Raw genomic sequence first — 139,482 nt, 5'->3', positions numbered from 1 at the left:
ATCAGAAGGGGTTTGGCCTCAATACTACTTCAAATTGGATCAAGTCCACCTCTTGCATCCAATAGGGTCCTTGTACCAAATGAAGAAAATTGACCTCCAATGTTGCTAATTTCAGAGTTTTGCACAAGAGGAAGTTTACCTTCAGAATTACCACACATCAATCTTTTCCAACCCCGCCGAATCGTTCGAAGTCGCTCTTTAGGTTTTGCTTTCATCTTATCAGCTTTAACAAAAGAACCCTTCACCATCTCAATCTTGCAACAGGTAGGAATGTCGGTTGGGGCAAAAACTTTAAAATTGACCTCTTCATCTTGCACTCTCAACTTTAACTCCCCCTTTTATACATCTATTAATGCTCGGCCCGTGGCTAAGAATGGTCTTCCCAAAATAATGGGAATAGTTGAATCTTCCTCCATATCAAGAATTAGGAAATCAGCAGGGAAGATAAACTTACCAACCTTCACCAGTACATCTTCAATTATCCCACGAGGATGAGTCAAAGAACAATCTGCCAGTTGCAAAGTCACTGTTGTAGGCTTTGCTTTTCCCAATCCTAGCCTTTTGAAGACAGACAATGGCATTAGATTAATGCTTGCTCCCAGATCACATAGAGCTTTAGTTTCCACCGAACCCCCTATAGAGCATGGAATATTGAAACTACCCGGATCTTTAAGCTTGGGCGGTAGTTTCTTTTGCAAAATGGCGCTACACTCCTCAGTTAATGCCACTGTTTCATAGTCCTCCAATTTTCTCTTCTTAGACAATATCTCCTTCATGAACTTCACATAACGGGGCATTTGTTCCAAAGCTTCAGCAAAAGGAATGTTGATGTGTAGTCTTTTAAAGACTTCTAGGAATTTGGCGAACTGCTTGTCTAGACTTGACTTTCTAAGTCTCTGGGGATAGGGTATTTTCACATGGTGATCAATGCTAATTGGTGGAGACTGTTGTGGTTGTGCTGGGCTATCAGTAGCCTTCTCTGCTGTTGGTGTTGTTTGATCTTTAATCTCTTCATCCACTGGTTGTATCATCTCAGGCCCATCATATTTTTTTCCACTCCTTAAGGAAATTGCTTTACATTGCTCTTTTCCTTTTGCATCATTAGTGCTAGGCGAATTTCCTTGAGCTTGTTTTTCCACTTGAGTAGCCAATTGTTCCATTTGAGTTTCTAGAGTTTTAATAGAGGCTCTAGTTTCCATCATGAATTGGAGCAATAAATCAGCTTGGATAGTGGAGCCTCCAATAAAACTTTGTTGTTGCAGCTGTTGTTGGTTTTGTTGGGGCTGGTTTCTCTGCTGGTAGAACCCCTGTTGGTTGTGCCCATAATTATTGTTTTGGGAATAGTTTCCAATGGCTTTTGCTTGATCCATTGGCAAATCATCCACATCTGTCTGACACTCAGAAAAGTGATGGGGACCTCCATATATCTCACAAACCACTTGAGCTTGTTTGGCTTGCACTACGATCAGCTTTGTTAGGGCCTCAACCTGAGCTGTCAGCTTTGTAATGGCATCCACCTCTAGCACACCAGCAACCTTCTTAGTTTGACTCCTTTCAGTTGGCCACTGCTGATTGTTTAGAGCCATCTCCTCTAATAGATCATAAGCCTCATTAGCACTCTTTCTCATAAAGGCTCCACCAGCTGCTGCATCTATCAGGGTTCTAGTGTTACCAACCAACCCGTTATAGAAATTATGAACCAGCATCCACTTCTCAATACCATGATGAGGACACTTTCTGATTAAGTCCTTGAACCTCTCCCAAGACTCATAGAGAGACTCATTCTCTTGTTGACAGAAATTGTTGATCTCTCCTCGCAGCTTAGCAGACTTTGCTGGGGGAAAGAACTTAGACAGAAATTTAGTAGCTAAGTCTGTCCATGTTGCTATGGAATTTGGTGGCAAGGAGATTAACCAGCTCTTGGCTCTTTCTCTAAGTGAGAATGGAAACACTCTCAAACGAATGGCATCATCACTAACTCCATTGACTTTAAAAGTCTCACAAAGTTCCATGAAGTTCGAGAGATGCAGATTAGGATCTTCAGAAGGGAGGCCACCAAACTGAACTGAAGACTGCACCATTTGAAGTATGGCAGGTTTGATCTCAAAGTTATTCGCATCCACTGCCGGTGGCCTGATACATGACTGCACTCCCGTCAGAGTAGGGAGAATGTAATCTCTCAAGCTACGGCCATTAGCTTGATCTTCCACGGCACCACCATTATTGTCGTTATTTGCAGCATTCGCATTCACATTAGCAGCCATGATTTCTGTTGTTTCGGCTGATTCTTTGAAACTCCTTCTTGCCTCATGGTCCTTCGGTTTGTCCTACAAGTTTTCTCAATTTCGGTGGTCGATGGGTAGTATAACTGCTTGCCCTTGGCGGGGCATGCACTCAAAATACCTGAAATAGATAAGAACAGCTTTTTTTTTTTTTTTTTGCAAGAGAAAAGGTTAGAAAATCAGCAAGAGAAAATATACCAAAGTAGAAGTTAGTATAATTTTGTGTAATATTAATCTTTAAACAATTTCCCAGCAACGGCGCCAAAAACTTGTTGCGAAAATTATTAATTACTACGCAAGTGCACGCAATCAAGTAGTATACTCACGCAAGTGAGGTCGAACCACAGGGAATTGGATTAATTACTACTAAACTATACTTATAATTCTATTTGGCAAATCAAAAGTATTTATGATTGAAAAAGGAAGAAAGAAATTCAAGAAACTTAAAGAAACAAGTGAATATTAATCAAGATGAGAGAATAGGGAGACGAATCCTGTTGTTAAGTTACCAAATCATAATGTCTAATTGCTATCCTTCTCTTGAAGTGAATGACAGATTATAAATTAACCTAGCTCTTTTCAGATCTTCTAGGTTCTAAATCTCACACTCTCTAATTAATCTCTTAATTAAACTAACATGAAATCAGCATTAAGCAATAATCTAAATGTCACAAAGGCTATGTAAATACTTTCGTTTCACATCAAAACCTAGACTATCCAATTTTAGCAGTCTCAATTCTCACTTTTCAGATTTCGAATTAAGATCATAAAACATGTAAAAGGTGATCAATCTTACACATGGAAATTAAACACAAATATGAATAGTGTTCACAATCAAGATGGAGGAATGACAATTATTCATTAACTAGGAAAAACTTAAACGACATTCATCATTCTCCCTAAATAGGAGTTTAGTTCAAAACATCCATAATCAAATCCATAATTAACATTGAAATAGAAAAGAACATAGAAAAATTAAAGAGAAGAGAAAGAACTAGTTGAAGCAATTGATTCGGGTCGCCACAAGCCGCTCTTCTAGCCTCCTCCTTTGTTTCTAGGGTTCCAATTCTGAATCATCCCTAATTTTCACGAACTCTATCTATTTAAACCAAGTCTCATCCTTAAAATTCGCAAAATTACGAAACTGCCCAAAAATCCCGTCACTGGGTCCCCGTCGCGACTGGCAAAGCCCCCGTCGTGACGGGGTTAAACTTTGAAACTTTGAGATTTTCGCTGCCAGTTCCCGTCGCGACTGGCAAATTCCCCGTCGCGACTGGAACAGGCAGAGACACCAATCTTGGTTTTTCTTCTCGATTCTTTCACCACTTGTCCTCAATTCTTGTACATACTTTTTTTAAACACCCAAGGACCTGAAACAAAAGAATCAAGCGTAAAATAGCCTTAAAACTAGAAACAAAGAGTGAAAACTAACTGAAAATATGACCCGAAACTTAGACTAATTTTAGCCTAACAAATATTAATTTACTTTTTTACTTTTAACATAGTATTATTTTGCCGATCATTGTTATTGGGCACCAGTGGTGCCTAGCACCTCTAGACATATTGCTTCGTGATTGGCTAGCGATACTCCCTAAAAGTTATTATATTAGACTATATGAGACCTCATACTTAATTGGATCAATAACGATATTGACATGTAGGAGAGTGTTAGACATCACTAGTGCCTTTTAGCATTTCTCTATTTTGCCCATGTACGGCAAAGTGAGTATTAATTCACCTCTTATTTTAACATTTTAAAAATTAAAATCTCAAACCAATATTAGACTCATTTTTTATCAAGTAATTTGATTAAAAATTGAGCTAAGAATAACAATTTTAAACGAATATGCCCACTTACTTCATTTGTCTTTTATCTTCATCTTTTAGGAGGAATAGAAAACTAGTAAAAAAAATTGTATATAATAACATTAACATGTTGGGGTTTTATGATTAGATAAAACTCGTTTTAATATAATTTTATTTATTAATTAATCAAAAATTATTTTATGTTGTTTGATTTACATGATATTTTCATGATTATAAATTTTATATATATATTCTATTAAATCTTGAATATATAATTACTCATGATTATAGTGTTGTCAACACTGAGAAAAATAATCATGATTATATTCTTTAAACTATTTAGTCTCATAATTTATCAGTGTATTAGATTTACACTGACGTGATTATTAACGATGTATTTTACTTACACTTGAATAAGTAGAATGTCTTTTCCGTAGCATTAATAAAGTAAACTTGTATCGGATGTATTGGCTATACATCGGATTGGACCGATATTGACAGTGGAAAATACATTATAAACTTATTGTTATGTCTTTTCTAAGTCAATATAACTTAATTGATCTCAATCATGAGATGGTTAAGTTTTAGCTTAATTATACTATATAGGTTCCTAGACTTGTTCGTTACCAGGTTACCCGTAGGACTAGTCCATAATTACATGTCGGAAATTCGGTAGCGCAATTGAGTGTAGAATCTATAATTTATATAACTATTTAAAAGAAATGATAGTTTCCTTATAGCTTGGCTAAACGATATAAATGGAAGAGCTCTTATTTCGGTAACTATATTAGTTTATTGAAATATCATTTATAAGGAGCTAAGTGTTTTAAGGATAAAATACATTGAATGGTAAAATGATAAATTTGTCCCTACTTGATGTAAACCGTTTATAGAGGATAATTGATTATTTAGATTGAAACAACAGATAATTCATTATGTATCTATAGTTGGTATATAGAGCATTCTATGTAATAAAGAAAGCAATTCTGAATCTATAGTGGAGTTAGGAAGAATTAATAAGCTAGGAAATTTACTTAGTAAACTTTACATTTACTTATTAAGAGCTTAGTTACATAGGCCTATGATCCCTCACATTATCTGGGATAATATTACCTTGTAGACTCAATCAATTGATTTAATAAGCCAATTAAGATTCTAAAATAAGACTTAAAATAAGACATAGTCTTATTTGAGAATTTTTACAAGGATTAGGCAAATTTGAGATTAAAATAAAAAAATAAGGATTTATTTGTTAATTTAAACACTTTGTGAGTCTAATTAATAAATACATTTAAATTGTATTTTATTTAACCATTATTTATGATTATTAAATTAAATTTGGTATTTAAATAATTAAATAAGATAAATGGTAAAATTAGAAAAGACGTATTTATTTTATTAAATGAAATAAAGTGACAAAAATTAAATCTATGGGCTTACTATTGTGTATCGGCGATGGGTTAGAGTTGGAAAATTTATATGGTATTCTAACTTGGGATTTTTTCTATTTTAGGTTAATATTACTTTAAATAAACATTTATACTACTACAAGCAAAAATAAACATTTATATTGTTTATTGATTTCAAATATACTATTTTTAAAGTTTGTTATTTACAAAAATACGGTAGAAAAACTTCCCCAAATGCGCAAGGAGAAGTGTGACACACATGTGGCTATGTGGGCGAGTGAGACTCACACGCGAGTGAGGGACAAAGCCTTCAGAGTTGTCTGACGCTCACAAACTGTAGCGTCAGAACGCAGCAGTGGTTGCCACGTGGCGAATTCGGACAAAGTGAATTTCAACGTTTCTCAACACAAAACAACTAAAAAACAACACAAAAACAACTAGAAAACAACTTAACTATAATATATAAATCAATTAAAGTTTATCATATTATGCAAACAAAAATAAATTTATAAGACAAAAATCTCAAAAAATACAATACTAAAATAACTTAATAGCAACAAATAAACAACACGATAACAATTCTATTTTAATATAATAATTAATTGAGCATCAACACTTATGTCAACTTAAAAAATAAAATTAAAACAACACACAAATAAAAAAACATATATATATATATACATTTATTTCTCTTAGTTAAACAACTAAATAACAACAAAAAATAACTGCATAAACTCCACTACAATATGCAAATTATATAGGCATAAAAATAACTTTAAAAAAGTAAAAAATACCACTAATGTATAGAATAAAATAAACATGTATATATATACATTTTTATTTGATTGAATAACTAAATAACAACAAATAAACAACTGTATACTATAATATGCAAGTTAAATAGGCATGAAAACAACTCAATGAATTGCATCAGATCCAAGAAAAAAACACACAAATAATCTATAAAATAAATTTAAAAACAAGTACATAATACTTGTACACCAACTCTAAAATATATCTACACATTAAAAAAATAAATATATACTCATTTTTCTCTTTGTTAAACAACCTAATAGCAACGAATAAACAACACAATAACAATTTTATTTTAATATGAAAATTAATTGGACATCAATACTTGCGTAAACTTAAAAAATAAAATAAAAACAACACACAAATATTATAAAAAAGTATGTATACATATCATTTCTCTTAATTAAACAACTAAATAATAGTAAAAAAAACGGCGTAACAACTCCATTTCAATATGCAAATTACATAAGCATGAAAATGATTCTAAGAAAATAAAAAATACCACTAAGGTATAAAATGCATTTAAAAGTAACCACAAAACACATTTATACCAACTCAATAATATATGTAGCCATAAAAAGCTAAACATATACTTATTTTTCTCTTGGTCAAATAACTTAATAACAATAAATAAACAACACGATAACAATTTTATTTTAATATAAAAATTAGTTAGGCATGAACACATTGCGTCAACTAAAAATTAAATAAAAACAACACACAAATAATCTTAAAAATAAAACACAACTACAAAGTACAAAAGAATTATACATTAATTACTCAAAAATATATGTACCCAACAAAAACTAAACATATACTCATTTGGTATAATTTGATTTAAAATTTTGAATTGGAATATTTTTTATCAACTTGAATTGCTAGGGATTAGTAATAAGCTAGTTAGAGTTGTGTTAAATGCTCAAAAATACATATCTAAAAATACATTAATTTCTAAAAAAAAAATAACTTTATCTAAAATTTAATAAAATGAATGTGGTATATTTTTATTTGAAATAATTTTGTAGGAAAAATAATTTTACGGCACATTATAAAAAAATAGGAAAGAAGATAATATTATTTTTAAAAATTAAATAATAAAATTTTAATCTAAAAATAATATTATTAGTTGGTCAATATAAAATAATATTTTATTGGTCAAACAAAAATATAATTTGATATTAGTTTTAATATTGTTTGACAACCTAAAAAAAACGTAAGAACAACATAAAATTAATTTTAATAAAACAGAAATAACTACAAATCACATATACAAACACAACCAAAAAAGTATAAAAAATAAACTAAAATATACATCAAAACAACAACAAAACATTTGGACAACCTCTCAAATATGTCTGAAAAACTAAATATATACTCATAATTATAAGACTATTTATTATCTCTTTTGGACAACTCAATTACAACTGAGAAATAACTAGACAACAACACTACTTTAATATGTAAACTAACTAAATATCAATCTCAATAAATCAAAAACAGTGACAAATTACTTATACAACACCATGATACAACAAAAAAAATAGAAAAAATAAATTAAAATATACATCAATATAATTGCACAACAACTAAAAATCACTTACAAAATAACTAGATAACTACTCCAAAATATATCTAAAAAACTAAATATATACTCATTTTGTTTATCTTTTTTGGACAACTCAAGTACAATTAAAAAACAACTAGACAATAACACTGCTTTAAATATCAATATATTTTGTTGACAACCTAAAAGAAACGTAAGAACAACATAAAATTTATCTGAATAAAACGAAAACAACTACAAATCACTTATACCATGACAAATAAACATATACTCAATTTGATCTTCGTTGAATAACTAAATCTCCATGTATAAATAATGAATAATAACCTGAATTTAATATGGAATTTAAATAATTAAGCATCAATACATTGAGTCACACTACTACAATGTTTGCCTTTAGAGGCAGTTTTTTCAACCCCATTTATAAAAAGGGAAGCTAAAGGGTGTGAAAATACCCGCTATGTTCGAAATTGACATTTAGAGGCGGTTTTTTGATAAAACCGTAGGTATAAAATTGCATTATACCATTTAGAGGCGGTTGGAAATTAAAAAAAAACACTTAAAAACAACTATAATGGAGATTCTTTGTGTCTTAGATCGTGACAAGTGTTTTTTTTTTTTTCAAGTGGGAGTGGGAGCTGAAAGATGAGTACTATTGAATTAGCTTAATAAATTTTTTAATGCGTGTGGATGCAAATAAATTTAATGTGATATTTCAAATACAATCAGTTAGACTCAAATCATTTTTGAGCATATAAATTTATATTTTATAAACTATAAATAAAAATAATAATATAAAAAAAAATCAACTATATAATACTAAAATAGGATAGGGCCGCCACTTCTATATGCTTTTTATGGTGCTTAGCCATTTGAGATTCAACCTTCTCACGAAAAAAATATTTTCAAAAATAAGAAGGCTTCATTCCTCAATTACAATTAGCTTCGAAGGTTAAAAGAGATTTTTTACCCATAACAAGAACAACTTTAGAGTTTTTTTTATTAGCCTTTTTGAAAAAAAAAAAAAAAGTAAGAAAAGGGGAAGATAACCTAGAACTAGTTACAACTATAGGTTGTAAACACCTGTATGTGAAATGGGTGCATACTAACTACAAAAAGTGATTTTTAAAAAAAAAAATAAAAAAGGTGAAAAAGAAGTTGATGTGACCCTCATTGTAGAAGATAATTGTGTTGAGAGAGAAAATGTATATAGAAAATGAACAAGGAAATAAAGAGTGGAAGAGAGTTATAGACAAAAATATGCATGTAAGTCCAAATCGTAAAAATGTAATTAATGAAAGTTTAAAAAGTAATGATGAAAATAATGAAGTGTACAAAAGAAGAAGATACGGAACAAAAGTAAAAATGTAAAATACTTTACATTTTAGTCATGAGTTGTAAATTTCTCTTCTAACTTTTGCTATTTTTTTAACAAAAATATTGCCAGCGGTAGTTTTTACTTTTTTACTGTGTTTTTTTTATAAGTTTCATACTACAGTATATTATGTTAAGTTTTCACCGTTGTTCTATTGGTGTTTTTTAGTTGTTCTACTGTTGTTTTGAGTTGTTCTGTTTTGTGTTTTACTGGTGTTTTATAAAAACACAGTATTTTTGAAAAGATTTCCGTATGACAGTATTTTTGTAAAAATTAACCCAAATTCTAATATTTTTGTAAGTTTTCCTTAGAGTTTAGGTCAAACTTTCTTTATTTTAGTCCATCTTATAATCTTAGTGTGTTGGCTATATAGAAAGAAATGAGAGCTTTGTCAACCTAAGTCTTCTAAGTGATTTTGGCCTAAAATTGACAAGAAAAGCTCTCTCTCTATTATTTTTTGTGAAAATATAGCATTTTCTCTTTATCAAAATTGTTCAAGTAGTGAGTTGAGTACCAACCCATACTATTCAAAGTGGTACTCAGATATATGTGGAAGATCGTAAAGATTTGTCACTTTTCGAGTTTAAAGAAGCAATCCAAGTTCATCACTTGACAATATCCTACTACAGAAAAGAATCAAGCATTAGAGTGATTAAATAGAAAAAGTCATTAATTTTCACTGCCATTATTGTAAGGTTTCTTAATCTTATGTGTTAATTGTCATTTTTATGATTTCATATTTTAGGAGGTTATATTATTTATATGATAATCAAACATACATTTTAATAAATTAAAACCCTAATAAAATAAATTCCAACATAAACATAATATACTTAATTATTTCTCTCTACTTTTCTTCTCACTATTCTCTTGTCTTTTTTTTTTCTTACGAAACAACTCAATTCTATCTCTCAATTTCATTTCTTCCACCACTTTTCTTCTCTACGAAAATATAAACAAAAGGGACATCTTTACAAACACAACACACAACAAAAGTTACTTACTGAGAGATGAGAATCATGCTGTTAAGGATTTACTTGTGTTATTTTATAAATAGAAAAAAAGGTTCTAACCAGTTACCAAACTGTATTGCTCGTATTGTATTGTATAATATTATATTAAATTATATTTTACATCATATTTTTATATTTGATATAAATCAAAATTTAATATAATATTTTATAAAAATATAAAATAATAATTTAATATAATACTATACAATACAATGCGATAATACGATACAACATACTAGAACACCCTCTTAAAATAATAATCACTCAAAAACTATTCAAGGCAAAAAAACTTAGTAATATTAAGATACTCAAAATCACTTCAAAAGCAGCATTACCATACATTATATAAATATATATAATATGTACATTACATGTTATATACTCATCACATAGAACTATTGTAGCAGAAAAAACCCACTTAACATCTCATAGCACCACATCAGTACATGACAACATGGTCCACAATCATGGATTCACAAGGTTCTAGTTCAGACATACCACAAACTTTCAATAAGGACTTAGTTACTCAATTTCAATCTTTACTTTCACATCTTTGTATGCCTTGCTTCCACCATTTGCATATTTACTATCTGAACACATTGAAAAATTTGATGCTTTTGGTAACTAAACAAAATTAGATGACTCCCCAAAAGCTGGAATTTATGAATTTAAGCTACTATAACTCACCTTGAGACCATTGGCAACATTCATATTCAGCGAATCGAACTATGGAAACTTCGAATGTGGTTTGAATCCCATCAAGAAGCTCAAAAATGCAGACATCACCAATTTCTAAATTGTAACCCTTTGCGAATTCTCGCCAACCATTGCAGATTCTAGGACCGGGATTCTTGGTTTTTACAGTCCTCATTTTGAATTCGGATGACCAATATCTGCCATTAGGACCGGTAAGAATGACATCACCTTGATTCTTAATGTATGTCATGGCAAACTTAAGTGGTATAAACTGCTCAAACAATTCATGAATGAAAACATTATTAGATGCAGAAAGAAAGAGGAGAAAAAAAAACAGTATTAGATGAAATTTAATGTACTATGAATCTCACAATTTGGTCTTTCCTAGAGTCAACATATGATGGTTGCATAAGAATCTTAAAGAAAGGTTTCTTTGATTGAAAGGGAACTCTTGCAAGAATTCTAGCTCTTTGACTACAAGTCAAACGATGTTGACTTGTTTTCTGAGTAGTAAACATATACATTCACACCACTTCTATTTGATAATCAACTTGAATATTACTCCACCTTCACTTTCATGTGCTGAAAACAAATAACAAAAAAGAGATGATAAAAACATGTCTTGATCCTTGAGTGCTCATTCAGATTTCCCAAATCAATATAATACTCATCAAAATCAACAGGCTTAAGCCATTGAACAATGTATAAGATCAAAACAAATAACAAACCAGAGATAATAACAAATGAGCCAAATAGAGCTAAGAATCATCTTAAACAACTTAATTCTTGGGTACTCAGATTTACCAAATCAATGTAAAACTCATCAATATCGATAGGAATAAAAGGGTAATCTTATCTCAACAATGCCATCATGAAATTCAGAGATAATAGCTTAATGACTTTCCACTAAACTCAGCTTAAGCCATTTAACAATGTATATACATAACTATCCAAAATATAAGGGGGGAAAAGAATCAAGGAAGAATATGCATAAGATCAACTTTCTGAAAACCCCTAACTACAATAGACACATTATCTCAATTGAACCCTTATTCTGTCACCAACAATGATAGAAAAAATCACATTAAAATGAAGAGAATTTTGAGAAAATGGAGAGACCCAGATCAAAATGTGGGATGGTTACTCTTTCCATGGATCACAAGAGGAAGTTGATAGTATAAAAAACCAGAGTAGATAAATCTAAGAGATCCAATCCAAGGGATTTTTTTTGTTTATGTTTTTTGTAATGATTAAAACATAAACACCCACTGTGATTCAAACTTCATGAAAAATCAATCGAAAAACAAGATTAAGTAATGTTTATTGTTTAATGGTAAGATGGAAATATACCCTTTTTACAGCTTCAGTAGATAGGGAAAGGTCGTCGAAAATGAGGGCCACCACCACCATCAAGCTTTTTTTTTTTTTTTGTTATAGAGAAGCCATTGAAATAGGAAAAGGCAGTAGTTGTTGAGGTGTGTAGAGGAGTGTCATACGAAATTTGTGAGTAAATCTGTAAAATGGTTTGTGTATTTTGGTAAAAATGAGAAAAAGGAGTTAAGGTAAAGTTAACTAGGTACACCGACCACAATATAAGTATGAATTTTAGTACACTTTTAATGTGTACTATGAAATGGATCATGAATAATACAAGTCCATTTGGCTGAACATCATTGGTCACATTGAAATTATGCACTTCTCTCTCTTTCTCTCACTCTCTTTTTGTTCTTCAACTTACAAAAATTTGCATGTCCAAATTCCAATGATAGAAAAACACATGGATTTTCCTATTTCTTTTCTTTTCTTTTTTATTTTAAAAAAAAAAATGAGCAAAGTTTCATATGTCTTCTAAGTTCTCACAGATTTCAAAGTTATTTATTTACCTTTTTAGCATTGTTATAAGGCATAAAAATATAAGAGATGAAAATTGAGTGGGTAATAAGTGAATAATGCACTCCAACTCTTTCCTTGTTTCTCATGCTCCGCTTAATTTCAATGGGTTCGGAATAAGGGAATTCTGATTGAGTATGGGGATCTATTGGGTAGCTATTAAATTTAAAATGATTGTAATAAGAAGAAATAATGTAGTGTAATTGAAAATGAAAATAAAAAGAAGATATTGATTTTAAAATAAACAAACATTCTACATAATTTTTATTATACCGTTATTTTTTGAGGTTGATGACTTATTTGTATCAAATTGAATTTTTTGAAAACTTCTGTCGCAAATTTCTCTAAAATTTATGATTAGCTACTTGTTATAACTATTTATGTGTAATTTTATTATTTTTAATAATGGATCTTAGAAATCTTTATATATTAAAAGTGCTCATCTAACGGCATTTCTTAGTTTAACAGAATATACTTAAAAATAAAAGAATATTCTGTTAAATTTAACGATTAGGTTTGATCTCCCGTTAACAAATAAACCCAATAATTAAACCAAAAAATTAAACAATCTTTTAAATATTAATAATCTCTTTTTAAATTAAAAAAAATCATCTTAGCCACATATCTCTCTAACAAACCTATCTTGGGAGAATATTAATAATTTTTTTTTTTTTAAAAAAAGAAAAATATAGATATTTACCTTATATGTTTGTGATTATTTTTAGTTTTATTTTTAATTTTACCACCAAGAGGAGAAGGTTGAAAAATATTAGAATATGAAAATATTATTGGTGCTTATTAGTAATTTACAAAAAATGTGAAAGTCTATAAATATATAGTTGTGTAGCTATTATTAGATATGAAATGAGATAATAGAACTTTTTTCAATTAGAAGATTAATGTACATTTTACTATTAATAACATACATTATTATAACACAATTATGTTTTACTTACTAAATATACTGACACATATTTTATTTTTTTAAAACAAATCGTTCAAATAATTATACTATTTTAATTATTAATTAAAATAAAAAACTAAAATATTAAATAAAACTAATAGTACGTGGCTTGGCACGTAACGATCACCTAGTATAATTAAAAGATTGATACATAAATATATATTATTTATTTGTTTAATTTGTAAAATAATGATAATGTGATAAATCAAAAGTTATTTTAGAAGAGTAAAAGGTAATTTGGTCAGAATGATAAAAGTTTTATTTCATTCCATACAATACCAAATATAATAATTTTTATTTTGTTAGTAATTTTATAGTCTTCATCAAATAAAAGAATAAAAATTACATTATACTCTATTCTTATTCTCATTTTTATTTTATTTTATTTTGTAACCAAATGCCAAATTTTGTGCTAAAAACAAAAATAATAACTAGTCGTTTTTTGGGAGATGATGAATTTGGTAAGTTATAATTTTGATTTGATAGGTTTTTTTTTTTTTTTTGGTAAGGAATAGGGAAGGGGATGAGTGAGGAGTGATGAACAAGTAATCACAATTTTAAATTTGGTCATCGAGATTTTTGGGATAATTTACCAAACAAAAAGGGAAACTGTTTTTTTTTTTCTTTTTCCTGACGTAGTTACTTAATTTTATTGATAAAAGTATATATTTATGGGTAATTTTAAAAGGGTTGTTTTGGTATATTTATATCTATTTCAACATTCATGTGATTTTTTTTAATAATTTTATATGTTATAGTTATTTATCAATTATTTTAGCAACAAAAATAAAATTCAAATATTATTTGTAGGTGACATGGTAAACATTCAAAATATCATTTAAGAAAACATTCAAAATTAATATCTAGCTTAGCAACCCCAATCATAAAATCAATTTAAATAAGATATCGTGAATTGTTAATTGAGTGGAATTGTAATATAATTAAAAATATCTATAATATTTTAAATTTAAATTTAAATTTTTTCATATAAAATATCTACATAATTTTTTTTATTTTAATTCAAAGTTAAACCAATAAAATTAAAAATAGTATTTTAAATTTAAATTTTCTTATATAAAATATCTACATAATTTTTATTTTTAAATATATAATAATATTATAAAATTAATAAAACCAAGAATAAATATTATTGGATACTTCTACAATGCATCCCTAAAAGAAGTCCACCAATACATTCTCCATCTATTTCAGGAGAATGCAACAATAAAATCCTTTTAGAGGAGTGCATTATAAAAAATTTCTATATTATTTAGCTAAAATTTATCAATACAAATGTCAAACAAATTCAAATATTTTCACTAAAATTATCATCTCAATTAAATTATTATTAAATACAAATATAAGTAAACATTTTAAAAATCTAAATGCTATGCTAATTGTGTTCATAAGTAAGAAATGGGGATTTTGGAATCTCCATTGAGACGAAGTATTACAACTTCAAATACAATTTTGTCATTTTCACCCTCAAGAAGAACAAACACACAAACATCACCTACTTCCAAGTTATTCTCCTTTGCAAATTTATTCCATCCACTTCTTAACATTGCTTTTCCACTCATTTTACCATTCTTTTCATATTTGAAATGCATATACCAACTCCTCCCCTCCAAAACTTTGAGTATCACATCACATGAAGTATTTTTTATATATTCTTTTGCAAATGAGTTTGAAAGTGTCTAAAAATTAAGAACAAAAAAAACAATTAATCAAACAATAAAAGAAAACATACAATTGAAATTGAAAATATCTCAAATTAGTAAAACTTACCATTCGATTTTCATACACGAAAGAAGGTTGCATGACAACTTTGATAAATGGACGTTTGGATCTAAAACCATCAGCCATTTGAAGTGCTAAACTTTTTTCATGCCCTTTTAGTTGTTTAACATGTTCTGGAATCTTCGATCTTTTTTTAATTTTTTTACCATTATTTTTAGGTAGAATATCAAGTTGTTCTATCAAGAGAAAAGAGTTAGACAAAATTGACAAAGTGTATAACATAAAAATTGACATATCCAAGATCAAGATTAGAAAGAAAGTTTTCATACCTGTCATTATTGGATTCGGATCATATTGTGGAACATTAACTAATTGAAATTCACTACTTTGCATTCTAGGTTGTGGAAACTCATCAAAAATTTTGACAAAATCAGTGGCATCCATGCTTTCCTTCTTAGGTGTTACGAATTCTATTTCACCATTAAATTTGGCTTGTCTTATAGGCATAGGACATGGCAATGCAAATGCCTTCTTCATTTTGTTGTTGGAAGATGAAACCTCATCACCATTTATAACTTCTTTCTTAGGGGTTAAGAATTCTTTAGTGTCAGGAACAGAAGGATAATTTATTTCTATTGTATTTATATCGAATATAATAACATTAAAGTCAGAATTCCCATCATATCTAAACGTGAGGGTGTAGCCTCTTTTTAGATTATAATGCTTAGCAAATTCTGGCCAACCTTCTTCTAACCAAAATTTTCCATCATAAAATTGTAATTTCATTTTCCATTTATAGTTATCACTTGCAGTCTTAACATATACTGTTTCTGTTGATGTCTTTCTACACTTTTTCATAAAAAGGTAAGGAATCCACTGTAACCCCACACAAAAAAAAATAAATAAATAAATAAATCAAATTCAACATACTAATAAATGACAATAACTTATTATTAGCCTACTTGACATAGTTTTTGCTTATACTTAAAGCTTATATAAAAAAAAAGAAAAGAATTAATCTACTAAGCCCTAACTTAATGATTCCTAATATTTAAATTAGATTCATAGCTATTAGCCTTAACTCATACTATTAGGCAGTCACACTAAACCAGTAATTTTGAGTCTTTCAAAAGACACTCTAAATATAGAAGTTTAATGCTAAATCATCCCAAACTAGTCTTTGTTTGGTCTTGTCATTAAAGATTGTAAAAAGTTTGCTAGCAAGTTTAAAAAGTATTTATTTTTCTTTTATTAAATGATCTATTAATATAGTAGTTCATAATATCGTTAAGGCTGCTACATTATTCTAACTGAATTGCTACCTTGGTTGGTAGCCGAAGTTTGTAATTAATAAAGTTAATTATTCCATTCGAAAAAAAAATCCATCCCAAACTACAATAAAGTCTCCTCTATACAAAGATTGGCAAAACTAAAATTTTCAATAAAACAAATAATGTTTCAACAAAATTTTCTACTCTACACTAATTAGTTGGTTCTTATTAACAAATAAACCCTATAACTAATATACTAATATTTGAATATTTGAGGTATAACTATTAATTAAGAAACTTCATAGATTAAACAAACTTACAATTTTATTCTGTTGTAGGTTGTCTTCTGTAATTATCTTGTAAAAGTGCAGATTTTGGGGACTTTGGGAATTGCCTTCCATTATTAATAATCTTTGAACTTCAGATGAATTCAAAATCAACCATAAACAACGCTGTGAAACTCTACCAAGAACAATAGAAAAACGAAAAAAAGAATGTTTGTTGTTTTTTTCTTTGGGGAAATTCTAGTTTTATGGGTGATGATAGTAAATGAAAGTTTTGATTTGATAGAATATTTTTTTTGTTGGGACTTAGATATGTTTATATAGTATTATTGTATATTTTGATTAGGAATACCGAAGGGAATACCGAATGAGAATTAATTTTTTTTAAAAAAAAGAAACTTATTTTACTTATTCCAATTAATATCGATTTTGTTGTTAAAAAAAAATATCGCTTTTGCTTTGATTTTTTAAAATAATCGTTATCTTTTTTGTTTTTGAAATTTAATTTAATCATTATCTTTTACATTACAACAAACCTAAGTTTCCCATATTTATTTTCACATCAATAAAATATAATTTCTTTAAATATTTTTTATCAATTGAAATTAAGAGAGAGAAAAGATAAAGTGAATTAAATAGACGAAGAAAAATAGAAATAAGTAATAACAATGATAATAAACTTCACTTTATTATTTGCTAATCAATTTATTATTTATCTTTTTTCTGTCAGTCTTTTTTTTAAAAGGTAGTCTTTCAATTATTTATTTGTTTTGTAGTTATTTTAAAATTAATTATTTATATTGTCAAGGGAAGATTCTCTACTTTTTCTCTAATCTATTTTTTTCTTTTTCTCTTAATGAAGTTTTAATTTTATTAATTGTTAATATTTTTTTTCATTTTAAACTATTTTGTCAGTTGATTTTGTTAATTAATCTGCTAATTAGATTCTCGTTCATATTTGATTCCTTGGTTACATTATTATTACTTAATAATTACTATATTTAAAAAAAAAAAAAAAACTAATTCAGATGAATTGGCTCTCTATTTTTACTCTAATCTATCTTTTTTTTTTCTTTAAAGAAATTTTATTGATTATTTAATTTTTATTTTATAATGTATTATTTTGTACTATGAAATTTGTGGTTTGTTTGTGTAAGTTGTGATTTGTTTTGTAACTTATGTAGTAGTATGTTTATGTATCCAGTTTACCTTGTTTGGTATTTATCATGTATAGTAGTTTATTTTAAGTTTATCTTATAATAACGCGAAGTAGCAGTGGAAAACTATCCATTCCGCATAATACAAAAAATAAGTTTTTTCTTCATAAAATAATATTTTGAAATGATTTTAACATTTAAATAAAAATTTCATTTAATTTATAATTACCAAATAATGTGTTATTTAAATTTATATCTTGTTTTTATTTTACTCACTTGGACATCCTAAAATTTAAGTTTTATTACAATTTTTTTTTTTTTAAAAAAAAAATTACTATGTTATTAATTTATATGACATAATTTTAAAACTATTTATATCTATGAAGTTACAAAATTTATTTGTTTAGTGCTTTTTTGATGTAGGTATCAACTTTTCAAACAAGTTCTTGTTGTTTTGGTTGGATTAAGTTAGGCTCAAAGGAATAAAATAAATTACCTTTTTTCGAAAAAAGATAGGCCCAATGGAATTTCACAATTATTTAGAAGGAAGCTATCGCTCTAATAGTAGCTTTGAATTGGTTGCTAAAATTGAATTTCCTCTCAATTCTTTTTAACTCTGAATTGTTTAGCCTTGATCTTTGCCTTTTTTAAAAGATTTTGTTTCTGTAATGATTTAAGCTCTATTAATTATTTTCTTAATTTACTGTCCAATTTTCTTAAAGCGCCCTTTATTTATGCAAATCATTCGGCCAATATAACTATGCATAAATTAGTTGTACACGCACTTAGGATAGATGGTGAATTAATTTCGATGGAGAATTTTCCATCTCTCTTTATAATATACTCAACGCTGTTTTTTTTTAATGAAAATTTGTTCATTGTTCCAAAAAAAATTAAAAAAAAATGACAATAAAATTTTAAAGAAGGGCTACCTTCTCTAGATGTGGCGAGGGATTTGTAGTTCCTTGTCCTTTTTGGCTTTGGTTTATGTTTAGGGATAATTCATGATTATACTCCATCATCATCAAGCTCAATCAATATGACAGTCTTGTGCTGTTTGTTGTTGTTTCATTCTATGGTAATCTATTCATTGTCTTTGAGAAATATGCAAACTCTCCCTTCAAAGCCAAAATGTAATTTTCTTCCAAGAAATCATATCACAAGCTCCTCCACTTGGCACCTGAATTCACTAGTTTGATGTAAGCCTTTTCAAAATCTTCAAAGAACAAGTTCTGATTTTCGGCATACTTTGTTATCCAGCTGCAATCAAAAGAAAGTTCAATTGTTTGACTTCAGCATAATTTGGTTATGTATCTCAATTTCAAGTTTCGATGTAGTGAAATAGAAAACCTTAAACATTCTTCATCCTCAGCAAGAGCTCGATCTGATGGAAGCCCAACCATGCCTGACATGCCACCTGCATGTGATTAATAAATGGCACAATGTTAGAGCATGGTGAATCGAATCTTCCATTGGGTCGGTCTAACCTAAAAGTTCGCTGTGCAACATTGGTCGGTGGAGTTTAATTATGAGGGCTTTAGAAGGTCTGTCAGAGTAATATTTTTTTGACATGATGATTGCTTTCTTTTTCTCATGTCAAGATTTTTCACGTAAATGGCATAATCATCGTCGATTTTTCTAACAAGTAGCTTAAGATATAGTGAGCAAGGACAAACAATGAACCTAGCTAAACATCATGTGGCATCATACAACATACACCTGAATTCATTTAGTTATTCAGTTAAACCAATAATTCGCTATTATAAAACAACAACCATTTGATCCAAGAGAAGCCATCTTTATCTTTGTCATTTGATCCAATGGCGTCCTTTAGATGGGAACAGCTTTTATAAATACTAATAACTCTTCCTTGATAAACCAGGTCTTGTTTTGAGCTAAATATTATAGGACATTGAACAGTTTAACTAACCTGACTTCCATGGTTTCTTGAGAAGAATTTTGAAATATGAATTGTCAAAGACATCCGGGTCTCCAAAACCTTTACTTCCAAGAGTATGGGCTCCAGTCAGAGCTACGAGTTCTTGCGTTCTGAAACCAAAAGCAGAAGCACAATTTGTATCAAACATGTTAGGTAAGCTTAATATTGGTAATAGATTATAATTATGTTAATACCTTGCTCTTCAATTACAGCAGTACTTAAGTGAAGTTTATTAATGAAATGACTAACATAAAGAAACTTCAGAGACAGTACAAGTGTCTTAACTACCACTGCCATTTTAGCTCTTACAAAATGACAGAAATAAAATCAACTTGAGAATAAAACAGTCTTGCGTTATAAGATGACCACAAGAAGAAATAAATTTAAAAATGTATCAAGGATTCAAAATCAACAATATTTTGGGGGATGGATTTAAAATAAGATAGGAAAAATCAGGCAGTTGATACACTAGATTAGTATTTGATCAAGAAAACTAATCCCAAGATCAGAAAAATTGAAATTAAAGTAAATTGACTACTTTAGCCAATGAACATACAAATGTGGAAAATGGTATTTGCTATTTGTAAACTCACGATAAGCCTTTTCTTCGAAAGCTTTCCTTCAGAGCAGAAGCACCGAGAGTTTCAAGAGGAAGCTTCCCATCTGGATCTTCATCCCTAAATAGCACAAAATTGTCATCATGTCAGCTGTGTTCTTCTGTAATAGCAATTTTTTTTTAATAAAAAAACAAATTTTTACATAGTAACTTCATTTTTATGTCAATTGTTTACTTGGAAAAACTTGAACCTTTCATCTTAGAGTTTTAACTTCTTTCTTTCTTCCTTTGTTTGCCGTTGACACATTTGAAAAACAAGATTCGAATTGATAATAACTTTTAAGCCAAAATCTGATTTACATGGTAGAAAATCAAACTTCTTACTTCGAATCCACCCGGCCTAACGCAACAGGAATTGTTGGGCCTCCACATAGTGAAACAGCTTCGGCTCCAGCTACAGCAATCAAATCTGCCCAAGATACTGGAAAAATAATACATCAGTTGTAATACTCTCTTATCCATTCATTGCTTCTGAAACCTTAGCTGCAGCACTAAAAGATAAAAACCTGGCTTTATAGCTTCCACTACACTCTTTGCTTTCTGTATAATCTGAAAAAAATGAACATTTGGAGGAGTTAGTAAGTTTAAGGGGCAGGATTTTTTGTTGGGACACCTAAAAGGTCATTGAAGATATGACTAAAAACTTGACCAAAGACAGATAAAGAGAAGGAACTTGCCTTCACAGGGCCTTTAAGACCTGCATTTTCAGCTCTTTCGAGTTCATAAATGATAGAGCCATTCATACCTCCTGCACAAACAAAACAAAAGCTTATGCAATTTAAGCAGAGAAAACCAACTCTAATAAAACCTTTTCAAACTAAGTCAAAAAATTCCATCAGTAAGAATCGTTAGATCACCTTATTCAATACATGGAGAAGGATCAATGTATAGACATAATGACTAAAAATTAAAAGAAAAAACCTTTATACTTCGATCAAAATAAGCAAAATAAGGAGTCTGAATTTAAGTAAAGCGCCCAACTCATAATTGGCATATTCATTGTGTTGTGCAGGTTTGGCATATTACAAGTGGCATTTCCACTCAAGATTTAAAACTAAATTTGATAAAATTTTCATATTATTCAAACAAATCCTTCACACCCATTACTTCAAATTAGATACCTGAATTGTCATTGATGTCAAAGGTTCCAGCATCATGAAAAACCAGGCGAAGTACACCAGCAGCCCTGCCCTTGGGAACTACTTTTCTTATCTCATCCTTTAAAAGCTTACTATATTCATTGTTACTTATTGACCTTCACAAATATCATGCATAACAAAGAAAAATTCAGCTTAATGCCGTTCAGGTAGCTAGAAATTTGAAACCCTTTTTAGTTTTGAAAATAAAACTTACTCTGCTGCTTTTACAGAAACACTATCCAAGGATTCATACAGAGGAATAAGAAATGGCAGTGTGGCAGTAAATACTAGTCCCCTTCTGTTCCAATTATGATCCCCAACTGCCACTACAAGAAAATTTTCAATCCAAACAAAAAGTAACACCACTAGAAGAACACTGGGAAGATGTCCAAAGACTTAATTTTTGTTTTTCTTTTTTTCTTTTCATCTGAACTATTTTCTAAGCAACCAAACAGGAAAGAGTGGGAAGAAATTAAAAATGAAAGCTTGGATTGGAAGCTTTACCTGAAGTGTGGGTGGAATAGGAGGCAGTGGGAAAAGTTGGACCAAAATAGAAGGCGGAAGAGGGTGAGCGGAGGAATGTGGCGGGAATTTTGATTCTGCGGCGGAGGGAAGCGGAGAATGACGGAGGAGCGACAACGGCGCTGACGGATGTTGGTGAAGCCATAGCCAGCGCTCTTATTAACTATTTATTTATTTATTTATGTATTATTTGGACTAATACATGAAGAGCTGTGTTCTACTCGCCAGTCGCCAATATAGATAATCTTATTATACGTGTTTTTTTTTTCTCTCTAGAAATAATATCATCCAAATTAATTTTGCTAAAACAATTGTTATATATTATTGGGTGATTCTACAATGCACCTCCTTAAAAGGATGTATTGATGCACCCTTAACTTATTTCGGCATTCAGAAAAAAAATTTAATCTAATTTTTTTTCATATTCATGTACGTTATAGCTATTTAAGATATCCTACAAAATTTTGAGAAATTCGGAATAATTTACAATATAGAAAACAATGTTCAAACACTCTATTTTACACGCGTATAAAATAAAATAGTCACGCGTGCAATACAATGTTTGAACATAGTTTTCGGCATGTTAAACTTTTCCAAATTTCTTAAAATTTTGCAGGATGTCTTAAATAACTATAACGTACATGACCATGAGAAAAAATTTGACTGAAAAATTATTTCTGATGCTAAAATTGATAGAGGTGCATCAATGTTTCCATTTTAAGGGTGTGCATTGTAGAATTTTCCTATATTATTTTATTTTGATAGTTTTTTCTTTTTTTGGAATATTCATCGAACTTTATAAATAAAAATTGTCAAACTCAATAAAAACATGGGAAAAATGTAAAATAAAAATGCAATCTGATTTGAGCCATATTCACATTTTGATCCAACTTGAACCTTCCGAATAATAGCTTTATGTTTTGACAATTTTGTTTTTAATTTGATGAAGAAATTTTTTTTTCCAATTTTATTAGGGAAATTTCAATTTTTGACCCTAATAATACAATCTATATCAAAATTTATACCCCTTTATAATTTGTACAAATTTAGTCCATTAATTACATGAACTTCCCATTTTACCCTTTTTTTTTTTTTAAAAAAAAAAAAAAAAAGCTAAAATCTGAAAGTGTATTTCTCTCTCTCTCTTCCCTCTTCCCTCTCTCTCGTGCACCACTCTCTCTCTCTAGGAAAAAATTGAAAAATTTATGAAAAAATTTCCCTCTATCCGTCCCACTCTCTTTATTTGTTGTTGCATGGTTGTTTTCTCGGTGGGTGTTGGTGGAAAACCGAAGCACAATACAACATCACTCAAGAATCTTACACCATTATAATGGGTAAGTTGCATTTTAAGCATTTTGTTTGACTTTATATAGTTTAAAATTGTTATACGTGTGTTTATTGTTGGAACTGCTGTTTTTTGGTCTGAAATTGTTGAGATCTGGCAGATCTGGTTTTCAGTCGATTTCTGGGTTTTCCAGTGTTATCGATGATATGTCGATGATATGTCGATGATATGTCGATGGTTTGTCGATGATTATAAAGGAAAGGTCAGTGACGACCATTATCGACGTTATGTCGACATGATGTCGACATGTTGTCGACATCATGCAACCAACTTTGGGATTAACTATTTGTCGACATTTTGTCGACATGTTTGTCGACAGAATGTCGACAACAAGCATTTTTGTTTTTTTTAAGAAGTTGTCGATATTTTGTCGACATCATGTCGACAAAAATATCGATGCAATGGAAAAATACCGTGGACAAAACATAAACATAAACATAACATTGACAGAAAATAAAGTTCATTAAAAATAACAAAAAAAAAACATAAAAAAAAAACAGAAAATAAAAGTTCATAAAAAAAAAAACATGAAATAAAACTCACCACAAACCATAAGATAAGAAATTATTTTTTTTTAAATTCTTTGGCTTGTGGGTGAGCCTTGCAATACTTGCATAATGTTTCAGGCTTCACCGGTTTACCGTTGAAGATGCCCAGTTTGCAACGACGGCATCCTTCGGGGAACCCAGGTGGTGGAGCCGGCCATACACCAGTTTTGCAAAATTCTCTTTCAAGTTGCATGAACCTGAACTCGTTACCGTTTCGCTCTCTTTCGAAAGCTCGAGCGGCGTCTAAAACTTTTTGCATTGCAGGAGTAACTATGCCAACATCAGGCTCCTGCTTCAGCTCCTCAGGAGTTAGGATGGGGAATTTGCCGTTCTTTCTTGGGGCCATATTTCAAACTTAAGAGAATAAGAGAAATTTTTAAGAGTAAGAGATAGGTAGAATACAAGAGCACTTATGAATAAGATTTCCCTTTGCTTTTATAGAGCAGTAAAAATGTTGGGAATGTATGAAAATTTAATGGTCATTAAATGCGTAACTGTACAGGGAAAACGCATGAAATGGCGTATTTGTCGACAGAATGTCGATACTATGTCGACATCTTATCGACAACATGCCAATTTAGTGTCACTGCTAACACATTTGTCGACGACATGTCGAATTCATGTCGATATGTTGTCGATAGGACACGTGTCTGACATGCAACGTTTCAGTTGGGAAGGGTTAATTGTCGATTGAATGTCGATGGTATGTCGATAGTATGTCGATGACGAGCATGGTTGTTGTTGTTGTCGATTGTATGTCGATAATATGTCGACAATCAGTGCCCTAATTTCTGGTGTTGTGCTTCTCGACATTATGTCTATTGATATCGATGGGATGTCGATTTTTATTTTTTTTTGGTGTTTTTTCCTTTACTCACCTTGTTTTTTTGGTTTGCAATTGCAGGAGACAAAGTGTTCCTTGTTGTATCGTACGATGGTGTTTGGTTATGTGAGAATTATAATTGGATCTACAAAGCAAATAGCAGCTTGACGTTGACAGTTACAACCGAGACAACCCTACAAGAACTGCGACAAATTTTATATGAAGAGTTGGAAGTTGATCCGGTAGCGTATGATTTAAAGTTGGAGATTTGTTCCTTGTACATGAAGGGAAAAATGGTTGCGCCATAGGTTATTAAGAGAGAACGCCAACTGAGAACGTTTTTAGAGATGAGGGCAACAATGTCAAATACAGAGTTTATGCCATTATTCGTGACCAAGGTGAGAAAAGTTGGGAATTCGGAGCCTACGCCGCCTACTAATCCTCTCCCTCGGAGTGTGGTAGGGTCTTGCATTCCCGAAACAGATGTTGGGATTGGTGTGAATGAGGAGGTTCCGGCCAATTTAGAGGTTCCGACCAATTTTGATGTTCCGACCAATGTAGGGCAAGAACAAGAAGCGACAGGATTTCATCAGTTTGAAGAGTTCGATACACCCTTCTACAATAATGATCCTATTGTAGATTTGAATATGGACGATGACCATGATTTAGCAGTCGATGAACCCGTAGCGGGACCATTGTTGAGGTTAGAGTGTGTACCGAGTAACCAAGGTACACAGCGAGAACGACAACCTCTTAGTGAAAATCGCACTACACCTGGAACTAGCAGTAGTCGACCAGGCAGAACTGAAGAACATGCTCGTCATGCAACGTTCTCAACGTTCTCCTCTTTCGAAGTTTGTACCAAGTTCAAAGCTCCCATGTGGACAAAGGAAGATATAATGGAAAATCATGAGCTAACTACTTGTTTACAAAGTAAGGAAGCAGGGGTGATAGAGCTTGGTAATTTTTATGAAAACAAGGAAGAACTGAGACAAGTTGTGGGTAGGTTTGCCCTTAATAACAATTTCGAGTGGATGGTGAAGAAGTCATCCCCGATGTGTTGTACGTTACATGCAAGGCTCCAGATTGTAAATGGAGATTGAGGGGGAGGAAGAAGATGCATTCGACAACTTTGAGGTCACTGTATTTCACAATGAACACACATGTAACTTGAATGCGAGACGTTCAGATCACCGTCAAGCAGCACCATGGGTAGTTGGCCACCTTATTAAGGGGAAGTACACCCAAGACGGAACTAAGTACAAGGCTAAAGACATACAGAGGGACATGTTTGACAACTACGGTATCAGTATGAGTTATGTGAAGGCGTGGAGGTGCGGGGAGATGGGACTTACGTATGCTAGGGGTACGCACGAGTTTTCATACATGAAGCTTCACCGGGTACTTGTACATGCCGGAACGAAGAATCCAGTACCATTGCGGACTTGTACTTAGAGGATGAGCGGTTCGAAGTCTTGTTTTATATCACTCGGTGCATGTAGAAGGGGCTTTTCTTTTTGTCGTCCTGTTTTGAGTATCGATGGCACCTTCTTGAAGACGAAGTACGGCGGTATAATGTTAGTTGCTGTGGCATACGATGCGAACAACCAATTGTTGCCGGTTGCTTATGGTATCGTTGACAGTGAGAATAACGACTCCTGGACGTATTTCTTACAGAAGTTGAGGGTAGCAATTGGCGTGGTTGAGAACTTAGTGTTTGTGTCGGTATAGGCATCAAAGCATTGATCATCTTTGTTGAACTCGTTTTTCCCGAAGCGGTCCACCGTGCATGCTATCACCACATTGTTATGAACGTGAACGCCAAATTCAAGACTGATGCTTTTCTCAACCAAATATATAATGTTGCTTACGCATGGTCGAAGGCGAATGCGATAGAGAGTTCGAGAAGCTTAGAAAGATGAATCCGGCCATTGCTGCATATGTGGAGAGTATAGGGTTTGAGAAGTGGGCTCACCCTTATTGTTTGGGCGATAGATACAACATCATGACGAGCAACGCTGCTGAAAGCTTCAATAGTGTCACAGAAGAGTTCAGGATATATCCAATAACTACTTTGGTTGAATTTATCAGGTTCACACTCCAATCGTGGTTCGCTGATCGCCTCGAAAATGCTGACAAATGTGCCACCCCTTTGGCCACGCTCTTCGAAAAAAATTTGGCAAAAATTCATGAAAATGCAAGGTACAGGCGCGTCCAACGAAATGGAGCCAATTTGTATAACGTGGGTAGGGGACCTAACGGTGAAAGAGGTGGTGATGTGAATCTAGTTGAAAGAACATGCACCTGCGGCGTGTTCACGTTATTGAAACTCCCTTGCCTTCATGCATGTGCCGCGGCATTGAAAACGAACACAAGTGTGTACACGCTTTGCTCACCTTATTATTCAAAAGAAACGTGGAGGAAGATTTACGATGATACCATCAATCTCGCTGGTGACGAGGATGATTGGGTTCTCCCAGAACACATCAAGAATATGAAAGTTGGGTTCTCCCAGAACACATCTCGCTGTGGAAAAAAAGCCTGTAGGTCGTCCAAGAAAAAGCAACGCTGGAAGAAGACGGGAGAACCGTTTCCCGTCTGGTGATAAAAAAGGTTCTGTACCACGAAACTGCAGCCGCTGTGGCAGTTCAGGCCACAACAGAGCAACATGCAAAGCCCGCATCTGAGGCGTCTTGTACGTATTCGTTGGGAAATTTGATATATTGTAATGATGCATATTTTGTCATACTTATTTTTGTTGAGGTTGAATATTTTTCAAATATTTTAATTATTTTTAGGTTCAATAGTTATTTTTGTTGAATAATGTTGATATTTTATATTTGAAACCACGTATAATTATCAAAATTTGAACGAAAAGAAAATCTATATATACATAACTGTAATGTTAATTACACAAAATATACAATGTCCCAATAATTACACATATAATCAGCCGACATTTTGGTAAAATAAATCGACACACCACCGTTGACGAAACATGGCTATCCGGTTGGCGTCACATCGGTCAATCCACGCTGCATCATGAGATGCTCCACATACTCAATGCAATACACGCCACAATCACCACTAAATGCAAAATAAAATGTAAAGTCAGTCTAACGTAAAACATATTTTAATACTATAGTACTTTTTTATTGCTATGTACCTGGTTGCTGACTTCGGAACTAAGTCGTGAGTGGCTCGAGTCGCGTGCATTTTTGGAAGCACCGTGATGTCACCGTTAGCTAACGCCATGATCTGGTTGTTATGTGGAAATTCCCCGGTTGCAAGGATTAGCGAGGGCAGCAGTTCTGACCAAACCTTCAAGATGGGTTCCATGGCGGTCCAATGACAGACGCTGGAATCACAGTCGTAGACATTAATTTTCCACAGCTCTATGTCGACTTCAACTGTGACCCAGTGTCTTGCCGTGGGAAGGTGCAGAACGAAGTAAATAAACTCGTTACCCCTCCATCTCTCAAAGACTTGGGACTGTAATTACAGAGAACAACGAAACAATTAACAAACCATAATAATCTTCCCAAACAATTAACATTTAAAATCTTACTAAAACAATACCTTATGAAACCCTGTGCAGTAGTCCAGGATATATTCCTCCCATTTAAAGTTTTTCCTCGGACCCTTGTGGCTCGTCCATGCACTGCTGATCATGGCGGTCACGAATGTGGAGAGAATGATACCCTTCTGAGGAAATGTCAGTGGATAGTCGGTGCGTCGCCTCCTCAGCATATGCATTGCTGCATCTATATGCTGCATATAAACGGAAATGTCAGTTACACAAAAAAATATATTAATTGCACATAAAGTTGTAAAGTGAAGTAATATTATAAAATACTTTACTTACGTCATCTGTAAGCCATTCCTTTGGTGTGAGCATTATCCAAAAGAATCCTGGACCGTAATCACCACTTCTCAAATCCCGAAGTCGGTGGTTCGGAATGAGTCCAACACACCACTTTCGGAAAGTGGTTAACAATTTCTCATCCGGTGGCTCCAGGGGATCAAAAGTCGAAGATGGCCTATGTCTCCTCTTCATCTCCGTATAGTCACCGAACCATACGGAGGCTTTCTCTTCCTCTTCCGACTCTTAACCACCGCGGGTTGTGCCTCTATAGACGTAATCTCACCCTCGCGACTCGGTGTCATGTACATGGATAAGAGGTTGTGCCTCGATCGGAGTCGCCGGAGCTCCCTCATAAGGATCGTAATCGTCGGGGAAGACCTCATCCTCTTCTGCGGGGTGAAGCGGTGGTGGTGGGGTAGATGGATCTGCTGGGGCCTCCGGTGCTGAAGCTGTCGTTGGCGGACGATTCAACATGGCCAATATGTGTCTGAGCTGCTCCATAATTACGTTCTGACCACCCTTCAGCTCTACATGGCTGGTCTCGTATGCCTTCTTCAGCTCGACATGAGCAGCATACAGACCCTGAGTGTCACCCTCGATCCTATCCAACCGAGCCACTAAATCAGTGTACTCGGCACCCCGAACGCCTGATGCAGATGGTGCACTGGGCTGAGGTTCTGAAGCAGTGGCCTGAAAAAATATATATCAAAAAAATACGGTAAGCATACGATATACCCTCCACTATATAAAAAAAATAATAAAAAATAAAGACATAAAAAAAAGTTCCAGAAATTGGTACCTGAGTGTCTCTTTCCTGAGTGTCTGGGACCTGAGTCTCTGGTACCTGACTACCTGCCTCAGCCTCTGTGTCATCCACAGCATCATCAACCAGGTTCTCCACACCATCGTAAGATATTGTCCTCACAAATGCCTCCTCCTCTGTCCGTGGAAGTAGCCCCTTCACCACTTCCAGATTCTGTTTATGGTTTAACAAATATCAAAATAAAACCATTTAGCATTTATTACAAGCATTTATGTTAAATAATTATTCAGAACATAAGTGAAAATCATACCCGTCTAGAAAATAATGCGCTGACGTCTTTCTTCCCAATATCGCCTTTGCTCGTCCAGCTAAGCATCCTGGGGAACCGAATCCCGTGGTTCGTGCCATACCTCTTGCCAACCTCCAAAATGGCCTCGTACGCCCAATATTGAATTGCAGTGCGAAGCCATATGCTGTGTATTTGCACTCGTGCTGAACATCCGAACTCAGCTTCTTCTCGTAGTTGGCCTTCTGTTTCAACATGTCTTTCTGAAGCGAGTGCATGAGTCTGGCGAATGAGTGCTTCCCCCAAGGAATCCGGAAGAAGAACTCGAGGTCTTCCACATATCTAATGATGTGAGGCGTGATCAGCGCGTTGGCCTCGCGGCCCAGAAGCACTGACTCCACAAACAAGCACAAGCCGAGCTTGTACAAGTCTTCCGGGTTCTGGCAGTTTGTGAACTGAAGTTGGAGTGCTTCTGTCTTCACACTATCAGACCGGTTGAAATATTTGTTGATCAATCGGTCTGACCCCGAGCGCGCGACCTGCGCAGCCTTCTCCTCTTCTGTTGGCCCCGAGGAGAAGTCCAAACCCGTAATGAGTGCAAACTCCAGCACCCCGAATCGGACCTCCTTCCGACCAACATAAAACCTCATCCTCAACTCCTCCTGAGCATCCACTTTCATTTTGTGGAGCATCAGCTGGTGAAATAACACCGAGGAGAATGTCAGTGGTACGGCATTCCAGAAGCTCCCGAAACGGCTTTCCTTCGCCGTGTTATTAAGGTTGAACTCCTCAAACCGAGCTTTAATTTTTGCAAAAATTCCAAAGGTCTCCCTATATGTGACGCGGCCAGTGAAATGCTCGGGTGCTGGAATAATGAGTCTGGGAGCCATCTGAAAAAACAAAAAAACAAATAAATAAAGCTGCTAAAAAAATTTAAAATGGTCGACATAACATCGACATCATGTCGATATTCAGTCGACATTATCTAACAGTAAGCACACAAAAATTTCAAAACAAACATGTCGACATTATGTCGACATACCCTCGACATTATGTCGACATTATCAAAAGCAGAGAAAATACTTTCATGTCGACAAAATGTCGACATCCTGTCGACATTCAGTCGACAATTCAAACAAATAACAATTACACAATATATCGACATACTGTCGACATTCAGTCGACAATACAACCTAACAATCAACATGTTCATTTAATCGACATACTGTCGACAAGTCGTCGACAATATAGGGCAGAAATACTCTTAAAATACCGGTCGACATCCTATCGACATACAAGCGATATCCTATCGACATACAAATTACAGTAACATTCAAACAGACACTCAATCTATCGACATCCTATCGATAACCTATTGACATGTCATCGACAACCCTGTAATTTACACAGATTTCATTGAAACACTACAATCTACAACCTAAAGATCACAAATGCTACACAAAATCCACTAATCTCAACAACATGCAATAATTGGCATCCAAATCTATGATAAATGTATTTTTTTCTCAAAACATAAACATTACCTTTTAATGACACTACAAGAAAACCAGCTTTTACCGGCGCATTGTTGCGCCGGCAAAAGTACCCTGACTGCGCCGGCAAAGCTTTGTCGGTAAAGGACCTTTTACCGGCGCGTATATTAACTGCGCCGGTAAAACGTCCTTTTACCGGCGAGGAATAACGCCGGCAAAAAATAAGCGCCGGTGTTAAAAACTGTCCTTATCCGCCTTGAACCTGCTATGATTAGGTTTTGCCGGCGCAATAGTGCGCCGGCAAAACAATTGGCGCCAACAGTCAGATTGGCGCCAATAGTTTTGCCGGCGCACTACATGCGCCGGCAAAACTATTGGCGCCAATCTGACTGTTGGCGCCACTTGTTTTTGCCACTTTTTACCGGCGCACTATTGCGCCGGCAAAAGTATTAAATTTTATTTTAAAAAAAATTTAATTAATTATATTTAATTAATTTTAATATTAATTAATTAAATATAATTAATTATATTTTTTTAAATAATTATAATATTATATTAACAAAATAAACCAACATAATTTACATTACAAGATAAACCAACATTAATTACTACTAAAATCAGTATATAAACAAAATGTTAAATGTTCGAACTAGATAATAAAAAAAGTACAGTTCTATAGGCGGGTAATGTCGTCATCGTTGTTTCTCTGAGTCTCGGGAGGCTGCGATGACGATCCACGGCTGCGAGCGGCTCGATGATCCGGCACTGGGAGTGGGCAATGGTGGAAGATCCATGGGAGGCAAGTTGAAACCCGGCACAGCTCGAGAAAGATACTCAAACTGATCTTGGAATCGTCTGAGGTAGAGTTGTTGTGTCTCATACTGCTGCCTCGTATGTTGAGTTGTCTGCTCCGCTTCCTCCACTTTTTTCTGTAAAGCCTCGTACTGTTCCATTGTAACAGTCGGTTGGGCTGAAGGATGCGTGGCAGGTGCTCTTTTGGCCCCAACTCCCTTCAGTCTGGGGAGATGGCCAAAGCCTCTAAGATGCCGAGATCGTTCCCTGAGTACTTGCGTCATAACAGGTAAGTCTCGGGGGTACTGTGTAGGATCGACGCAGCTCTTCGGGCTCATCTGCGCAAAGGGGCGCCGTCGGTTGAGTTGCCGCTATTTCAACCATTTGCTCCTAAAACAATTAAACAAGTAAGTTAAATGGTTAATTTTAACACAAAATAAATTGAAAGAAATAAATAAAAATTGAATTAAAACGTAAACTTACGTAAGCTTGTTGCGCGAACTCGTTGCGCCAATCGTTGCCTTTATGGTGAAACTTTTGAAAAGTTTCCACCGCAGTTGGCAGTTCTCCTGTGTCGGGGTTAGCCTATTTTCAAGAGAAAATATATTAGTACTGTTATTTTACTAGAAAAAGTTAAATGAATGATAGTTAAATATAAACTTACCCCTTCGACAACATGTGAAACAATGGGCTTGGAGCCCCAGCCTCCTAGAAATTTCATCTTACCCCGACTTTCTTTATTTTTCGCTGCTCTCGCCTGAAATTAATAATTTTTCTAACAATTAATTATTTATTATTGACTATATAAATTAAACATTACCAAAATTTCAAATTTTAAAAAATGTACCTTTTGTTTGTCTGTGCTCCAATAAGCGATGCAGTCACTCCACACCTCTTGAGTTACTCCCTCAGGAGGTGACATGTCGGCCCTCTCCTGTCCAAGCTCCTCAATGTTTTGTATCCACTTCTTCTTGCAGTCTGCCCTCCAGTCACGTAAACCCTTTGACATCTCGTACTCACCGTAGTCTACGAATGTAGGGTTATCTCGTGGGAGGATAAACTTGGTCTGCAAAAAGTTACACATTAATACATTAATTACAATTTAATAAGAGTATAGTAATTTAGAAATTAAAAAAATTAGTAAGGCATACCTCAAGTCTATCCCAGAGTGCGTTGATGTCAGCTCTACTGACATCTTCCCATTTGAATTTATTAATGGGGATAGACATCCGAGTCATCCATTTGGCCATATTGTTGAATTTTTTACCGTTTTTGCCTACGGGGGTGCCAGTCTCTGCGTGCACCTCAATCGGTAACTTGGCAGATTGTGTTTTGGAGAGCTCCTCCTCAACATTCTTGCCCTTGTATTTACCTCTGACGCCTTTCTTTTTCGAACTGCTGCCACCTGGTGTAGACATACTACATATACAACACATATTGTTTATTTAAAATAAACTAACATATTGCAAACATATTAAAGAAGAAGGGTTGTAATTTTTATTTTATTTAAAACACTATGTCAATTACAATTCATCATCCTCATCATCAGTTACATATACAGCATTATCATCACTGTCACTCTCTAATTCTAAGGAGTTGTCTTCTTCGGTATTTAGACCCTCGTTGTCATCATCGACAATGAAATCATCTAATTGTTGAGGCTGTGAATTCACACGATGGATGTTTGCAACTTCAGTTGGGTCGACATCATGGCGAACATAGTCAACATCATCCAACTGTGGAAGTTGAACAACGAACTCGGTTTCAGCTGAATTGTTTTCCTGTACAAAGGGTGTCTCCCCATCCGTGTCCGGGAAGTCCCAAACATTGCGCGGTATGTACTCATTTACAATCAGCCAGTCTTTACCGTTCTTTAAATCAGGAATGTAGTAGATCAAAAAAATAACACTCACATACACATGAGCGGTTGAAAGCAAAAAAATAACACTACGTACTAAGTGAAAGCAAAAAAATATACCTGAATCGAGTGAAAAAATAACAACTTGTGGCAGCTTGCGGTAATCCCGAGCGGTTGAACACGGACCTAATTACATAAAAAAGTAAAATCAAATTAAAAATTTAATACCTAAATACATATCAACACATACACACATATATTAGTATATACACTCACATACACATAGCTATTCACCTACACCCACTTATACACATACACACACATACACATACACATAAACTCACATACACTTATACACACCCATACATACATATATACATATATATGTTTACATACATATATACATACATACACACATATATACATACATATTTACATACATACATACATTCATATATACATACATACACATACATATTTACATACATATATTCATGCATACATACATACATACATACATATATAAATACATACACATACACATATATACCTACATACATACATACACATACACAAATATACATACATACACATACACACATATACGTATATACACTCACATACATATAAATACATACATACATACACATACACATATACAAACATATCTACCATATACACATACACATATATACAAATCTAAATATTTATTCAATAGAAAAAAAAAATAAAAAATACCTTGAACAGGTGCGTTGGGCGGTGCGGTGATGCGGACGGTAGTGGTGGTGCGGTGGTGCAGCCGCCGGTGGTGTCGTCGGAGTGTGGTCGGATTTTTTATTTGGGGAAAAAAATAATGGGAAATTAGAGGGATTGAGTGGGGGAGATAGATTTTGAGAGAAATTACAAAGATTGAGAGAGATTGAGAGGGAAAACAAGAGAGAAGGGGAGTGGGCTTGAGAGAGAAAAGGAGAGGGGGTGAGGGGGTGGCTGCTGTGTTTGCAGAAAATGAAATGGAGGGGAAGAAAGGGGGCTTCGAAGCCCCTGATACATATCACATCTTTTACCGGCGCATCCAATTGCGCCGGTAAAAGTATTTAAAAAAAATTATTTCTGACCTAAGGCAAAACGCGCGTTTCACTTAACACTTTTGCCGGCGCATAAGTGCGCCGGCAAAAGTGGCCCCACCTACCACATAAAACCCACGCGGGAATTTCCCCTCCAATAAATTTGGTTACTTTTACCGGCGCAAATGTGCGCCGGCAAAAGTATAAATGCGCCCCAAAAATGAAATCAAAGGCGGCAAATTCTCGCGCCTAATGTTTTCACGTTTTACCGGCGCATTTAACTTGATAGCGCCGGTATAGATATGTTTTGCCGGCGCACATATGCGCCGGCAAAAGTAAACCCAAAAAAAATTGGGATTCTATATATTTGTTTGTGTCGACAACTTTTGCCGGCGCATGTCACCAAATGCGCCGGCAAAAAGCCCTTTTCTTGTAGTGTGATCACGGGTGGTGGTGGCGACGGGTACTGCTCGTGGTGGCGAAGGCCTCTGTTCGGTGTCGACGATCACGGGTGCTGGTGGTGGCGACGTTTTGTGGTCCGTGGTGGTTCGTGGTGGTTCGTGGTGGTCACTGGGTCGTGGTGGTGGTCCGTGGTGGTTCGTGGTTGGGTCGGGGTCGTGGGTGGATGGCCGGAGTGGGTCGGGGACGTGGGTGGATGGCCGGAGTGGGTCGTGATGTTGGGTCGATGTCGAAGAGGGATAGGGAACGACAGAGAGAGAGATGGAACGACAGAGAGAGAGAGAGAGAGTGAAAGAGAGGGAAAGACGGAAAGAGAGTGTGAATAGGAAAATTAAATTTGAGGGGTATTTTGGGTACAAATGAGTAATAGTGGAATTAATTTGTATAAATTAGTGGAGGGTATATATTTTGAAATGGGGTATTTTATTAGGATCAAAAATTGAAATTTCCCTTTTATTATTATGGATGAATGTGGATTTTAATAATAGTATTTTTTTTTTAAAAAAAAAAAAAAAATTCGGCAGAAGAACTGCACAAAACTCACTAAGAGATGACTCAAATATCGACCAACCACGCTGATAACGAAAAGAGCATTAAGCTCATAACTTACGCAGGACCATCTAAAAAGATAAAACTTCCAAAAAAGGCCTAAAGCCAACGCGAGAAAAGACATAAGTGGACAACACCGATAAAATTAAACAAAATAAAATAAGTAAACTAAATAAAAACATAACATAAAATAATTTCATAAGACTTTCCCCTCGCGCAAAAGAGGTGGGAAATTTGAATTTCTATGCTTAAATTACTTAATAATTTTTCCCCTAAATGCAAAGTTAGTAAAATTTGTGATATATGACAACATTTTTAAATTTCCTAAACTACCCCTCTCATTTGAAACCCTCTATCTTCCTCTCTCTTCGTCTCTCTCAACCCAATCCCAGCCGCAACCTCTCAAAGCAACCAGCAACCGACAGAGGCACCCCGTCCCACCGTGCTCCTTTGACGCTCAACCCCGACCCACCCACGCCGTCGACTCCAACTCCGACCAAGCAGAACCGGCGACGGTGGGACGGGCCTCTGACCCTCTCTGAAATGCGAAGAAAAAAAAAAAAAAACCACCCACAGTAGATGGTCGGACCTCGGGGTCCGACCAATCGGACCCATCGGACCCCAAGGTCCGACCATCGGACCTCTCTCTCTTCCTCTCTCTGAAATCAAGAAAAAAAAAAAAAAAAAAAAAAAAAAACCACAGTCCGATAGTCGGACCATGGGGTCCGATGGGTCCGACCATCGGACCATTGTCTCTTTGTTTTCCTCAAACTGAAAAAAAAAATGCAATATCAGTGGAATTTGTTACAGCAAGATGCATATGAATTTCGATACATTATATACCAAACTAGTCAAAATCAAAATGCATCACTAGTAACTCAGTACAAACCCAGTAAAGAAAAGAAACAGTACTTCAAAAAATGAAAAGAATCGGTTGGTATTTATAAAAGACCGTTCACTACTATTCTATTACCATGGGTATTTCATAGTCAAAATTAATGACAGAAATAAATTTAGACCAAGTACACACACAAAATACTCAAAGTTAAATTGGGTGATCCAAGAGACCTGGTCAATGACAATCCAAGAAACCCAAGAAAAACTCAGAACATTGAGAAAGAAAGTAGAAACTCACGCCGAGTGGGGATCTTCTGTAAGCTGGAACTTGTTCACCACAGGAAGCGCTTCAGTTTGCATAGCTGTGAAATTAATCCCAAATCAATAACCACAAGTTCGGACCACAAAGAGACAATGGTCCGATGGTCGGACCACATGGTCCGATGGGGTCCGACCAAATCGGACCCCATCGGACCATGTGGTCTGACCATCGGACCTCTGGTTTTTTTTTTTTTCAGTTTGAGAGAGAGGGGCTGGGTCCGAGAGAAGGGGCTGGGTCGTGCGTGGTTCGGACGGTGGTCGTGCATAGTCGGGGTGGTGGGTAGTCGTCGGTGGCCAGGCGTGGTGGTCGGACGCTGAAGAGAGGTTCGGGATGAGGCAGCCATGGATGGATGATTTGAGTTTTTGATTTTTTTTCAAATGGGAGGGGTATTTGTGGGATATTAGGAATGTGGTCATATATGACCAATATTATTAAGTATGTATTTAGGAAAAAAAATTTAAGATTTTCTAAGTATAGAAAATCAAATTTCCCAAAGAGGTCATACGAAAGCCTAAGACAAGCAGACCAAAGGCATAGGAACGATACCATCGCCCGCCGGAAAAAACCTACACTCTGCCAGCCATTGAGGTTCTAAACGGTAATCATGATTTTTTTAACATTATAGATTCAAACTTTATGTTTATTACAACATTATCTTTTATTATTTGTTGGTTAGTAATGACATGTTAGAATTTTTTGAAACACATAGTAAACTGTATATTTGAACAGATATTGTAACTACAACTAAAAAGAGGTCATCCATAGAAGATAATTTGTTCATGTTAAATTAACATCCCACATATAATAAAAATAAATATATACTGTATCTAATAAGGTATTTGATCCCTTATAGATTCATTCACCATATATCCAGTTTTGCGTTTTAATGCATAACAACTTCACCATTATGCAAATATGTTTCAAAAAAAAAAGTCACTAACTTCTCTCCCACTTCTCCTTTTGTATTTGCTTTGATTCCACTAGCTGCACAGACATCAATTTATGTTAGTAACAAACCAAAAAACACTACATAACTTCATAATGTCAAAATCAAAATTGAATGTAATAAGTCAATAACCTTAGAGATTTTAGTCGGATGCATATTCTTCAGCACGGTGAATGGTAACTTTAAAAACATTAGCAGATCCCTTAAGAAACTCGAAAATGCAGACATCGTTAACTTGCAAATAATTGTCCTTGGTAAAGTCTTTCCAACCACCACTAAATACAGCTCTCATTTTGCTATTGTTTTTGTTCTTTAGTTCAAATTGAACAGAACAATATCTTCTGTCTGTCAAAAGAATGACAATTCCCTCATTTTTAAGGTAATCCTTCGCAAAGTACAGCGGTATAGTCTGAAAATGTACAAGAAAAATAGCGCTTACTTTACAATGGTCAAAACCCAAAGCAAAGAAAATGTGGCTGCAGTTAAGTAAGAAACAAACTTACCAAACTACGACCCGAACCAAGAAGTGATGGTTCTATAACAACCGAGAAGAAATGATTTTTCGATTTAAATAGAGCCCTTTCAATAAGCCTAGATTTTTCAATGAACACTTGCTGGTTCGGACATGAACTGTCCTCGCTGAATTCACCTCTGTTGCGAACCAAAAATGTTCTTCCACCCACCATGCAATATTCCTTGGGCTCTGACAAGATTTGCACCTAAGAAATGTTAAATGGGAAAAGCAAGAGTATGTAGTAAAGAACATACAATAACGCTTGTTTGTTTACCTAGAGACTTGAAGAAATTTGTACCAACTCGAAAAATTAAAACGTTAAATGCAATGTACATCTCCCTGAGCAGAACAAACACACAAACATCGCCTACTTTCAGATTATTGTCCTGAACAAATGCTGGCCAACCTGCCTGGAATGTGGGTGTTGGTACTCCATTATACACTTCAAACTTGTACTCCACATCCCAGGTCTTGTAGCCCGCATGCCAAGGACTACTATTCATTCCATCCCCATATGAGACTTGAAGGGGTATTGTATCATCACATGGCTGATAGTCATTACTCGTTGCGAACTCTACTGGCAAGTTCTACAGAAACATAAAGAAGAATTACCACAACATAAAATTATCAAAAGTGTAGAGAAATCTCTTAAGAGTAGAGAAAAGATTAAGGCAAACCAAGGAGAAATAACACCAGGATTTAACGAGTTCGAGCCATGTACAATGTCCTACATCTCGGCTGAACAACAGCCATCATTATCTTCATTAATTACCAACAGTTTACAGAGAGTTACAAGTAGTTCTAACTCTAGAACAGTAAAGAGTTTCAAGACTAAACAGAGGAGAACTCTCTCTCTCTCTCTCTCTCTCACACACACACACACACACTCTGCTTTACAAAGTAGATTAGACCTAACGAACAAAGGACTATAAAAGCTATTTATAGGTTACTATGAGTATCTAATCCTAACTGGAAAAACTAACCCAATCCCGAGCCAATCATTTTAGAAGTTCAGCTGGCAATTAACTAAGCATAGTATATAGTAACTTGTAACCAATGACCACAGCATACAATTATCCAAACAGTTTAGACTGTAAGTATAAATAGTATGAACAAAAAATAAAAGGAAGTTAGCATGACCTGTGGGAAACCATCCGAAAATTAAAAAGAGTAACACGTGTTAAGCATAGTTTTATAGCTCTATCATTTGATAAACATTCCAAAAGTAGTATTGGTATAGGAAGTGTTAAAACAGACTGAAGCTTACCAGTTGCTGACCATAGTATTCTTGCATTATAACCTTGAAAAATGGACGTGTCGTTTTGAAATCGCTAATCAGCTTAAGAGCCTTAGCTTCTTCATATTCGCTCATTATTTTCATTCTTTTAAAAATCTCATATCTCTCCTTTCTTGTTGTAGCAGGCAACTTTTGGAATCTAGAATTGTTTTCTCCTGAAACAAACACATTATAGAAAGATCATCCGAAAATGTGAAATACATAACATTATAAGAATCTTGTTGTTTATTTCAGTCCTGAATAAAACCAATTAAGTAAAAGGAATGATGACATGGCAAGTGAGGACTTGACACATCAGCATGTGTTAGTTTAGTTAGGTTTTTTCAGTTATTCTTGTAATGGCAAAACCTGATGTGGTGCTGCCTATATATAGTTCTATTCTTTTCTGTTTTAAAAGAGGTAGCAGATAAGATAGAGAGATAGAGAGAGAATGATGTATGGTGAGGAAGATTACTTGTTTTAGAGAGGGAAACTTATGAAGCATTGAAGAACAGAAGGGTTAGAGACCAAGGGAAGCAAGTTCAAGCTTCAGGTGGTTTCAAGGTGTTCAAGCTTCAGGATTAAAGCTAAACAAGGGGAATAACTCATCATCTCTATGTTCTGTAATTTGTACAACTAAACATAGTGTAATCTTGCCATTTGATTCATAATAAAGACTAATCCTAAGGGAGTTCAAAGAGGACTAGGCTCTTCACTTTGTGAAGGAAGTTCGAACCTCTATAATCTTGATTGTGTTCTTTAAATTCTGTTATTATACTTTCTGCAATTCATTAATTCATTTCTGGTGTGTTGATTATTGTTTGTTTGCTGGCTGAGGTTGTTGTCTAACACAACAAATGGTATCAGAGCTAGGATTCAAGAGAAGGATCGGCTAAGCAACAATCAAGAAACCTGCAGAATTTGACAGAGAAGAAAAAGTGTTTTGATTACTGTTTTGAATTACAGCAGCAAGAACCTCAAGATTCAGATTGAAAGTGACCAAGAAAGATGTCTACAACAAAGATAGACATTGAGAAGTTCAATGGCAAGAATGACTTCTATTTGTGGAGAGAAAAGATGAAAGCTCATCTTGGAAACATGGGATTAGATGAAGCTCTCAAGGGAGAAGACAAAATGTCTGAAACATTGGAGAAATCCAAGAAGGAAGAGATCCTGAAAAAGGCAAGAAACACTATAGTGTTGAGCCTTGAAGATGAGATTTTGAGAAAAGTGGTTAGAGAGAAGACAGCTGCTGCAATGTGGGAAAAGCTTGAACAAACCTACATGACAAAAACTCTACCCAGCAGGGTTTATTTGAAACAAAAATTCTATGGTTTTAAAATGGATGAAGGTAAATCTATTGATGATAATCTTAATGAATTCACTAAACTTCTTTCTGATCTTTGCAGTTTAAATGTGGAAATTGAGGAGGAGGATCAAGCAATTTATCTTCTCAATTCACTACCTCAGCAATATGAACAATTCAGAGATACAATTTTATATGCAAAGGACACATTGGTGATGGATGAAATCGTTGGTGCCATATATTCAAAGGAACTATCTTTGAAGAACAATGGGAAACTATCAAGATTGAATGGTGAAGTGAATTTCACAAGAGGAAGACAACCACAAAGATCTTACAATCAGAATAAGAACAACAACCATTCAAGAAACCATGGAAGATCAAACTCAAGGGATTCTAGCAAAGACTCAAACAAGGATGTAAAGGGGTGCTATACATGTGGAAAGTTGGGACATTACAAAAGAGACTGTTACTTTAACAAGAACAGAAGTCAGAATCATAAGAACAAAAAGAACTATCATCATAGCTCCAACAGCAAATTTGAATCCCAAGATTCAGCAAACTATGGTGATGGATATGATTCTGGAGAAGTTTTGCTAGCTGCTTCTCACATCCAAAATGAAAATTGGATCTTAGATTCTGGATGCACATTCCACATGACATACAACAAGCAACTACTTAGAAATTTCAAGAAAACAAGTGGTGGAAAAGTAGTTCTTGGAGACAGCAATACATGTAGTGTAGAAGGCATAGGAAATGCTCATTTCAAGATGTTTGATGGAGCAATTCGAATTCTCAAAGATGTGAGGTATGTGCCTAATCTAACTAAAAATCTAATCTCTGTTGGAACCCTTGATGATGCAGGTTATACAAACAAGATTGAATCTGGCATAATGAAGATAAGCAAAGGTTCAATGGTGGTTATAAAAGGAGAAAAGAGACATGGACTCTACTACCTAATTGGTAATACAGTGACTGGAGATGCATCTGTAGCTACAAGTGATGAAGATTCTAATGCCATATTATGGCATAGAAGGCTTGGGCATATTAGTGAGAAGGGACTCAAAGTAATCCATGATCAAGGCCTGCTTGGGAAGGACAAAATCAGCAAGGTTGATTTCTGTGAAAGCTGCATTTTGGGAAAACAACACAGGTTGAGTTTTAGTGTTGGCAAGCATTGTTCCAAAGGAATTTTGGATTACATCCATGCAGATTTGTGGGGGCCAGAAAAAGTGTCTACACATGGGGGTAACTCTTACTTTCTCTCTATTGTTGATGATTTCTCTAGAAAAGTTTGGGTGTTTTTATTGAAAACCAAAAATCAAGCTTTAGAAAAGTTTAAACAATGGAAACTGTTAATTGAAAACCTAACAGAAAGAAAAATTAAGACCTTAAGAACTGACAATGGTCTTGAGTTTTGTAGTGGAGAGTTTGATGATTTTTGTAGGAACCATGGTATACAAAGACACAGAACTGTAAGGATCACTCCTCAACAAAATGGGGTAGCTGAGAGAATGAATAGAACATTGCTGAACAAGGTGAGATGCATGATGTTCAGCTCAGGTCTTCCAAAAACATTTTGGGGAGAAGCCTTGATGACAGCAGCCTATTTGATCAATAGAAGTCCTTCAACAGCTATCAACCTCATGACACCTGAGCATAAATGGACAGGTAAACCTCCTGATTTATCTAATTTGAGAGTATTTTGGATGCATGGCTTATGTGCACCAAAGTGAGGGTAAGTTAGAACCTAGATCAATAAAAACTGTATTTCTAGGTTATCCTCAAGGTGTTAAAGGTTATAGAGTTTGGCTCAACAATGAAAGAGGTTTCAAAACAATAAATAGTAGGGATGTTATATTTAAAGAAGATGTATTTCCTTGCTTGAAAACTACTAACCATGACAATGCAGGAAATAAGACTAACCCTGCAGGTAGCATTGAAAATCAGATACAAATCAATGAAGAAGAAATGAGAGAAACTGGAAATGATCAAGGCACTGATCAGGTGGAAGTTACAAATACTGAGGGACAAATTGGAAATATAGATCAGGTGGAACCTGATCAGGAAGATGTAACAGATCCTCAAGACTACCAATTGGTTAGAGATAGAGATAGGAGGGTTTCAAAACCTACTCAAAGATATGGATTTTCTGCTTTCACAGATATGCTGGCATATGCTTTTGTCACAGCTACAGAACTTGTAAAAACTGAGCCAAAGACCTATTTAGAAGCTATTTCAAGTAAAGAAGCAAAGCATTGGAACAAGGCTATGGATAATGAGATGGGGTCATTGAAAAAGAACAAGACTTGGATAGTGGTTCCAAGACCAAAAGGAAAAAGGGTGATCAGTTGCAAGTGGATTTTCAAGCACAAACCAGGTTTTAGAGATGATGAAATGCCAAGGTTTAAGGCTAGACTCATGGCAAAAGGTTTTAGTCAAAAAGAAGGAATTGATTTTAATGAAATCTTTGCACCAGTTGTGAAATACAAGACAATAAGGATAATGTTGGCCTTGGTTACTCAGTTTGATTTAGAATTGGAGCAAATGGATGTAACCACTGCATTCTTGCATGGAGACTTAGAAGAGACTATCTACATGGAACAACCCGAAGGTTACAAAGAAAAAGGCAAAAATGATCATGTGTGTCTCTTGAAGAAATCCTTGTATGGGTTAAAACAAGCTCCAAGACAATGGAATAAAAGATTCAATAGCTTCATTACACAACATGGATTCACAAGGAGCATGCATGATACATGCTTGTACTACAAAGGCACTGAAATATTACAAGCTGAATACCTTCTACTCTATGTAGATGATATGCTACTGATTAGCAAAGAAAAGAAAAAGGTTGAAGGAATGAAGGAAATTCTGAAATCTGAGTTTGACAAAGATTTAGGGACTGCAAGTAAAATTCTGGGAATTAACATCAAGAGAGATAGGAGCAAAAATCTGTTATTTCTCAGTCAAAAGGATTATTTGGAAAAGGTAATTGAAAAATTCCAAATGAATGGTTCTAAGAAGGCAACAATGTCACTGTCAAGTCAGTTTCAACTATCTAATAAACAGTCTCCTAATACTGATAAAGAAAGGCAAGAGATGGAAGAAATACCATACTCAAATGCTATGGGATCTGTGATGTATGCTATGGTCTGTACAAGACCAGACCTAGCATATGCAGCAAGTGTGCTGAGCAAATACATGGGAAATCCTGGGAAACTCCATTGGGCTGCAATGAAATGGATGCTCAGGTACATCAACATCACTACCAAGGTTGGTTTATGCTTCAAGAAAAACCAAGACAAAATTCAGGTGGAAGGCTTTGTGGATGCAGATTTTGCAGGGGATAAAGACTCAAGGAAGTCTACTACAGCTTACACATTTCTCATTTCAGGCAATTGTGTAAGTTGGAAATCTCAGATTCAACCTGTGGTAGCCTTATCTTCCACTGAATCTGAGTATATAGCTGCAACAGAGGCAATTAAGGAAGGGTTATGGATACAAGGTTTGCTAGAAGAGATGAATCTGTTCAAAGGAAAAGCTACTGTCTATACAGATAGCCAAAGTGCATTATACTTGTGTAAGAACCCAGTATTTCATGATAGAACAAAACATATTGAAGTAAGGTACCATTTCATAAGGGAGAAAGTTACTTAAGAACAAATCAACATTGATAAGGTACCAAGTGAAGAAAATCCTGCTGACATGGGTACTAAACCAGTTACACTTAGCAAATTCCAACATTGTTTGGAATTGCTAGGCATAGAAGAGGGTTAAGTCAGTAGGTGGACTGAACAATGATCTTAGGAGAAGTTTTTCTTTAGATTGGTTTTATTAAGTACTGAGGTGGAATTTGTTGTTTATTTCAGTCCTGAATAAAACCAATTAAGTAAAAGGAATGACGACATGGCAAGTGAGGACTTGACACATCAGCATGTGTTAGTTTAGTTAGGTTTTTTCAGTTATTCTTGTAATGGCAAAACCTGATGTGGTGCTGCCTATATATAGTTCTATTCTTTTCTGTTTTAAAAGAGGTAGCAGATAAGATAGAGAGATAGAGAGAGAATGATGTATGGTGAGGAGGATTACTTGTTTTAGAGAGGGAAACTTATGAAGCATTGAAGAACAGAAGGGTTAGAGACCAAGGGAAGCAAGTTCAAGCTTCAGGTGGTTTCAAGGTGTTCAAGCTTCAGGATTAAAGCTAAACAAGGGGAATAACTCATCATCTCTATGTTCTGTAATTTGTACAACTAAACATAGTGTAATCTTGCCATTTGATTCATAATAAAGACTAATTCTAAGGGAGTTCAAAGAGGACTAGGCTCTTCACTTTGTGAAGGAAGTTCGAACCTCTATAATCTTGATTGTGTTCTTTAAATTCTGTTATTATATTTTCTGCAACTCATTAATTCATTTCTGGTGTGTTGATTATTGTTTGTTTGCTGGCTGAGGTTGTTGTCTATCACAACAAATCTTGTTAAAGCTATATATTAAAGAAAAAGAATATCAAGTTCCAAAGTAAAATCACTTCATGCCTTCTGTTTTGGACTCGAGATTTTGCCCAGGTGGATTGCTTTGAAAGTTAGCTGTTGGCATAGTTCTCATTTTCTTTTGAGGCCTAGAACTTGGCATTGAAGATTTTTCAACTGAATCATCACCAATATTAGACCCAACCAAACTGATAGGAACAGAGGGATAGTCTATCTCAAATAAACTTAAATCATATATGGCAACATTAAATTCAGAATTCCCTTCATATTTAAAGTTTATAACAAAGCCACTCTTTATGGCATAATGCTTTGCAAAATTTGACCAACCCTTCTCTAACCAAATATAGTTGTCTTCTTTTGCCAACTCCATTTTCCATTTCGAACCACATGGAGGCTTAACCAACACCCAATCAAATAGGGCTTCACCATGTTTCCTTGTAAATATGTCAGGAATGAGCTGCAAAATAAAAAGAATATGCCTCAGAGGCTCAGACTAAGTATGTAAATAAATCTATGATTTTCCAAATTCAACTTAGTTTATAATAAGGGATACCCACACATGAGCATGGGGTGTTAAGCAATATCACAAACAAACAAGTACGTTCTTAGGTAGCAAGCAACCCTTTTTCTTTTTCTTTTTTTTGAAAGGGGAAGTAACCATTTTTTCTAAAAAGAATAAAAGGCATGAGAAAGAACGGGTCCAGATACTAAAACCCTTTTGACCAATAACACAAACAAGATACGTTCTTAGGTAACAAGTAACCCTTTTCCCAAAAAAGAACAAAAGGCATGAAATGATGAGACCATCTGTACATAAAAAAGATATACATTTAACATGTGGTTACTTGGGGTCTGATCATTAGAGGCTAAAATGTGAGAATCCCAAACAGAAAAATTAAATCTTTAGTGGGAAAAAACACAAAAATATAGTTATAGTTATAGATGATCCTTACAAGCTTGCTGTTTTGAAGAGTCTCTTCATCGACTATCTTGAGAAAATGACCGGCACCAAGGGTTCCACGAAACATGTTACAGCCTACAATGCTATTTGGTTAAAGGTTAGATATATTAATATATTTATGTACTTTAGAATTTAGATCATGAACCAGAGACAAATGCACAGCGAAAAACCCAAGAGAGAGAAAGAGTAAATCCCAAAGTTTCTTTTCTTTTTTAGAGAGCTTAAAGCTTTTATAGAAGATAATAATAATAATAATAATAATAATAATAATAATAATGGTTGGAGAAATGCTAGAAGCGACCAGTGGTGACAAACAAGCACTTTCTTACATCTCAATATCGCTACTGGTCTAATTAAGTATCGGGTCCCACATTTAAAAAAAAAAAAAAATATCGGGTCTCATATAGTTTAATATAATAGCTTTTAAGGAGTATCGCTAGCAAATCCCAAGACGACACATTTTAAGAACGCTAAGCACCACTGATGCCCAATAACAATGTTCTAATGGTTGAGTTGAATCACATTGTTCGATGAAGTGATCTTAAGTTTTTTTTTCTTTTCTTCGAGTCTTTAGATTAAAAAATAAAACAAGAAGTAAATATTTTGGTATTGGTATTCGCCGTGCAAGCAGTGAACTAAATTTTATGTCTAGTGCAGTGTTAAATTTAAAGTTTATAATAAAGTTTGTTCATTTTTTTTTGCCAAATTTAACCTAATATTTACATCTTGTATTAGAGATGGTCTAATAGTTTAGGATTCTAGGTTTAAGTGATAAATTGCTTTTAAGAGTATTGTGATGGGTATCATTAATTGTAGGGGTGTCCATAAATCGATCCAATCTAATAACAACCGACCGCCAAATATTAGATATTTAATTGTGATCGGATCAGATCGGATGTTATTTTTAAATATCCAACATGGATCGGATCGGATGTTGGATGAGGTATCCAAAAATCGAATACATCCAACATCCAATCGAACTAATTAGTATTTTTATTTAATTTTGATGAGTAATTAAATTTTATATTATTATAAGTAAAATATATATATAAAAAAATAAACATTAAAATTTTACTCTTTTTTTTAGATTGGATGGTTCCAATCCAATACAAACTGGACCTAACATGTTGAATGGATCCGATCTGATCCAAAAAATATTAAGTCTAAAATATTAGATAGACCCAAATTAAACTAATAGATATATACATAATACAGATAAAACCAATCCAATCCGACATCTAATGGATGTTAGATCGATAGGATGACTGAAATTAATTGGATCGGCTTGGATAGTAAACTATAACATCCAATATATAATTGGATCAGACTTGGGTAGGCCTAAAAATATTAGATGTGGTCCAATGAACACCCTTAGTTAATTGTTAAGAAGAATGTTATGCCTATATTCCAATCAGCAATTAAAAGTTGACACGTTTATCACAACTGGAATATGAACCAGCTCAAGTTACATATTATTAAATACACTTAATTGACTCGCCTCGGGGAGTATAGTTAATAGAAATACTCAAACTCGCAGCTATATAGACAATAGCAAAACGTGAGTAATAACTATTGACTGATGAGATCAGCGAGATAAATAGGTCTATCTTGGGATAAACATAATATACAATAAGATTGTTTAGAACAGGTAAGTATGTGTTTGCAGCTCATTAACCCCCATACTTATGAGTATGTGTTTGCAGTTCATTGATCCACATACTCGTGAGCATGTTTAAGGAATAAAAATAACTTCAACATTTACTCACCTTACTCTTAACGCGTTGAAGTGATCATCTCGCTTATACCTCAGTCAAACAGTTAAGGAAGGCTACGATATGCATCATAACTCAACACTTAGTATTTTACCCCAAAGATGTTTAAGAAAGATATCACTCAAATGGCGATAACAATTGAGCATAGTTAGCATAACCGTCTATATATAAAGACAAATAGCAGTTAAATAGTTATTTATAATTATTCTATGAGCATGAAAATGAAACGTGGGAAACATCCACGTTTTATAAGCAGCTACGAATGATTATATCCCAAAAGAATAATTGTCATCTTAGACTCCTATAAATAGAGACAGAGCCCAAGGAACGAAAGACGACCAATCTTGAGAAAAATAAATAATATTATTATTGTTTATTCATGAAAACAGTATCATTGTATACCGTATACAAATTTATAAATTCTGAATAAGATTGACTCGTAGACTTTGAAGATTTAACTTCAAAATCACATAAAAGCCCTTGTTATTTATTGCTATCCCTATTATTTTAATTCTGCGTTAATTTATTACACAAAAAGCTAATTATTTAGGTGCCGTTTGGTAACACTTTTGTTTTCTAATTTTTAATCACAAAATGAAAGTAAATTTTTGTTTTTAAAAAACAAAAATACGTTCTGTAACTACTTTTGTTGTTTAATTTTAAAAACAGAAAACAAAAATATCAACTGTAAAGTTCATTTTTATGTTCATTTTTTGATTTTATTTACGTCGGGTCTAGGTCCGAGGTCGGATTCGGGTTCAGGTCAGAGGCTGGGTTTAGTGCCAGGGCCGTGGGGAGATTTGGGTCCGGGTCTGATCAAAGTCTAAAATATTGATTAAGAAAAAAAAAACTGTTTAAAAAAACATTGAAAGTGATTTTTTTTTTTTCTGTTTTTAAAATTTTGATTCTCAATTAAAAAATTAAAAAGTAAAAACAGTTTTATAGAACATGTTTTTGGAAATATTTTCACTTTTTCACTTTTAAAAACAGAAAACTGATTAAAAAAGTGTTACGAAAGCCACCTTAGTTAACCAAAATTTACATTAACAAAAATTAAGTAACCGATAGCCGGCAGTTATTTACAACATTATTATAGTTATCAAATGGTTGTATAGGAAAACGTACGTGACAGTTAAAAACTCGATATGTTTAGTATGGGGGTTATACACTTGGTGGGAATGAGAATGTGAACTCAACTAATATTTGATCAACTAAATTTTAAGAGTAATTTGCGGCAAAACCCCCTCAACTATCAATTTACTTGCAAAAAACCATCCAACCTCATATTTTGGTGGGCAAACCTTCTAAAGTACTGTTCCATTTACATTTTTAAGGTGTCGTCTTTCCAGCCCGTTAAGTCCTAATTTTGCCCACGTGGCAATGACAGGTCACTAAAAAATTATCCTAACGTGGCCATATTTTATAAAATAAAAATTAAAATAAAAAAAAAATTTAAGAGTAATTTGCGGCAAAACTCCCTCAACTATCAATTTACTTGCAAAAACCATCCAACCTTAAAGTTTTTTGGATGGTTTTTTGCAAGTAAATTGATAGTTGGGGGGTTTTGCCGCAAATTACTCTTAAGGTTTTTATTTTTATTTTGTAAAATATGGCCACATAGGATAATTTTTAAGTGACCTGTTATTGCCACGTGAGCAAAATTAGGACTTAACAAGGCTGGACAGACGACACCTTAAAAATGTAAACGGAATAGTACTTTGGAGGGTTTTCCCACCAAAATATGAGGTTGGATGATTTTTTACAAGTAAATTGATAATTGTGAGGGTTTTGCCGCAAATTACTCAAATTTTAATGACCAAAGACTTTATGTTTGTAAGTGGGTTCCATGTTTTAAGTTTATAATGTTAACTCTTTTAATACTTAAGTTTCATAACCCATTTAACTTTGGTTAAAGGCCTCCTCCGAGTGTTTTTCAAACTTTGGTCCCTTCCCATATTTCCTCCTTTATTCAGACCCAAACCAAAAGAGATATACTTTTAATCTATTTAGAAACGACAACAACAACTACACTACAAAACCACAAACATTTACTTAATAAATAATAGATCATAGATGGTTCCTTACAAGTGGAAACAAGAGAATCCAATCTAAACACTAGAAGAACTTGTTCATACCAACGCAAGAGAGGTTCACTTAACATACAAGTATTTGCTCTTATGGCATTTGATTTTTAAATCATAGCAAGCTCTTCTCCCACTTCAACTTTTGGCTTGCTTGCACCAACTGCACACATACAAACTACTTATGTTATAATAACACAAATAAATTTAGAAAAAATCTAAACAACTCTTTACACACCAAACTCAAAATTGATTCATTATAATAAGTAACCAAACCTTGACACTTTTTGTTGTTGTATGCATCATCATCATCATCATCAGAGAAAATGGAAACTCTAAACAAATTTTTAGATTTCTTAAGAAGCTCGAAAATGCAGACATCGCCAACTTTCAAATCATTTTCCTTTGCAAATTTATTCCAACCACATTTGAAATCAGCTCTAGTATTCACTTCCCTCGTTTTAATTTCAATAGGCCAATATCCACCTCCTTTCGAAACCGAAAGAATTGCATCACCCTCCTTATCAAGATGTCTCCTAACAAATTCAATTGGTATTCCCTAGCCCAAAAAAGAAAATATACAAGAAAACTAGCCCATCATCATCTTATAATGCTCAAAACTTTATATGACATGAAAATGTAGCTGAGAAGCTTACCAAAGAACTCCTTGAATTAAGTGATGATGGTTGTATAACAATCTTGAAAAAAGGATATTCGGATTTAAATTGAACCCTTTCAAGGATCTTAGCTCTTTCAATCACTGAAAAGTGTGGTTGTTGTTGCTTTTTTGGCTTAGGTGTGACAGTTTTTTCATCCATGGAATCTTTGTGCTCTGATAAAAATGGATGTAAAGTGAGACAGAGATTAATAAGAGAGGTGTTGTAGTAAAGGACATAAAATCTTTGTTCACCTGGGGACATTAAGTTGTTTGAGTTTGTAGTAGTGTTAACTCTGAAAATTACAACTTCAAATGTAAATTTCATCTCCTCAAGCATAAGAAATACACAAATGTCCCCTTCTTTCAGATTATTGTCCTTAGCAAATACTGGCCAACCTGCCTTGAATATGGATGATGGTACTTTATTGTACACTCCAAACTTATGTTCCACAAACCATGTCCTTCCATACCCATTTGACAGTTTAAGTACAGCATTGCTACATGTTTCTCCTAAATATTTCTTGGCAAAGTTGTATGGCAAATTCTACACACACAAAACAAAAGTATTATATACAGTTCTGCATAGTCAAATATATTAGAGTTTTCCATATCAAATATCAAATAAATGTAAGGATACAGTCTATATAATTAGGATTTTTACCTAAACATAAGTAAGAGGGAATTTTCAATGACATGAAAAGTTCGAAAACACTATTTGCTACATGTAAAGTTCGAGGGGGAAAATCATAATTAGCCTATTCTAGATAACTAAATGGTTTAGTGTTGAAGGGGAGATTACCATTTGGTGACCATGAACATAGTGTGGCTGCATAACCACCTTGAAAAATGGTAGTCTCGATTCGAAATCAATAGCCTGCTGAAGAGCTTCATCTCTTCCACTCAGAGACTTCATCGGTGTAATAATCTCACATCTCTGCGATTCGGTTGATAGATGCAAGTCTTTTTCCCCTGCAACAAATAGAACATATCATCCCAAATCTGCAAAATACATAACATAATAAATTCCAAAGTGAAATTTCTCTCCATGCCTTTTGTCTCTGACTCGAGTTTTCGACAAGAAGGATTGCTTTGAGTTCTCATTTTCTTGTGAGGCCGAGAACATGGTGAAGAATATTCATCCAAGACTTCAACAGAATCCTTCTCAACAACTTGGATTTTAAGCTCACTATCAATACTAGACACAACCAAATTGGTAGGTACAGAAGGATAATTTATCTCAACTGTACTTATATCAAATATAACAGCATAAAATTCAGAATTTCCCTCATATCTAAATGTTATCATACTCCCTCTTTTTAATCCATAATGCTTTGCAAAATCTAGCCAACCCTTTTCAAACCAAATATTCTCATCTTTCTTTGTTAATCCCATTTTCCATTTCGAACCACATGGAAGCTTAATCAATACCCAATTGGATAAAGTTTCACCATATTTAGCTGTAAATTTTTTGGGAATATGCTGCAAAATTAAATCAAATAAAAAAGTTAAAAAATTTCTCTAACAATAATATGTGAAAGCTGTGAAAAAAGGTACAAAAAACCATTTCAAAAAGTGCAAACTAAGACATTCTAAATTGGGATTATTAGCATTTGATATTTATTTGATAAGATCATATTATTAGCATCGTTGAAAACTCATGATTCAAGTACTTATAATTAAGTTGAAATAGTTTTTGGTTATATGCAGAGAATACTCATGTGGGTCAGTTCTTCCTAATTATGAATAAGAGCTAAAACAAACAAACAAAAACAGAGAAAGAGAAAGATGATCCTTACAAGCTTGTTTTCTCGAAGAGTCCCATGAAAAATTATCTTAAAAAAATGAGGAGTAGATGAAAACATGGTCTGCTTACTATCTCCACCAGACATATTTGAACCATACCACCATAATGTAATATAAATATATACATATAATGGAGAAACAAAGTGTAGAGTCAAAAATTCAAGAAAAGTGAATCCCGAAATTTTTCATACAAAAATTACAAAAATCTTAAGAAAATGTTCAGTTTTAACAAGGAGAAAATTATGTATAACAAGAGAAATCTTGTGCTTGAATTGTGTTTAAATTTTCTTGGAAAAATATCTCACTAAAATAATATATATCAAACGGTAACTATGGGAAATGATGAATCTTGAAAAATTAAAGCCCCTCTTCCTCATATATTTTTAATTTTTTTTTTTTTTTAAAAAAAAAGCTAAGCCGATCCCAATGAGAGATTGCATAGCACGAGTATTGTATTTTTATTGGTTAATTAGTATTTTTTTTCTTTAGTTTTAACATATATTAAATGATGTTCTCTAAATTATTCAAGTTGTTATAAATTTTTTTAAAGGGTTAGATATAAGAATTTTTGTCTAATTTTATTAATGAAAGTTCAGGGACAATAATTTAGTACATATCAAAGTTAGGGTGTTCATCCAATCCAATCCGTACTATTTTGCTCATAGTACATCTGATCCGCACTAAGTGCAGATTTCATTTTTTGGATCCAATCCAATCCGCACAATAGTTCAAATCCAATCCAATCCAATCCACAAAAGTGCGGATTGGATCGGTTACTTTTTAATATTAAATTATTTAATATTTATGAAAAAATACTTTTTTTTTCTTCACATAACTAGCAACAAAATAAAATAAATTATAGTCATTTTATGTCTCCAACAATACATTAAAATAAATAAAATAATAAATAACAAATTTAAAGGAAAAAAAAATATGTATAAAAAATATTTAATTTTAATTGAAATTGTATGTTAAAAAAAATATAAAAAATAGAATATACATTTGATCATTTAAGTTTTGCAATATAATGGTATTATATGTATTAGACTTTTAAATTACTATTTTCTTTACATTAAAATGTTATTTGTATATGTAATTTTTTTAATTTTTTTATAAATAAGTGTGGATTGGATTTGATCGGTTACTTTTACATGTCAATCAACATCCAATCCGCACAAGTGCGGATTTTGAATTTTCCAATCCAATCCAATCCGCAAAGTGCGGAGATTTTATGAACACCCCTAATCAAAGTTTAAGGGGTAGAATTTTGTATATGTTAAAATTTAGGAGACATGATTTGGTACATAGACAATTGTTGTGTTAATAAAATTGAACAGAATTGGACAAAATTCCTTAAATCTAACCATTTCAATAATTCGGAAAAAAATTCTAACGAGCTGAAAAAATTCAGGAATCCAAGTACTAGATAGTCATTTGTATTTTAATTAAGGGTGCGTTTGGATAACCACAATGTAATTGGATTTGTGTGTATTGGAGGTAATTACACAATTTGACATGTTTGTCTGACCATGTAATTACACTGTAACTGTGTAATTGGAAGTAATTGAGGGGTTCTAATTACACTCTCCAATTCTCATGGCCCCCCATGAGAATTGGATGTAATTACTCTATGTAACTACTAAAAACTTTCCATATTAAACATTAGATACTAAAAAATATTATTTTCTCATGTAATTACTAACTATTTTGCCAAACAAGATATTAGAAATTCATATGTAATTACCACCTCATATCCAAACACACCTTGCATTTTAAAATGTAGTGTAATTACTAAAGTCTGTAATTACCCTACCTAATAATTACACAGTTACTTCCAAACACACCCTAAGTGAATATGATTATGACATGATTTACTTATATTTTTTCAAAAAACAACCTTGTTTCCATATGTATTTTTGTAAACTTTTTAAGGAAATTATCTTATATACTATTTTTTTTTTAAATTTACGGTTTGGGTTTCTAAAGTGGTTGCAGCACTAGTTGCAGTAGGTGTTTCTATACGATTTTTTGTTGCAATTTAAGTTGCAGCGTTGATTGCAATATAGGTCTCTATGTAAAATTCCGTAAAAATGCAAAAAAAAACCTATTTTAAAGTGTAAAAATGAAAAAGGCTCAACTTTTTATTATTTTTAGATATTTACGAAAATATCCCTAAAAATGGTATAGGAGATCCAAAGTCGAAATATTCTAGTCCATTAGAAATGACTAAAGACTTATCTCGAGGGTCTCCATATGAGCTAGGAGCCAGGTGACTAGCGGAGCTGAACTTTGCTGATGTCATCAATGAACGAGAATAAACCTTACTGACATCATCAATTAGCACGATTATTTTTAAATGGATTAGAGCAGGAAATTTAATTTCGGGCACCTGGTAGAAACTTGGTAAGAACCAAATCAGTTAATTTAAAAAAAAAAAAAAAAACAAAATCTTAAAAAAAAAAACTAGCAATATGATATAGAGAAAATGAGAACAGTATCTAAAAATAATGATGTAAAATTCTAATTAGAATTGTATATCAATCGATTTAGTCATATTATAACATATTTTAACTAACTCTATATATATTGATTACAAAATATCTAATTATAAGGGTGGTGAGTGTTCACACGTCTCGGTTGGACTTCTCAAATGCTCTTTGTGGAGAAGCTGCGGCCTGCTGCTTGGCGATGTCCGTTGCGATGGAACTCCAGCTTAAGTATATTATCGTGGAGAGTGACTCGAGGCTAGTAATCGACGCCCTTAATGGGAAGTCATCCCATTGGGCTCTAGAGAACTATGCCTCATTTTGCACTAGGTCTTCTCCTTATTTCATATGTTGTAATTTCTCGAACATTAGTAGGTCTTGTAATTTTATGGCCCATAATGTCGCTTATTGGGCTTTTAACAACCAGATGTACGGATCCATTCCGATTGACTACTTACCGGAGAACATTTTGTGTAATGACCGAGAGGTCTAGTATCTTTTTTTCATTTATATATCTACGCTTATTTTCAAAAAAAAATTAATAAAAATAATATAAGTTAAAACTCACACATGATTTTGGCATCAGATAAACTTCTTAGACTAATTTTTTTTTTTTAGAAAATTAGATTCTATACCTTTTTTATATTGACTTCTTTTATTTTTACCTTTTTTTAAAGCCTATTATTTTTACTTTTTTTTTAAACACTTTACCAATTTTACCCTTGTCACCTCAAATCAATATACTGGGGAAATTTGATTTTTTATGCTTACATTTGTTTAAAAAAAATTTCTAAACAAATAATAACTAATATTTGTAGGATATGACAACTTTTATGATATCCCTAAAATACCCCATTTATATCACCCCATTTACACCATCGAACCACCCATCGGGCTACCCATCGGACCACCCATCGGACCACCTATCGGACTACCATCGGACTAGATTTGCTACTAATTTTTTTTTATGTTTTTGTACATACAAAAGTAGCATCAGGTGACCATCGGACCCCATTGGACTACCATTTTTTTTTTAATGTTTTTACATTAAAAAAAGTATGGAAAATTTGAGAGGGGTATTTTTGGGTTTTAGATAAAGTGGTCATATATTTTCAATGGTGATATGTATTAGTTTAGAAATAAAATATTAGGTATATGTAAGTATAGAAAATCAAATTTCCCATATACTATTCATGTGACTCTTTTATGTCAGGGTATTTTGAGTACAATACATATAAAAAGAGGTATGTTTTAATTAATTATAAAATTAGAGATAGATTTAGTTAATTGATAAATAAAAGAGGTATTTTTCAATATACCCTTTTTTTTATATTATTTGTTAGTATTTAAATAATTAGAATTAAAAAATTAAATATTAAATATTTATATATTAAACTTATAAAATATTATATTCTAACTTAGTATTTAAAATTTTAAAATAAGGAAAACATTAAATTAAATAGATCAACATTAAAATATTAAACTAATATTTATTCTGAATATAGAAAGAAAATATTTTTATAATCTAAATTCTAAAGTTGAAAATATCCAACTACAAACAAAATCAACAACTAAATGTTTATATTTGTCACCATAATGTCCAAATTTTTAAATTAAAATAAAAAATAGTTTAGCTATGTCCAAAGCAAATACAATCAAAATCAACAATTACAAAATCAAAATTCAAATTTATCACCCTAAAATTGAAAGTTTAAATAAAAAAAAAATAATTTAACTATTAAATATAATTTATGTAATATTATATTTATACTTTAAAAAAAAAATTAAAAATCACCTTATTCGAATTAAGCTGAAATAATATTCAACCCACATATTAATTTGGGTTTTTTTCTATTATACCTTTATTACATCTAAACTTTACTTTTTTATCTCTAGGTACAAAAATAAACAAAAATAGAAAAGTAAACTTTCTTTTTTCAAAAATACGGTCTCTACATGAGACTTTCCCAAAATAGTTTCTCCCAAAAGTTTTAGATCTGAAATCAACTTGAACATGAATCATCACCTCCAACAAATCCTAGATCTCCTCCATAATCGACGTATTCTCCAAACAACACCACTAAAGATGTAGAAGTTTTTGTCGAACACCATGAACGCCGGCGGAAAGTTTTTTGTCGATCACCATTAACGCCGATAAGAAATTTTGATTCGATATTCAGTTATGGCAGCGCGACCAACGATCAGAGATCTCTATGAGAAGCCAACGAAAAAAGATCAACAACTGAGAGGAGATGCCCATGAACATTTACCCAAAAAGATTGGGTTTTTCTTTACTTTCTTTTTTCTTTTTAGAAAAATAATAAATCTGATATTATTAATTGTGTTTACTTTAATTGTTTTCTAATCTATTATTATTAACGTTATTGAGTTGATTCACATATATTAGTTGTTTTTGTTAATATATTGTTATTGTTTTTCGGTGTTTTTTGAAAATCTAGAATGAAAACCATGTAAATTGATTTTTTTAGGTAGTATAATGAGAATATTGAGTTTGTGTTAAAATTTCAAAATAAAATTATGTTGTTTTAGCGTTGTTTTTATGTTTTCTTTTCGTTGTTGTCCATGATCGTGAAATAACAAATGTATAAATAACACAATAACAATAATAAAATAATGACGAATATAACTTTATTATTTAGAACAATAAATAATGAAATAAAGAAATAATTAATTTTAATAGTATGATCAATTTTTCTTAAATTTTCAACAAAAAATTAAAAACAACTCGGAAGAATTTGACAAATAAACATACAAGGTACCAATATTTTAAATATTTTTTTCGTAATCAGGTTGTAATTTAGTATTTCTGAACTATTTCAAAGCAAATTCATACTGAAAATTAGTTGATCTGAATAAATTGGTGCAAATAATTTAAATTTGAAAAAAAAATAGTGATTCATTTAAGGTCATTTACTGATTACTGTCATATAAGAGTTGTTTATAAGTTGCTCTCATGTATTAAACTGGTTGCTTAACAATATAGAAAAATTAATACACTAGTTTCAGGCATGAAACCTTTATAAATTTTAGTACAGAGGAATGATTATTGGGATGACAACAACCACTATGTTGATTACGAATTAAGTGGAGAATTAATATCAAGAGATTGCACTTTTGTTAAACTAGTGCATATAATGATGGAGAAACTAAAATGAAACCATAAAACAACTCAAATACAACTGAAAACCAACTGAAGGAAGGCTGCCAACCACTCCAAATCAAGGATGACAAAAGTCTGTTGTTTTACATAAAGTTATTAACCAATGAAACTGATTTCCCACAGTATTCGTTGTGTGTGAACACATTCAACAACACAGAAACACAATCCTTTTTGGCAACTACCCAAACAATGGTGTGCAACAATGTGATAATGACAAAAAGTGACAATCACTCAGTACACTCAGATGTGCAACAGCCCGACAACAACACAACAACAACAACTAAATAACTTTTATCTGCTCCAATGAGGGAATCAGTTTCAAAAAAAATTATTTTAACATGAACATATTTTATTTACCATACTTCAAAATCTTAGTTGCTTCTTAGGCAACCACTCTAAATTAAAGATGACAAAAGTCTGTTGTTTTATTCAATCTTTTTTGGAAGCTACCCAAACAATGGAGTGCAACAATGTGATAATGACAAAAAGTGACAATCACCGAGATACTCACGGTGCGACAAGCACGACAACAACACAACAACAACAATTAAAAAACTTTTATCTGGTTTAAGGGGGGGATTTGTTTTAAAAGATGTTATTTTGGTTGATACTATGACTTTGACAGCAGAAACAACCATAAAGCAACAAGAAAATAACCAAAAGCAAATCCCCGAAGATGTTGAATATTGAAAAATCTATAATTATTTGTTCATCAATTGATATTGTAACTAAATATTGTTAATAGCTAAAAAAAACTACTAACAATTATTATCTTTTTTCTCTAAAAAAGAAGACAAACATAATTATATAAATACTTAATGTATAAATTAAAAATACAATAATAATTGTTTTTCACGGTACTAAAATATATAAACAACTTAAATAAAATTATAATGTTCAATATCACATGCAAGATATATGTAAAATCAACAGCAAAACAATGTTTCTTAAAAAATATTACTCTTCAATGCATAACAAAATCTATGCACAATAGCTTGAACCTTCTTGGAAGATTGAAATATTTTCGTGTACACTTTTAATGTATGTAACTCACTTCATTCTATCAAAGGAATAGAAATAGATTACAAGCCTATTCTGATCAACATTTAAGTACATCATCACTGGAAGTCAAGTTTCTTGCATTCAACTGCAGTAGCAAAAACAACAAGATAAAAAATGAATGTATTTACAAAATAACATATAAACATCTTATAAATAACGCTATATCAACATAATCATTGAACGCATTTACAAAATAACATATAAACAACTTATAAACAACGTGAACACAACACTATATCAAAAAAACATTAAAAATCTATAAATAAAAATTGACTAATTCATAAAACTAAAATGAACAAAAAAACAAAAGAATAGCAATATGAAAAGTTCAGCTTAAAGAAGAAGAAAAAATATAATTGAATATGTTCTCTTTCTTTATGTTAGTGAAAACTTAGTTCTTTTGGACATTTCACCAAACACATGGCATGGGTGTTTTTACACACGCACACACACAACTATAGAGCATTTTCTTGAACACTCTCAATGTGTGCAACTTACACACGAAAGGAATAGAGATTGTCACAAAGCCTATCCTAATCAACTTGGAAGTACTTCAACACTAGGAACTAAGGTTTTTCCTTTCTACTGCAGTAGCAAAACAATACGTATAAACAACTTATAAACAACGTATAAACAACTCTGTATCAAATTTATTGATAAATTGACTAATTCATAAAATCAGAAAGAACATAAATAACATCAGAATAACAATATAAAAATCCCAGTTTGAAGAGGAATAAAAATTACAATAGCACAATTAAAGATACCCTCTTTTTTTAGGCTAGTGATTAAGAATAACTATGTTAGGCATTTCGTCAAACACATGGAAGGTATGCCCTTATATACACATTAACAAAATATTCAGCTTAAAGAAGAAGAAGAAATTTACAAAATTTGAGGGCAAATGAGTAGAATCAATAATAAACAATCACACGACAACAATATTTTTATTAAACTTTCAAATCTAAACTTTTATTAATGTAATTTGAAAAGGAAAAAAAAAAAAAAGAAGAATAAGAAAAGAACAACTTACAAATCGAAGCTTCAAAAAATATTAATAGCACTAAAAATAAGTTTGAAAAAGAGGGAGATGGCTTGATCAAGAGGGAAATAAATCTGAAAAAAGTCTCTCTTTCTCCCTAGACCACAACATAGAAGGTTGAGTAGATGTTTTGCTTGACATCGAGGGCTGGGACAAGAGAGCTGGAGACGATCGAGAGAGGTTGGATGTGAGATGGAAATGGTGGAGATGGTTGCCTTTTGAAGTGGATCTGTGTGAATAGGAGGAAGAAGGAAAAATAGTATAAATTGTATAATTGTAAATATCAAACTTTGTAAATAGTATTAAAGAAAAAACCCCAAAGTAAAAAAAAGATAGAGCAAGCATAAATGTTTAATATTGGAAAAAAAAACCACTTAGTGTAAATTTCTCTATTAATTTTATGTGAAAATTTTGAACACCCCAGCCATTTACAAACGACAGTAACATTTTAGTCCCAAAATGACAAAAAAACAACTATCAACGACAATGTTTCTCATTTGACAATCATAAATGTTTGATCCAAAAAACGACAATATATTTAAAACAAAAACAATAATTACATTACAAACGACAAACCTTTACTTAATAATATTAATAGATGATAAACAAATCCAAACTAATTAAGACTAGAGCTTGTCCATACAAAAAGAGGTCTACTTAGTACTTAACATCCCATGTATATTAAATACATTTGATCCTAAGGGATTTTCAGTAAAGAGCTAACTCAGAAAAGCTAGCAAGTTTTTCTCCCACTTCAATTTTTGGGTTGCTTCCACCATCTGCCCACATACAAACTTAATGTTAACAAATCTATACACATGCCCAAATCAAATTTGAATACATTATAATAATAAGTAATAAACCTTGACAATTTTTGTGGTATGCATCATTCTCATCATCAACAGCACACAAAATGGAAACTCTAAACAAATTTTCGGATCTTTTAAGAAGCTCGAAAATGCAAACATCGCCAACTTTCAACTCATTGTCCTTGGCAAATTCTTTCCAACCACATCTGAATTCAGCTCTCACTTTCCCCTTACTTTTCATGTGCCTCATTTCAAATTGAATAGGCCAATATCCACCACTGTCCGAAACCGAAAGAATGGCATCACCCTCCTTCTTAAGGTTTCTCTTAGCAAATTCCATTGGTACTTCCTGGCCAAAAATGGAAAAAGAGAATTTATGGTCAAAAGAACTTGATGCAAAGATCATCTCATATAGTGTTAGAATCTTACCATATAATACCTTGAACCGAGAAACGATGGATATATAACAATCTTGAAAAAGGGATATTCAGATTTGAATTGAGCCATTTCAAGAAGCTTAGCTTTTTCAATCATTGAAAAGTATTGTTGTTGCTTTTTCGGTGTAGGAAGAGTAGTCACACGTCCATTAGGCATGACAGTTTCGCCATTCATGGCATCCTTGTCCTCTGCAAAAATTTCACCAAAGGAATGTAAAACAGGAAAGAGAGATGCAAAAATAAAATAAAATTATGTAGTTAAGGACAAATCATACTTGCTTACCTTTACTAACTCGAAAAATTACAACTTCAAATGTAAAAGTTATGTCCTCAAGCAGAACAAATACACAAACATCACCTAATTTCAGATTATTGTCCTTAACAAATGCTGGCCAACCTGCCTGAAATCTTGATGATATTACTTCATGATTATACACTTTAAACTTACATAGCACAGACCAAGTCCTACCACAACCATTTGGGAGTTTAAGTATTGCATTGCTACATGTTGCTCTTGCTTCTAAATATTCCTTTGCAAAGCTGCTAGGCAAATTCTATAGAAACAAAAATGTAATATACAATTATGATCATAATTTGACAAACATTCTCCTCTTGTGCATATTGAATTTTGCATAATATTACTATTGGTGTGGAAAGTTGTTAAAGCAAATGGCTTACCATCATGCTACCACGAACACAGTATGGCCTCATGACAACCTTGAAAAATGGTCGGCTCGATTTGAATTCACTAGCTTCATCCCTTCGGCTCGGTGATGACAGCTTCATTTGCCCGGTTGCATTAGGCAAATTGTGTTTTCCTGCAACAAATTAAAATGATCATGCCAAATATGCTAAAGCTAAGAAAAGCATAGTAAGTTCCAAAGTAAAATTTCTCCATGCCTTTTGTTTCTGACTCGAGTTTTCGACAACATGGATTGCTTTGAGTTCTCATTTTCTTTTGTGGCCGTGAACATGGTAATGAAGTTTTTTCCCTCATTCTTTGGCTTGGTGAAAACACATCCAAATTTTCATCTTCAAAAACTTCCCTTTTGGGGATTTTAATGTCACTATCATCAATGTTAGAGCTAACCAAATTGGTGGGAACAGAGGGATAGTCTATCTCAACTAAACTCAAATCAACTATGACAGCATTAAATTCAGAATTCCCCTCATATCTAAAGCTTAATATGCTACCCCTTTTTATGGCATAATACTTTGCAAAATCTAGCCAACCCTTATCAAACCAAACATTCTCATCTTTCTTTGTTAACTCCATTTTCCATTTTGAACCACATGGAAGCTTAACCAACACCGAATTGGATAAAGTTTCACCATATTTCCTTGTAAACTTTTTGGGAATATGCTGCAAAATCAAATAAAAGAAAAAGCTAAGAATTGTCTCTAACACTAAATGTATCAATTGGTACTATGATATTTGGTCAGATCAGAGGTTAAAGTATTTGGAAAAAACACAAAAGGGGGTTGTTATACATGCATTGAAAACTCAATGATTTGAACTATTTTGTTATGAACTAATAAAACTTTATGCTTTATCGTCAGAGATGATCATATGCATGAGTCAAACGACCTATTAGTGAAATATCTCTATATGAGAGTGAATGAGAAAGATGATCCTTACAAGCTTATGAGTCTCTTGAAAAATTATCTTGAAAAAATGAGGAGTAGTAGATGAAAACATTGTCTTCTTACTATCCTTACAAGACAGACAAAATGCAGCCAAAATCCAAGATCAAAGAAAGATTAAACTCCAAAGTTTCGTTCTTCCTTCTGTGAACTTCTGATGGTGCATGCAATTGGAAAGAAGCATTTTCTTTTCTACTACGGTAAACCTTTTGTTTGGTCTTTTCAGAAGAAAACTATATGTGTTGCACCATCAAAGTACTTTTGATGTAACAATAGTCATTCTAAAAGATTATGTTTGGATTTCTTTCAACATTAAACAGAAAAATGACTTAGTTGTAATTGGGGGACTTAAGTTTCTACTGTGAAAATTTATAAGTTTGATTGATAAATATATAAACTTTTATTTACAGCGAAACTACTAAAATAATGATATATTATTTATGGGATATTGACGGCTAAACCACTTGAACTTTACGGTTTGTAACAATTAACTACAAAAATCGAAATTTTGGCGGCATAACTATCTAAACTCTGGTGCCGTTTTGCTCTGTACACCTCCGTCCAAAAATCACAATTAAGTGCCACGGTGGACTGTCCATGTGTATACACTTGTACATGTGACAAATTTTTAGTGGTCCACGTAATAATAGTTTTAAAAAATAATTATAAATATTTGAAAAATCATAAAAAAAAAATTATAATAAAGGTTCTTTCTTTGTCTCCGTTGATTGATGGGGACCGTGTGCTTGAGCGTTGGACTGTGCCTGCTATAAATAAGATCAAAGTTAATGTTGATGGCGCTTTGTTTGAGCGAGAAGGCCGGTTTGGTTTTGGTTGTGTGGCCTGAGATTCTAGCAATAATTTGGTAGAAACTTACATGATGGGAAAGATGGGACGGATGCAACCTGAAATAGCTGAAATTGTTGGCATCAAAGAAGCTTTAATTAAGCTGGATTGATCGTCATTTGTGGGGACAAGTGATTTTGGAAACTGATAGCTTAGTTTGTGTTCAAGCCGTGCAAAGCCAAATTACTTTGTCATTCTCTTTTGGTCTTTTAGTTCATGATGTTCGTACTCTTCTCTTATTCTTAAATAATATTAAGTTGTGTTTCGTCAAACGAGCTATAAACAAGCTAGCTCATGTTTTAGCCAGGGATTCTTGTTTCTCTACAGGTCGTGTACTTCAGTTGGAGTATTGTTCTAACAAAGTGCGTTCTATTATTATTAACGATTGCTAGTTAATAAAGATGTTAAGTTTTATTAAAAAAATATAAGGAAATTCTATAATGCACCCTCTTAAAAGGGGTATATCGATACATCTCTATCTGTTTTAGTATCCGAAATAATTTTTTAGTCAATTTTTTTTCATGGTCATGTAAATTATGGTTATTTAAGACATCCTGCAAAATTTTAAGAAATTCGGAAAAGTTTAACACGCTGAAAAGTGCGTTCAAACAGTGTGTTGCACGCGTGACTATTTTATTTTATACGCGTGTAAAATAGACTGTTTGAACATTGTTTTCTATATTGTAAATTATTCCGAATTTCTCAAAATTTTGTAGGATATCTTAAATAGCTATAAAGTACATGGATATGAAAAAAATTAGACTAATTTTTTTTTTTTTGATGCCGAAACAAGTAGAGGGTGCATCAGTACATCCCTTTTAAGGGGGTGCATTGTAGAATCACCCAAAAATATATATGACCACGACATTTGTACGAAAATTCAAAAGTGAATAATTATTGCATATTAAAGAAATTCATATAAAATTAATGCGTCTCGAAAAATACTGGTTATAGTTTAGGATATAAGTTAAAATTCTAATCATAAATTAGTAGACCAGCGAGATCGATGAATTCTATATTTGCTACTTTAAATTTATTTTTTTTTTTATAAAATTTTATCAATACAATCAGATTTTTTAAAATTTTATGAATTCTGAATTTAAATTTAATTTTCTGATTACATATAACTAAGATCTGTTTGGTTAAATTGATAAAATTGTATTGATTAAATTTTAATTTAGGGTACAAATATATAATTTAGAAATATAAGAGTATGTTTGACATTGTTTTTTATATTTTGTTTTCAAAAAAACATTTTTAGAAACAAGAACAAAAAAAAGCTTTTGAAATTTTCAAAACAAAATCAGGTTTAGTTAGTGTTTTTTAAAAATAATATTGACCAAAAATAAATTATTTTTTAAAATAAAAAAACAACATTTTGTTGTTTTCGAAATTTTTATTTTTTGTAACTTTATTTTTTAAAAATTATTATTAAAATACAAGATCAAATAAGCTTAATTGTTTTAAGAAAATAATTTCCTATTTTTAAAAATAAAAAATAATTTTTTATTTACGATGTCAAACATACCTTAAAGTACTAATTAATTAGGGAAATTTACATAATATACTAATTTTTGCCATTTTTTTTTTTACAAAAATACTGTCAAGCGGTATTTTTTACTTATTTACTGTGTTTTTTCATAAGTTTCATACTGCAGTCAGTGACGGACCCAGAATTTTTATTTTGTGGGGGCTTATTTATCAATGAAAAATATTTATACATATATTAGAATCACTCTTATTATATTTATTTAATTTTGTGGGGGCTTTTCTACTATTTTAACTTATAATTATCAAATTAAAAAATTACATTTAAATTTTTAAAAGATAATATTTTTGTTAGTGGGGGCTATAGCCCCCACATTGATACATGTGCGTCCGTCACTGACTGCAGTATACTGTGTTAAGTTTTTACTGTTGTTCTACTGTTGTTTTTTTGAGTTGTTTTGTTTTGTGTTTTACAAGTGTTTTATAAAATTACAGTATTTTTAAAAAGATTTTCGTGTGACAGTATTTTTGTAAAAATTAACTCGAAATCTAGTATTTTTGTAAGTTTTCATTAACTATTATTAAAAACAAGTACTAAATATATTTTTCATGAAAATATAATGTACTTATCATAATCATTAGATAAATATGAACGACAAGTCGTTTGTGTCCCATGTGACTCTAAAACCCTACACAAAGTAAAACCCGCCAAATTAGTAGTACAATACAACAAGTGCAAAACCCCATCCTATTCTCAAAACGACAATGCGTCAGCTTTTGACGCTACTCCGCCGTGTTGGAAATCATCCGGCGACGATTCTCGTCAGGCGAGCTCACTACAAGGCTCCCAAGGCGGCGAATCCACCGACGCCACCGAAGCCACCACAGAAGCCCCAAAGCTTCAGCTTCCATGATCAGACATGGGAGGACCCTTACAGTTGGATGTCAAGCTTGAACGACAAAGTAGCAATGCGTCACATGGATATCTACATGGAACAGGAGGAGAAGTACGCGGAGGCCGTCATGATTGATACCGAAAGACTTCAGAGCAAGCTCCAGTCGGAGATGGCTTCTCGATTGGCTTTCGACCTATCTACGCCTCCTCTCCGTTGGGGACCATGGTGAAAAACCGCTTTTGTTGTTGATGTTTGGTTATGGAGAATCTGATGGAAATTGGAAATTGATGAACGTTTTGATATTGCTGCAGGTTGTACTATCGTCGCGCCGAAGAGGGAAAGCAATATCCGGTGCTATGTCGAAGATTGGCGAGCTTGAACGAAGAGTTCGTTTCGCATAAATCTCCTTCTGCTGGATTTGATTTCACTACAGGGAGGAGAATTGAGCAGAAATTGCTTGATTACAATCAAGAAGCTGAGAGATTTGGAGGTATTTTGATTTTGATTTGGTTTCATGAAGACACAAAATTGGCATAAGTAAATTTTAGTCGTTTTACTAGTTTGTTATTTCAACTATATTTAGGTTATGCTTATGAAGAATTATCTGAAGTGTCTCCGGATCATCGGTTTCTTGCATACACCATGTATGATAAAGACAATGACTTTTATAGATTATCTTTAAGGAATTTGAATTCTGGTGCATTATGTAGTAAGCCTCAAGTTGATCGCGTTTCGGGTTTGGCATGGGCCAAAGATGGCCAGGCATTGCTTTATGTTGTTACAGATCAGAAGAAACGGCCTTGCAGGTGGTTACCATTGGGGTTCTAATGACTTTCCGTGTTTGAATTTAAGATTGTAATGCTGTCTTCTTTTTCTTATTTTTTTTCTTGATCTTGTGTCACAGATTATACTGCAGCATAATTGGATCAACTGATGAGGATGTTTTGCTTCTTGAAGAATTGGATGATAGTACCTACGTTAACATCAGACACACGAAAGATTTCCGCTTTGTAGCTGTAAATATTTTCACTCCTACATCTTCAAAGGTATCGCTTTTTGTGGAGTAAACATTTTGATTTTGTTTTCCTGTTAAAATGATGAAGCAATCATAACCATCTCTTAGGTCTTTCTGATAAATGCAGCTGATCCCTTGACTGGCTTGACTTTAGTATGGGAATGTGAAGGTCTAGCTCATTGCATACTTGAGCATCATCAAGGATTGCTTTTTCTATTTACTGATGCTCCCAAAGCAGGCCAGCCAGTTGAATGTCATTATCTTCTTCGCAGTCCAGCTGATGCTTCTACCTGTCTAAGGATATGGGAGGTCTGTGGGCTGAATTCTAATTTTCATGCCTTAAAAAGTACACTTTTATTGGTTGTGATTATTCTTTTCATTGGTTATGTTAAGGAGTATAATTCTCATTTGGCTCTACCTACCAAGCTTAACTCTACTTTTTATCTATAATTTTGGCAACTGTTTCAGTTTAATGTTATAATTTTTCATTCATACTTTCTTTTGTAATTCACATTCTTGTTTATTGTAGGATGTATTCATCAATGACTCGGATTTGGTTGTGGAGGATGTGGACTTTTGCAATACAAACTTGGTAATGATTTTAAGGGAAGATCGAAACTTCAGACTTTGTTCAGTTCCTCTACCTTTGCCTGCTGGTAAGGTAAGTTGATGAAACTAATTTTTTCTCACTTAGCCACTTCTAAGTTATATGCATCATACATTTGAAAAACAGTTCCATAATGGTCTTATCTCCTTTATCCTTCTTGCTGTGATAGGGACCAGTTTCTCTGAAAGAGCTTCATCCAAATTACCTGCCTCTTCCGAAATATGTATCTCAAATTTCACCTGGACCGAACTATGACTACTACTCATCAACCATGAGATTTACAATATCATCACCTGTGGTATGTATTTCCTTATGGTCTGTTTGTTCAGAAGATGTTTTTTATTGTACTTTTATGTCAACGTGATTAGTAGGTTTTCTTAACATAACATACCTTATAGTGACAAATTGAATATGTTACTTAGAGGCTGCTTTTTAAAGGATATATTTTGTCTTTGAATTGGTATGTTGTAATAAATGTCTGCAGATGCCTGATGCCGTTGTTGATTATGACCTATCAAATGGGAAATGGAATATTGTTCAACAACAAAATATTCTTCATGATAGAACAAAAGTTCTATACGGAACATCTTCTTTGCCAAGCATTCCAGAACAAACCTCAAAGACTATAACTTTTGGCTCTGCGAATGAAATGAATTTAAATAATAGTAACTTGTGGAATGATCTGTCTGAGTTCTATGCATGTGAGTGTCATCATGTCTCCTCCTATGATGGAGTTGAGGTTCCATTGACCATTGTATACTCAAGCAAAGTTAAGAGACAAGATAAAAACCCTGGCTTGCTTCATGGGCATGGAGCTTATGGGGAGATACTTGATAAACGGTGGCGGAGTGAATCGAAAAGCCTTCTTGATCGTGGTTGGATTATCGCATATGCTGATGTTAGGTGTGTTAAATGCTATAGTAATATATGAAGCTAATATTTGGATTAATGTAATTACTCTGTAAGTCATGCATCCTATGGATTACATAGAGTTCAGCAAAAGCCTGCTGCTTTCGAGTGGGCTTAGGAATTTTTCAGCTATTATCCTTAGCCTTCCTTAAGAAATATTCCTTTACATTGTCTTTTGTGCAACTGAGCTACCTTTTTATTGTAGTGGATACAGTTGTTTCCCATGTTTTTTTTGGTTAAAGAGTTTTTTCCCTTTCGAATATACAGTGCTTTGTCTTTCATACTTCAAAGCTAGCTTGCTTTTTCTTTTTTTAAATTCTCTTGTTAAGTGTAAGTGATCCTTTCGCTGCCTGTTGCTTAACATAATGTGATATCTTTTTAGAGGTGGAGGAGGTCGGGGTAAGAAGTGGCATCATGATGGTAGAGGTACAAAGAAGAATAATGCCATAAAAGATTATATCTCTTGTGCTAAATTCCTTATTGAAAGAGAGATTGTCTCCGAAAACAAGCTTGCTGGTTGTGGTTACAGCGCAGGTGGACTTTTAGTTGCTTCAGCCATTAATGTTTGCCCTGATTTATTTCGTGCGGCAGTTTTAAAGGTCAACAATCTTACTTTTATTTCTTCTTTGTTTCTTACCATGGTATGAATGCTTTTCGTGTACTATTCCATTTACTTTTTCTGTTGCAGGTTCCATTCCTAGATGCAACCAACACTCTTCTTTACCCCATTTTACCCGTTACAGCAACTGAATATGAAGAGTTTGGATACCCTTGGAATATTGATGATTTTCATGCTATACGCAAATATTCTCCATATGACAACATTCAGGAGGATGCTTCATATCCTGCTGTCATGATATCCTCTTCTTTCAATACCAGGTAATCTCTGTGTTCCTTTTTTAGATTCCTCTGTCACATATTAAATAATGAGGTCTAACCCTCAACAGCATTAGGAATGGCATTTAATTGATCCTTGAGGAGATACATAGTTTAATTTATATAACTGTTTTCATTCTCTCTTTAAAACTCATTGGTTGTGTTCATATTCATGCCCCGGGCTAGAAAATATAATTTGATGTATTTTCATTTCTTATTGCAAACAAAAGTTATAGCTTGATTGAATAATCATCAAATCAAGGAGCCAGTGAGCAACGTATAACCTGGGTGTTCATGAACCTTTTTACATTCTTTGACATATTTCAGATTTGGGGTATGGGAAGCTGCAAAATGGGTTGCTAGAGTTCGCGAACGCACAATTTACGACCCAAAACGACCAATATTGCTTAACCTGTCAACAGACATAGTGGAAGAAAACCGGTACCTTCAGTGCAAGGAGTCAGCATTAGAGGCTGCTTTCCTTATAAAGATGATGGAATCGTAGATGTCATTATAATATCAAATTTATCCAAAACACCTGTTGATCTCAGCAAGTTAAGAGAAACAAGCTAAGAGGAGATATCATTGCAACAGTCAACTTAATCAATGGATAAGTATGTGGACTTTCTGTTCAATATAATAAGTTTAGTTGCTAAGGATCATATTCTATGACGTTTCTAATTTGTTGTTTGTTTCTTCTTGTGCTGAAGTGGAGATAACTGGATGAAGACAAGAATAACTTTCAGCTGTTAACGCATAATATGCACAAACATCCCATTTTCAACTATGATTGTGGGCTGATTTTAGTTATTGAGACACCAAAGCCTGTTATCGGTACATGTCAACATACCCTTTATATATAAATATATATGTATATATATAAATGGGTCAGCAATGAGCAATTTTGGCCTGGAACGTGTCCTTATCCTCTTATCTTATATTATTGTAATGATGGTTTATTAAATTGGAGAAGCATATTGTGAATGATCTAATATATTATAGTGTGTTTCTTGATGGGTACTGACACCAATGAACAAGCAAAATCTTCAAAAATCTAATTGTTTAGTAGCCAACTACACTTGCAATCTTCTTAAATTTGTCAACTAAGTCAGTGTCAATGTCACCAACCAACATGTATATTACTTAGTATGTTTACTATTCAGAAGTCAGCTTTCCTATATTAACTCCCAAAGTCTCTCCTAACATTTTTTTGCCAAACAATTCACCACTTTGATTTCTTTATAACTATATTTTATATAGTACAAGACAATAGATTGATTTCCTTTACAATCTTGGAAATTATTTATCATATATGTTGGTTAGGTTTCTATTGTTTCTTCAAAGACAAAGTTTTGATCATCATTATCAATATGTGAAAAGAATAAATAGTGCCATGACTACCCTACCAATTACCAAACACAAAAAGAAAAGAACCTTTCAAGGAGTTACAGAACATAGAACCCACAAAATCCCAAGAGCAATAGAAAAATAATAATAATAATACATAGTCGCATATTATCAACTAAATAATTTCAAAGGGAAACAACACTTAATGGGTGTGGCCCACTTGGGATAATTACTCAAGGGGAAAGAAAAAGAATGGAAATTCTCCCAATGTGTTTCAATCAGCTTTTATTATTTAATTGCTTTCTTTTTACCAGAGTGTTTTGCTGTTAACATCATGTAACTGTTGCTTACCCCATTTTTGCTATGTTCTTCTCTGGCCTAATCCTATAATATGGTGACCATTTGAGGTAGAAAAGAGCTTAATTTTGATTTTTGAAGGGAAGAAGTTTATGCATGCATGCATATGCATGATGGATATAAAAGTAGAACTTGGCATTCAAGAAAGTAGTAACATACAATGTGCAAACTAAGTTGATTTTTTTACAGTGGAAACAAAAGACAAAAAAACGAATTTAATTTTTTGTATGAAAGCAAAGGATACACTTTCATGGAGTGGAAGTAGTATCCAATGTCATTCTGCTTTTTTAGTTTACTACCATGACTTCCAAGATGATACAAATTTTCTAAATGCCCAACTCTACAAAGATCCAAAATGTGAAAAAGAGAAAAACTCAAGCAATAACATATGAATCAACAAGTCATCTGCTGGATTGAAGAACTGAGGAACAGAATTAGCCAATGTGAATCATTGTTTAATACCTTAGATCCTTAGTGGTCCCTTCTTTTCTTTCTGCCTTGGCTTTGAGATATCCTGTCAAATAACCACATTCCAACTCCAGGAAAAGAAGAAAGCCAAGACATAGCCATTATATGGGGTTGTTTTTTTAAGACTCAGATTCTTCTTCAACAGTTGGCAGTTGACCCTCTCTTACAAAAACTGGATTAAGAAACTTCGCGACGAATGCCCATAACTTGTAAACATCTTCAAAGTTGGTCAAAAAGCCTAGAGAAGCTGTGATAACCTCAATTCGTACAAAACCGCTCTTTTTGTCATTTCTGCCATTTTCCATTGGTCTGCAGAGTGTAGTATCTTGAAGACTCAATGTTCCTTGATGATGTCTCAGACTATCTACAATTCTTATGTGACTAAGGAAACCAAGGCCTAAAGAGATCCCTTCTTTTTCAGCTAGCTTCTGGACTATTTCCGGGTTGATTAGCCCTCCATTTCTGTCTTTGAGATTGAAAGCCACAGCAGCACCCCTTTCATATTTGATTTTCGGACCATAGATGTGAACAAGATTGGTTCTGCTGCCACCATCTGAACCAGTTAATTTTAGTTGCAGTAGTGAAGTGACTAGCCAATTGATTAAAAACCGCAGTCTGAGGGTGGTTTTATTGAGACCCAACGAATTAACGTGATCAAGATGCCTGCAGGTAATCTCGGGTTCCCTCCTGTCCCAGTCTTCTCCATCTTCATACTCTCCATCACTGCTGTACTCATCATCATCCAAACTAGCTACAGATACTTCTCCTGTCTGCACATTATGGCTCGGATGCTCTTGATGGTTTTCTTCTGTGCTAAATGACACCCTTCTTCCCCTGCTTGATACTTCATTTTCCTCCACACCGAAAAATCTACCCCCAGCATATCTGGTATTCCCATCTCTTCTCCCCAACAACCGGAATTCACCTTCTGTTTCTCTTCTTATGGCACTCTCTTTTATCTCTGAGCAAAAATGAGAAGTTGTTCCATTCTCTAAGTTATGATGCTTATAGGAAGAAGTTATATCATTGAGCCGAGAACCATTTGTGATAGAACTTGACATACACTCAGTAGAAAGCGTTCCACTTTCTTCAGGTTCTTCTTGGATTTCTCCACTATGCAGATAAACCGAAGACTTCTTACCATTTGGCAAAGAGGGCATTGCATCTGCATATTGTTCTTCTTCTGGGACCTCCTTGACGCGATCCAATTCCTGTGAAACAGATAAAACAGCAGCATCGAATGATAACACTTGCCGGTCCTCATGTGATCCATCTTTATCATCATACAATGGGCTACCATATATCCTGGAAGTAGGTTTAGGGGAAACTCTTTTCTGATTTTTCTTCCCGGAAAACCAATATGGGGGCAATGGAGAGGCAATCTTATGTTTGTTCATCTGGCCAGCATGATCAGACCCCAGTGGACTCTGACCCAAATCAATCCAAAATGAATTATCAGATGACTCATCTTCACTGAAAACTGGGCTCTTCATTACCTCACCAACTGAAATACTCTCAGCTTCTTCAAAGATGGTGCTTGTTACATCTCTCTCAGAACAGTTATCTTCCATTTCAGTCTCAAACACATCCCTCACCTGAGCAGATGTAAAAGCGCCAGAGAAGGCAGGCAACTGCAATCCAGGGCGAGTTTCAGAGGTTTTCTCACCATTTACAGCTACTTCCTCATCTTCAATTCCGACCAATTTGTCCAAACCATCTACAGAATCACTCAGATACAGTGGATATTCAGGAGTAATCTTCACCATTCCAGACCCTGTACACCCAGATTGATTATGAAGGCTTCCCATGACCGATTTCTTGATCAGAAGGCATCCAAATCCAGTTGGGTCAAATCCAAAAACCCTGTAAAATGAAGTGATAATGAAATCTGGCCGAAACAAGGATAACCCAAGAGAATCCATGTCCTTAGGCCCCAATGAGCCAGCATCAAGCAAAACATGCCAGTTATTCTGTTGAGCTAATGCCATCCATTGGTAGGAATACTTAGCCCCTGTTACTCTAGATTGAACTGGGAACACAAAAAGGCCAGTAGCAGAATCCTTCTTCCTCTTCTTCTTGTTTGAAATTTGCTTTCTTAAATCAGTTGAGCAGAGCTTCAAGGTTGGCCATTTAAACCAAGCACTGTACACTTTAGCACCTTTCTCTCTAGCACTCTGAGCCATCCAATTCACAGACTGACTCTCATAATCAAACATAGTCAACAGTTTTTTATTTGTATGAAAAGGGTATGATTCAGCCAACAACTTAAAAGCAGACCCTCTACTCACTGTAAACACAAGGCCATACTCATTCTCAGGAATATTCAAATAATCCATAATCCTCATTTTAATATCATGTTCCACAGTCCCTTTCTCAGCACCACCATAAAGAGCATGATTACTCAAATTAGCAGTTATCTCAGACAAGCTAAATGTAGAAGATTCCCAATAATGAATTGTTTGAAGATAAGAGAAAAGCCCAAATCCACAATAATCAAGGCATACCTTTGGGGACAAGTGAGAGTACTCGTTTAACCTCAGCTGATCAATCTTTTCCGAAGATTGGTACTTGGGATACATAGTAAGGAATTTGTTGAAAGATTCATGAAACTCAGGAATACCATCTTCAGACTCAAAGGTTCTGTCAGCAGCAAGTGCAGTGGCTCGAAGAAACTCCTTCTGGGCGTTGAGTCTAGCAAGTGACCGTGACCTTCCAAGACTCTCGTCCTGGTTAGCCATGGATTCAGACTCGATGTCTTGGGATTTTGACAAAGACCCATCTTCAGATGCTTCCTCAAGAGCTTCCCTGAGCTTGTTCTCTTGAAGTTTTCTGAGAACTGATTGATTTTTCTTCACTTCACTCGTTGATTCGGACGACCCATCTCTCTTTTTACTGCTCTTTTTGTCCATAAGCAGAGCAGCGCAGTGAGATATGGGCTTCCATAGTGAAAGATGCATCGAAAACAATATATATAAATATATATTCAATCTTACTGAACACCACAAAGAAAAATAGGCTCAGGCTTAGCCCATCAAAAGAAAAAACCCACCAGAAATTTCAGCTTCAAACTCCAGATTCTTCAGTAAAAAGTGTACATCGATACAGATCAAAGAATACCCAGATACAGATTTCTTCAACACTTCAAAAGAAAGTGAAGAAGAATCTCAAATTTCGGCCACAAACGCAGAAAACCCAAGTCTAGAAAACCAGGTCAAAACCCAATTTCCATGGAAGAAGATGAAAAAAAAATCAAAGAAAGAGAGAAGTGAGAAACTAAATGGTCAAACCCTAGAATCCAGATCCCCAAATTTTCACAGAAACCCACTTCAGTGATGAACCCAATAATGTATTTAAACAAAATAAATTTTCCCAGATGCAAAAAATATGAGAAGATAAATAAAAATCCCACCTTTATTTTTCCTCTTAAGAATTAAAGACTCCAACAACCTGAAAAGGAACAGAGCTCACAAGACACCACCTCTAATTCTCTCTCTCCCAAAAATAAAAGTCTCATGTATGTACTACTGTCTCTCACTAAACCAAAAAAAAAAAAAAAAGCAAAAACCCAACTCATCAATGGCTCCTCAACTTACTTTTCAACAATGGTAAATACAAAAAGGAAAATCATACAAGTTTTGATTTTTGATAAAATATGATAGATAAAGATAACTCCTTTCTTTCTCTCTCTCTCCTCCTCTCTTTTGACCCCTACATTTATCTCTAATTTTCTCTTTCTCTCTCTAAAATCTCTACCCACTAACCCCTTCCTTAACAGTATAACAAAGGACATTGACTTTTCATAACCAAATGTAAATAAGTAAACGATTCCTTTGTTTTTGTTGTTCCCTTTTAATCAAAGATTTAATTTTTATTATTTTTTGGGTTTTGTTTTCTTTCACACAATTTCAAATTTTATAAATTAAAAAAAAAAATCAGGTTGGTTTTTGATTTTTGGTTGTGGTCGTGGTGGGACCCACAATTAGCCATTTTCTTTCCATAGTCATGGCTGAAAGTCAAACCATCAGCTGGCTTTGTATAAAAGCTGATTTCTGTCCAACTAAGCCAATATATACAATAAACAATACAAATACATAAATTCTTAATTGTAACTTGTTTTTGTTTTCTAATAAAATTTATATTAATTATTGTCATTTTGATATAGGTGTTTATTAATCTACTAAATGTCCATGCATTTTGTTTGATTAAGAAACTTTATTAACACTTCATATACACATAAATTATATTAACAGAAACAAGAAGAAGTGAAGAGAAAGATTTTATTAGATTTAATAATTAATAACCTTGTAACTTGTTGTTACCTTGTTGCTATGAATCATTTAATACAAAAATTAAAATTGTCTTTCATAAGCAACCTTAGATATATATTCATTGTCTTATCTTTTAAATAAAGTAAAAAAAAATGTTTTTGAATTAAAGTGGTGTAAGTTCATTACAATACAAATAAAGTTGGTAATTAATTCTTTGTTTTATTATAGTGTGGAAAGTTATTTATAAATAAATAACTACTACACTACAATGGAATTATGGGATCACTTTTATAAAGATTGATTCAAAAGAAAAAGATATACAAACTCTTGAACATATTTTATCCCTTTAAAAGAAAAGTTTATAAATTTGTAAATAACAAAATAAAATAAGAATTTTGATTAAATTCAGGATTTTCTTTTTTATGAAAGAAAACATGTTTCGCTATTTTTCCCAATGGATCAATTTCATTTTTTTTAGCCAATATGAAGATATATAACATTTATTTTTATACAATAAATTATGAGGGAAATGTGCATACTAATAATAAAATATCAGATTATATGTTGATCAGTACCTATTATGAATTTAATAAAAATAAGTAAGATTTACAATCCTTAAATTTAAATTGTTACTATTTTCAAATAATATCTTAAAAAAAATAATAATAACCTCTAAACTTTTTTTATTAAAAATTCTCGTGAACTATTTCTTTACTAAATTATGCCTATATTACCAATTTTAGTCATACATGGCTAATAAACTCCTTATGTAACATTTGTTGGTGATGATATCATATATCAACGTCATATCTATAATTTAATCAAATAATTTTTTTGATTGATTTATTATTTTTAAAGATCTTTATTTTAATGATTTTCTAAATATTTAGTTTATCATTTATTTATTTTTTAATTGTATTTATACATGTATTGTTAATATAACAAATAATACTCATGTCAATTTAATTTTTTGTTAGTCAGGTAAGATTGTAACTGACATAATGATTTTTGAGCATTATATTAGACACTAGTTGTACGCAACACCTTATGTAGGTGGCGTCTCACGGTTACTTAGTGATATTTTTTAAAAATTATTTTTTTTAATTATGTAAAATCTGATACTTTTTTTTTTCTTGAATGGGAATGGATAATTTATTAGTAAACTAAATCCGCAATTATAAAAGATTTAAGAGTAATAAGAAGAGTACTCTCCGAAAATCTGATACTTAATTACACGATATTAGCACCGAAAAAAGTGCTAGACACCAATAATAATTTTTAACAATTCTCTATGATTTAGTATTAAAAATAATTCATAAAGGATTTTAACAAGTGGAAAATTTTAAGAGCATAATTTAAAAGTGAAAATAATTGAAGGAGCATAAATTCTATTTATTCTTTTAATAATTTAATTTCTTTAATTTCTTCATTTTATTAATTAATTAAAATTAATAGCAATTGTTTTCTAGTGCCATAGAACGACATCTTAATTAGTCAACTCTTAAAAACAAAGCACGATGCCTTTTTTTTTAAAAAAAAAAATCAAAAAAACAAAGCACGATGCACACAAAATTGGAGTCTATAAAGTGTTTTTATTAAGAGACAATTAATTTAATTCTCACGTAAAAATAAATATATAAATAATATAATAAACTTTTAAGCTATACTTTGTTTGATGTACTTATTATGTAGGTATTGAATCCAAAATAAAGAGTTTTTAATGTACATTAACTTAAAATAAAATACTAATTTTTAAAGTTATGCCTTCCTTTGTTCAATGTATTCCTTTAGGTATTTTACCCAAAATTAAGACTAATAAGCATTCTTGGTTACTCCCAGCTTCTCTATATGTGTCTTTAGTGATTTTCAAATTTTCTTAAATTGATCAATATTGTTATGAAGCACCAGTAACATTACTATAAGATACATTAATAAATATTAGATACTAGAGATATTTGTAAAAAAATCTTATAATATTTACAGTTGTTACATATATATGATTCTAATAAAAAACAGTAGTAGCAAAATATCTTATCTAATAATTTGTTACAGTCGTACCTTTAAGTGTTAACCAGGGCATACTCAAGCAATTTGGGAAAATATTAAAATTGGGTCTTTAGTTAAAAAAAAAAAAAAAAAAAAAATTATCAATTAATACTTCATAAATTCAATATTTAAAAAAAAAAAATACTTCATAAATTCTCAAATAAGCAAAATGTTTAGAATTATGTGTATTGCAACCACAAGTATTTTATCATTTTTTTAAATGCTAAGTTTATATTTATTCTCATGAAAATTTATTATGTATACTATACATTATATAAAAGATATTTATTATATTATATATATAAATAGACGATAGAAAAGAGGGTATTTTAACATTAGGGTCCTTATATAATAGCCCAAGTTATTACTATATGTTTTGAATTTTTGATCGATGCTGGTGTCAATTCAGAAACACACGTAACGACATATTATTGGATCGTACAATAATTAAGTATTATTTATCTTATTTTTTATATTAAAATATACAAATTAATTTGAATAGAAATACATTAATTAAATAAATAAAATCTCTTTTCTTAGAAAAAAACATATAAGTTTTTATTTATTTAATATGTGGTCTAATGATATGTTGTCACGTAGCTTTGAGTTGGTACTTAACGGGTTTAGTTGATATTTAAATATACGGCTGCAATAAAATTATAAAATAATATACTTTTGTAATTATTTTTTTTTTTCATTAAAGTCATAGTAACAACGGTAAATATTAAACAAATTTCATGCATAATATTTTTTTTCAGCATTTCTCTAAATTGACCACAAAATTAAAAAAACTATTAAATTTCTCTTACTTGCCATTTTTATATATTTATACCATTGACCACTCAACTTATATTTTGATCCTTCTTTTGCAAATGGAGATTATTATTATTATTATACTTAAAATTACTCAGTAGAAAGAATAAGCCGAAAAGGTGAAAACAATTGTATTTGATAAGATCTCGTAAATATATATATATATAATGTGTGTATAATATTTATTTGTATTGATTTTGATAATAGTATCTTTTTGGGCCCCAAAATCCACTTAGACTAAATGCAACATTTACTAATATTTATAAATATAGCAGTTTTTTCCTACATAATCAGTTAATCACCACATAAACATTGAAAACAAATTAATACACAATCAATATGAGAAGAAGAATGTTTTATTTCTTTTCTTAATTCTAGATAAATATTGAAGATTCATTTTGTGTGTATACTTATTTTAACATAAAGAATGAAGTTGATGTATAACAATATTTAGTGGTAGTAGGTACAAATTAATTTTATTTATTTATTTATTTATATATAAAATAAATAAAAAATAAAAAGCCTTACAGTTGGAAAGATAGTTATCTTTTTAAGTTGCACTACAATTCACAATTATAATTTATATTTTATTTATTTTCCATTGATGGGATATTGTCAGAATATTGGCTTCATTTAGGGGTAACATATTTCTGAGATAATAATTATTATTAATATTATCATTGGTGTTTATTTTTTACACATGTGTAACTTTTTGAATAATACAAGTATAGTTTGTTGAAATATGATACAATATTTGTTTAATGTATAATTAAAAATAAGTTTTTTTTTCTTATATAAATTATATATATGGAGAGTTTGGCCTTAAGTGGGTACAAAAACAAAAAAAACACACACTATAAGATACAATGCCTTTGGATTCCCTCTTATTGTAGACAATAGTTGGACAAGAAGCACAAAACCCTATATAACTTGGCTCAAAAGGAAAAGGTGAATTTGCCACCTTATGTTTATATAACATTTTATAATTATATCTAAATAAATATATATAATTCACTTTTCTAATATTTGGATGGACCAAATTTGACCAACTTTAAAGTAAAAAAGCTCCTTTTTCTTTTTGAAGAAAAAAAAATGATATGGACTATAGGGAGAGTGATAGAGAAAGAGAATGTATACATTTCAATGTTAAGTATGGTATAATATATGGTTTGATTAATGATAATTCTAATATTTGTTTTACTTTTAAAAATAATCAAATTGTGATGGTTCAAAGACTTTTTTCCCAAAACAATGCTTTCATCTACTTCAAATTAACTAGAAAATATTCCTCTATGATAAAGTAATTAAGTATGTTTCTTTATTTTAAGTTTGTGAAAATTTATACCAAAAATCAATAATATCAACTTGAAAAGTCAAGCTTTTTCTTTTTTGGGTAAATGGTGGGAAATCCCATTATAATTTTTTGATTTCAAAATGAATGGTAGAATGGTCGATGGTGTGTCCTTCTATTATGATATATATATTTAAAACTTAATTAAAAATTCAAGTTGATATAACAACTTAAATTAAAATTCATATTAAAAGAAAAAAAAAATATACATTTTCTCCATAAATATATAATTTTTGTTTTAATTAAGATTTTATGATAAGTTATAAGGTAATTAGTTTCATAATAATGTGAGAAATTCATTAAATGGCTTTTTAGATTTAGTATGTGACAGACAACATGTCCAGCACGTGCATTTAGGAGGTGGACTATAATGGTTAATCACGTTGAAGAGCCAGACTCCTATAATTGATATCCATAATTCATAAGTAGTCAACGAATTTTACTTTGACCAAAATACCCTTGGTCAAATCACAAGGGTTGACAAAATCAAAGGCTGTTACTAGGCTTTGATTATCATTATGGGTGAGTGAGTGACATTATCTTATAGCAGAAAGACCAAATTGCCCTTGATTGATTATAATGATATTCATGTCCATTATTTAGATACAATATGATGAGTTTTTTTTAAAAGAAAAGTACTACTCACAACTCACTAGTGAAACCAACTTTGTTAAAAGTGGAGTTGGGATTTTATTTCAAAGCAATGAGTGAAATATTATCTCTTTTTTTGGTACTCATTGCAATTTTTTTTTCTTTCTTTTATTTTTGTATAATCAAAATAAAATATTACATTTTTTTTTGTAGAGAATAAAATAAAAAATTACTTGTTGGGTTCTTGATTAACTACCCTTTTCTTTTTGATACCATGTAAAATTATTTAGTACAAAATATTGTTCATTAGGTTAATATTTAGTGCCCTTAAGTTTTGACTTGTGATTTAAGAGAAAAAAATGTTTTTTTTTTTTTTTTTTTTTGAAAGGGATAAGAAGACAATATGTTAGTTCCAACCACATTTTCTATTTTTGTACCAAAAAAAGGATTTATTTTATTTTTTGATAGAGAATTTGGATTATTCTTGTTTGTTGAAGACTTCGTGATATGTATTCATGAATGAAAAATGTCAAAGAAAAAAGATAAAATAAAATAAAAGAAATCCATAAATTACTTAGATGTAGTTGTTTATAATATAATAGTATAATCCATCAAAATCACCATGAAAAATCTTAATTTATTTTATATATTTTGCAAGAAGAATTTTTCTAAGTTTGTTAATACTTTATTAAGTCATTTTAAATAAGTAGGAGAAAATTGCACCAACTTTTATATTTGGATGTTTTAAAATGTGAATACGAAAAATAAGATATCCAAAAGGACAAAGAAATAGATAGCAATGAAGAAAAGCATGAAGAGGTACACTTTGGTATTGAAGATATTGAATAAGGTGTGTACTTTGATATTTGTTAATTACAAGCTGGCACGGTGACAGAAAACTATAGGGGTTACAAAAAATTAATACATATATATAAATAGTATAATGAGAATAAAATGGAATAAAATTTAAAGATGTATTTGGTTGGAAGGAATAAAAGGGGAGTGTCACCTGTGGCCGATGGTTGTATTAATTAGGAGGACATGGTCATTAACAGTTGAGAATTAGCTCACAAAATTAGTCAATAGCGAAATGCAACTTCATTTTTTAGCATTCTATTAAGTTAGTTGGTCTCCGATTCCAATTCAACTATTACAACTGTCAAAGCCTATAAATAGACATAACAGCTCTACACAGAGATATCTCAACACCAAGATTAGTCTCTCTCTCTCTCTCTCTCTCTCTCTCTCTCTCTCTCTCTCTCTCTCTCTCTCTCTCTCTCTCTCTCTCTCTCTCTCTCTCTCTCTCTCTCTCTCTCTCTCAAATTGTAATTTCTGTTTTAGAACTAGTGTGAGCGAAGGAGGGTTGTACGGTCCCTTGTGTATCTGATAAGGGTACTCCAAGTGAGGCTACTGTAATTGATGTGATACACCATTGATGAGTGTAATAAAGTTTCAAGAACTTTGGTTGTAATGTGCTGATAATCAATAAAAAATTAATTCTTGCGGCCATTAAATTTTGAGATAAGTTCCTCTGTTTTTATTCATTTTCTAGTTTAAGGTCTTAAATTCTGGTTAACATTTGAAATTGTGAATCTTATGAGTTGCTATTAACCTTAATAGCTAGTTTAATGTGAATTCAATTCACATTATTAACGATAATGTTTAATTTAACTTTTTGTTGTTATTAAAGTTATTTCCACTGTTATCGTCGTTGGCCATCTTTTCATTGTTAAAGTCACCTTTATTGTTGCCACTGACCTTGGGAGCCTTGGCTTTGCTTTTGGTTTGGTTGAGGCATTTGGCATTTCGCTTACCCTCTCCCAACTTGAAAAACTCGTCTGCCTTGTCTAGGAAGTCTCACATAGAGGGGTTGGTTTCCTCCTTGTGTCCTTTTATAAATGACTTCCCACTGCGATGCCTCCATGACTGCGGCCCATTTGTCGTCATCACTCAGGTTCTTGACCTTGGTGGCTTCACGCATGAAGTCCTGAATATATTCCTTGAGTGACTAGTCTAACATTTGCTTGGTGGCGACTAAATCACCCAGTTCTATAAGTATCTGAAAGGCAGAGGAGAATTGGGTATAGAATAGTCCCTCAAACTCATCCTAGGAGGTGATCCTCCCTGGGGTAACTTAGTGAACCATTTTTGTGCCGTGTTTGTTAGGGTCGCGGGGAAGATGCAACACCTAAGGCATTCCTTATCCCCTGAAAATCTATCTGGATCTTAAAGTTCTTGACATAGTTGAGAGGATCTTCCTTACCTATATACATCTAGATAAAATTAAGTACTAGAATGAGACTATGAATAAAAATAGAATGAATGAAATTTAAATGCATATGAAAAATTGATAAACCGATAATTTTTTTTTTATCTTAATGATATTTTCTTTCATTTTCAATTTCAAATGGTGTAGACATTCCACTAAAATAGAGGAAAAATTATTTTAATACTTTAAAATGTAATCAAACAAAATAATAAAATAAAAATTGATTCTTTTTCATTTCATTTCATTACTTCCAACCAAACACAACCTTACATGCATAAAATACATAAAAAAAAATAAATAGTCATTAATATACTAAATTGGTGAAGAAGTTCTAATTCTTCAAAAAAAAAACTAAATAATTCATTTTCATTCAATTCAATTATTACCCCAACTAAAGGCATAAAATATGACATATTTCAATTATATTATCAAGTGGGCTAAATTCAAGATATTATAAAAACTTCGTATAATTTTGTTAATAAAATATAACCCATAATTCATATTCATATCAATTTGAAAATGGTACACAGAAAAAAGCTAAATCCAAGTAAGTTGGCTTGTTTTAAATATATATACTCTAAAAGTGAAACCAGTCTTCCTAGCTCAAATGAACAAAAAGACAATATCAATAAAAGTTTCAATATCATTAAACTTCACCATTACTTTCACCATAAAGAGGACATATGAGACAAAATTCAGCATTTAGAAACCACTCTCAAAATTACAAAATGGGGTTTCTTTCAAACATTAGACAACATGTCACTCACACTAACCAGAAATCTATATTCAGTTTGAACTGTGCCTAGCCTTCAATCTATAATGATCAACATGAGATGCCATTATCCATCCGACGTCGCTGCCTCAGCCTTCCAGCTATACTGTCTGGGCTTGGTTCAACAGCTACAGCACGCTTAGCCTTAAGTTTTCGACTTGTCTCCAGTGGAGCATTGCTATCACCAGCTTGTTTGATGATATCAGATGGTAGAGAAATGCCTTCTACAGTCTGCATGACATTTGCTTTTTTCTCATCATCACAATCACAGCTTTTCTCCTGCCTCCGCTTTAATCTTCCAGCAATACTGTCCGAGTTAATTCTAGTGAAAGGAGAAATCTCCTTCGCCAATGGAGTCCTCACCAGCAGTGTTTTCTCGGGATCATCATGTTTATCACAAGTGAATTCAACATCATTTTCTTGATCAACTTCCTTTTCCAATGATATTTTTTCTAGAGTCATAACTTTCTCCTCTGCCACAGCCAAGTCCTGGGCAGGCTCCTCCTTCTGTAGTTTAGAGCTACTTTTCAAAGCAGTGTCACTACAGACCTCTCTTTTGATTGGATATTGATGGTTTGAACATCCAATCTGGTCCGCGACCTCCAGAGAACTCACACTGTCTGAGGCCATGTCCAAATTCGAAAAGGGCAATGATCGTTTCACAGAAAACTCATCAGTACTTTTATCATTGAATTGTTTTGAAGACACTAGTTGATCACTGTTAACTTCATTTGGGACTTCATTCATGTCTGAGAAGGGTAGTGACCTTTTTGCGGGAACTTCAGTGGTAGCACCTTCATTGTTTCCTAGGTTTGTCTCTACACGACAGGTTTGAATGAGGTAGTGTGCAACTGATTTGTAGCCCAATTGTGATATCTGAAAAGTTGATCAAATAAACTTAGTATCATTTGACACCAGAAGACACAAAAGAAAGAAGACAACAAAGGCATATTTGAACATTAACCTTCCTGTAGAGAGTGCCCGTTGGAGGCCACCCCTTTGCCTGCCGGCACAAACTGCAGTTGCAAATCCCACGACAAACTGGACAAACCCAATCTGGGTTCTCTTTAGCTTCAAGTACATGCTCCCCATATCTTTACATTAAAAAAAAAAGATGTTATATAAAACACCGCTAAAGCAGTATGACACTGTTATTTATGACTAGTTGTTAGAAAATACAGTACTATACCTCATGTACAAACAATCGCCGCAGAACTGTCCTTGTACCTTGTTGCATTCGCTGCAATGAGTACGGTGACCAAGAGTTTTCTGCCTGAAAGATACAGTGCAAACTCAGCATAATTTAAAGCCAAACCAGAATAATGAATCCATATAGAATTCTTTTAAGAAAGAATTGCAAACTTAATTGATCAAATACATGGCACCAGGCAGGAAGTATGGGCATTACTGAGACAAAACTAAACTTCTTTATCTCTTAATCATAAAGTAACATCATAGTTTCATAAATGATTAGTGAGTAGCTTTTAGATTTCTTTAAACAACAATATACCCATAAGAGCATAGTCATGAGAAGGAGTCCAGGCATAGTTCTCTTATAGAATTCTCTATTCACTAGTTCTCAATGCATTATGATTCTATTCTATAGCTTCTTTTCAAAGATCTTATTAGTTCATTTCTTTTTCTCTATCCTATTAGGCATGTCCTCACACTTGCATGGTCATGAAAAGGATTTCATAAGTGGCATTATTCCCTCTTTACTTTGTATTGGTAACTAAAATATTTCCTGCAAAGGAAACCAATTTTTTATACACATATTTAAGATTCAGATTCAGATCTCAACCAGACAACAATCTGACCTGCATTGATGGCAAGTTTTTCCATTAAATTGATCATAGATTCTCTTTCCATCCTTCCCACAACCATCCACAAAAAGTGTCCAGCTCTTCTCTGTGTGACCCAAAAGCTTTTCATGCTCTTCAGTATAAATCTCAGGCCGAAAACCCTTCTCTGTCAAGATACATCCATCTTCCAATGCCTTGTCCTTCTTGGTTAAATCCAACTCTGAGTAATTCACTGGCGTAGTACTCTTCAACCTAAACCCATCAACAAAAAATTTACAAAATAAAAACTTACTTTCTACAGAACAAATCAACCTGAACCAGACTAAAAATACAAACTTGGGGATCATGATTCATGCTACTGGTCCAAATAATAGTTTTACTAATAAATTTAAGATTTGTGATTAAAACTCAATCCCCATTCATGAATAATCAACCTGAACCACACTAAAAATACAATCTTGAACCATGATTCATGCTCCTGGTCCATAATAAAAATAAAACATCTAAGGTTTATGATGAAACTCTATCCACATCCATGCAAATCAACCTAAACCGGACTAAACACACAAAGTTGGAGAAAACTCATCAAGATTTATTAGGAAAAAACCCTCAAAACTTATCACCTTCCATTTTTTGACAATGAAAAACAAAAACATAGTAATAATAATACATCTAAGATTTGTGATGAAACTCAATCCCCATTCATGAATAATCAACCTGAACAAGACTAAAAATACAACCTTGGATCATGATTCATGCTCCTGGTCCATATTAATAAAAATAAAATAATAAAAGAACGTCTAAGATTTGTGACGAAACTCAATCCCCATTCATGCAAATCAACCTAAACCAGACTAAAGCACAAACTTGGAGAAACCCCATCAAGATTTATTAGGAAAAACCCTCAAAACCTATCAACTTCCACTTTTTGACCAAGACAAATAAACACATTATTAAAGAAAAGAAGTACCTGGAAGAGCGCCTACTAGGTCCAGAAGGTCGCGAAGGGGGAGTGGCAGGAGAGCTTTTGAGACGGGAATGGTTTTTAGGAGCACGAGTTTGATGAATGTTGGAGTTGACTTTGAGAGAGAGGTCAAATATGCCAAGCTTTTGCATCTTCTGAAGGTTTTGTTTGATTCTTTCTTCTCTGGTCTGCTCGTAGTCTGAAATGGTATCATTTTTCTGGGTTTGAGAGTGTTCATAGTTAGAACGGGGAGGAACATTGAGTGGGGTTTGAGGGCTTAGACGAGACATTTGAGAAAGCATTCTCTCAAGTCTCAAACTTTTTGTTGTCTTCTCAAGTTTCTTTCTACTCTGTGGTGGTTTGACTGTCCAACTCCAACGGTCGAATTTTGAGGATGAAGCAAATGGTGGGTTTATTGTAATGTAAACTACATAAGGGAAATCTTTTGTTAGTATGGAAGGGAGAGCTCAGTGGCAAAATGAGCTGTACTGTTTAAATGAAAGAAAAAAAAAACCAATAATTATGTGGAAACAATTTTTTAATATTTAACTTCAATTGTTGCTAGACCGCAACATGGTGCTTGGCGCTGGGTTAGTAAGTACGGCTAATTTGGATTTTTTTTTTGGATGTTTTGTGCGGCGAGGCGAGACGGTATTTGTTTGGCGTTTGATATGGCAAAGCTCTAAGGTTACAAATGTATCATTATGCAAAGTAACTTTAGGATAGTGATCAATTTTCTTTTGTTGAGTGATTGAGAATTATTATTCATTTTGTTATAGGCTTTCCATTTTATTTTGTTGGTTGTGTATTTTTATGTTTTCTTAAAATCTTGTAATTTTGCTATTCATAAATGTGATTAGTGGACTTTTACTGGTAGATAGTTCGAATGTATTATCTATTCCAGAATATATATTTTGTAATGACTGTGAGGTCAAATTTATGTTTCAATAAATATTTTTAATTTTAAAAAAAAAAACTAAAACTATTTTATTAAAGCAAAGGTTAATATTTTTTTTTATGTTTCAATTACATAGTATGTAATCTATAGTTAATGAGCTTGTTAAGCTAGATTTTCATTAACAATAAATAAAGTTTTGTAAATAAAAAATAAATACTTATAATTAATAAATAAATATATGTAAAATACATAGTTTTTTACGTAGTTTTATAATTAAATTTATATACTTCACGAGTCAATATTATTTTTGAATATTTTTTGAAAAAATATTTTGTGTTATCCCAAATCTTGTTTGGATGACGTGTCATGTTTCTTTAAGTGACACGTACCGTGACATTAATATTTGGACGAAGGAAAGATCCTTACAGAATCTCCACCGAAGGCATATGCTCAGTCTGATGTAATAACAGACGAGCAATGTAAAGCTCACTGCACAGACGGAACGTAGGTTAACCTGGTTGGAGAGAAGAGGTCAAAAACTCGTATGATCTGACAAAGGGAAAAATACGTGACAGAATGCATCAAAGATAGTTTCCTATTTTAAATGTAATCAAATCATAATATAAAAGAATTTCCATATACATTTCTCATGATTTAAGAAAGTCATTTATTCCCTATTTTCGTGGCTTGATAGCTTTTGAGAAACTAATTTTTATATTGTAAACCTCTTCTATAAATAGTGGAGCGATTTCATTGTGAAAGAATCTGAAATCATTTGTTTGAGAGAGTTATTACGCTGTTCATTTTTTTTGTAAAGCACATATAAAATCTTTCCGAGTAGCTAAGAAAATCACATATAAAATAGAAGGTTGGGAGATCTTCATATTTAAATTATATCGTGCAGAACAAACCATCTTTCCTTTCCAACTTCATTTTCCGCTTTAAAGGTTGATCAACTCGAACTGAAACCTGAACACGAAGATAGTCTCCCCACACTCATATAAAATTCTTTAGGTCTTTTCCGATAAAAGGTTCCTATATAGTTCGCAATATCTTGAACTACTTTTTTTTTTTTATATATCTTTATATATTAAAAGTGCCTATCTAACGGCAATTCTTGGTTTAACGGACGATTTTTTTTAACTCTGTTAGTTTTAACGGAGAGACTCACTCTTCCGTTAACTATTGCAATTCACCCAAAACCTACTTTGCGATTTCATCTCCATTATTTGCGATTTCCAAAAAAAAAAAAAAATCCATTTTCGACGAGATTCTTCTTTCTTCTACGCATAGCAAATTCTATTTCTAACCCTAAAATTGATACTCCCGACTCTCTATTTGCCGCACTCTATTCAAATTTCGTGTCTTAGGTAAGTTTGCATCAATGACATCTAGGTGTGAGACTCCAATCCTATCTTTCGTTTCATGAGGTTTAATTCAATCTTCAAATTGATTCTAGGAATATAACAGGCTGAAAGAGAGGAGAGGAAAAGGGCTGCTCTTTTAATAGATCATTTGGGAAAATCAGAAACGTAAGAAGATTGAGGCAAGTGAATAATAAATATGTAAGTATTTATCTATAATGGATTAATCTAATATTTATCTTCTCTTAACCTAAAATCGAGCTACTTTTTCTACCTCTGAATCTTCTTTTTGCCCATACCATATTTATCATTTTTTTTGTACTCTGTTTTTTCATATCTAATTTTCCTTTGGTTCAACACAACTCTTTGATTCCAGTCAAATTAAAAAAAAAAAATCTCCTCAAATAAATGCATAATAGCCCCACAAATAGACTCCTAAAGTATAATATGGCATTTTTCTGACACAGTCACGCCAGAATTTCTGATGTTATCGAGCTTTCCGATCAATTCTCTGATGACAAAGCTGTCGTTTGAGATGTTCGATAACTATAAGACTATCTCGGAGGGTGTTGCGGCGGCCGCTAAGCTCGGCGGCGGTGGGAATAAGAGAGTTGTGGTGTATATGAAATTTGGTGTTTATAACGAACGTGTGGAAATTGGGTAAGATGTGAAGAATTTAATGGTTATTTTGGATGGTATGGCTGCTACTGTCCTTATTGGGAATCGAAATCGGGTTGATGGTGCCACTTTTGGTGAGTATAATCTATGCTTATAAATATATATGTTACACACTATTGATTTATTGTTACACTATATTAATCTACATATTATATTATATTGATTTATTGTATAAGCCTAGGTATTTAGTTGTTTGATAAATGAAATAAAATAAAAATTGGGATTTTATTTTTCCTTTTTATGTTGGTAATCTCATAGAATTAGTGCCCATTAATGGAGGTAGGTATGTTACGACCCTTCTTTTCATTTTGTTCATTTCAAATTTCACTTTGACTGAGAAAAGAGTACTTTTTATGCTAATCAAGATCAGTAAATTGGTATAACTGTTCTTTTTTTCTTTCATTAACTATTGCAAATTTGTCATTTTTGTTCAAAATCTTTGGAGCTCACGTAACGAGTATATTAATCTGGTAAATTTTAGGCACTTTTGTATGTTACTATAGAAATATTCATTCTTTTGTGATTTATGTGCATTTGGGTTATAGGACTTGTTTGAAAACAAAGTATAGTAATATTGATGTTAATTTTGTTTTGTACTTAATTTTATGCAGGGAATAATTACTGGCAAAAGATTTTTTATTTGGTGAGTTTTCTATCTTAATTTTCTTTTTTCTTGTCTCTGTCACATTTGATGTAATTGTGTGTATTTGGTTTTCGGTTGTTTCATACATATATATTAGAAATGGTAGTAATAGTACTTGTTTGATTTGGAGTCAAATTTGAATTGAAGGGGTTCAGTTATAATCTGGATTTTATTTTGCAAACTTGATGTGTTATGAAAAAGAAAAGAAAGAACAGAAATCATATTTCTTGTAGCTTCTGTAACTGTGTTAAGTGGTAGAGATTCATGGGTATGAACCCATCAATTTTACCAATATATATATATGTGTGTGTGGAAGAGAAGCAGTGAGATTATGCTATGTGTGATTGTTTTTTTAGCAATGCTATATGTAACTGTTGAAAGAGTAGTGTGTGTGATATGCTATTGGTTCAACCATATTTATAGTCAGTAAGCTTTTCTATGATTAGTAGTGTTTTAACTAACTAGGTGGATGTTACGGAGTTTTTATTTTTTTATTTCTGTTACTTTTAACAGAGACGTCTTTCCCCCGTTTCTAAAGCATCAACAACTAAATTAGAAGTTTTTGCCCAATTAGGACAGAATGCCAAGAAGATGTACCGAAGACCCATTTTAAGCTCGAGGTATGCATTTTAATCTCAGATAGACTTTATATTTAATCTCAGCTGAATTTGATGATTGAGTTTTATATACTTTCTTAATCATCTCTTAACCCGAATAGGATTTTGGTAATTGATTAATACTGTATTTAGTGTAATTAAATTGATAAAAAAGCGAAGACATGTGTGTTATATTATACTTAACAGCTACCAAGCACCCATAATAGAATTTTGATAATTGGGTAAATATTGTGTTTGGTGCAATTAACTTGATAAAAATAAATCACATTCTTAATCATTTGGGATTTAGGATACTAAAAAGTTCTGAGAGTGTTTTAATATCAAAAAGTATGGAATTTTATTGATTTGTTGCAACTGTGGTTTATGCAGTGTTGTTTTAATACCTACTTATACAGGCAGGGAAAACTCTAAGCCAAAGAAGATGGAATGTTGCTTTCTGAAGATGGTCATCTCGATATAGCCGAAGCTCTTAGAAGGATCCAAAGAGGGGTACCTTTTTTTTTCCTGAACCAGCTTGTACTTTGATTAATTAACAATAGGTGTAGTCATCTTGTTGTGTCTTAAGAATCGGTACAATACTAAATTGTTTAACATGACTTTCTATGCCAGGGCGTTCGTCCTTCGATTAAAGGAGTAGTATGAGAATTCTTGTTAGGTTGTTATGATCCAAATAACACTTTTGAAGAGCGAAATATCCTTAGACAGTGTCGGAGATAAAGTATTTGTTTAACTTAAATTTGATCTTAAAATATGCTCCAAACATTTGAAGGGGCTTCTTTGTTATGATCCAAGATAGTGTTCAAGTGGGGGGTTTGTATCTGATACTATGCTGCAATATTTTCGGGTGTAGAAAGAGATCAGTATGGTGTGATGTGGTTTGAAAAACTCTGCCTTGATGGGATCTAAAGATTACATTTTTCCTGTCCTTAATTAAAAATTTTGCTTTCATATTCATTTTCATATACCAATGGGAGCAAACACCAGTATTTTTTTGTCCTCTTTTAAACTCACATCGTTCATTTTAGGGAGCAGTATGGCTCATGGAAAGCTGAATGCCAAAAAAATGGTTCCAGTTATTAGTAGTGGAAAGTATATCACCGCAACATTCAACACTGATGATGGTCGACCAATAGAAGATGCAAGCATCGATATTATGAGGGATAGTGAGGTTATGTTTACGTCTTTTATCAATTCAAACAAAAAAGTGATTTAATGGAATCTTTTATTGCATAAAATAGGTGTGTATGTGCTGCATAACTATGGTCATTCTGAACTCAAGTCAACTTGAATTACTACTTCAATTGTCTCAACAGAATTCTGTTTTCTAAAATCAATTAACATGTGTATTATTGATCTGATGTGATACTTTACTGTAACTTATGATTGATATTCTAATTTGGTCTTTGGAATTTGCCATTGTAGGATTAGATGTGGCTCAAACAGATTGAGCACTTGTCTTTTATTAGAACGAAGCTCATAAAGCCAAACTTTGGGATATTTTATCTGTTTATGCTTGGGGAGACAATAATATTGGGATATATTGAAATTAATGTACTTTCTATTACTAATAACAACTTTTAGATACTAACTATGTTTTACTTATTAAATACATTATAATCCACAATTCACTTTTATAAAACAAATTGTTTACCACTTTACTTACAGATAACAAAAAAAAAAATACCTCAAATAGAACTAACAATACGTGGCTCGGCACGTAACATTCATCTAGTATATATATATATATATAAAATAAAACCCACTTTCATCTCATGCAATAGCAAATTCAACTCGATCAAATGGGGATCCTTTCCTTGTTTGACTCGCTCAAAGATCAAAGGAAGGCGATCAAACGTCCATGGACTATCTTCTACCACCCTAGTAATATTAATGTCATGATAAAACTGAAATAAGAAATGGTTATGATTCAATTCTTTCACATACAGCGTGTGCCCTAGTTGCCACGAAGATGTCATTTTATGTTGCATAGTTTGGAGAATATTAAATGTCCGATTTGTGAGAAATCATCCAACCAAACACCATTCCTCATCAATAACAGATAGTTCTTTTCATATCGCAACACTACTTCCTCTTCGTCCTCCATGGCAAAACCCTTCTGACCTTTCCTCAATCCCTATAGTGCCTCGATCATTTAAAGCCATACGACAAAAATGAACAGTCTTAAACAGTAAACAAATAATCACATAGAACTCATGCAACAATACTCTCATAAAAGAAGACACATTAATATGACCTAGATAGGGTAATTTTGTTGTAGTCAAATAATTAATTGGTTGTATTCTGAAATCTCAAATAAATAATAATAATTTTTAATAAATTCTAAAAAATGTGAAGTTTGTACCTTAAAGTGTAATTATGAAAAGAGAAGTTATAATCAACCACTGATTTTTTTTAGAATAATTACATAAGACACCATCTTTCGTAAAAAAATTATATTTTTACGTTTAATGAATTATTTTTTTACATTTTTACGGTTATCCATAAAAACAACAAGAAAACTACATAAAAGTAATATGAAAATAACATCTAAATAACATTAAAACAACAACAAAAAATAACATACATATAACAAAAAATCAACAACAAATTAACATGAATACAACATAAAAAGACCGTATTTTCTGTAAATAAAATAAAAAAATTCGTAAAAATGTTTAAAATTCCTTAAAACCGTATTTTTATAATTTTTTTGTTGTTTTTGTGTATTTGTAAAATTATCCTTTTTTTTGTTGTTCTAAAATTCAACACATTGATTTGCCTAGCGAAAAAAGTACTTTAAATTAGTAAAATAAGTAATATTTTGATGAAGCTATTAAATTCAATGTTTTGTTTTATTTCCATTATATTTTGAGAACTATTTTACAAATACACAAAAATAATAAAAATACAGTTGTATTGAATTTTAAATATTTTTACGATTTTTATAATTTTATTTACAGAAAATACGATATTTTGATGTATTTTTAAATTGTACTCCTATTATTTTGTTGCTGAATTTTTGTTATTCTTATTATTATTTGGATGTTATTTTTCTATTACTTTTATATGTAATTTTTTTTTATATTTTTATATATGCAGTAAAAAAAATTAAAAATTTACAAAAAAAAAATATTTTATGTAATTATCTCTATATTTTGTTGGGAAAATTACATTTACAAACCATATTTTTATCTAATTTACAAAATTACTGTTGCTCATTTCACTTTACAAAAATAACGTGCAAGAATTTCAAATTTATAACACGGTATAAAATGGGAGTTAATACCTTCTCTTAATCTTCTTTGTATGTGTATTGTGTAAGGCTGTAAGCCATGTGCTTTATTTTAATTAATTTTCTTTTTTTATCTTTATCTCTTTTTACAATTTTTTTTTTTAAAATTCTAACTATATTAATAATTGTTTGAGATGAAAAGTTAAACCGTGGTGTCTAACTTTTCAAAATAATAATTTTTATATGTAAAATACATATATTTTTCAAAGAAAATGACAAAATTAAATGTAACTTATTAGCTTTTTTTTTTCTATTTGGTAAACAAAAAACAAATAATATACCAACTAATTTATTATTTATATATATATTCTAACTCTTTTTCTCTCTTCATAATAATTTTTTTTAACAAAAATACTTTGTTTAAATCTTTTAGTTACTATTTGGTTAAAATATTTTTTTTTATGATGAAAAAAATTCACATATTAAAATAATATATTCAAAAGTAAATTATGATAGTATTATTTTTGAGCCAAAATAATTACTGGTGTAATCAGAATTCTTAATTTTTTTTCATGAATATTTTTTTAAAAAAGATTATTGAGTGAGAGAAATGTATAATCCTTTTTTTTTAAAAAAAAAGCACAAAAAGGAAAAAAGTAAAAAAGACATCTAATGGTTTCTCAATTAAAAAAAATAAAAAAGGTAAACATTTAATGCATATGTTTCTAGGTTTTTTATTGTCAGGCACTAATAATTAAAGATAGGTATTTTTTGCTGATGTGGCACGTTAAAGATTGTTAATTGTGTGTGTAAGGTTATTATTGTAAATAATTTTCTAATTATGTATATTAGTGGAAAAATCCCTATTTTGTTGTGTGATATGTGATATATCTGTAAAGAAAGGCCTAAAACTGGACTCTTTACATGAGCTAAGCCCAATTTATTCATATTGAAGCCCAACAAACCATCTTAGTCGGCATCCTGTTCTAAGTCCAGCCCATTTCTATTCAAACAAACTCCACAGACCACAGCCAGCCACAATTAAACAATAAAAAATAAAATCAAATTCAAAACATATCTCTCACTTTATTATTTAGAAATACAAAGTTCGTAGGTGTTTAACTCCTACACCAAACTCCACACCTAAATCTCCATAGAACAGCCTTAAATTGTTTGGACAGCAACAACGTCACTTTGATACACTATACACAAGTTTCTATCTAGTATCCATTTTGTCATAAAAACACACAATACAAAATATAAGGGAACGTGGCTTCTACCATAAGCAACACCCAAAATTTCATTACACGTTTGAGAAAATCAAACCATTGTTGATGAACTACCCACATATCAATTGAAAACATTTGTCAAACACTACCCAATTTTCTTAATTAAACCTTTTAATTTATTTATTTTAGTTATTTCACTCATAGTCAAACCAAATGCAACTTAATATAAACAAGACCACAAGTTTTACCCAAGTGGTACTCTCTTTTAATGCATAAAGGCCAAGACACTATTCTTAACTATACTTATATATATTTATTGTAGCAAAGACAATCTAGTAGAGAAGAAATTATGGGCATGAAAACTAGCTCTTTGGTTTGTTGTTTTGTGCTGTTTATGAATTGGGTTTTTTTGGCTAAAGCTGGTAGTGATGATGATAGCAAAGGATTAGGAGCTTCATTTATTTTTGGAGATTCACTAGTTGATGCTGGAAATAATAATTATTTGCAAACTTTGTCTAAGGCAAATATTCCTCCTAATGGGATTGATTTCAAAGCTTCTGGAGGCAACCCCACTGGTCGATATACCAATGGGAGAACCATTGGTGATATAGTTGGTATATATATATAAATAACACAACACAATACAACAATATATATTTGATCTTTTAATCTTAAATGAAGCACTTTTAATTAGTTATGCCCTTTTTTTTTCAGGTGAAGAATTGGGACAATCACACTTTGCTGTCCCATATTTGGCACCAAACACAACTGGAAAAGCAATATTATATGGAGTGAATTATGCATCTGGTGGTGGGGGAATTTTGAATGCAACTGGAAGAATATTTGTGAGTTTTTATTAATAATTATTTGCTTCTTTTGAATTTTAAAACCTACTCTAATTTTCATGTGAGCTTAAAAATATGTTTATGTTTATGATAATTTTTTTTTCAGGTTAATAGATTAGGAATGGATATACAGATTGACTATTTCACCACAACAAGAAAACAGTTTGATAAACTATTGGGTCCAACTAAGGCAAAAGATTTCATAATGAAGAAGTCATTCTTTTCCATTACTGTTGGGTCAAATGATTTCTTGAATAATTATTTACTACCAGTACTCTCCATTGGAGCAAGAATTTCACAAAGCCCAGATTCTTTCATTGATGATATGATCACCCACTTAAGAGCCCAACTTACAGTAAGTAAATTGGTTTGCCAAAAAAATAACCTTTATTTTCTGGTGTGTAACAATTATAGAATATAAAGTGTGTACACTTCATCCTGTTTTAGTAGACTTTTTATTTGATTTAGTATTTAGGGGAGGTTTTTAATCTGTTTTTTTTTTTTTTTTATAAATGTATACATTGTAAATATTTAGGATCACCTATAAATTTTTAAATTTTTTTGAATAATTTACAGTATCAAAAATAAAATTCAAATATTTTATTACATTTATGATCCTAATTCATTCAAAATTTTCGGCATGATAGATGTATACTATTTATAATTTTTTGAAATCTTATTGGTGATTATAAATAACTAGAACGTAAAATTAAATTAAAAAAAAATTGGATACCGAAACAAATAGGCAAGATTGGCCTGAGGGTAGGCGAGTCAGACGTGCGTCTCTGGCGCTCGAACGTTCAGGACCCAAAATTGTAAAAAAAAATTATTAATATATATTATATTAAATAATAAGAAAATATAATAAATAATATTTGGTGTAGTGGTAAAAAGTCTTAAGAGGTGAAGGGTATTCTCAACTTTTATTTTGATAATAATTAAATTATATATAAGGCTCCAAAATTTAATTTTGCTTTTCACATACCTTAGAACCCGCCTTGTAAATAAGATATCTATCGAAACATCTATTTAGGGTGGACTACAAATTTTTTCACAACTATATTTGGTGCACGTTTCATTTTATTTTTCTCCTTTTAAAAACAAATTGTTATTGTTTGATTTGGTGATGCAGAGACTGTACAAGTTGGATGCTCGGAAATTTGTGGTGGGAAATGTTGGTCCAATAGGCTGCATACCTTACCAAAAGACCATAAATCAAATAAAGAAAGACCAATGTGTTGAATTGCCAAATAAATTGGCTATTCAATATAATGGGAGGTTAAAACAGTTGCTTACTGACTTAACAGAAACTCTACCAGGATCCACTTTTATCTATGCCAATGTTTATGATCTAGTTTTGGAGCTCATTACAAACTATGACAAATATGGTAAGTTACATTATTACCATTGAGATTGATCATATACTAATTAAGCCTTATTATAAAAGGAATATTTTCATAAACAAAAGACAAAAATATATATATATATATAAATATGGATTTACAATTTTTTTAATAATTTTACAAATTTAAAATTTCTTTTCACAAAAATAATAATTATTTTTATATTAATACTATATTATATTATGTTTCTTGCAACGTGAAAATCGGTAAAAAATGTAACTGAAAAATCTATAAAAGAAAAAATAATTTGAAAAAATGTAAAACAATAATACGAATTTAGGTATTTAGGTAAAAATCTTCAATAATATTCATTAATATATGTACTATTTACCTTAAACAAGACTGACCCACTTTCTATCTCCCAAAAGGGTATTCAAATTTCAAAAAAGTTGGTACATTAGGATTATACATGAGCTGTTTGTTGAATTGGAAAATGGTCAAAATTAAGGGTTTTTTTAATTATTTTTTGAAATTTTTATGTAGGGTTTTCAACAGCTAGTAGAGCTTGCTGTGGAAATGGGGGCCAATTTGCTGGAATAATTCCATGTGGACCTACTTCAAGTATGTGTTCAGATCGATCTAAGCATGTATTTTGGGATCCTTATCATCCTAGTGAGGCTGCTAATGTTATAATAGCCAAGAAATTACTTGATGGAGAAAAAAGATACATTTCTCCAATGAACCTAAGACAACTTAAAGATCTTTGATTAATTATGTTTTGTTATTTTTTTTTAAGGGATTTTCTTCTTGTAATAAAGCAAATATATGTTTGTTCTGTCAAATGAGGTTTTCTATTGTCTCTGATCTATTTGTTGAACTGTCACAAACACACCCAAAAAGAAAAGCTTCTTTTTTCTTACCTATAAGACATTTTGTTTTTATTCTTTTGTGTTTTACTATACATATGTTTTTTTTAGAACTAGCTAGTTTCTTAACTTACTTTGATTAATTAATGGAAGGTCTTTGTCTACAGTATTCTAGATATGTTATAACTAAGGTAGGTACTAAACTCATACAAGTAGCTAAGTTGGGTTGAAAAGGTTGTTCAACGAATTGGTTCATAAGGTAATAATAATAAATATGACCATATAATTAGAAGTTTTTAATTAATATGATATGGTTATATCACGTGCAAGCCTTCTCATCTTTTCGGTTGTTGGAATATTTAGAAGTTTTTAATTAATACCATAAGATATTGTTTTCACTTTTTACCTTATTCCTTAAATTTAATAGTTTGTTTGACATTCTTAGTGTGTTTTTTACTTCACCGGAATTCAGTAAAAATTTTCTTACTAATTCATGAATGGAATAATTATAGGTCTTCTTATCATATCATTAATTACTTCACATTTTTTCCAAGTAAAATGTTTCTTATTGAATTTGATGCGTTGTCACATTATTTTTTTTTATATATTTTTTAAAGGGTGACTATTCAATGGTTACATTTTTATTGTAACCATATGGTTACATTTTTTTTAACCTGTAATAGCAGGTTACTAATAGGTAGACTTTCTTTTTTTAGATTTAATTAATTATAATTAACTATTTTCTTAAAATAATTAATTAAATAGTAGACATTCCTTTTTTAGAATTATTTAATTATAATTAACTATTTTCTTAAAATAATTAATTAAATATTTAACAAGACCTCTTTTAGCAATTAATATTTATATTTAAATCCTTACTTGAATTATTTTAATAATTAAGCCATTTAATTATAATATTTATAATAAAATTTATTTTTTTTACAAAAATTAAACTTCTTTTGACACAAATTAAAATTCTCTTCTTATAATAAATTTTCAAATAATTAATTATTTTTAAATGATATTTAATTATTTTGTTACAATTATATGAACTAAGTATGAGGCCTCAAGCTAATCAATCGATAACAAGTGCAGCCATTTTTTTTTCTAAAAAATCCTTCAACTTATTTTATTTTTTACTTTTTAAATATTTAAATAAAAAAATTAAATAATTAAGTGTAATAATTTAAAATTAAGATTACAAGTATAATAAAATTTAAATTATGAAATTATATGTGTATAATTTTAAATTATAAAAAGTTTTGCTATAAAATTTTAAATAATTTAAGTATAAAAAAATAAATTGCTAAAAGATCCTTATATAGTAATAAATTGCAAAAAATTAATTAATAATTATAATTAATTTAATTTTAAAATATAATTAATCTTAATTAAAGTTTTATAAGGAAATAAATGATTAGGTCACTTTCAGGTTACAAGTTATTTATTATTTATTTTTATTTAATTTCCAAATTAATCACAACCATATAATAGTAATCCAATGGCTTAAAAAAATGTAACCATGATGGTTACAATAAAAATTTAACCATTGAAACTCCTTCCATTTTTTAAATTATTTATTAATGTGATAGTTATTTAAGAGAATATATTACAAATAGATCACACAAAAAAAAGAATATTGGGTTTTAGACTATAGTAGTATTTTATTTTGTCACTCTATAGGGAAACAAAATCTATAAAAAAAAATCATGCATAAAAAAGAAAAATATATTCTTTGAGGTTAAAACTCATGTAAAATTCAGAGGACAAACATGTTTTTGTTCTTCTCTTTATCCCACTGTTTTAGATGAAAAATGTCTTAAATTTCCACATGTCATTACAAATCAACAGTAATTAATTATTTAATCCCATTTACAAATAATCAATTTCATAAATTACCAAACCAGAAAACTAAACTAGAATAAAAAGAACAAAAAAAAGTTAATAATATGATCTTAAGAAATAAACACTCAAAAAAAAAAGTGTCTTATTATTATTATTATTATTATTATTATTATTATTAGGCTAATTAGAATTTTTACTTCCTGAACTTTGACATGTATCAAATCATGTGTTCTGAACTTTTAAAGTCGTTAAAAATGCCCCAACTATTGAGATTGTTAGATTTAAGAACTAATTCCAATTTTAGTAAAAAAAATTAGCATGGATGAAAGTTCAGGAGTCATAATTTAATACATGTCAAAGTTCGAGGGACATGATTTGGTAGATATTAAAATCTGGGAAGCATGGTTTAGTACCTTAACAATCACTGAAATAGTAAAATTGAATAAAATTAAACAAAAATCCTTAAATTTAACAATCTCCATAATTTAGGGGACATTATTAACGATCTTAAAGGTTTTTCGGCAAAAATCCTAATTATTTTTATTATTATAGTTACATGTGAAGGGAATCATTGCACATCAGAAAACGCCAAATAAGTAGAGAAAATAAGAGGAAAAAATTAGAAAGAAGGGAAGGGATGGTTTTGATTTTGAAAATGTGTATATATGTATTTATGTATATATGTACTACTACTGTAGTACACACTTCTACTGTTACTATACTATTACTACTATATTTAAATAACTAAGTAGGGAAACAAAAATGAAATTGTCAGTGATTATGGGCGACCGAATAAGCAGAGTATATAGTAGTAGTAGTAGACCGATTAAGAACTGAGTTTTTTCACTTCTTTTTTTTTTCGTAGTGACTCGAGGAATGGAATATGGTATCATGGATAGTGACCTTTTTTTTAATAAGAAAAGAAAAAACAAAAGAATTGGAGAAAATTGGGTTGATGAAAGCGACCTATGATGAGTTAGTTTTGGCCGAAGGAGAAAAAGGCAGAGTGTTAAGTGATGTTGTTGTAGGATGGCCACTGAGCGCGCGCGTGCCTCGTCTCGGCCATTCCCTTGGTCTTGGTCACCGACAGTAGCCGGTCTCTTACTGACACTTTGTTACTGTTTTTGACCATCAGACAACGCCAAGAGAATATATATAATATATAGATATATTATATATAAAATATATACTCACTCACACTCATATATTATACCCCCATTCATTCATTCATTCCCATGGCACTCGTTTTCGTTTGCCTATTATAGTACAACATATTGTACATTAATACTCATGCTTTTTTTTTGTTCTCATGAATCCTTATTGCTTTAATCTTAGTTAGATATTGGATTATGTATGCGAATGTAGCACCGAATAATTAGGCCACAAATTATAATAATAATAATGAATAGAATGAGAGAGAGCATTGAAACAATGATAGGCCACAAAATTGTCGTGTAGCTAAAACAAATTGGGTAGATAATTGAGAAGGTGGTTGATAAGGCATAATCAAAAGAAGCAATCAATCAATCAAAATCGTTGAATGATCTCAACCCAAACAACAATCAACATCGTTTAGGTGATGAAATGTTCGATTTTAAGGTCCTCTTTCTTGATCAAACGGTTGGGTTGTGGACAAAGATAATGATGATGAGTATATGAGTATGTATAATACATATAATATAAGTAGTGAGAGAGAGAGTGAAGAGGAAACAGTTAAGCGATAAATCCGGTGAGATATAGGATAGGAGAGAGGGAAGGGAGTAGTACGGAGAGAAGAGGAGGGAATCTGATGCGGACATGACGCGTCCGAAATCAGAGGAAAGACCCAATAATTGCTCCCCACGCTGCCCGACACTCATCATTCTGTCGCCATTGTCTCACCAACCTCTTCCTTCCCTTCCCTCTCTCCCCATACGTCCCTTTCAACTCTCTCTTCTTCTTCTTCTTCTTTCTTTTCTTTTCACTCTTTGTTTCTTATTTTGTTTATTTATTTATATCAAAACTATATACATATTTTTGGTATGAAGAGAAGAAGGGAAGAATCCCAAAAGAAAATTAAAAAGAAAAAATGTTTTTGACATAAAATAAGTATACAAAAATGTCAAAAAAAATTAAGTTTTATAATTTTTTTTTTATATTTTTACGGATTTTTTTTTTTTTATAAAAATACGGAATGCTGGTTTTGTATTATGAGACAGTAACATAATTTTTTTTACAACAATATAAAATGTTGTTTTTTAATTGGTTTATAACAACGTTATTTTTACGTTGTTGTTACCGGAAAGTTTCAAAAAAACATGTAAAGAAAATAGAATTGGTGAAAGTGTTGACACAAAAAAAATAACCCTAAAAAAATAAATGCATTTCAATTTTATGTGTAATATATAAATTTCTCATTTTCTAAATTTTGTTGGGAGACTAATAGTACGAAAATATAAACAATATAAGTATTTTAAAAATAAATTACAAAATAATATAATTGGTTTTCTTTTAATATATTTTACTTTTATAATGTGTTTGAAAAGTCATATTGAAACTAAATTTGGGTGTAGTTTGAAGTAAATATAAAATTTAACACATTTGTCTTATTATCTAATTACACAATAGTGATATATGACTAAGAATTTTAGTTACATTCTCAAATATTCATAAACCTCCCATAATAATTAAGTATAACAATGTTGTATAATTATCAAAAAAATTTCATTTTAAACTCAATCCAAACCTATAAAATAATTGTCGACCCAATTTTTTTGTCAATTGACGTGAAGTCACATATACAATGTAAAACTGATAATAAGTAAACGATAGCAAAGACGAAAATAATAGTGACACCAGATTGTTATAGAAGTTCGGCCCCAACTTGAGTGGTCATAATAGCATACTCTCTTTTTAGTTGTACTAATCTTTAATTTAACACTCAAGATCACAAGAATAGCTTAGTTAAGTTTCTTGAGATCGGAGAAATTTTACAAATATGTCTATAGTGTTTATGCTTACAAGAAAATTGTGAACATTTTTCTAGTTGATGGAAAACTTATATTTACAGGGAGAGGGGAATCTATCAGCATTTATTACCTGAATTCGCACCATAATCAGCATTTATTGTGCAAATCCATACCCCAATCAACATAGGTGTATGCCGCCTAGGGGACCTGTGCTCCCGATACAATATTGTGTTATCTTTTTTCCTTCTTGAGAGGCATGTCTTGACTCTAGAGTAAAGCCTACGCAGGGTTGCTTCACAAGATTACAAATGTAGCTTGGGAAAGCCATTCATCTGCACCCTGACTATGTGTATGCCCTCCAAGTTTACCTCCACCGAGATGTTGCATGCCAACCAGGTGGGAAGGGATATCTTCATGTTATTGAAACACTTAGTCCAATTCGTATGCTTAATCTTCTTCCGGAGGGTCTCGAATTGTCGGGTGCAGAAAATAACTTGATATCGAGAAACCACACCTCAAAAACCACTAGTGAAACACCATCATGCCACCCATGTGGTAGATGCATACTACCTAGGTGGCACATTGCATGCTGCCCAGGTGTGTGCTCCACATTTAGGCACTTCAAACTTTGTTTTCTCCTTCCCGCAAGACATATTTGATAAGTCCATATATATCTTATAAATATGGTCATTTACTCGTGTTGTTATTATTATTTTTATTCTTTGAACTGTTGGTTAATGTGACTTTATTTTGTTAAGAGAATTGACAGCTAATCATATGTTTAGAGATTTTTGATGCAGTTTTAACGCATTATGGTAGTAAATGCTGGACGTTGGAGAGCTTAATTTGACTAGTAAAGTGTAATTACAACTTTTGATAACTCTAAAGGTAGAGTTGGACTTGGAGCTCAACAAGATTTTAGATCTCGTTTTCAGATTTTTAGAACATCTTGAATCGTCCAATTCGGAGTCATGTTGAAGAAGTTATGACCAAAAACTTATCTAAGCACATGACATAAAACCCAGGAAATAGCACCCAGAAGACGCCACTTAAACTCCACATATGCGGTCGTGTTCGTACGATATCTGTACAAATTACAAAAAAATAAATTTTGAGTTTAAATTAAGTTTATTTTTAGGGTTGTATAAATAGCACTTTTAGAGATTAGCAAGTTTTTCATTACGTTTTTTATGGAGAGAACTCAAGAAAAGAGGAGAATCTACATCTACATCTAGTTTTTCTTCGTAAACTCTTTTAATTTTCATCTATAATTATACTTATGATTATGTTTGAAATTATGTAGTAGTTTGCTTTTAGGTTAAGTGCTATTTTAAAACTCGAGACATGATTTCTCGAATGCTTTGATTAATATTATTATTTTATTCCTTTATAATGAATTGTTTATATTATTTTATTTTAATTTTAATATTTATTCTAATTTTATTTTTATAATTTTTTAATCTTTTTCTAATAAAATTTCACATAATTTTTACTATAATATTTAAAATATAACTTATTTTGTTTGATATGTGTATTTTTTAAGAATATGATTTGGAAGAAATTTTTTAAAAAAAAACTAATATAATTAAAAATATATATTTTATGTAAAATAAAAATTATTTAAATGGAGTCCATTTATAAGTTTTTGGAATGTAAATATAACTTCCCCTTCAATTATTGTAAATTACAAATATACTTTCAACAAATAGTATTATTAAAAAATAATTATAAAGATAATAATAATTTCATAAATTAGTAATTATCTATCATTTCATCACTCCATCATTCATCCCTCTCTGTAATATCCTAAAGATTGATTATGTTCGAGATTGGCCAACACCAAAGCCGGATACTAAGGTTAGAAGCTTTTTACGCTTAGCTGGCTATTACCATCAATTTGTTGATGGTTTCTTGAAGATTGCAACACCTTTAACGTAATTAATAAGAAAAATTTAAAGTTTACTTGGACTGGTTGGTGCGAAAAAAGTTTCTAAGAGTTGAAGCAACGATTGATTACTGCTCCATTATTAACTCTTCCTTCTGATAAGGAAAAATTTCTTGTATATTGTGATACTTCAAGACTGGGTTTGGGCTGTGTCTTAATGCAAGCTGGAAAAGTAATAGCATGTAGGGGTGAGTAATGGTCGATTTGGTCGGTTTTTTACACACAAAAAATCCAAAATTTGGTTTTCAGCTTTCATGGTTATAACCTGAAAACCGACCGACCATTATATAAATGTAAAAAACGACAGTTTTAATCCACGGTTTGGTTGGTTTAAGCCAACCAAACCGGGTTTTTTTTTTTTTAAAAAAAAATAAGTTTTTAAATTTGCTATAATTATTTGGAAACTAGAAAAATTAAAGTATTGTATCAAATATCATATAATTTAAGAATAATTTTTTTTAGTTAAATAAATTTTTTTAAATTTGCTCAAATTATTTCTACTAATTGATAATGAGTTATATTAAAAACTCACATTATTTTATGAATGTGTGTATATAATATGTAAATACATTAAATTATAATAAAATAAAGCAATAAATAATTGAGATTTCAAATAAAAAAAATAAGAAGTAAAACTAGTCAATAGAATTGTATATTAAATATGTACAAAAATAATTATATTATATATGTATAGTGTATAATATATATGTTCGGTTGGTTCTCGGTTTAATCGGCCGGTTTTCCATTAACACTAAAACCGACCGTGCAAAGGCGATTTTTTCTATTTTTAGTTATTTCAGTGTTGGTTTTTTCAATGTTCGGACGGTCGATGTACTTAGTTTGGTCAGTTTCTTATATTTTTTTTCTCACCCCTAATAGCATATGCTTCTCTACAGTTGAAAAGTATGAATAGAGGTATCCTACTCATGATTTGAAACTTCCACCAGTAGTATTTGTGATAAAGATTTGGCAAAATTACCTACATAATGAGAAATATGAAATATACATCGATCATAAAAGCTTGAAGTATTTTTTCACTCAAAAGGATCTAAATATGAGATAGAGAGATGGCTCGAGTTGGTGAATGATTATGACTGTGAAATCTTTTATCATCTTGAAAAGGTCAATGTAGTAGCAGATGTCCTAAGCAGAAAAGTTCAAGGACAAGTAAGTAACATGAAACAGATTTTAAAGCAACTTGCGGAGGAAATGACAAAAACTAATATTGATTTGGTTGTGGGACAATTAGCCAACACTACAATCCACATTGCTAGAAAGAATCAGAGAAGCTCAACATGGAGATCCATACTTGATGAAGATTCGAGATAAAATTTTAGCCGGTAAGGTTGAGGATTTTACCGTGGATGAAAATGCTATGTTACGGTTTACGAACGAGTATGTGTTCTTGTGGATGCTGATATTAGGAAAGAGATTCTAGATGAATCTCATACCACTACTTACTTTGTTCACTCCGGTATGACTAAGATGTACCAAGACTTGAAATCTATGTACTGGTGGCAGTGTATGAAGAATGATATAGTGGATTATGTTTTACAATGTTTGAAATGTCAACAAGTGAAGGCAAAGCACCAGAGAGATGCAAGATTATTGAATCTTCCAGAGTGGAAATGGAAAGATATTACCATAGACTTTATGTTTGTATTACCTAGAACTACAAAGTAATATGATTTTGTGTGGATAATAGTCGAAAAGTATACGAAGTTAGCTCATTTCTTACCTATTCAAATGAATTTCTCCATTGATCACTATGTTGAGTTCTATGTTAGAGAAATAGTTCATATTCAGGGTGCCCTGAAGTCTATAGTATCTAATCGGATCCAAAGTTCACATCAAGATTTTGGGAGAGTCTACATCGAGCTATGGTACACATTCAAAGTTCAGTACAACATTCTATCCTCAGACAAATGGACAGTTCGAAAGGATTATACAGATTTTTGAAGACATGTTACGAGCATGTGTATTGGACTTTGAAGGAGCTTGGATAAAGTACCTTCCTTGGATCAAGTTTTATTACAACAATAGCTACCAATCAACTATCGGGATGGCTCTGTACGAACTGCTTTATGGTAGAAAATGCATATCACCTATCCACTGGGATGAGTTAGGTGAGAAAAAAGTTCTTAGGTCCCGAAGCTATTTCGAAGACGAATGAAGCAATTGATAAAATCAGAGCTCAAATGCTCGCTGCTTAGAGTAGATAGAAGAGTTATGCTAATCCAAAGCGAAATAATATTGATTTCAGGTTGGAGATATGGTAATTCTCTGTATTTCACCCTTGAAATGAGTAAAATGCTTTGGAAAGAGAAGAAAACTAAGCCCGAGGTTCATTGGACCTTTCGAGATCTTAGAGAGGACAGGGCAAGTGGCATACTGGTTGGCTATGCCCCCAGCGCTAGCAGTTGTAAATAATGTGTTTTATATTTCAACGCTTCAAAAATATGTGCGAGAGTCATCTCATATTTTAAGTTACGAAGCTTTGGAACTTCAACCAGATCTCTCATATGAAGAACAACTAGTTGAAATACTTGATGGAAGAGAGAAAGTCTTGAGAAACATGACATTAACACTAGTGAAAGTATTATGAAGAAACAATAAGATTGAAGAGGCAAGTTGGGAGTTAGAATCGGATTTGAAACAAAAATATTCTGATCTGTTCAGGTAAATTTCGAGACGAAATTTCTATAAGGAGAGGATATTTGTAATATTCTAAAGTTTAGAATTGGATTAGAATAAATGTAGGATTATATTATGATATAATAAATTATATGCTCTAATTTGAGAGTATTTGAATTTAAGACCCCATTTATATATGTGAGGAGTATTTTTGTAATTTTGACCTGAAACGGGTAAAATTAAAACTTTATTATATTTTTTTGCTAATGGACTATATTATTATGTAGTATGTTTGCTTTTTTGTTTTACAGGTGAATTTCGATAAGTTGGCGCAGTATAGTCACAATCGAGTATTTTAACTCGAATCGAGTTCGGGAATCAAAATTTATAAATGATGTGGCTAGGGCGATGATCTGAAATACATATATGATTATATTGATTTATGTGTGATGTGAATGATATTTATGCCACTGATTACTAAATATGATGAACTTTGGCCCTATGGGCAAAATGCATTTGACCAAAAAGTTAATAATTTGAGGTATGCTTGTTATTTCTGAAAAATGAATCTCAAAACTTTGTTCATACAGGCTTTGAAACCCTCTTGATAAGGAAGCGTAGCATTTTGAAGAGGTTTTTGGTTGTGGGTTGTGTTTACTTTGGAAGGATCATTTGAGGTAGCTTTAATCTCATTTTTATTGATCTACTTTTTGAATTTCACTCTTTGTTTTGGAGCTTACATGCTGTTGTCATGGTCTTCTAGACTTGGATGTAAAGTATTTTCGCTATGGATATTAAGCTAGTAATGTTGTGTTGCTTGAGTTTAGCAAAATCTCAATTTTAGGTCATTTTTCGGTTGTATTTTTTAGCATGTATTTTGAACATTTAAGTTGTGTTAGTTGCTCTTAAAATGATGAATTGAACATGAATTTATATTTGGATTATAGGCTTTGATTATGTGAATTTTAAGAATTTTTGACCTTGAATGTATGTATTAGACATGAAATATTTGTTTTGTTTTGAACGTCCATTGTTACGAAAATTATAAACACTACGCAAGTATACGCAGTCAAGTAGTAGCTCACGCAAGTGAGGTCGAACCACAGGGAATTAGATTAATTACTACTAAACTATACTTATAATTCTATTTGGCAAATCAAAAGTATTTATGATTTAAAAGAATTAAAGTAATTCAGAAAACTTAATAACACAATTGAAAGTTGAGCAAGATGAGATGATAGGGAGGAGAATCGTGTTGTTTGTTTACCCAATTGTTAATGCCTAATTGCTATCATTTTCTTGAAGTGAATGACAGATTATAAGATTAACCTAACTCTTTTCAGATCTTTTAGGTTCTAAATCACATGTTCTCTAATTAATCTCTTAATTAAACTAACATGAAATCAGCATTAAGCAATAACCTACTTGTCACATAAGTCATGTGAATACTCTCGTTTCACATAGAACATGGATTATCCAATTTTAGCATTCTAAATTCTCACTTTTCAAATTTTGAATTGAGATCATAGAACATGCAGAAGGTGATCAAGCTTATACATGAAATTAAACACAAATAAAGATAATTTCACAATCAAGAATTGAGGAATGGCAATTATGCATTAACTAGGCAAAAACATTAAACAACATTCATCATCCTCCCTAAATGGGAAATTTAGTTCAGAAATAAATCCATAACCATTCCTATAACAATATTCAGCATAAATAAATTAAAGAGGAATAGAGAAAGAAACTGTTGGTGGATTGATTCTGGATCTTCACTTTGAATTGCTCTGCTCTTCCTGCCGCTTTATGCTGTGTTTTAGGTCTCCCAATCGCTTCCTCTGACTTCCAATCACAGTTTTCTATTTATATCTAATTTTTAGGGTTCGTCGGACAAAAATACCCCTGACCGTACGGACGCTTGCCGCGGCCAAAAGTGGTCTCGCCGCGGCCAGATAGGCTTCTAAAAACCACGTTTCTGCCCAGACTTTATGGCCGCGGCCATGGAAATCTCGCCGCGGCGACTGGAATTTTCTACTTCGATCTCTTTTAGTAAAATGGGCATAACTTTCTCATACAAACTCCAAATGAGCTGATTCAAGATGCATTGGAAAGATAAAAAAGAGATCTAAAACTTTTATGTTTTGACATCTTCCAAAATATGATCAGAACATAGTCGAATTTAGACTTAAAGTTTTAGCTTTATTTTCTTTCAAAATTTTCTCTATTTTATAGATCACTGTTTTCCGAAATTTGTCCAATTTATACATCCCAAGTGTAGAAACCTGAAATCAAAGAAAACAAGCGTAATTCTATTCCAAAAATAATAATAAAGAAGAAAAACAACTATAAAATGTGACCCGAAACTTAGGCTAAAAATAGCCTAACATCCATACAATCTAAATTGGTATTAAAAACCAATAGGATATCATGTTTGAAGTTTGGTATGAATTTGTGCATGTTTGGAGTTGAAATTTGGATTTTTATGGGTTCTCAAGCCCAGTCGCCGTGACCAGACTTATGGAATCACGACCCGAGTTATGACAGATATGTAACATCTATAATTTGGGTGGTCAAAAGTCACACTTTGACCGCTATTGAAAAATAATACTTACAAATGATCATTTAATTTATATTACAAAATTAAATGAAATACATATTTAAAATAATAGAATAACTCCTATAATAAAAAAATTATTTAATAAAATAGGATCACCCGTTAATATACATATATATGTAGAACAATAATATTCTCATGAGTTCTGTAAGTAGTTACCAAATAATTAAATTTGATAATTTGAAAAACACTAAAATAATACTAAGCATCAATCATATTCTTCATCCCTAATCGTTAATAGCTATTTAAATAATACAAACCACCCATTAATAATTAGCTACATACTCAATCATTAAAAAAATAGTTGATTAATATCTAAGATAGAACTAAGCTAATCACACTGTTCTCCATCAACAATTCTCTCTCATCCACAAGTACTAATCTGAGTTCTTAGAAGAGGGAATATAAGGGGCGAGCTTATAAAGCCTAGTAGGAAAACAACTAATATCAAATGACCAGTAGTTTAATAAAAAAATATTCATGCATGGTTAGCTTTTAAAACAAAACTTTTCATCATCATCATGTACAAACAAAATAGAAAGACCACAAATAATCACAAGAGACAAGCTACTCGTGCATATCACACCGTCCACTAGACCCCTAACTCTCAATAAAATCATAAAAAACAACATCCAAAACTGGATAGTTGCCCTTGATAACCACTATAATACTGGGGCTCAAATTCAATTTACTTTCTGTACAAATTCTACATCTTTCACTTACAGGTGAGTATACACTTGATCTACATATGATGATAAAGAGACTAGGTCATGAAACAATAATATACACAAATCATGATCACATGGCTCTCATCAATATTAAGTATAAACAAAACCAGACAAATAAATAACATAACAAAAGAACAAATTCCTTTTTTATTTTAGAAAATTCAACTACATAACGAATGTAATTTGAATAAACCTAAAAAGTTATAACCTAGATAAATAATTATATAAAAATATATTTGGCACTCAGTTTCCCAAAAATTATACTAGAAAAAATATTCCTTATTATTATAATATTATTTTTTTTAAAAAAAATAGAATATTATTTCTAATATTATATATTAATTTACTAAAATCACTACAATTATTATATCTAATTAATGATATTTAGTGCGTTTAATTTTAATTTTAATGTGTGTTTAAATTTATAATATTTGTAATATTGTGTAATTTAAAAAAAAAATACAAGAATTTAATAATTTTTTACTTAAATTATAATTAAAAAAATAATTTATGTCATTTATATTTTATTTATACACAATATATTAAATTCTAATCTTATAAACATAAATAATACTACAAATATAATTTAAAAAATGAAAAGAAAAATAAAAAGGAATGTTATAATTACAATAAACATGATGTAAATTATGCTGCTAACAACTTGGAGATAATAAATTATGCATTGCTCTACAATAGGAAAATGAATCAATTCTATTTGTTGAGACTTGAACAAAGTAATGGAAATTGAATATTATTAATTTGGGTGGTGATTCCAAATCACTTATCATTTATCTAACTATATATCTCTATCTAGGGATTGTGCATTATTTTCTTGTGGGTAGTTGAAATTTTCTCATATAGTGGGGCATGCACAAAATGTCGTGCTACGTACATCGATGACATAGCAATAGCTAGCTAGCCATGACCCTATCCATAGATATATAATATATATATCAACTAGGTCATTATATCTATTAAACAATACCTAATATCTATAATATCATTCATACATTATATTATATATTCTTTTCATTCCCTATGGTTAGGCAAACATTATGATCTATGTAATATTAGAGCTCGCTATATAATGCTATATATATAGGCTATAGCATTATATATTATATAGTACACACAATATAATATATATATTCTTAGAATAATAATGAAAAAAACCAAACAATTATAAAAAAGCAAAGTACAGTAAACAAGAGAGAACTTGATTTGTAGATGTGGTCATATTTTTAATTAAGAATCATTATTCACTGTTACACTAAATCTTCAATCATTCTAGTATGACATAAATATGCATATTTAATTATATTATAGCAGCCGTTTACATATATAAGTGGAATGAATGAACCTCGTGTATATATATATATAATAATAATGCAACATTAAATTAATATTACATTTCTCTATAAATATATAAATTATTATATATTCCCATGCATGCACTCAAATTTCCATTTATACATGCATGCTCTTTTTTTTTTAATCATTCAACATAATATACATATTTTTTTTTTATAAAGATTATTCAACATAATATTATAGGATAGTGGTTAATATGTGATTATATTGTCGTTGATAATATAATGCGTGGTGGACCCACATTGTTGTCTTGGTTTTGAAAAAGCAATCTTTGAAACCAAGCTAAAAATCGAACAAAAATCATAGGAATATATTGTAGCACTATTTTTTTCTATTATTTTAATACACTTATACGACAAATGTTTTTTATTATTTTTTTTTTAAAATTAAAACAAAAAAAAAACAAGTCACATACAGCCCCCACTTGTAGGTATAGTTTTAGCCGACCCAAACAGGGTTTTCTTCTGGAGGTAGCCGACTGAAAAATGTCGTGCTTAACAGAACACTGTAAAGCCTGTTCCTCTCTGCCTCATATATGCCTTAGAAAAAAGAAAATTATAATTTTGAAACTGTTCCCACTCTGCCACTCAACACAAAACCTCTCTTAATACTTTCTCTCTCTATCTCTATACTTTCATTCTCTCAATATATAAACCCTCTCACTACTTCCTCTCCTCACCTTAACACACCAAGCCAAAAAAGAAAGAAAGAAAAAAAAAGAAGAACAAACCAAAGAACTGTTTTTTATATTATCAAGTTAGCTACTTTCACTCTCTTCTTCACTACTACTCATCAATTCTCTCTTCACACTGTATAAATCGAAAAACTAAGCCTGACCCAGTTCAATTCAGCCAAAAGGGTACTCGAGAATAGTTTTACATTTTCCAGATGCCATCTGAGACCGGAGAACTGTGCCGCCGGCCGCCACCGCCGTTGAAGACTCAAAATTCAGGAAACGCTGGCTCAGCACCGCCTCCTCCTCCTCCGCCTGAGCAAGAACATTTGCCTTGTCCTCGTTGTGACTCGACCAACACTAAGTTTTGTTACTACAACAACTACAATTTCTCTCAGCCTCGTCATTTCTGTAAGTCTTGCCGGAGATATTGGACTCACGGTGGTACCCTTCGAGATATTCCGGTAGGTGGTGGTAGTCGTAAAAATGCTAAGCGCTCTCGTACCACTGCTATTAACTCCTCTCCTGGTCTCTCCGATCACCACCACCTTCATCACCACGCTTTGTCTGCTACGCCGGTTTTACTTCCTCTCTCGGCGAATCATCAAGGCGGCGGCGGCGGCGGCGGTGGTGGGTCGGGGTTGCATTTTGGTGATGTTAAGCCCAACATTGGTGGGCTTTGTGGTGGGAGTTTTACTTCTCTTTTAAACACTCAAAGCCCAGGTTTTCTTGCTCTTGGTGGATTTGGGCTTGGGCTTGGTGGTGGGCTTGATGATTTGGGCTTTGGTATTGGGAGAGGTATTTGGCCTTTTCCTGGTGTAGGAGATGGTGGTGGAGCTGGTGTTGGTGTTGGTAATGGCAATGGTGGTAGTGCACTTAGAGGAATTGGTAACACGTGGCAGTTTGAGAATGGTGATAATCATGGTGGAGCTGCCTTTGTTGGTGGAGATTTCTGTTCTTGGGCTGAACCACCTATTTCAACCCCTGGAAATGGTCTCAAATGAATCTTTTTCCTTTTGTTAATTTCTTTTCCTGGTTTTTAAAAAATGGAAATTAAGGTGTTTTTTTTTAGTTGAGGTTTACTTAAAATCTTAGGTAAGAAATCAGAATATTAATTAAGAAGAGAGTACTTACTATGGTTTTTTTTTTCTTTTTAACTTCTTTTGTCCTTTTTCTTTTCTTTCTTCATCTTTTGTAATCATTGTGCTATATAATATGACCTTTGTTAATTAGTTTCAGACACATACATGTTTGCCTTTAAATTTCTCTTAAATTAAGACTTGGTGACAATTAATTACTTGATTAAATTGAATTTGTCATGTTAATTATATATTAATATTTTTCTTTGGGTATCATAAACAATGTATATATCCATGCATGTGTGTCAGTAGCAAGAGTAATGAATGAATCTTTGTAGAGTTAAAGCTAATAAGATTGGGTATGGCCAAGAATATAAGAAGGAATATGATATTTGCATGGAATGTATTATTTCGAGGTTAATTTGTTCAACAGCTTATTCAAAAAAAATATATTAATTAATCTCTCGACCTGTGAGCCTCCCTCTATATTAACTTTCTCGTTACCCAATAAACCACACAAGAAGAATGCTATGTATATATATGTATGTTGCATTAATCAAGTCTCTTCTAAATAGCTAGAATAAAAAAAAGGTTTTCTCTCTTTGCAAAATCGATCTTACAATATGTAAATAAGTAGTTCAATATTAATTTGATTATATAATATAAGGGTAGGGTTTCCAACTTCATCTTATGTTATATAATGTAATGTGTGTGTGTGAATATTGTGGAAATGAAAGGAGAATTATTTGAATTATTGTAATATATAGGTGTACGTACGTACGTACGTACGTAGTTGGTAGCCCATGCTTGTTTTGCCCCATATTATTAATTTATTAAAAATCTTATATTGGAAACCAACACAAAAATATTGGAGGCTTTCCAAGTTTCGAAAATTATTAGTGTGGTGTGGGGTTGAGTAATTGAGTTGGTATGGTCATCACTCATGACTAGTCTACTCATCATCATACATCATCATCACCATGCACCATATATGTATATATACATATACTTATAGAGTTATACGTACCTACGTACGAAAATGATACCATCTATCTATAAATAGATTGCTTTTTAAAACCCTTCATTTTGGCTTTTTTTTTTTTTTAAAAAAAAAGAAAGAAATTTGTATACAATTAACTTTGTGATCTTTGTTTTTTTAGGCAATACCTTTTAACTTCATTTTTATTTGCAAAAATGAGATGTTTGTTATAAATTGTATCTTTGGTGTTGAAATATATAATACCTTTAAAAAAATATTATTATTGAAGATGTTGTAAGACCAATAAAATATGTCACATGTACATACAATGACCGTTAAAAATTGATTTTTAAATTTAGTATCGATTGTAAAAATTTGGTTATTAGACATGGTGTATTTTTCATTATGCTGTTGATAAAACTGTTTTTTTTTTCTCTTTTAATGAAATAATTATTTTATTTTAATATTGATGAAATTGGTTTTCAAAGTTAGTATCGTTTTTAGATTATATTTTTTTTATTATTCTGTCGATGAAACTATTTTTTTTATTCTTAATGTAATTATTAGTTTTTGATAAAATTGATTTTTAAAGTTTATATCGTTTTTAGATTATAATTTTTATATTGTTTTTTTTTAGGATGATGTTGATGAAATTGATTTTTTTTCCTGTTTTTAATGAAATAATTAGTTTCTAACAAAAAAATAAATAAAAAAAAGAAACACAGTAGTTTTTTTTTTTTTTTTAAATATCAGCTTTAATTTCTGTAAAACAAACAGTATTTACAGTTGAGATTATTTTTTATTTATTTTAGTGTTTTATTTTTTAAAAAGGAAAAAAAAAACACAAACTTAAATTTTTTTATGGTATTCCTCTTTAAATAAAATGACATGTTCCCATATTTTTAAGTTTTTTCTTAAAAATACTATATTTAGTGTAATTAAGTTTCTATGCCATATATATCAAAACTTATCGTTTCCCATATTTTTGTATATTGGGCCTGATGTTGTTAATATATTGGGCCAGCAAAGAGAAAGTGATGGTATTGGGCTTTGGTTTAAAATTCATTTTGACTTAACGTTGTCTTCTTCTCTCTTTCTCTCTCTTCACTGAGAAACTGGAAAGAGTGTTTTTCAGTCTTCACACTCACACATCTCCCTTTTTCCCTCCATTCCTAGGGTTTTGAACAGGGTTTTCTTCAAACTCAGTTCATTTCCATCCCCAAATCTCGACCCCAAACCCTCGAATTGCTTCCACATTCTTGTTAATAGAGCACCACAGACCTCAAAATTCATGGCTTTTTCGTTATTTTCTACGCCACAACAACAGCAACAACCACAGTCATCGCCGTTTCAGACTCAGCAGCAGTCCCAGCCATTTCAGCAGACCAGTCCTTTCTTTTCTCAACCTCAGCAACAACAACAAACGCCCCAACAATTTCAACCTCAACAGCAACAGCAACAGCAATCTCCGTTGTTTCAGCAGCCACAGCAGCAGCAATCCCTGTTGTTTCAACCTCAGCAGCAGCAGCAACAGGTGCAACAACAACAGCAGCAGCAACAGCAACAACAACAGTTGTTTTTGTTTACTAACGATAAAACTCCTGCGACTTATAGTACCAAGTGGGCTGATCTCCATCCTGATTCCCAGAAAGTTTTACTTCAAATCGAGTATGTTGTGTTTTGAAGTTTGAATTTTGTTGGGTTTTCGTTTTCTCTTGTTTTTTAAGTGATGGGTTTAATTGGCTGCTAAGAAAATTTCGGTAGAGAATGCTAAGGGTGCTATATTTTGATGAATCGTTTCTGATGTTGTTGGACTATAAAGATTATAATTTTACATGAATTTGTGTTTTGGATTTGAGAAATTGGGATTTTGTTGGAAGGTTCTATAAAAGATTTTTGTTTAATACTTTTCAACTTAGCAGGGTTCATTGGAGTTAACTAGCTATGATTAATGTTTTATTACATACATATATTATCTACATTTCAAATATTATAATAATGATGTGCGTTTTATACTTGAAACTTTTTGTTTCATTAGTTTATTATGTATTTAGTATATTCTTGATTCGATATGTGTGATTTTAAGTTGCTTAAGCAATGTATGTGATTAGGGAACGGATACTGGAATATAGAGATGAGAGCCAGAGGCTTGATCAGTGTAGTCGGCTTTATGATTCCTCAGTTTCCAATCATGGATTTGAGCAAGACGCAAGCCATATTGTTCAGGTTAGCATTTCGACGGGTTAAATTCCTTCCAGTTTGTTTGTTTTCATTTAACACTCTATACAAGTGGGTTTGGACTTGTAATTTACTGTTCTTATGTGTCTGAACTCATCATGAATTTTCCAGAATTTCAATCTTGGTTTTGAGTTAAAAAAGCTGAAAAAGACAGCCTTCTCTGTTATATATGAGAATGATATGATAAACGAGTAAAATGTTACTCCTTAAGTATTAACACTAGTTTTGAACTCTATTTAATAGATTATAGCTGTATTACTTATCATAGGACTATAATGTTACAATTAAGACTTAAGCTTGAATATTGTGGTAATACAGGAACTCAGCGGAATTAGTACTGATGTGGAAAGACAAAAAGCTTTGCTGTTGGAACTAATGACAGTTGTGAAAGATATGTTACGAAGTACTGAGGTTGCTGTTCGTTCTTTCATGATGCTACGCCCAAGGTTTGTTCATCCAAATTCAGGAAATGCTTCTATAGCCACGGCACCATCACAACCTTCTGGAGCAACAGGCTCTAGTAGTCAACAAATTGCTACATCTATTGTCCCTGTTTTTGATTTCTACAATGGAATTCCACGGAAGCCCTCCCCTTTTCTACAGCAAACAGTTGCTAGGTTTGAAAAGTATCTCAATGAGTGTCGTCAGTGGATTGAAGAGTTAGAGCAATTGCTTTTCTTAGACTCTGAAAAGAGCACTTGCAATGCAGCATCTTTGTTGCAGTCTCTTCCAAAAGTTATGTCAAATGTCCATGATTTTTTTGTTCATGTTGCTGCTAAGGTATTCAAAAGCACTTTATAATTGTTATGTGCTATATCAAAAAAACATATTCGTATCATATTTGGTACTCTGCTTAAATGTGAACAAACTGTTATACCATTTCGAGGCTTATATGATCTACTTGCTGTTCTTTTACTCAAAAGTTCATACATGTATCTCTTGTGTTTAAAGTATGTTGTTTCCAGAAGTTAATGATTTGTCTGGCCTTTCACTCCCCAAACCACATACTCATCTGTACAAATAAGGAAGAGCATGTTGTGATTTTAGATGATAAATAACTTGACAATAAATACTTTGATGTATTCCTTAGGTGGAGAGTATTCATCAGTATATTGAATCCATGAGAACAGCTTATCTTGCTGACCAACGCCGTCGAGGTGAGGTGAACGATCCATTTCTTGAGGCTGATCGACGTGAAACAGCAAGACAAGAGGCTGCTGCTAAAAGGGTACATCCAACATCACATTTGCCTGCAAATCCACAACCATCAACTCAATCTACAGCATTGGTCACTTGGGGAGCTCAAGCGACATCCAGTACACCACAGACGGTTACAGTTGCTCCAGTAGCTTCATCAGGGAGTGGGCTTTCACTCTTCAGTACACCTTCTGCCCCATCTTCATCCATGCCTTCAATGTTTGCGACACCCGCTACTTCTGCTCCAACATCCTCTCTGTTTGGATCATCTTCTGCCACACCCCAGACCTCTCTTTTTGGCTCTTCATCATCTTTATTTGGGTCTAGTTCCACCCCTTCCCTGCTTGGTAGTACTGCTCCAGCTTTTGGTTCTTCCACTCCTGCTGGAAGTTCACTATTTTCAACACCATTTGCCTCAGGTACATTCTTGTCCATTTTACCTTTACATTAAAATGTATATCTAGTAAACGAAAGTGTTTCCCCTGGCCCCCGTAATAAAATGTGCGAAAAGTTGTTGTGTTGCTGAGGGCATTATGTGTGTCCAAGATTCCAAAAATTCTTAGATTCAAGATTTTTTTTTAATTAGTGGTCTAAATTTAAATGGAAGAATGTGACAAAAGAATAATCTAAATGGAAGTAGACCAAAGTAGTTTTGAGAAGAGGACATGTGAATGTAGGGGATGCTAAGTGCAGATTCATAGAGTTAATGATATTAGTCCAGCAGAATTGATATGAATAGTGAAGCCAACACTATATTATTGATGTAAATGTTGATTTAATTTTAACTCTTATAAGAAACTGTGATCAAGTTGTTTAGTCACATACACACTGGTGTTAGAAGCTAGATGACTTGGTCTTTAACAGTGTGTGAAGGGGTTATATTAAATTAAATTTACTTGGACTCAAGATATTAATTATGCACCAGTATTCTTAATACTATGGATCTTAAATATTTATGCTGTAGCATTTTACGATGAATTGTTGATCTTATTTCACATCGATTGGGTTTCATTTTATAAGGCTTTTTTTCTTGGCCAAGTTATCTTGCTCAACTAAGTTTGTTCTTTTTCTTTTAAGGTACTGCAATGGGTTCTGGGGCTAGTTTTGGTGCTGCGTCGGTAAGTGAATTTTCTTTGAGCTTTAAGCCTGTCAGTGCCTCTTTTTTGTCTGTTACTTTTTTATTTGCTTTTTCCTGAAGCATATAATTAACTTGTGAAAACTCTACACTAGTTTACATTACATATGGATAAACCATCTTTGTGTTTTACGTCTTCTTCACAGAAATCATCTAAGCCGAAATCTCGAACTGGCCGGCGTTAGTCATTAATGAGTCCAGGTGGTGAAATCTAGAAGGACCTTTGTATATGCATATAATCAAGGAAAGGTCCTTTGCTCTCTAATTTAGCCAAAAGAAGTGGTGGGGGTGGAGTTCTTTGCTCTCTTTATTGTTTGAAGTTGGCTATTTTGTATTTTTGAGATTGAGGAAATCATAGCAATTGAGTTCAAGAACAATGAAGTATAACTTGAGATGCTTCTGGACAAGACATTCAAGTTCCTCCCCAGTCCATTTGTTCATCAAAATTTCAACAAAAGTTAAGAGGTGTTAAATAATCCTTAGATGATTTTTGATGTAAAATTTGTTCGGTTGCCTCATTTTTTTGAATGTCAATTAGTGTAGGGGCTCATTTTTTTTGCATGTTAATTAGTCTACTGACCTTCACACCAAACTCATCAGATAATGTACTCGGGTAGTATTGATTGTAATGTTGATTGATGTCAAATAAACTCATTTTCTGACATTATTTTTTTTAATTACTTTTTTGGTTTAATTCTATTCATAGGATGCTGCTGTTATTGAAATAGTTTTTCCTTTCAAAATAGTTCTTTGAAATTTTTGGTTGTACCTTTGTTTTGGTAGAGTAAATCAAAGGAAATGAATCGAATAAAAATGAGATATTTTAGTGAAATTCCTTAAGTTTTAAAACTCTTCAAACATTAAATAAAAAATATTTTTTTAAGGAACAAATTTTCAATAACTTGCCTATCTTCTCTATGTTTTGTTGCTTTAGTGCAGTTGTATGTGGCTAAATTATTCAATAAATTGAATAGTTATGGCGAAAGGACTCAATTAAAGTGTGTTTTTCAATTATTTTTGGGTCATCCTTGAGCCATCCATGTATTGAAAGTAGAGGTGTTTATAAAATAGCCAATCAAATCCAATCCGCACGATCTAACCTAATCCAATCCGCACGATCTAACCTAATCCAATCCGCAAAGTGCGAATATTCGCACTTGTGCGAATTGGAAAATTCAAAATCTGCACGTGTGCGGATTGGATGTTGATTGACATGTAAAAATAACCAATCTAATCAAATCTTCACATCTTTATAAAAAAATTAAAAAATTATATATACAAATAATATTTGAATGTAAAAAAATAGTAATTTAAACAATATAATTATATTTCAAAACTTAATAGATCAAATGTATATTCTATTCTTATATATAAATTTTTTTCTCCATACAATTTAAAATAAAAATAAACATTTCTTTATACATATAATTTTTTTTCTTCCTTTGAATATGTTATTTTATTTATTTTAATGTGTTGTTGGAGCATAAAATAATTATAATTTGTTTTATTTTGTTGCTAGTTATGTAAAAAAAAATTATTTTTTTTATAAATATTAAATAATTTAATATTAAAAAGTAACCAATCCAAAATAATCGATCCAATCCGCATTTTGCGGCTTGAATTGGATTGGATTTGAGCTATTGTGCGGATTGGATTGGATCCAAAAAATGAAATCCGCACTTAATGCGAATCAGATGCAAGCAAAATAGTGTGGATTGGATTACATGAACACCCCTAATTAAAAGAAAGAGAACAAAAGTCATTTATTATGTTTTGGAGCATGGGTAAGCTTTTGAATGATTGTCCCAACTTGTTAATTACTTCTATAGGAATTTGAACTCCACCACTATAAATTCGTTTTGGGCTATAAACAAAAATAACTCTAAATAGCATATATTTTTACATAATTTTTAATGTCAGTTATGCAATTAAAATTGTGTTGACCAAACATCTAATTAACAAGCTTTGGAGACTGAAAAAATCTTAAAGTATTCAAAAGCTAGTAATGTTGTTTGTTTTGAATAAAATCTTCATTCTTAGATTAAAAAAAGAGTTAATTATACAAGTTAACTTTAATTAGTTATTACTGTTACTATAAAATTAACTTGTGTTTTATCATTCATTTCAACCTTCTAAATCTTAATTTTCTCTTCTCTAATAATTCTTGTAAAATAATTGCTATGTAGTTTGCACGGTTAACAATTCATTTTCAATCAATAATTTCTTTTTTAAAGTTTTCGCTAAATTTTATTGTGCTCGAAATTTGTTTACATTGTGTTTTGTTTTCTGTATTCTGGATTGGTGACTGTAGTTCACCAAAAATTTACTATAAAATCAATGACATGAAAGAAAAATACAAATAATAATAATAATAATAGTAGTATATCTTAATTCAAATTAAAATTACTACATGCATCAAATGTAAGGATGAAAATAAGACTGGTAATAGGCGGGGAGTGCTCCTGTCTCCATCCTTTTAATATTTTAATACTTATTCTCGCTTATATCCCTGCATATACCTTATCGGGGCGATGGAGGAAATTCTCACTAAGACCGGTAATACTGTCAAAAAATCTATTTATTTAAAAATAAATAAAAACAATAAATTATATAAAATATTATATATACTAACAATTTAAAATATACATTATTATCTAAATTAAAATAAAATAAATATAAAAATTTACTAATAAACTTCAAAAACACATTGTGTATAATAATTAATAATAATATTATAAAATAAATAAAAAATTAAACGTCCCCATCAGGGCGGGAGTATTATCTCCATTCCTGCACCGTTTAATATTCTGGGATAGAAAATTGTCCCTATTACCGCTCACGGGACCCATACCCACATGTCAAATTTCATTCCCTAATCAAATGCATCTCTTTCAGTTTTTATCATGTTTCCTTGTAGTCTAAGCAATGCAATTTGAGCTTCCATAACCTCTGGCTGTGATTGAATACCAGAAAAGAAAACCTGAATATTATTCTTGGCTTCCAACCAACTCAATCCAGGGTCTTTTTCTAGCACCATTCCTTTTATTTTTCTCCTCATTTCAGAAACACCATTCCACTCTCCTGTGGCTGCATAAAGATTTGATAGCAAAATATGTGTAGCACTGTCTTCTGCATCAAATTTCAAAACCTGCTCTGCAGCATGAATTCCAATACTCAGATTTTTCTTAATCACGCATGAACTTAACAAGCTTCTCCACAACTCAACACCATTTTCACTAAATGGTGATTTCATAATAATTTCCATTGCCTCGTCTAACAATCCAGCTCTGCTTAACAAACTAACCATGCAACAATAATGTTTAGGCCCCGGCATGATGCCCTTTTGCTGCATATAGGTCCACAAAAACTTCCCATTTTCGGTCAATCCACTGTGGTTGCACGCTGAGAGGAGAGACAGAAACGTTACTTGATCCGGGTTCATGCCATGTTTTTGAATCTCATCGAAAATCTCTAGCGCCTCCTTTGCCATTCCGTGGTGACTAAATCCTCCAAGCATGGAGTTCCAACACTTCAAGTCAGGATTCACTGCTTGAGAAAATACTGAACATGCAGCTTTGATGCTTCCATTTTTGGCATACATATCTACCAGGCTTCCACAAACAGACATTTCGGCTTCATATCCTGTTTTTATGGCCTGGGAATGAATCATCTCACCTTGTTTCAAAATTGTAAGGTCAGCACATGCACTCAAAGCTCCACTGAGAGCAAAGCTATCAACCTTGTGTCCTTGTTGACACATTTCGCAATAAAATTTAATTGCATTGTTCCCTTCATCCAATCTAGCATTACTTGTGATCATCTCAGTCCAGAGAACAACATCTTTCTCTGAGATTGAATGAAATACTTTCTCAGCAGATTCAGGTTCAACATTTTTGAAATACATTGACACAAGTGTACTCCCAACAAAAACACTCTTCTCAATTCCTGTTTTGATGACTTCGGCGTGAAGAGGTTTCCCACAGCCGCAGGCTAAGCATCCGGCTGTTGCAGAAACAACAGCTGCAAAAGTGTACTCATCAGGTTTAATAAATGAAGTAGCCTTTAACTGGACAAACATATACATAGCCTTTTCACCATCCCCATTTTCTGTGTAACCAGAAATCATTGTGTTCCATGAAACCAAATCTTTGTTTTCCATTTTCTTAAACAGAACAAATGCTGTTTCAATGTCACCACAATTGCAATACATGTCAAGCAAAGCATTCTGCAAAGTCAAATCAGCTTCCGAGTTCGAAACAATGAACCGGGCATGAGTAATTTGCCCAAGTTGATAATCACCTAATCTGCTACATACCTTTAAAACCATTGCATAAGTGAACTGAGTAGGAGCAACTCCAGTTCTCAGCATATCATCAAAGATTTGAAGACCTTCATTCACCATATCATTCTTCAAACTCCCATAAATAATAGAGTTCCAAGCAATAACATCTTTATCAACTAGCCACCCAAAAACTTTTCTTGCGGATTTTAAGTCCCCACAATTTGAGTACATACCAAGTAGAGAGGTTTGAACACGTTGGTCATTTAAGTAACCAAATTTCACAACTTGGGCATGAAGCAAAGACCCAATGAACCAATCTTCAAGCAGAGAAGAAGCTTGAAGTAAGCTAGTGAAGGTGGAGCCATTAGCTCTAACACATTCAAACCCCATTTGGGTACTCATTCTCAAGGCCGTGACAGCATGATCTGGGGCACGTGAACAGGCCGAAATGAGTGCGTTGAAAGATATAACATTTCTTTGAGGCATTTTCTCGAACACCTTCCGTGCATCCTCCACTGAACCACATCTTCCGTACATGGACATGATATTGTTGTACAAGAAAGGTGATTGCCAGACGGCTGTCATGGTGGTGAGCAGCAGAGCGTGGATCTGACGCGCTCGTCTCAGTGAGGTAACGGTTGTGCATTTTTGCACTAGAGTAGCTAAAGAAGATGCTTCGTACAACATAAGCCACTCGAACACTCAAAACGATTGTCGTTTTGATATCGTAAAAGACGAAATCTTTGAACTTGAAAATTGAAATAAGCATAAGTATCAGAAAATGTTCTCTTACCGCCTAAAACGCAGCGTTTAATGCCCTCTTTTCTTTCCTTCCTCGAATTCTCTAACCGGAAAATGTCTGAAAGTCAGTACTGTTCCCGGCTTTGCCGGCTGATCGATGATTCTCTCCGTTCATACAGGGTGAGCATTCACCGTTCAGGTTTCTTTCAGTGAATGTCTTCTTTGTTGATATACATATATTTTGCAGGAATTGGAAGTGGGTTCGGTGACGAAGGAGAAGGAGAAAGAGATTCTATTGTCTCTATCACAGGTTCGGTTTAGATACATATATATAATTTTTGTGTTTACCAGTTCAAGAAATTTATGGTTTCAGTTTAATTTTAGGTTTTCCGAATAATTCAGCTCTGGAATAAAGAGCTTGATTCTGATTCCGACAATGTAAGTCTCTCTTTTGATTTAGAAATATTGGTTTTAATGGCAAGGATATTCACGGAATGGAAATGCTTAAAAGTTTAGTCTTTGTGATAAACAGGGTTCTGTGGAGAGATTGGTTTGTGAGATTGAATGCTTGGATGGGTGCAGCTCACATTCTGAGGAAATTCAATGTCTGTCCCAAATCGTAGTTGACTTGGTAATACTCTAAGCTTGTATGTAATCAACCAATGGCAGGCTTTGCTCATTATACAAAGTATTTTGTAACACTGTCTTGATGAAAGCTTTTGGAACTAAAACAATTTGCTTGGCCAAGAATGGTTGCGGTATTTTCTATTCGAAAATCAGTTTGAAGATTAATATTTGAGGTGGCTTTCAGTTGATAAGTCTTCTGTACAATGGTGTCTGATGTGAATTGAATTTTGTGTTTCTTCTCAGGTGTATTTGCTGAATGTCAATAGTCAATATGTTCGACATCTGGGGAGCAATGTTTTGCTTGTTGCTTCGAAGCTTGTGGCCGCATCTGTATGTTACAATTAGCATGCTTGAAAAATTAGCATCACTTATCAAACTATATGTTTTCATCCTTATCTGCAAATTTTGTGTAGGGAAGCAACTGGGAAGCTTTTATTCAATGTTTGAGTGTTTGCCTCTATTTGGGGATCAGCAATTTGCTTACTGATCCCTCAGCACATTCAGTGATTGGAGCTGATGATTCTAATAGAACTTTTTTAGGTTTTGTACTTGTTATAAAAGATAAGTTGAAAGGTGTTGGCTGGTCTGCATTGGCTGGCATCATTCGAGTTTTACGCTATAGCTTGAAACACTTGAGTTCGGAAGATGATTTTGAGCCCATTTGTTCATTCTTTGATAGTATCAATTCTAGTCTGCTAAATGTGCCTTGGGACTCACTTACCGAGATATTTGTTGAGTCTGATGGTGCTGCTTCTAAAAGCTCAATCACAGAAGGTTCGTTTGAAAGATTCATGTTCCTAGGAAATTTTGTTCAGTTCCTGTGTTCCTTGGTGGAACAAAGCAGTGGCATAGATACTGCAGGTGGTGCTATAAACAAACATCCAGTTATTTTGTTAACCATTGGCCTTGTACCAAAACTATTAAGTTGGAGTCCTGGAAAGCAAGGGGATAATGTCAGCAATTACATCAGATACAAGTTATTGGTATGATTTTATCACAAATGTTCAACATGCTCAACATCAAAGTGTGAATTCAGTGGAGTTGATATAATTCTGTAAATTTATGCTTTTCATTCATATTAATTGTCCTTTGGTTCTTTGACTATTGATATGATGTTTATCACAATTTCAAAAAATTCTTTGCTGTGGTAAATCTTCCAGCCCAATTGGGTGGTTAGGATGCATATGCTTTTCATGCTTAACTGTCTGTAGTTGCGACTTTCTGTTTCTGATTTTCACCTGCTTATGTTATGTTGAGATTCAAATTTGTGGCCTATTGAGTACCGATAAGGCTAATTAAAGGTTACAGTACTAGTAGTTATTACTAATCATGTAAAGATGGGAATATTTCATGTAAACCATTGTCAGATATTTTGTATATGTTCCTGCATTATTCCATGTAATTTCCATGTATTCTCTGAATTGGGGTGCTGCTTTTGTATCGGGAAACCTGGTTTGTGATAAAAATGAATTATAATTTGAATAACACCGATTGAGCAACTTACTACAGGTGTTGATGATCAGGCTCAGTGTCCCAACTTATTTGAACTTCTCAACAACTGTTTCATGGTTGCAACTAGTCCATAATTACTTTGGTGAGCTTTTATGCCAACCCGTAACCCCACTTGAGTTGGTTCAGAATGACAGTCTACAAGGATCTCCATTTCTATCTAGTATGTTTGATGAAGAAGTTAGTAATGTATCCTCCCTGCATGTAAAAAGACGAGCTATATTTATTTTTCTAACGTGTTCATTTAGTCTGATCAACTATAAAGGTGATACGATTAAAGAATGTACGTGCACATCTCAAAACTTGTGCTTGCCTAATGAATCAGAGTTAGAGGGTTGTGGAATAAAGAGAGGTTTTGGAGAGCTTTATAACTGGCTTCAAGGGCAGGTACCAACTGAGATTAATCTCAACCAGAAATTGTACTCGAAGAAGTGTTTGGATTTCACCTTATCCTTCCTTCGACTATACTTGCATGAGGTTTGTGTATTTTAAGTTAAGTTCTTTTCTGGAGATTTTTATATCTAACATATTATTTGATCAATTCTTTTGGTATATATTCAATAAATAATGTATTGGTGTGAAAAAAGGATGAACTTGTTTTCTAAGTACGTATTTGTTAAGTATTATTTATAGGTTTCCTATGTTCACATTTCTTGATTATTTTCTCATTTTTCTGAACTGTAGGATGATTTATTATTCAGAGTGCTCTTGCTACTGCTTTCTGTACCTTTTCCTGCAGAGACAGAGTAAGCAGTAGAGACAAGACATCCTGGTTTATTCCTTCATTTCCAAGCAGTAAAGGATTGTTTTTTAAACAACCTCATTTGGTCTTTTACAGGTTTCAGAAGGAAAAAGAGGCTTCTCAGAATGAAAAACACGATCTGATCTCTCACGTTTCAAACGTTTTTAATCCTGTGCACTTGTTCCATCTATTTCTTTCTGAGGCAAGTACATATTTGTTAATCTGTAGTAAATGATCACCATATTTATTATAGGTATTGACTTTATGAATCTTATCTCTCAGTTACACTATGATCATCAAGTGCTTCTGGATTACCTTATTTCAAAAGATACAGGAATAAGTTGCGCTGAGTATCTTTTGAGGTGTGTTTTCCTTTGGATCTTTTTCTATCCTCACTGATTTTTGAAATTATTATACACATGAGAACTGTAGTTGTATTAAGCTCATATGATTTCATTATTAGTGGCAATTGTTTGCAATAAAACCTTTTGTGGACTTTCTCTTTTCCACTATAAATTGTTTATCTAAATCATTTCAAATGATATCTAATGATCTAAACTAAACAGCCTAATCATTAGTCTAGTAGCTTAAATGAACATTTTTTTTATTCTTCTCAATAGGGAAATACTTATTTTGCTATTATTCTGGCTTGCAGATGCTTGCGCACAATTTGCAGTTCTTGGCATTTTTTTGTACAGTTCTCAGCAAATGGACATCATGAGAATCAGTTATCTTACAAGAAAAGAAAAGTTTTGCGGGACAATTCAACTTCTCACGATTTGGAATCTTCTGTACCTGAAGATAAAAGTGTGGAGGGATTCGATGAAGGGTCGAAATCTGGTGGTACGCAATATCGCCTTGCAGCAAAACCATACAAGAAAGCCAGAGAGTGTTTGCTATCTCTTAAAGTTTCTGTTGAAAGTCTCCATAAAAAGAATCTCTTTCCTTACAATCCTAAAGTTCTCTTGAAAAGGTGCTTAACTTCACTAGCATTCTGGTAAATTCAGGATCCTTTAAGGCACTGTAATCCTCACAACTATGCTTTCACTATTTTTGCTTGTCTAGATTATGGAGATTTGAGGAGCTCTGTCTTGAGGAAGATAAACAGTACCTCTAAAAGAATGGAGAAACAAAATAGAAGTGCAAGCAAGCAACAATAATGCTAGCAGAGTATCATCCTATAATATTAAAGTTGCAACGAAACAAGATATTGCGTGAGACTGTCACGAATTGTTGATTAATGGTTCCATGTCCTATGGATTTTTGTTTGCTTTTGTTTTCTTGACAATGGATGCCAACCAGACCAAACTGCCAACATGAGATCTTTGAGGTAAAAAATCTTAGGTGACAATTGTAAATTCTTCTTTGAATGCTTTATGACTTTTTCTTTCTTTCTTTCTTTAAATGTTTCTTACACTCTTTAGCAGGCTTATTGTTGTGGACATGATTAAAAAATACTGTTTCACCTAATTGGAATGTACCATTTGAAGATATATGTGGGAAATATGACCCGAGGGAACGTACTAAGATATATCGAAGGTTTAGGTCTATGAAATTAAGACCTTTTCGGGTGAAGGGAATGACCGAAGGGAAGTTTGGAGATGGACCTTCTGCAGAGTTCTTTTCTTGAGACCTTTCCGTATATCGTTGGCCTCCATGTAGCTGTAAGGGTGCACATTTGTGTTGGAACATGAGCGGGACCAACAACCACCTGTGCAGGGATAAGGTGAATTTTGTTTTGCCATAGAGCTTTGAGTTTGGGCCGCCATGGAAGAGATCTTACTGGTTAACAGGAGGATTCTCAGTAAATGACGTTACCAGTAAGATCTCTCCTTTGGTGGTCCAAACTCAAGCTCTATGGCAAAGCGAAATTTCATCCCATCCTTGCACATGTGGTTGCAGGTCTCGCTCGGTGTACCATGCAACGCGTGCCCTTTTAGGTACAAGGTGGCCAATGGTATATGAAAAGGCCTTGGAATCTTGAGGTCTTGAAAAAGAACTCTCATGCAAAACGTCCAATCTCCAAACATCCTTTTGGTCACTCCCCTCACCCTCAAAGGTCTTAGGTTTCATTGGCCTGAATCTCCGGTATATCTCAGTATGTTCCCTCACGTTATATTCTACCAGTGGGTTTTACTATTATGGAGTTGACTACCTCGGGATCGGCTACGTTACACTGGTTGGCCATGTTGCACCTACAATTTAGAGAATAGTTAGCTCACATAAACACATTATACAAGTCAAACAATATTTACAGTGATCGTCTGCCTTGTCGAATGTACATGTGAGTTGTTTACAGTTGCGGCTCAACTCAAGCTCTGATAAGATCATACTCAAATGGAAAGCTAAGTCCTTTGATGATTCAAGAACCCAAGTGGTATTCAATACATCTATAACTGGGTAAGATTATATTCCAATGTTCTATTATTAGTACAACTACAACCCATGAATGAAGTAGTAAACTTTTGTGATTTCTGAACGTGTCAAACAAAAAGAAATCTGTATCAAAATTTCTGTATGTTGTATCCTTTGGCAAAGATGGTTTATATGGTTGTTGTTGCTTTTAGTGTTGTTGGAAAGAAAGAATCAACACTGAAGACCTAACAATAATTTGCCTCTGACAACAACTATTTTGATTTTACATAATAATCTTCCTTCAATGGATATCAAATGAGCTAGTGACCACCCAAATCTTTGTTTGGTATTACCTGCTCTTTTATAAATTATAACTACGTTATGATAATCCTCCTGCTAAATACATTTGAAAAATAAAAATCAATAATTTTGAAGAGTAAATGATGACTATTTGTTTTCTAGAGTGTATTGGCTTTGACGTAAGATGTAAGTAAAGCTGTTGGAGTCAATGAAAATACGTTTAAGCTAATCATGATTACCTCTGTAATACTCACCACCTCTTAGTACAAATAATGTTAATGTATGATTTGATGGTTGAATAATAAATGGTGTGCCCTGTTGTAGTTCATTGATATATATACCTTTGTACTGCAGGTATCAAGAAACTGATCGTAGTTATATATGCTGGTTAGTTTGTCTTCATGACAGATCTGATCTACACAATGGAAACATTGGTGTAAATTTTGTTAGGTAGCTTTCACTAAGTTTTTGTCTTTCATATATATTAAGTTGCACATTTGATGGCTGATTTGAAGAAAGTGAAAAAAGAATATGTTCGAAGAGAAATCAAATGGTGTTGAGCATGCCAAATAGTAATGCTAAAAAATAATATACTTTTAGGTGCTATAAATGTAATAATTAAGTAATTTCTCCACAAATAACCCATTAAAAAAAGCAGAAAGTAGCTATTCTTATGTTTGGTTGAAAAATACACATGAGAATTGGTTATTTTTGGGGAAAGTTTGAATTAAATGGGAAATTTAATTTTCTATACTTAAAAAATCTTAATATTTTATTTTTAAACCAATATATTTTAAATTAAAAAAAATATGACACTTTTTTCAAAACTCCAAAAATACCCTTCTTATAACTCAAACCCTTTCTTTCTCCTTCCCTCAAACTCTCTCTACATCTATCTTTCTCTCTCACTCTCGGTATCTCTTCACCCACCCACTAGGACTGTTCATCCGATCCAATCCGCACTTTTTTGGTCAAACTACATCCAATCCGCAAAACTGCGGATTGGATCGGTTACTTTTTAATATTAAATTATTTAATATTTATAAAAAAAATATTTTTTTCACATAACTAGCAACAAAATAAAACAAATTATAGTTATTTTATGTCTTCAACAACACATTAAATAAATAAAATAACAAATTAAAAATTTAAAGCAAGAAAAAAAAATTGTATGTATAAAAAAAATATTAAATTTTATTTTAAATTGTATGTAGAAAAAATATATATAAGAATAGAATATATATTTTATCTATTAAATTTTGCAATATAATTGTATTACATGTATTAGATTTTTAAATTACTATTTTTTTTTTGTATTAAAATATTATTTATATATATAATTTTTTAATTTTGTTATAAATATGTGTGGATTGGATTGGATCGTTACTTTTACATGTCAATCAACATTCAATTCACACAAGTGCGGATTTTGAATTTTTCAATCCAATCCAATCCGCACAAGTGCGGATATCCGCACTTTGCGGATTGAATTGGATTGGATCGTGCGGATTGGATTGGATTGGCTATTTTATGAACACCCTTACCACCCACCAACAAATCGCCCCCAATCCTCACCACCACCTCCGACCACCCAAACGCCGCACCAAATCACCGCACCACCACCTCCGACCCATCCCTCCAATCTCGGACCACCCAAACGCCGCACCAAATCAATGCACCACCACCTCCGACCCAGCCCCCCTCTCTCGGACCACCCAAACGCACCACCACCTCCACGACTCACCTCCACCACTTCGGACCCAGACCCCCTCTCTCTTCCTCTCTCTCAAATCGAAAAAAAACCCAGAGTCCGATGGTCGGACCATGGGGTCCGATGGGTCGGACCCCCACATCAGACCCCATGGTCCGACCATCAGACTCTGGATTTTTTTTTTCGGTTTGAGAGAGAGGAAGAGAGCCGATGGGGGTCCGATGCGGGGTCCGATGGGCCCGGTGGGGGGGTCCGATGCATATGCGTGTTGGGAAAAAATGGGGTTGAGTTATGAGAGTTTTAGTTTGAAATGTATTGGTTTGAGAATAAAATATTAAGGTTTTTTAAGTATAGAAAATCAAATTTCCCAATTAAATTAACAATTTCATTCCACTCAGTTATCATGAAAAAAAAAATAAAAATAATTCCATTTCACTGCAGGTTTGGTTTGTTGTAATGAGAATGGTAATAGAATCAAATTATTCATTACAATGTTTATTTTGCTTTTAAAAATGATGTAATGGGATTACATTGTAATCATAATTATATTATACAATGGAATTCCTATTACATTAAAAAAATTATGTAAGGATGATTATATCACAAAATATTAAATAAAGGAAAGCTAAAATGATTATTTTAATACCCTCTTTTATATAAATATAAAAATTAAATTACATTGTACAAGATAATTTTGTCAATTTATCATTTATTTCAATATTCATTCCAATAACAAACCAAAGATCTTAATCAATTTCCATTACTATTCTTATTCCATCACTATTACTATTATCATTACATTTCACCAAACTAAACATCACCTTTTCAAAAATCATTATTTTTTTTACTCTTAAGAATTAATGTACCTCTAAGCAATACATTAAAAACTTAAATTAGAAGTATCATCAAAGTCATCGTCCATCCATTCCATACTAGTATTTCCAACTTCCAAGCTCTATTATTTTAGAAGTATTTTCATATTTTGGCTTGCACTTTTGTATGTTGAAAACTTTGCTTAATTTGATGATGCAAATGAAGCCTTTAGGGGTATGGATTAAATTGTTGCATGATTCAATTTTTTTTAATAGCGTTGCTTGTTCTTAGCATTGCTTTTAATCCTAAGTTGCATATGTTTCAAAAAAGTTTTGTAGTGTAATCATAATTGAGTTTGCAAAAAAGGATTGAGATTGTTATTAAAAGATTTATAAATTTAAGAGTAATTTGCGGTATAAATACCTAAATTTAATTTTTAGTTGCAAATAAATACCTAAGTTTAATTTTTGGCGGTAATAATACTTAAGTTATAATTTTAGAACTTCTGTAAGTACCTAGTTAAAAAAATTACCACGAGACAATCCTTAATTGGTCCAACTCATTAAATTTTTATTATTTAAAAAAAAATAGTTCAAATATACCAATAAGAAAATGACACGTGGATATAATGGATTAACATTTAACGATTATGTACATATTGAGTTCTAGAAATATAACTTAAGTATTATTACCGCCGAAAATTAGAATCTAAAAGCTACAAAGAGACAATTTAAGGTGAAAATAAGTCAAAATGGCTCCAAGCCATGGATTAAAGTCTCACAAGGATGAGAACATCTAGAGGAAGCAAAGTCTTCAATAATATGCTTATGATGGAGATTAGCAGCAAGGGACAAAGCATTATGAACCACACGCCAAGCAAAAATCTTGATTTTACGAGACAATTTCAGTTTCCAAAAATGGGTCCACCATGTAGCAGGCGAGAGTGATTGCAATGGAGGTCATGCATCCCTAAGAGATGTAGCTAAGTGATACCTACTTTTGACAGTATAAAAACCAGTTGAATAGAGTAATTGTGATGGATATCGTGTGAAAAACCGTGTTTTTGCAAATGTCAGTTGTACATAAGAAGATATAAAAACTGTAAGCGTTTGCAGCAGCAGAAAGTAATTTTGCTACAACAAAACTGAACAGGCAGAATATAAAATATTTGCAGAAAAATAAATAACTTGACACAAGAGATTTATACGTGGTATCAGTGTTCTCACGAACACTCCTAGTCCACGGGGCCACGCCCAGAGAATGAAATCAATTAATAAAGTATCAAAATTACAAAGACAATTGACTTAAACAAGTTTAGACTCCCTCTAAAGTATTGCCGCAATCCTTTGTAATCCACTTTATGAATCTGACTTCTTGAAACACCTTCAAGCCCGAACTCCCTTCGTCTTTGAAGTGTGAGTGCTTACTTCCTCCCGAAGTAAGGCTTCAACAAGTCTTCTCCCGAATACCAAGTGCTTACTTCCTCCCGAAGTAAGGCTTTATCAAGTCTTCTCCCGAAGACCAATCTCTTGTTCAGTCAAGTAATTCTTCACAACCTCTAGGACAGAGTAAGAACAGAAATAAACAACTAGAACCTAGATGAACAACTAGGCTCTCACAAAACAAAGAAACACTCTCTTCTCTCAAAAGATAAATGTAAAAAATGAATAATGGAAGAGGTAATTCGAATGGTTGCTCTCTAGGCTCTATTTATAGAACATAGAAACCAAAGAGGCAACCACAAGTTCGAAACTACAGCTGTACAAAAACTTTCCAAAGAAAACACGATCTGCAGCATCAGATTCGGATGCGACGCGACGCAATCGGACCGAATTTAAACGGGAAACTTGCTATAATCGGGTCCGATCCTCTATTAATGCTTGATTCCTGCCAAAAACAGATTAGATATTCTGATTGTATCAAGATACAATCGAAATCAATAAGGAAAAGGCAATAATCAAAGTTTCCCTAAAAAAGACAACTTTCCAAAAGAGAATTCCTTCTCTTTTGAGAAGTTTTCAACAAAGGAAAGTTCAGCTGAAAGTGCAACTTTCCAATCAGGGAAAAGGGCAACTACAATCCGAATTTATAAGGCAAGAAATCGAATATGAATGCAAAGCAATCTTACCATAAATGGAAAAATTATTTTGTCAACTAACTTGCCAAAAAAGGACTTTACAATCTCCCCTTTGGCACTTTAGATGAACAAAATAATTTTTAACACAAAGTACCTGCAAGTTAAAGTTAGCCATAACAAATAACTACTCCCCCTGAGTAACACAATCGAAAACCAACAATAACTAAAGAAACATGCTAACTTTTAAACCAAATAGTTCACAGGTACTAAACACAACTCCCCTTGGAAAAAGGGTCCAGAGTTGATAAAAATAAATTGAATGCTCAATAAAATGCACATTAATTAAAAAATATTTTGACAACTAAATTGCCAAAAAAGGACCTAACAATCTCCCCCTTTGGCACTTTAGATAATCAAAATATTATTAATTAACAAACACCTACAAAACAAAGTTAGCGAAACAAACATAAAAACTCCCCCTGAGAAGCACAACATTAAATCAAAATAAAAAGCTAACTTTGACCAAAGACGAACACAAACACAAACACAAACACAAACCTCAACTCCCCCTAGACAGTTGAGTATACAATTACTCCCCCTTTTTGTTTATTGTTAGGCTATTTTTAGCCTATGTTTTGGATCTAATTTATGTGCGTTTTTCGCTGTGTTGGGACGGAATTACGCTTGTTTTCTATGTTTTTAGGTTCTTTGGAATAAAAGAGGTCTCAGGTGTAGAAATTCGATAAAAGACGTGCTGAGCCGAAGAAAACACAATTTTTGAGGAATTGTGCATATTTGGCCGCGGCTAGACACAACTTGGCCGCGGCTAGATCTCGAAGTTTTACAAGGCTACAGTCGCCGCGGCGATGAAGTGTCTCACCGCGACCATTTAAGAGTTACAGAGAGGCCTATATTTTGCACTCATCTCGCCGCGGCGAGAGGAAGCTTGGCCGCGGCGAGATCCCGTACGGACCAGGGGCATTTTCGTCCATCGAACCCTAAATTTTAGTTATAAATAGAAAACTGCGATTGGAAGCCAGGGAGAGCGATCAGAAACCCTAAAATACAGCTGAGAGCGGCAGGAAGAGCACAGAAATTGAAGTGAAGATCCAGAATTCATCCACCAACAGTTCTTTTCTTTATTCCTCTTTAATTTATTTATGTTGAATATTGCTATAGGAATGGTTATGGATTTATTTCTGAACTAAATTTCCCATTTAGGGAGGATGATGATTGTTGTTTAATGTTTTGCCTAGTTAATGTTTAATTACCATTCCTCAATTCTTGTGTGTGAAATTATCTTAATTTGTGTTTAATTACATGTTTGAGATTGATCACCTTGTGCATGCTCTATGATCTCAATTCGAAATCTGAAAAGTGAGAATTGAGAATGCTAAAATTAAGATAATCGATGTTCTATGTGAAACGAAAGTATTTGCATGACTTATGTGACGAGTAAATTATTACTTAATGTTGATTTCATGTTAGTTTAATTAAGAAATTAATTAGATAACATGTGATTTAGAATCTAGAAGATCTGAAAGGAGCTAGGTTATTTCATAATCTGTCATTCACTTCAAGAATAGGATAGTAATTAAGCATTAACGATTTGGGTAAACAACAACAGGATTCTCCTCCCTATTATCTCATCTTGCTCAACTTTCAATTGTGTTATTAAGTTTTCTGAATTACTTTCATATTTTACTGTTTTTAATTCATAATTGCTTTCGATTTGCCGAATAGAATCATAAGTATAATTTAGTGGTATTTAATCCAATTCCCTGTGGGATCGACCTCACTCTTAGTGAGTCTACTACTTGAAACGATTGCGTATACTTGCGTAGCGTTTATAAATTTAAGCAACAAGTTTTTGGCGCCGTTGCTGGGGAATTGTTTAAAGATCAATATTACATAAAATTATACTAACTTCTACTTTGGTATATTTTCTCTTGCTGATTTTTCTAACCTTTTTCTTGCAATATTTTCTTGATCTATTTCAGGAATCCCAAGTGTATGCGCCGTCAAGGACAAGCAGTCATATTACCAGTTGATCCTGAAATTGAGAAAACTTGCAGGAGGAATCGAAAGAACAAGAGGCAAGAAAGAGTTTCAGCAACTGCTGAAACATCAAAAATCATGGCTGCCAATGTGAACAATAATGCTGGAAACAATGGGGGTAATAACGGTAATAATGGAGGTGCCGTGGAAGATCAAGCTAATGGCCGTAGCTTGAGAGATTACATTCTCCCTACTCTGACGGGAGTGCAGTCATGTATCAGGCCACCGGCAGTGGATGCAAACAACTTTGAGATTAAACCTGCCATCTTTCAAATGGTGCAGTCTTCAGTTCAGTTTGGTGGCCTCCCTTCTGAAGATCCTAATCTGCATCTCTCTAACTTCATGGAACTTTGTGAAACTTTTAAGGTTAATGGAGTTAGCGATGATGCCATTCGACTGAGATTGTTTCCATTCTCGCTCAGAGAACGAGCCAAGAGTTGGTTGAATTCCTTGCCACCCAATTCTATTGCCACCTGGAATGATCTGGCAACAAAATTCTTGTCAAAGTTCTTTCCTCCAGCCAAGTCTGCAAAGCTGAGAGGAGAAATCAATAATTTCTGCCAACAAGATAATGAATCTCTCCATGAGGCTTGGGAGAGGTTTAAAGATCTGATCAGGAGGTGTCCTCATCATGGTATAGAGAAGTGGATGCTGTTTCACAACTTCTACAACGGGCTGGTTGGTAATACTAGAACTTTAATAGATGCAGCAGCGGGCGAAGCTTTTATGAGAAAGAGTGCTAATGAGGCGTATGATCTATTGGAGGAGATGGCTCTAAACAATCAGCAGTGGCCAACTGAAAGGAGTCAATCTAAGAAGGTAGCTGGTGTGTTAAAAGTTGATGCCATCACAAAGTTAACAGCTCAGGTTGAGGCATTGACAAAAATAATTGCAGGGCAAGCTAAACAAGCCCAAATTGTTTGTGAGTTATGTGGAGGAAGTCATCACTTTTCGGAGTGTCAAGCAGATGTGGATGATTTGCCAATGGATGAAGCTAAAGCCATTGGGAATTTTTCACAGAACAACAACAACAACAATTATGGGTTCAACCAGGGTAACAACCGAAGAAATAGTGGGTTCTATCAGCAAAGAAATCGTAACCAACGGTTTAATCAAAGAATAAGCCTGCGGTGGAAATTCTAGTTTGCAAACGTATTCTTGCTCCGGTTATGATCGAAACTAGATCTTCAATTAAAGACCTGCAGACTCAGATGGGCCAGTTAGCAACTCAGGTAGCAACCCGCCCTCAAGGAAATTTGCCTAGCACAACTGAAGTCAATCCCAAAGAAAACTGCAAAGCAATTACCCTGAGGAGCGGTAAGAAATATGATAGGCCTGAGTTACCACAACCAGTTGAGGTAGATGAAGAAATAAATGCTCAACCAGTGCAAACACCAACACTAACAGCAGAGAAGGCTACTGAAAGCTCAGCACAACCACAACAGTCTCCACCTATTAGCATTGATCATCATGTGAAAATACCCTATCCTCAGAGGCTCAGAAAGTCAAGCTTAGACAAGCAGTTCACC

The 139,482-nt window shown here is 32.5% G+C and overlaps 19 protein-coding genes, 1 long non-coding RNA gene and 2 other non-coding genes across 32 annotated transcripts; 7 read left to right on the top strand and 15 right to left on the bottom strand.

Annotated features, from left to right (window-relative positions):
• The first annotated feature begins 1,716 nt into the window (after positions 1-1,716).
• On the top strand, positions 1,717-1,823 carry LOC115715442 (small nucleolar RNA R71). The gene has a single exon (XR_004011313.2). It is a non-coding gene; the product is annotated as a small nucleolar RNA R71 (small nucleolar RNA).
• An 8,753-nt stretch (positions 1,824-10,576) lies between these two features.
• Positions 10,577-12,535, bottom strand: LOC115712337 (B3 domain-containing protein REM19). Of its 3 annotated transcripts, none has more exons than XM_030640610.2 (4): positions 12,309-12,535; positions 11,330-11,540; positions 10,950-11,229; positions 10,577-10,852 (listed from the first exon to the last, which is right to left on the bottom strand). In XM_030640610.2, exons 2-4 carry the CDS (start codon positions 11,480-11,482, stop codon positions 10,785-10,787), a joined length of 501 nt encoding a protein of 166 aa, XP_030496470.1. In that variant the 5' UTR covers positions 11,483-11,540; positions 12,309-12,535; the 3' UTR covers positions 10,577-10,784. The 3 variants fall into 3 exon arrangements, with proteins under 3 accessions (XP_030496470.1, XP_030496473.1, XP_060970499.1); XM_030640613.2 differs by lacking the exon at positions 12,309-12,535 and adding an exon at positions 12,078-12,285; XM_061114516.1 differs by lacking the exon at positions 12,309-12,535 and adding an exon at positions 12,103-12,285.
• Positions 12,536-14,760: 2,225 nt separating this feature from the next.
• LOC115713768 (B3 domain-containing transcription factor VRN1-like) lies at positions 14,761-17,706 on the bottom strand. The gene is made up of 2 exons (XM_061114512.1): positions 15,601-17,706; positions 14,761-15,509 (listed from the first exon to the last, which is right to left on the bottom strand). Exons 1-2 carry the CDS (start codon positions 16,408-16,410, stop codon positions 15,216-15,218), a joined length of 1,104 nt encoding a protein of 367 aa, XP_060970495.1. The 5' UTR covers positions 16,411-17,706; the 3' UTR covers positions 14,761-15,215.
• Positions 17,707-19,055: 1,349 nt separating this feature from the next.
• Positions 19,056-22,777, bottom strand: LOC115711955 (putative L-ascorbate peroxidase 6). 2 transcript variants are annotated; one of them, XM_030640154.2, is made up of 10 exons: positions 22,463-22,777; positions 22,173-22,278; positions 21,941-22,074; positions 21,497-21,567; positions 21,326-21,368; positions 21,144-21,240; positions 20,797-20,880; positions 20,195-20,313; positions 19,615-19,681; positions 19,056-19,524 (listed from the first exon to the last, which is right to left on the bottom strand). In XM_030640154.2, the coding sequence occupies exons 1-10, from the start codon at positions 22,623-22,625 to the stop codon at positions 19,422-19,424; spliced, it is 987 nt and encodes a 328-aa protein (XP_030496014.2). In that variant the 5' UTR covers positions 22,626-22,777; the 3' UTR covers positions 19,056-19,421. The 2 variants fall into 2 exon arrangements, with proteins under 2 accessions (XP_030496014.2, XP_030496013.2); XM_030640153.2 differs by having other exon boundaries at positions 22,173-22,284; positions 22,463-22,765.
• A 5,284-nt stretch (positions 22,778-28,061) lies between these two features.
• Positions 28,062-29,267, bottom strand: LOC115714893 (uncharacterized). The gene is made up of 4 exons (XM_061114513.1): positions 29,062-29,267; positions 28,776-28,967; positions 28,363-28,688; positions 28,062-28,283 (listed from the first exon to the last, which is right to left on the bottom strand). Exons 1-4 carry the CDS (start codon positions 29,251-29,253, stop codon positions 28,199-28,201), a joined length of 795 nt encoding a protein of 264 aa, XP_060970496.1. The 5' UTR covers positions 29,254-29,267; the 3' UTR covers positions 28,062-28,198.
• A 73-nt stretch (positions 29,268-29,340) lies between these two features.
• Positions 29,341-30,269, bottom strand: LOC133037153 (uncharacterized). Its single transcript, XM_061113995.1, has 3 exons — positions 30,135-30,269; positions 29,861-30,037; positions 29,341-29,751 (listed from the first exon to the last, which is right to left on the bottom strand). The coding sequence occupies exons 1-3, from the start codon at positions 30,198-30,200 to the stop codon at positions 29,341-29,343; spliced, it is 654 nt and encodes a 217-aa protein (XP_060969978.1). The 5' UTR covers positions 30,201-30,269.
• Positions 30,270-32,763: 2,494 nt separating this feature from the next.
• Positions 32,764-36,282, bottom strand: LOC115713767 (uncharacterized). Its single transcript, XM_061114514.1, has 4 exons — positions 33,547-36,282; positions 33,243-33,461; positions 33,060-33,152; positions 32,764-32,980 (listed from the first exon to the last, which is right to left on the bottom strand). The coding sequence occupies exons 1-4, from the start codon at positions 33,829-33,831 to the stop codon at positions 32,822-32,824; spliced, it is 756 nt and encodes a 251-aa protein (XP_060970497.1). The 5' UTR covers positions 33,832-36,282; the 3' UTR covers positions 32,764-32,821.
• Positions 36,283-38,242: 1,960 nt separating this feature from the next.
• On the bottom strand, positions 38,243-40,481 carry LOC115712538 (B3 domain-containing transcription factor VRN1). Its single transcript, XM_030640830.2, has 5 exons — positions 40,212-40,481; positions 39,219-39,531; positions 38,934-39,133; positions 38,563-38,839; positions 38,243-38,468 (listed from the first exon to the last, which is right to left on the bottom strand). Exons 1-4 carry the CDS (start codon positions 40,323-40,325, stop codon positions 38,573-38,575), a joined length of 894 nt encoding a protein of 297 aa, XP_030496690.2. The 5' UTR covers positions 40,326-40,481; the 3' UTR covers positions 38,243-38,468; positions 38,563-38,572.
• A 5,092-nt stretch (positions 40,482-45,573) lies between these two features.
• Positions 45,574-48,805, bottom strand: LOC133037381 (B3 domain-containing transcription factor VRN1-like). The gene is made up of 2 exons (XM_061114515.1): positions 46,967-48,805; positions 45,574-46,470 (listed from the first exon to the last, which is right to left on the bottom strand). The coding sequence occupies exons 1-2, from the start codon at positions 47,039-47,041 to the stop codon at positions 46,048-46,050; spliced, it is 498 nt and encodes a 165-aa protein (XP_060970498.1). The 5' UTR covers positions 47,042-48,805; the 3' UTR covers positions 45,574-46,047.
• A 1,967-nt stretch (positions 48,806-50,772) lies between these two features.
• On the bottom strand, positions 50,773-53,666 carry LOC115712442 (B3 domain-containing transcription factor VRN1). The gene is made up of 7 exons (XM_030640715.2): positions 53,282-53,666; positions 52,535-52,964; positions 52,285-52,454; positions 51,738-52,029; positions 51,484-51,659; positions 51,104-51,386; positions 50,773-50,990 (listed from the first exon to the last, which is right to left on the bottom strand). The coding sequence occupies exons 1-7, from the start codon at positions 53,372-53,374 to the stop codon at positions 50,938-50,940; spliced, it is 1,497 nt and encodes a 498-aa protein (XP_030496575.2). The 5' UTR covers positions 53,375-53,666; the 3' UTR covers positions 50,773-50,937.
• Positions 53,667-59,838: 6,172 nt separating this feature from the next.
• LOC115715286 (uncharacterized) lies at positions 59,839-61,858 on the bottom strand. The gene is made up of 2 exons (XR_004011204.2): positions 61,051-61,858; positions 59,839-60,102 (listed from the first exon to the last, which is right to left on the bottom strand). It is a non-coding gene; the product is annotated as an uncharacterized LOC115715286 (long non-coding RNA).
• An 11-nt stretch (positions 61,859-61,869) lies between these two features.
• LOC115713765 (B3 domain-containing transcription factor VRN1-like) lies at positions 61,870-64,229 on the bottom strand. The gene is made up of 6 exons (XM_030642248.2): positions 64,209-64,229; positions 63,206-63,668; positions 62,984-63,123; positions 62,589-62,859; positions 62,298-62,494; positions 61,870-62,217 (listed from the first exon to the last, which is right to left on the bottom strand). Exons 1-6 carry the CDS (start codon positions 64,227-64,229, stop codon positions 61,870-61,872), a joined length of 1,440 nt encoding a protein of 479 aa, XP_030498108.2.
• Positions 64,230-66,989: 2,760 nt separating this feature from the next.
• On the top strand, positions 66,990-71,578 carry LOC115711921 (uncharacterized). Its single transcript, XM_061114508.1, has 12 exons — positions 66,990-67,404; positions 67,491-67,669; positions 67,763-67,985; positions 68,084-68,225; positions 68,303-68,503; positions 68,724-68,855; positions 68,971-69,099; positions 69,286-69,704; positions 70,093-70,309; positions 70,399-70,589; positions 70,914-71,200; positions 71,297-71,578. Exons 1-11 carry the CDS (start codon positions 67,049-67,051, stop codon positions 71,089-71,091), a joined length of 2,367 nt encoding a protein of 788 aa, XP_060970491.1. The 5' UTR covers positions 66,990-67,048; the 3' UTR covers positions 71,092-71,200; positions 71,297-71,578.
• An 826-nt stretch (positions 71,579-72,404) lies between these two features.
• LOC115715061 (uncharacterized) lies at positions 72,405-76,568 on the bottom strand. Its single transcript, XM_030643853.2, has one exon. The coding sequence runs from the start codon at positions 75,713-75,715 to the stop codon at positions 72,878-72,880; it is 2,838 nt and encodes a 945-aa protein (XP_030499713.2). The 5' UTR covers positions 75,716-76,568; the 3' UTR covers positions 72,405-72,877.
• Positions 76,569-84,721: 8,153 nt separating this feature from the next.
• Positions 84,722-88,366, bottom strand: LOC115712051 (uncharacterized). Its single transcript, XM_030640271.2, has 5 exons — positions 87,641-88,366; positions 86,686-86,922; positions 86,058-86,141; positions 85,833-85,962; positions 84,722-85,744 (listed from the first exon to the last, which is right to left on the bottom strand). Exons 1-5 carry the CDS (start codon positions 87,934-87,936, stop codon positions 84,920-84,922), a joined length of 1,572 nt encoding a protein of 523 aa, XP_030496131.2. The 5' UTR covers positions 87,937-88,366; the 3' UTR covers positions 84,722-84,919.
• A 1,148-nt stretch (positions 88,367-89,514) lies between these two features.
• Positions 89,515-93,187, top strand: LOC115719585 (uncharacterized). 3 transcript variants are annotated; one of them, XR_004012189.2, is made up of 7 exons: positions 89,515-89,902; positions 89,992-90,097; positions 90,364-90,648; positions 91,186-91,217; positions 91,731-91,837; positions 92,230-92,323; positions 92,444-93,187. XR_004012189.2 is itself a non-coding variant. In XM_061114506.1 (6 exons), exons 2-5 carry the CDS (start codon positions 90,576-90,578, stop codon positions 92,292-92,294), a joined length of 303 nt encoding a protein of 100 aa, XP_060970489.1. In that variant the 5' UTR covers positions 89,517-89,902; positions 89,992-90,575; the 3' UTR covers positions 92,295-92,323; positions 92,444-93,187. The 3 variants fall into 3 exon arrangements, 2 of the variants coding, with proteins under 2 accessions (XP_060970489.1, XP_060970490.1); XM_061114506.1 differs by having other exon boundaries at positions 89,517-89,902; positions 89,992-90,648; positions 92,204-92,323; XM_061114507.1 differs by having other exon boundaries at positions 89,517-90,097; positions 92,204-92,323.
• Positions 93,188-96,536: 3,349 nt separating this feature from the next.
• LOC115712162 (GDSL esterase/lipase At2g23540) lies at positions 96,537-99,325 on the top strand. The gene is made up of 5 exons (XM_030640409.2): positions 96,537-96,909; positions 97,010-97,140; positions 97,247-97,495; positions 98,273-98,528; positions 99,027-99,325. The coding sequence occupies exons 1-5, from the start codon at positions 96,645-96,647 to the stop codon at positions 99,248-99,250; spliced, it is 1,125 nt and encodes a 374-aa protein (XP_030496269.1). The 5' UTR covers positions 96,537-96,644; the 3' UTR covers positions 99,251-99,325.
• A 14,429-nt stretch (positions 99,326-113,754) lies between these two features.
• Positions 113,755-115,352, top strand: LOC115715324 (dof zinc finger protein DOF3.4). The gene has a single exon (XM_030644182.2). The coding sequence runs from the start codon at positions 114,326-114,328 to the stop codon at positions 115,112-115,114; it is 789 nt and encodes a 262-aa protein (XP_030500042.2). The 5' UTR covers positions 113,755-114,325; the 3' UTR covers positions 115,115-115,352.
• Positions 115,353-117,260: 1,908 nt separating this feature from the next.
• On the top strand, positions 117,261-121,402 carry LOC115714570 (nuclear pore complex protein NUP58). Of its 2 annotated transcripts, XM_030643310.2 has the most exons (6): positions 117,261-117,836; positions 118,280-118,394; positions 118,725-119,186; positions 119,497-120,022; positions 120,681-120,721; positions 120,885-121,402. In XM_030643310.2, the coding sequence occupies exons 1-6, from the start codon at positions 117,460-117,462 to the stop codon at positions 120,921-120,923; spliced, it is 1,560 nt and encodes a 519-aa protein (XP_030499170.2). In that variant the 5' UTR covers positions 117,261-117,459; the 3' UTR covers positions 120,924-121,402. The 2 variants fall into 2 exon arrangements, with proteins under 2 accessions (XP_030499170.2, XP_060970474.1); XM_061114491.1 differs by having other exon boundaries at positions 120,681-121,402.
• A 2,001-nt stretch (positions 121,403-123,403) lies between these two features.
• On the bottom strand, positions 123,404-125,707 carry LOC115714875 (pentatricopeptide repeat-containing protein At3g50420). Its single transcript, XM_030643637.2, has one exon. The coding sequence runs from the start codon at positions 125,705-125,707 to the stop codon at positions 123,611-123,613; it is 2,097 nt and encodes a 698-aa protein (XP_030499497.2). The 3' UTR covers positions 123,404-123,610.
• A 102-nt stretch (positions 125,708-125,809) lies between these two features.
• On the top strand, positions 125,810-132,061 carry LOC115714876 (uncharacterized). Of its 5 annotated transcripts, XR_009687488.1 has the most exons (14): positions 125,810-125,941; positions 126,009-126,071; positions 126,146-126,199; positions 126,294-126,392; positions 126,632-126,718; positions 126,802-127,371; positions 127,898-128,374; positions 128,582-128,643; positions 128,736-128,841; positions 128,922-129,001; positions 129,295-129,612; positions 129,705-129,969; positions 130,067-131,039; positions 131,649-132,061. XR_009687488.1 is itself a non-coding variant. In XM_030643638.2 (12 exons), the coding sequence occupies exons 1-12, from the start codon at positions 125,834-125,836 to the stop codon at positions 129,754-129,756; spliced, it is 2,076 nt and encodes a 691-aa protein (XP_030499498.2). In that variant the 5' UTR covers positions 125,810-125,833; the 3' UTR covers positions 129,757-131,362. The 5 variants fall into 5 exon arrangements, 1 of the variants encoding a protein (XP_030499498.2); XR_009687489.1 differs by lacking the exon at positions 131,649-132,061 and having other exon boundaries at positions 130,067-131,362; XR_009687490.1 differs by lacking the exon at positions 131,649-132,061 and having other exon boundaries at positions 130,064-131,362.
• A 6,423-nt stretch (positions 132,062-138,484) lies between these two features.
• Positions 138,485-138,591, bottom strand: LOC115715433 (small nucleolar RNA R71). Its single transcript, XR_004011304.2, has one exon. It is a non-coding gene; the product is annotated as a small nucleolar RNA R71 (small nucleolar RNA).
• Positions 138,592-139,482: the final 891 nt, after the last annotated feature.

Source organism: Cannabis sativa, chromosome 4, assembly GCF_029168945.1.
Source record: "Cannabis sativa cultivar Pink pepper isolate KNU-18-1 chromosome 4, ASM2916894v1, whole genome shotgun sequence".
NCBI classification, from domain to species: Eukaryota; Viridiplantae; Streptophyta; class Magnoliopsida; order Rosales; family Cannabaceae; genus Cannabis; species Cannabis sativa.
The sequence above is the reverse complement of the archived record's forward strand: the minus strand, read 5'-3'. Positions and strand labels throughout refer to the sequence as shown.

What these genes read in the sequence shown, in the direction of transcription:
- LOC115712337 (XM_030640610.2), bottom strand. Translation starts at nt 11,482, where the DNA reads ATGTATATGTTTACTACTCAGAAAACAAGTCAACATCGTTTGACTTGT. An exon ending in ACTCTAGGAAAGACCAAATT is followed by an intron (nt 11,230 to 11,329) that starts GTGAGATTCATA and finishes TTGTTTGAGCAG; the next exon opens with TTTATACCACTTAAGTTTGC. An exon ending in ATGTTGCCAATGGTCTCAAG is followed by an intron (nt 10,853 to 10,949) that starts GTGAGTTATAGT and finishes CAATGTGTTCAG; the next exon opens with ATAGTAAATATGCAAATGGT.
- LOC115713768 (XM_061114512.1), bottom strand. Translation starts at nt 16,410, where the DNA reads ATGAAAAAGTGTAGAAAGACATCAACAGAAACAGTATATGTTAAGACT. An exon ending in TCGTGTATGAAAATCGAATG is followed by an intron (nt 15,510 to 15,600) that starts GTAAGTTTTACT and finishes CTTAATTTTTAG; the next exon opens with ACACTTTCAAACTCATTTGC.
- LOC115711955 (XM_030640153.2), bottom strand. Translation starts at nt 22,625, where the DNA reads ATGGCTTCACCAACATCCGTCAGCGCCGTTGTCGCTCCTCCGTCATTC. An exon ending in TTAGGCCGGGTGGATTCGAA is followed by an intron (nt 20,881 to 21,143) that starts GTAAGAAGTTTG and finishes TGTGCTATTTAG; the next exon opens with GGATGAAGATCCAGATGGGA. An exon ending in TTTCGAAGAAAAGGCTTATC is followed by an intron (nt 20,314 to 20,796) that starts GTGAGTTTACAA and finishes TTTTGGTTTCAG; the next exon opens with AACGCAAGAACTCGTAGCTC.
- LOC115714893 (XM_061114513.1), bottom strand. Translation starts at nt 29,253, where the DNA reads ATGAAGAGGAGACATAGGCCATCTTCGACTTTTGATCCCCTGGAGCCA. An exon ending in ACTGCACAGGGTTTCATAAG is followed by an intron (nt 28,689 to 28,775) that starts GTATTGTTTTAG and finishes CTGTAATTACAG; the next exon opens with TCCCAAGTCTTTGAGAGATG. An exon ending in GTTCCGAAGTCAGCAACCAG is followed by an intron (nt 28,284 to 28,362) that starts GTACATAGCAAT and finishes TTTTGCATTTAG; the next exon opens with TGGTGATTGTGGCGTGTATT.
- LOC133037153 (XM_061113995.1), bottom strand. Translation starts at nt 30,200, where the DNA reads ATGCTTAGCTGGACGAGCAAAGGCGATATTGGGAAGAAAGACGTCAGC. An exon ending in GCGCATTATTTTCTAGACGG is followed by an intron (nt 30,038 to 30,134) that starts GTATGATTTTCA and finishes AACCATAAACAG; the next exon opens with AATCTGGAAGTGGTGAAGGG. An exon ending in CTCAGGAAAGAGACACTCAG is followed by an intron (nt 29,752 to 29,860) that starts GTACCAATTTCT and finishes ATATTTTTTCAG; the next exon opens with GCCACTGCTTCAGAACCTCA.
- LOC115713767 (XM_061114514.1), bottom strand. Translation starts at nt 33,831, where the DNA reads ATGTGTTGTATATGTAGTATGTCTACACCAGGTGGCAGCAGTTCGAAA. An exon ending in CACTCTGGGATAGACTTGAG is followed by an intron (nt 33,462 to 33,546) that starts GTATGCCTTACT and finishes AACTTTTTGCAG; the next exon opens with ACCAAGTTTATCCTCCCACG. An exon ending in GGAGCACAGACAAACAAAAG is followed by an intron (nt 33,153 to 33,242) that starts GTACATTTTTTA and finishes TATTAATTTCAG; the next exon opens with GCGAGAGCAGCGAAAAATAA.
- LOC115712538 (XM_030640830.2), bottom strand. Translation starts at nt 40,325, where the DNA reads ATGAAAATAATGAGCGAATATGAAGAAGCTAAGGCTCTTAAGCTGATT. An exon ending in AATACTATGGTCAGCAACTG is followed by an intron (nt 39,532 to 40,211) that starts GTAAGCTTCAGT and finishes ATGTTTCTGTAG; the next exon opens with AACTTGCCAGTAGAGTTCGC. An exon ending in TTGGTTCGGGTCGTAGTTTG is followed by an intron (nt 38,840 to 38,933) that starts GTAAGTTTGTTT and finishes GTACATTTTCAG; the next exon opens with ACTATACCGCTGTACTTTGC.
- LOC133037381 (XM_061114515.1), bottom strand. Translation starts at nt 47,041, where the DNA reads ATGTTTCGTGGAACCCTTGGTGCCGGTCATTTTCTCAAGATAGTCGAT. An exon ending in CTCTTCAAAACAGCAAGCTT is followed by an intron (nt 46,471 to 46,966) that starts GTAAGGATCATC and finishes TTTATTTTGCAG; the next exon opens with CTCATTCCTGACATATTTAC.
- LOC115712442 (XM_030640715.2), bottom strand. Translation starts at nt 53,374, where the DNA reads ATGTCTGGTGGAGATAGTAAGCAGACCATGTTTTCATCTACTCCTCAT. An exon ending in ACTCGAGTCAGAGACAAAAG is followed by an intron (nt 52,455 to 52,534) that starts GCATGGAGAGAA and finishes TATTTGTTGCAG; the next exon opens with GGGAAAAAGACTTGCATCTA. An exon ending in ATGTTCATGGTCACCAAATG is followed by an intron (nt 52,030 to 52,284) that starts GTAATCTCCCCT and finishes TTGTGTGTGTAG; the next exon opens with AATTTGCCATACAACTTTGC.
- LOC115713765 (XM_030642248.2), bottom strand. Translation starts at nt 64,229, where the DNA reads ATGACTATTGTTACATCAAAA. An exon ending in ACTCGAGTCAGAAACAAAAG is followed by an intron (nt 63,124 to 63,205) that starts GCATGGAGAAAT and finishes AATTTGTTGCAG; the next exon opens with GAAAACACAATTTGCCTAAT. An exon ending in AATTTTTCGAGTTAGTAAAG is followed by an intron (nt 62,495 to 62,588) that starts GTAAGCAAGTAT and finishes AAATTTTTGCAG; the next exon opens with AGGACAAGGATGCCATGAAT.
- LOC115711921 (XM_061114508.1), top strand. Translation starts at nt 67,049, where the DNA reads ATGCGTCAGCTTTTGACGCTACTCCGCCGTGTTGGAAATCATCCGGCG. An exon ending in TTCGTGCGGCAGTTTTAAAG is followed by an intron (nt 70,310 to 70,398) that starts GTCAACAATCTT and finishes TTTCTGTTGCAG; the next exon opens with GTTCCATTCCTAGATGCAAC. An exon ending in TCCTCTTCTTTCAATACCAG is followed by an intron (nt 70,590 to 70,913) that starts GTAATCTCTGTG and finishes GACATATTTCAG; the next exon opens with ATTTGGGGTATGGGAAGCTG.
- LOC115715061 (XM_030643853.2), bottom strand. Translation starts at nt 75,715, where the DNA reads ATGCATCTTTCACTATGGAAGCCCATATCTCACTGCGCTGCTCTGCTT.
- LOC115712051 (XM_030640271.2), bottom strand. Translation starts at nt 87,936, where the DNA reads ATGCTTTCTCAAATGTCTCGTCTAAGCCCTCAAACCCCACTCAATGTT. An exon ending in AAAACTTGCCATCAATGCAG is followed by an intron (nt 86,142 to 86,685) that starts GTCAGATTGTTG and finishes TGTATCTTTCAG; the next exon opens with GCAGAAAACTCTTGGTCACC. An exon ending in GGCGATTGTTTGTACATGAG is followed by an intron (nt 85,963 to 86,057) that starts GTATAGTACTGT and finishes TTTAATGTAAAG; the next exon opens with ATATGGGGAGCATGTACTTG.
- LOC115719585 (XM_061114506.1), top strand. Translation starts at nt 90,576, where the DNA reads ATGGTTATTTTGGATGGTATGGCTGCTACTGTCCTTATTGGGAATCGA. An exon ending in GGTTGATGGTGCCACTTTTG is followed by an intron (nt 90,649 to 91,185) that starts GTGAGTATAATC and finishes AATTTTATGCAG; the next exon opens with GGAATAATTACTGGCAAAAG. An exon ending in GGCAAAAGATTTTTTATTTG is followed by an intron (nt 91,218 to 91,730) that starts GTGAGTTTTCTA and finishes TACTTTTAACAG; the next exon opens with AGACGTCTTTCCCCCGTTTC.
- LOC115712162 (XM_030640409.2), top strand. Translation starts at nt 96,645, where the DNA reads ATGGGCATGAAAACTAGCTCTTTGGTTTGTTGTTTTGTGCTGTTTATG. An exon ending in ATGCAACTGGAAGAATATTT is followed by an intron (nt 97,141 to 97,246) that starts GTGAGTTTTTAT and finishes TTTTTTTTTCAG; the next exon opens with GTTAATAGATTAGGAATGGA. An exon ending in TACAAACTATGACAAATATG is followed by an intron (nt 98,529 to 99,026) that starts GTAAGTTACATT and finishes ATTTTTATGTAG; the next exon opens with GGTTTTCAACAGCTAGTAGA.
- LOC115715324 (XM_030644182.2), top strand. Translation starts at nt 114,326, where the DNA reads ATGCCATCTGAGACCGGAGAACTGTGCCGCCGGCCGCCACCGCCGTTG.
- LOC115714570 (XM_061114491.1), top strand. Translation starts at nt 117,460, where the DNA reads ATGGCTTTTTCGTTATTTTCTACGCCACAACAACAGCAACAACCACAG. An exon ending in ACGCAAGCCATATTGTTCAG is followed by an intron (nt 118,395 to 118,724) that starts GTTAGCATTTCG and finishes GTGGTAATACAG; the next exon opens with GAACTCAGCGGAATTAGTAC. An exon ending in TTGTTCATGTTGCTGCTAAG is followed by an intron (nt 119,187 to 119,496) that starts GTATTCAAAAGC and finishes TGTATTCCTTAG; the next exon opens with GTGGAGAGTATTCATCAGTA.
- LOC115714875 (XM_030643637.2), bottom strand. Translation starts at nt 125,707, where the DNA reads ATGTTGTACGAAGCATCTTCTTTAGCTACTCTAGTGCAAAAATGCACA.
- LOC115714876 (XM_030643638.2), top strand. Translation starts at nt 125,834, where the DNA reads ATGCCCTCTTTTCTTTCCTTCCTCGAATTCTCTAACCGGAAAATGTCT. An exon ending in TTCTATTGTCTCTATCACAG is followed by an intron (nt 126,072 to 126,145) that starts GTTCGGTTTAGA and finishes GTTTAATTTTAG; the next exon opens with GTTTTCCGAATAATTCAGCT. An exon ending in TGCGCTGAGTATCTTTTGAG is followed by an intron (nt 129,002 to 129,294) that starts GTGTGTTTTCCT and finishes TCTGGCTTGCAG; the next exon opens with ATGCTTGCGCACAATTTGCA.